This window comes from Notamacropus eugenii, chromosome 5 (assembly GCF_028372415.1).
Source record: "Notamacropus eugenii isolate mMacEug1 chromosome 5, mMacEug1.pri_v2, whole genome shotgun sequence".
NCBI classification, from domain to species: Eukaryota; Metazoa; Chordata; class Mammalia; order Diprotodontia; family Macropodidae; genus Notamacropus; species Notamacropus eugenii.
Window position 1 is genome coordinate 77,491,819 of NC_092876.1, and position 138,202 is coordinate 77,630,020.

The 138,202-nt window shown below is 47.2% G+C and overlaps 9 protein-coding genes and 1 long non-coding RNA gene across 16 annotated transcripts in view; 5 read left to right on the forward strand and 5 right to left on the reverse strand.

Annotated features, from left to right (window-relative positions):
- The first annotated feature begins 1,167 nt into the window (after positions 1-1,167).
- Positions 1,168-23,407, forward strand: BSDC1 (BSD domain containing 1). 4 transcript variants are annotated; one of them, XM_072609844.1, is made up of 11 exons: positions 1,168-1,304; positions 4,099-4,159; positions 7,402-7,518; positions 8,143-8,310; positions 10,032-10,086; positions 10,856-10,971; positions 11,862-11,930; positions 12,051-12,129; positions 12,619-13,128; positions 20,949-21,052; positions 21,666-23,407. In XM_072609844.1, exons 1-11 carry the CDS (start codon positions 1,183-1,185, stop codon positions 21,696-21,698), a joined length of 1,434 nt encoding a protein of 477 aa, XP_072465945.1. In that variant the 5' UTR covers positions 1,168-1,182; the 3' UTR covers positions 21,699-23,407. The 4 variants fall into 4 exon arrangements, with proteins under 4 accessions (XP_072465945.1, XP_072465947.1, XP_072465946.1 ...); XM_072609846.1 differs by lacking the exon at positions 1,168-1,304 and adding an exon at positions 2,400-2,512; XM_072609845.1 differs by lacking the exon at positions 1,168-1,304 and adding an exon at positions 2,550-2,668.
- A 559-nt stretch (positions 23,408-23,966) lies between these two features.
- TSSK3 (testis specific serine kinase 3) lies at positions 23,967-26,019 on the reverse strand. Its single transcript, XM_072609847.1, has 2 exons — positions 25,764-26,019; positions 23,967-24,681 (listed from the first exon to the last, which is right to left on the reverse strand). The coding sequence occupies exons 1-2, from the start codon at positions 25,906-25,908 to the stop codon at positions 24,020-24,022; spliced, it is 807 nt and encodes a 268-aa protein (XP_072465948.1). The 5' UTR covers positions 25,909-26,019; the 3' UTR covers positions 23,967-24,019.
- A 567-nt stretch (positions 26,020-26,586) lies between these two features.
- Positions 26,587-27,571, forward strand: FAM229A (family with sequence similarity 229 member A). Of its 2 annotated transcripts, none has more exons than XM_072609848.1 (3): positions 26,587-26,759; positions 26,852-26,998; positions 27,302-27,571. In XM_072609848.1, exons 1-3 carry the CDS (start codon positions 26,608-26,610, stop codon positions 27,405-27,407), a joined length of 405 nt encoding a protein of 134 aa, XP_072465949.1. In that variant the 5' UTR covers positions 26,587-26,607; the 3' UTR covers positions 27,408-27,571. The 2 variants fall into 2 exon arrangements, with proteins under 2 accessions (XP_072465949.1, XP_072465950.1); XM_072609849.1 differs by having other exon boundaries at positions 27,305-27,571.
- Positions 27,572-61,321: 33,750 nt separating this feature from the next.
- Positions 61,322-63,320, forward strand: MARCKSL1 (MARCKS like 1). Its single transcript, XM_072609851.1, has 2 exons — positions 61,322-61,618; positions 62,178-63,320. The coding sequence occupies exons 1-2, from the start codon at positions 61,541-61,543 to the stop codon at positions 62,649-62,651; spliced, it is 552 nt and encodes a 183-aa protein (XP_072465952.1). The 5' UTR covers positions 61,322-61,540; the 3' UTR covers positions 62,652-63,320.
- Positions 63,321-63,645: 325 nt separating this feature from the next.
- Positions 63,646-89,840, reverse strand: HDAC1 (histone deacetylase 1). The gene is made up of 14 exons (XM_072609850.1): positions 89,716-89,840; positions 82,757-82,869; positions 80,846-80,963; positions 76,923-76,997; positions 76,265-76,403; positions 75,685-75,826; positions 74,336-74,428; positions 70,547-70,655; positions 70,023-70,163; positions 68,346-68,454; positions 68,113-68,243; positions 67,519-67,671; positions 66,888-66,936; positions 63,646-64,517 (listed from the first exon to the last, which is right to left on the reverse strand). The coding sequence occupies exons 1-14, from the start codon at positions 89,762-89,764 to the stop codon at positions 64,490-64,492; spliced, it is 1,449 nt and encodes a 482-aa protein (XP_072465951.1). The 5' UTR covers positions 89,765-89,840; the 3' UTR covers positions 63,646-64,489.
- A 3,594-nt stretch (positions 89,841-93,434) lies between these two features.
- LCK (LCK proto-oncogene, Src family tyrosine kinase) lies at positions 93,435-124,036 on the reverse strand. Of its 2 annotated transcripts, XM_072609852.1 has the most exons (14): positions 123,882-124,036; positions 111,630-112,114; positions 110,683-110,792; positions 110,293-110,374; positions 109,908-109,998; positions 109,660-109,758; positions 108,199-108,302; positions 106,791-106,940; positions 106,110-106,262; positions 105,661-105,840; positions 103,413-103,489; positions 103,119-103,272; positions 102,448-102,579; positions 93,435-94,137 (listed from the first exon to the last, which is right to left on the reverse strand). In XM_072609852.1, exons 2-14 carry the CDS (start codon positions 111,835-111,837, stop codon positions 93,935-93,937), a joined length of 1,743 nt encoding a protein of 580 aa, XP_072465953.1. In that variant the 5' UTR covers positions 111,838-112,114; positions 123,882-124,036; the 3' UTR covers positions 93,435-93,934. The 2 variants fall into 2 exon arrangements, with proteins under 2 accessions (XP_072465953.1, XP_072465954.1); XM_072609853.1 differs by lacking the exon at positions 111,630-112,114.
- LOC140504629 (uncharacterized) lies at positions 104,650-105,762 on the forward strand. The gene is made up of 3 exons (XR_011967168.1): positions 104,650-105,148; positions 105,278-105,416; positions 105,679-105,762. It is a non-coding gene; the product is annotated as an uncharacterized lncRNA (long non-coding RNA).
- Positions 124,037-126,653: 2,617 nt separating the features above from the next.
- On the reverse strand, positions 126,654-128,340 carry FAM167B (family with sequence similarity 167 member B). The gene is made up of 2 exons (XM_072609878.1): positions 127,941-128,340; positions 126,654-127,062 (listed from the first exon to the last, which is right to left on the reverse strand). The coding sequence occupies exons 1-2, from the start codon at positions 128,187-128,189 to the stop codon at positions 126,787-126,789; spliced, it is 525 nt and encodes a 174-aa protein (XP_072465979.1). The 5' UTR covers positions 128,190-128,340; the 3' UTR covers positions 126,654-126,786.
- Positions 128,341-130,032: 1,692 nt separating this feature from the next.
- Positions 130,033-137,304, forward strand: LOC140504632 (myotubularin-related protein 9-like). 2 transcript variants are annotated; one of them, XM_072609859.1, is made up of 10 exons: positions 130,033-130,345; positions 131,065-131,173; positions 131,342-131,467; positions 131,617-131,790; positions 132,130-132,350; positions 134,118-134,279; positions 134,888-135,029; positions 135,116-135,336; positions 136,730-136,881; positions 136,979-137,304. In XM_072609859.1, the coding sequence occupies exons 1-10, from the start codon at positions 130,164-130,166 to the stop codon at positions 137,077-137,079; spliced, it is 1,590 nt and encodes a 529-aa protein (XP_072465960.1). In that variant the 5' UTR covers positions 130,033-130,163; the 3' UTR covers positions 137,080-137,304. The 2 variants fall into 2 exon arrangements, with proteins under 2 accessions (XP_072465960.1, XP_072465959.1); XM_072609858.1 differs by having other exon boundaries at positions 136,730-137,133.
- Positions 137,305-137,409: 105 nt separating this feature from the next.
- Positions 137,410-138,202, reverse strand: part of EIF3I (eukaryotic translation initiation factor 3 subunit I) — a 4,398-nt gene continuing 3,605 nt past the window's right edge. The window contains exons 8-11 of the mRNA XM_072609863.1: positions 138,172-138,202; positions 137,883-137,956; positions 137,698-137,790; positions 137,410-137,575 (exon numbers count right to left, since the gene is read on the reverse strand). The exon at positions 138,172-138,202 is cut by the window's right edge and continues 59 nt beyond it. Coding sequence (XP_072465964.1) covers positions 137,494-137,575; positions 137,698-137,790; positions 137,883-137,956; positions 138,172-138,202 — 280 coding nt within the window. The 3' untranslated portion in view covers positions 137,410-137,493. The remainder of the gene's footprint in view (positions 137,576-137,697; positions 137,791-137,882; positions 137,957-138,171) is intronic.

Here is a 138,202-nt window from a genome sequence, read left to right on the forward strand (position 1 = left end):
GGAGAAGACAAAAACAGAATTTAACCACAACCAGCCTAGGTGCTGCGAGATGTCTGGAGCCTCCTCTGGCCATTCACTCACACACCACACTGTGAACTTCACAAAGGAAGGCCTTGTCTTGGCTCTCACCATGGCTGGCTGCAGTGCTGACTGGCCTGTGCGCTCTTCGTGTCCGGCTCCTTTAGGTTCCCTTGGCCCTCCCCTCCCTGTTAGTTGGTAACAGGCACAAAGGTAAATAAAGCACAGGGCCATACAAATAGTAAGTCCTTAATATCAATTTGTTGAATAGAAGACATGCATACAAATAATTCCTGTACCTGGAAGGGTAGGAAAAATAGCCATTAAGAGGACATTCAGTGGATAGAGCACTGGCCCTAGATTTAGGAGGAACTGAGTTCAAATCTAGCCTCAGACACTTGACATTTACTAGCTTTGTGACCCTGGGCAAGTCTTTTAGCCCTGATGGCTTCACCCCTCCCCCCAAAAACAGCAGAAAGAGAGAGAGAGGGAGAGAGAGAGGACATGGCCCAGACAGAGAAGGCTCCTGGAAAAGGTAGCTTTGAGCAGGGCCTTGAAATCCTTAGATTCTTAACAGGAAGATATTAGGCACATCCAAGGCATAGGGTAAAGGGAAATTCAGAAGCTCAGAGAACTTAAAAGACTTGCCCAAGAACATTCAGCTAGTGTGTCCAGGGTTCTTTCTGCAACATTCAATTTAATTCATCAAGTAAATAGTGAGCCGCCTACTATGTGCTTTTGGGAGAAGAGGCTACCAATCAAGTGTTAGCATTAAGTTCTGAAGGACTGTTTTCTCCTTCCTCGTATATTCCTAGCACTTGCACGGTGCCTGGCAAATGGTATCAAGCAGTCAACCAATAAGTTTTTTTTAAGCGTACTAAATAGCTAAAAGAGACAGTCATAGGAGACAGAGAGAGAAAGCAGACACCCACAGAGTGACATGTAACAATGTTATCCCTATATACATAAACATATCTATACACACACACATATAATTGATATAAGATGCCTCCTCCACAGCTGTCATCTTAAACTTTTCTAGTTAGCACGTCCCGTAGGTAGTTAGTTGTTGATATGGGAGTGAGGTGCAGGTCAGAAACTGGGCCTTTTATCTAGAGCTGGGAGTCGTCTGCATAAAGATGATAATGAAACCCATGTGAGCAGATGAAGTCACAGGAAGAGAAAGTCAAGAGAGAGCCCAGGGCAGAGCCTGGGGAGACACTCACAGCCCAGGGTGATATGGAGGAAGGTCCAGGACAGGAGACCAGGAAGAAGCAGTCAGACAGGTAGGGGGGGTGGGGGAGAGGGAGAGAGTGAGGGAGAGAGAGGGAGAGAGAGAGAGAGAGAGAGAGAGAGAGAGAGAGAGAGAGAGAGAGAGAGAGAGGGAGCGAGGGAGAGAGAGAAGAGAGGGAGAGAAAGAAGAGAGGGAGAGGGAAAGACACACAGAGGAGACAGAGATAGAGGGGCGTGGTGGGGGGAGAGCGCATTTAGGGTTAGGGTTAGAGAGAGACAGACAGAGAGAGGAGACAGACAGAGGGAGAAGAGCAGAGACATGGAGAGAGAGAGAAGAAAGGTGAACATAGAGAGGAGACAGATAAAAGACAGTCACAGGAGATAGAGGGCAAGAAGAGGCAGACACACACGCACACGCTCACACACACTCTTCACAGACACACTCAAACACACGTGCGCACACACAGGCACACGCGTGCGCACACAGACACGCATAGACACAAAGACACACAGACACACACATGCACACTCACACACAGGCAAACACAGACACACTCACTCAGACATATTCACAGACACACACGCACACTCACACATGCACACACACTCAGACACACGCACACACACTCATGCAGACACACTCACACACACACACCCCCGGAGGAGGACAGACACTCGCACCCGCCTGGGGCCCTGAACCATGAAATGAATAGAAAAGAATCCACGAATGAAGGAGGAATGAAGGCCACGGCCGGTCTCCGACGCCAGCAGGCTGGCTGGCTGGGCTCCAGAGGAGGCGGGGCAGAAGGAACCCAGCCCAGCCAGTGTCCCTGCAGGGCCTCGGGCTCCCCAGCCCAGAACCTCCGGAGTCCCCTCCGAGATACGCTCTCTAGGCGGGGACCTGTGGGATCCAAACCGCGCCGCCCCGCCCCTCCTCCCCTCTCCGCCCGCCCCCGCCCGCCCCTCCCCCCTCTCCGCCCGCCCCCGTCCGCCCCTCCCCCTCTCCGCCCGCCCCTCCCCTTTCTTCCCCCTCCTCCTCCCTCTCTCACTCAAGCCCAGTCGGAGGCCGCACTTTCGGTCCCGACGCAGCCACCGTAGTGGGCGTTGGTGCTTCCTTGAGGCTGGGAGACGAAGTGAAGAAGGGCGGGTTGAGCGAAGCGGAGTGGGGATTGGGCCAGCCTGCCGAGGGTGGGCGGAGCCTAGGGGAGAGGTCAAAGGGCAGTAAATAGTGGTGATGTCAGGCGGGCAAGATGGCGGAAGGGTGAGATTCCCCATCCCGGCGCCGGGGCCCAGGGGCGGGCGGGGAGGCTGAGATGGAGGGCGGTGTATGGAGGCCGGAGGGGGCCAGTCCGTGGCCTCCGGAGGAGAGACCGGGCCGCGCGAGGGGCACCCGGAAGAAAGAGAAGGAGAGAGCTATGTAGGGGAAGTCATAGCCGGGTTTAACGCCCCCCCCCCCGTCTGCCCCGCCCACCCCAGGTCCAGACTCTGCCTGTCCCCCACGCGTCTCCTCTTCTCCAGTGTTCCTGTTCCCAAGGGATCTTGACCCCCTACTCTTCCTGCCCCCCAGCCCAGGGGATCGTCACCCCCTACTCTTCCTGGCCCCCCCAGCCCAGGGGATCGTCACCCCTACTATTCCTGCCCCCCAGCCCAGGGGATCGTCACCCCTACTATTCCTGCCCCCCAGCCCAGGGGATCGTCACCCCTACTATTCCTGCCCCCCAGCCCAGGGGATCGTCACCCCTACTATTCCTGCCCCCCAGCCCAGGGGATCGTCACCCCCTACTCTTCCTGCCCCCCAGCCCAGGGGATCGTCACCCCCTACTCTTCCTGGCCCCCCCAGCCCAGGGGATCGTCACCCCTACTATTCCTGCCCCCCAGCCCAGGGGATCATCACCCCTACTATTCCTGCCCCCCAGCCCAGGGGATCGTCACCCCCTACTATTCCTGGCCCCCCCAGCCCAGGGGATCGTCACCCCCTACTATTCCTGGCCCCCCCAGCCCAGGGGATCGTCACCCCCTACTATTCCTGGCCCCCCCAGCCCAGGGGATCGTCACCCCCTACTATTCCTGGCCCCCCCAGCCCAGGGGATCGTCACCCCCTACTATTCCTGGCCCCCCCAGCCCAGGGGATCATCACCCCTCCAACTAGTTTTACCTTCCTCTGAGCCCTGGAGATACTTGTACACTCCAGTATTCCTGCCCTCCCAGTACCCCTGTCACCTTAACCCCATGAATTGTTCATCCCCGTGACCCTCCCTCCTTCCCACCCCAGCATTCCTTTCCTCTCCATTTCCAGGGAATTCTGACCTTCCAGGATCTTCTCATTCCTGACCCCATTCCCCAAGTCCATGGAATGTGGTCACCCCATCCCCCATTTCTATTCTCTTTACCAAATCCTTGGACTCTTCCCCCAAAGTGTTCCTATCTCCCCCCAAGACCCGTGGAATACCCACCCCACCAGGGATCTATTCCCTTCTTCCCACACTGTTCCTCTTTCCCCAGCGTAACATATGGAATATTCCTCTCCGTGGTGTTCTTGTGTCTCCCCCTCCAGTGACTGCGCACAAGAGCATTTACACAGACACTCAGACTAATCTCCCTTACCAGCAGCTCCTGTCTCCAAAACTCTGTTTGTTTGTCCACACTCCTAAACATTCCCCCCTCTTACAAACATGATCACCTGGCCCAGGAATGCTCTCCAGGCACCCAGCACCCACCAGCAGCCCCACACTTAACTGAATCTTCTTTGGAAACTTCTCCAGTGCCTTTGGTCTGGGGGTAGGGGAGGGAGGGAATTTACTTCTCAAACTTCCTGTTTCCAAATTGATGTGCCTGTTTCCTCCACAGGGAGGATGGAGGCTGGTGGAGAAGTTGGCTGCAGCAGAGCTACCAGGTTGTCAAAGAGAAGGTAAAGGAGGACCAGGGTTCCTCACCCCCTTCCAGGCCGTAATTGTGGAGAGACTTGGACTCTCCCTTCCCTGTTGGTAGGGAATTCTGGCCTAGTTGCATGACATTTGTAACTGACATGTATCTAGTATTTTGAATCCAAAATCTTACTTGATTCCCACATCCTGTCAACCAGTGTAAGTATTGTTGGCCCCATTTTACAGAGGAGGAAGGAGTCTGAAAAAAAAACGTGAACTGCATAGGATAATGTGACTGGTAAATGACAGGTCTTAATGGCATACCACAGGTAGTTAGGTGTATGACCATTTCCCATTTCTGGACCTCATTTTCCTCATCTGTGAAATATGTGGGTAGACTAGGGCTAGGGTGGGGGTGGCACCTTTAAGCTCTGAGTGTATAATTCTGTAAATTATGCAGGGCCTGGTATGCTAAGCTATGGAAGATACAGAGATCAGTGACAGTCATTACCTTCAAAAAGCCAACCGTCTAGTTAGAGAAACAACATAAAAGTACACTGCGGCATGTGCCCAGGACCAGATGCATGACAGAGAAAACAGTAAATACCACAGGAAGGGAAGCTGACTAAGGCCTGGAACCATCAACAAAGGCCTCTTGGAAGAAGTAAAGCTTAACTTTGTCCTTGAGCAGTGGGTGGGCTTCAAATTGGGAAGGAAAGTAAGAAGAGCATTCCAGGCAAGAACCGAGCCTGAGCAAAGACAAAAACTCCAGAACGAGTCTGGCCAGTCTGTCTGGAGTGGATCATTTTTATAAAAGAAGAGCGGGGAGCAAGGGTCAAGACAGGTAGAATTAGAGGATTTAGACCTTGTAGATCATCTAGTCTACCCTCTCATTTTATAGAAGCCTAAGTAAGGGAAGAGACTCACCCAAAGTCCTGTCACAGATAAGAAACAGCAAAGCTGAAATCTGAACCTATATCCTCTGACCCCCAAATCCACCTTCCTGGTGGTGTTGAGGTTTAGGGACCCCAAAACACTGACATGCTGGGTCCTGCCCGAATGAATTTGACTCAAGCCTTCTTTCAGCCAAAGAAAAACAAACTTTATTAAAGATGTCATTACCATTCTCCATATTGGGTAGATTCTTAAGGATCTAAGCATTTGTGACACCTGTATTGACAATTGGACCAGATTGAGCCTCAGGTAGATTCAATCTGAACACCTTCATGGAGTCAAGATGGAGCTTATATACAGAAAGACCTTGAGAAGGATCTAGGGGTGGTCTAGTAGTCTGGTAGAAGTAGAGGAAGGGTTTAACCATGGAGGGCTAGACTAGTTTAAGGATGACAGATTTGGGCATAGATATTTTGATAGGATCAAGGGTATGAAATAGCTGAATACTATCTGGAGATAACAGAGATTTGGACAAAGCCATCCTGAAAGGCTTATGGCCTCAGGCAAATGCTAGGTCAAGTAAGAAGGTTCAAGGAGAGTTCAAAGGGGTTCCCAGAGCCTATACCTCATCAGTGTCACCTAAGCCACTTGGTGGAGCAGAATGAGAAAGACTTTGAGTTCGAATGTGTCCTCAGACACTTAACTAGCTGTGGGACCCTGGGCAAGTCCCTTAAAGCTTCAGTTTCCTCAATTTAAAATGAGGATTCTAACAGCATCTACCTCCCAGGATTGTAGAGAGGAACAAATGAGATAATAATTTGTCAAGTGCTTAGCACAGCCCTTGGCACATAATAGGATCTACAAAAATGCTTATTTCCATATTTCCACTTCTTGGCACTGCCGTGTTATGCCTGAGATGCTGAGTGGTTCAATAATGCGTATTAACGCCATTCCAAGATAATTTGTCAAAACTAACTCCTGAGTTGATGATGAAGTTATTACTGTTTACCTAGTCAGGAGACAGGTAAGACCAGTTTTGTTTCTCCAAAACAGGCTTTACTTCCTGGAAGCCTATAGCTCTTAGTTTGACTAAGTCTTGGGAGGTAAAACAACCTTTGGCATTGATCCAGGCACAGTCCCTGATCCTGTCCCGAGCTATTCCTGTTGTTCTGGAGGAACGAATGATAGGATTTAACTTATAATAGAGGCCTCTGAGGTGCTTCCTTCCCATTTAAGGCCATTTCCTGGAGATTGAACGTGAAAATCTGTAGTTCATTCAGCAGCAGGCTAGGACTTTCTGTGGGGGCAGCAATGTTGGGTTGGTTATTAGTGTCAGATGCTGTCTCCATTGCCCCCTGTCCTGAGCACTGTGGGGAGAACAGGGAAGACAAGACCTGGTTCTTGCCCTCTACCCTTGAGGAACTCCTGATTGGAGGAAGGAGACACCAGGTCCATTTGGGGAGACAGAATATATCCAGAGGGAAGAGGTGTTAGAAAAGCAAAGTAAGAATAGAGTGGATTTAGACAAGAAGATCTCCAGAATCCTTCTGGTCTATGAAACAAATGTAAATTATTATAGCCTTATCTAATTACATACATAATTCCAAAGAGAATGATGGAATAAAGGAAGTAAGTTGAACTTATCAGGATTAGCCCTAGAAGGCTTCATGGAATCTGGTTTGAAAAGGAAATCTATGGAAAGAGTGGAAGGCAGAGCTGGGAGGTGAGAGCCTGAGGTGTGGCTGAAGGGAAGTGGTGGGGCAGCTCCCTGGGCTCCTTAGCTTTGCCTAATGGCTCTGTGACTTCCCTATGACCAGTCTGTCCCCTTGCTTTTACTAGTGAAGATAATCTTTGCTCCGCCTTCATCACATGTTCTTACTCAGATTCTCCAGTGAATCTGATCTGATCATTATGGATGTTCCCTCCAGTGATAACAAGCCCCAGGCTATCCAGTGGCCTGTCCTATATGGCCTTTATCTATGCTGTCCCATAACAGGACTGTTTTAAGGATCCAAATAAAATCATGTGTGTCAGAAATCATAAATAACATAAAAAGCCATATTGTTATAATCATCATGGTAATTACTATTTGTTTGATTAGAGCTTTGTTCCCAAGATGAGGTGTTGGATGATAGAGAGACCTGAGATTCCTGATTGTAGTAATTTGGATTTTGATGTGAACCTAGAATTGTAATCTTCTGAAATTTAAGTTCTAGATTGAATCTTTGCTAGCTCAGTTTGGTTAGTGAGCTCAGTATTCAAATGCAGCAGGGCCTGGAGGGTGGCCGTTTGGGCCATGATGGGAGGAAGATGGAGACAGGGTTGAGGGGAAAGAGAGAGACCTAAAAGCATAAGAGATCTAGAGCCAACCTTTGGTTTCTCCTGCCCACAGTCCACAGAAGCCCTGGAATTCATGAAACGGGACCTCACTGAGTTCAGCCAGGTGGTACAGCACGACACAGCATGTACCATCGCAGCCACTGCCAGCGTGGTCAAGGAAAAGCTGACTGTGAGTGTCTTCTTTGTGGGCAGAGCCAGAGGGCCTGCCTCCCACCTGCTGACCCCGAGGGCTTGGGTTTGTAGTGTGACCTCTGCACCTGAGACTTCAGGACCTTATTTGTTTCCTTTAAGCCATTCTCTTATTCTCACTCTGCTTCACTGTGGATTTAGGCCCCTGACTGCTCCTGTTTGCCCCTTGGGCACATGCCCTTTCTTGTCCTTGTTCTTGTCGTTGATGAAATATTGGGTGTTTATTTGTTGGTAAGCAAAATCTCTAGGTTTCAGTATTACGAGGAAGAAGGACAGTTGGAGAGGCCAGGAAATGGTCTTCTACCCCTCCTCCCAGGCAGCTGTAACCTCTGTTGACCTGACTGCCTTGAAGTTAAACCAGTTGGTGGTGATTGGATGGTTGGAAGTTCTTGCACAAACCCCTTGCATTTCCTACCCCTTGTTCTCTTGTGCCCTTTTTTCCCCAGTCTTCACAGTCCCAGGATGGTCACCAAGCCCCAAAGAGGAGGGTGACCAGTTCTGAACTGCCCTCCAGTACTCTCATTCCTTCTGTGTCTCCCACAAACTCATTTGCAATGTGGATTTGAACCTCCACTCCTCTTTTCTTCCATTGACTTCCCTGCAGACTGAAGGTTCTTCAGGAGCAACAGAAAAGATGAAGAAAGGGCTCTCTGACTTCCTCGGGGTGATCTCAGACACATTTGCCCCTTCCCCTGACAAAACTATCGATTGTGATGTCATCACCCTGATGGGCACACCTTCAGGAACCACTGAACTTTATGACAGTGCCAAGGTATGTGTTAGGTACACCCTGGGGACCCCATAGACAGACTGGTCTGTGCAGAGCCCTACAACTGGGCTGGGGGGAGAGACAGAGAAAGAAATGGGCATCTCCCCTTGGATGTGCGTGTCAAGAGAAGAGGGGGCAACATCTGACAGCTCTGATGGGCATGTTGATGCCTCCCATTCCCATGGCCTTTCCAGATTTACAACATGCTTTCTTCACAACATCAGGGAGTAGATGAAGAAACTGCATCTGCCAGAGCTTAGACTTGCCAAAGATGGGGACATTGTTACTGACCTTAGGGAGATCCTGATACAAGGAGGGTTGTAAGTGAGTTGCTTGGGCTTACACAACTAGCAAATATCTGAGTCAGTATTTGAACTCAGGTCTTTCTAATATGAATGCTGTGCCATATAGTTGCCTCCAGGCAGCTTTTTAGAATAAAATGCTTTCTACACTGATCTTGACTCCAGTAGTTCCTCATTCCCTGAAAGATAAAAATCCCAACTTTTTATCCTGGTGTTCAAGTTTCTAAGGACATGCTGACTGCGCTGGGACAGACATCCTGGTGGCATGCTAGGACCAGAGCTTCCTCTACCATGGGTGGGGAACCTTTGGCCTCAAGGACACATGTGACCTTCTAGGTCCTTGGGTACGCCCTTTTGACTGAGTCCAAGTTTTACCAAAAAATCCTTTATTAAGGGGATTTGTTCTGTGATGTTTGCATTCAGTCTGGAGACTAAACCAAGTCAAGGGCAGTGACTCTGGCCCCATGGTGTGTGTTTCTGCCCCACACTCCATATGTTATTAGGCAATCAGTGACTTGAGGACATAGCTGGTGGGAGTGATGGCTCCTCAGTTTGTCATTAAAAATCCCCAAAGCTTATGTGTTTAAAAATTAGTCCTTTAGTACCTCCGCACCTTCAGTCTAACCTCTCTGAAGCTCCCTTTCCTCACTTGTAACTAGGGATAATAATTCAGGTGTATCCCATCTAAAGACTTGACTTACTTCAGGGCTTTGTGATCTCACTGGTGTGCGGTCTCCAGATGCAGATTACAAAGTCTCCACACCTTTGTCAAGGATCTCCATGAATCTTTGGCAGAGCAAGCTTTAGGCCCTGCTGACCAGCTTATCCTTTGATGACTGACCAAGCCCACAACCAGGCCTTTCCTAAAGCCTCTGAGGCTTATTAGCACCGGCTCCTGAGCCAGGCAGAGGCACTTGGATACTGGACTGGGCTTAGGAACAGGGGTTTGATTTGAGCAGCTTGGTCAGGAAGACTGTGCTTGCTCTTGGGCAGCCTTTAGAGTCAGTCGAGGCCATTATCAGCAGCTCCCAGATGTGCTTCCCATCACACATTACAAAGTGCTTTTCTACAGCTGCTTTGGGAGGTGAGCAGAGATGAGGGAACTGAGGCTCCAAGAGGTGAAGGGGCTTACCTGAAGTGGTAAAGCCATGACCTAAGGTCTTCTAGCCCTCAGGGTAAAAGGGTGGATCTACCTCACTCCACAGCCTTACATGCTGACCTGTGGCCTCCCTTGGGAGCCAGGGAAAGCCTTCCAGAGCTCTGTCCTGGATGTTCGGTGAACAATGGAACATATGCCTCCTGAATGATGGGCTTCCAGACAGCCCCAGTGGCTGGGGGAGTACTGAGCCCTAGGGAGGCAGGGAGGGGTCAGCCCACTCCCCTCAGGGGCCTAACACTCTGCTTCTTTGTGTCTTGTGCCAGGCTCGTCTGTACAGCCTGCAGTCAGACCCAGCGACGTACTGCAATGAACCCGATGGTACGTGAAAGGTGGGAAGCCTGTGGCTTCCATGTCTCCCCTACCCCATGCCCTAGGCTGTGGGGGTGTACAGGGATGGAAGAGCCAGTGTGCCGGATGGGACTGGCTTCCTGTCCACACTGGTGACCAGCTTTGCTGCTGCCAGTAGTGTTTCATGGCCCTGCTCAGGACTCTGAAGCTGTTCATCAGAGAGTCATAGGATCGTGGATTCAGAAGCAGAAGGGACCCAGAGCAGTGGGGTGGGGTGAAAAGAGCATCTGAGTTTGGATCTCCACTCTGTCTTCTGCCATCCTTGTGACCATTTACAGGTCACTTCACTTCTCTGGGTCTTGCTCATTTCTAGGAGGAGGGACTTGGACTAGATGTCCTCTCATGCCAGTGCCTTCTTGCTCCTGTGACCCTAGAGGTGATGCAAGCCAACCCCCTTGTTTTATAGAGGCAGGAATCCCCACTGAAGCACCACCTCCTTCAGGAAACTTACTCTATTTCCTTCTCTTCCTGTTTCACCCCTATCCCCATGAACAATAAAGACCTTTTTTAGACCTCCAGCCCTCCTTTGTTTGCACATTTAGCATCTAGTCCCATGTAATGTCTGGGTCTGTCTCCCTACTTCGGTAAAGTATATGCTCTTTGAGGGGACAAACTCTTGTTTTCCCTAAACTTTGTATCTCCCCCAATCCTTGGCCAGTTTTCTACACCCAGAGGGCACTTAATTATGCTTGCCATGTTGTGTTGTAACATCCTGTACTGTACATCTGTTCCTTTGCAGGGCCTCCAGAGCTGTTTGACACCTGGCTATCTCATTTCCATTTGGAGGAAAAGAAAGAAGAGATCTCTAATCTGCTCATCAGCAGCCCCTCTATCCGGGCTCTCTATACCAAGATGGTGAGGAGCCTTTTGGGGTGGGACTGAGCATGACCAGCCCAATGGAGGAGGCTCCTAGGCAGTTACGAGCAGAGCTAGCTGATCCACGTGTCAGGGAACTAGGGAAGACAAGGGGTGACTCAAACCAAGGTGCACAACCATTATGAGCCAGACTGATTCTATTGCCTTTCACCCATTCAACCCCCACGTACAGAAAGACTTGTTCTAGGTGTCAGGGGAGTCACTAAATTCAGGCCAGACATAGACCCTCTTCTCATGGAACTCCCAATCTAGTACAGAGACGTGTTGTTCCCAGTATTAGGTGAGTGCATTAAGGAGTGTAAAACAAAATGACATCACAGATGGGCAGTGGAGAGGAGGGATCAAGGAAGGCTTCACAGAAAAGGCAGCATCTGAACTGAGCTTTAATCATCCTGCAGGCATTCAGCGGGTGAGGAGGCAAGTATGGGCCATGTTGTATGGGCTCCATTGCCATCTTTGACACCTGTTTTATGCCTCCTGAATTCACTTTTACATGAGGTGTGGCTAGAAATGTGACAGTAATCATACGTTGAAAGCTAAAGTGTGTCAGATTTTAGGAGCTTGAATATCTGGTATGGGGTTTTGAACTTGACTCCATGAGAATTAGGGAGCCAGTGAAGATGTGTGAGCAGAGGAGTGACACAGTCTGGTATTTGTGACAATGCCTGATGGGGAATGAAAGGATTCCTCCAAGGGCCCAATAACATTTCTCCTCTTTAAACAAAATGTTTGAGGAGTTCCACCTTGTTTTAAAGCTTGCTGGCAGATACTGCTTGGTACAGATCTGTTGATAAGCCCAAAAGAATCTTGGCACTTTGTGAAGGCAGCCTCTTCCCCTGTGATATACATAGACTTTCACATTTCTCCAGGTCCCAGCAGCTGTTTCCCACTCAGAATTTTGGCACCGATACTTCTACAGGCTCCACCACTTAGAACAGGTATGCCTGTCCTTGCCTGTGAAGGGTGGTGGGCAGAGTGTTGGTGGATTAGGGGGAATGGGAGAAAGGGCTTGGGGGCAGGCTTCTGGACCCCCCTGTCTGTCTCTTCTCCTTCTCTAGGAGGAGGCCCGGAGGGATGCTCTGAAACAGCGGGCAGAACAAAGTGTTTCTGAGGAACCAGGCTGGGAGGAAGAGGAAGGTGAGGAAGGACTATTTGGTCACAGACTGCAAGAAATTTTGCTGTACTGAGGTTCTGTCATTCATTCATTCACAAACATACCAAAGGTGTGAAAAGGCATGAGCTATATCTACATTTTAGATGAGGCGTGATCCGTGCCCTCAAGGGGCTTCCATTTCAATAGGAGACAGTGTAACATGTGATGAGATTTCACATGCCGAATGTATTATGGAGGTGCCACGTGCTGTTTGAGATCTGAGGGTCAAGTCTGCTACTGACTTCCTGAAGGAGATTGTGTTTGAGTTTGGCTTTAAAGAGTATATAGCAACGCCACAGGTGAAGAAAAGGGTGAAGGGTTTCTCAGGAAGCTATAATAGAAGTAGTATTACAACAGTTGTTGCCTCTAATGCCTGCCTTAGTCCATGCTGCGTATGTGTTGGGCATATGCTGGGACCCTGTTTAGTCATATTGTTAAGCCCTTTTTTTCCCTTTTCCCATTCATCCCCACAGAAGGACCCTCAGTAACATCTCAGCTGAATATGCAATTCCAAGAAGAGGAAAAAGCTGCTATGCCAGGCCCTGCCTCAGCTGCTAAGGGTTTGGCCAGCCATCCTCAGAGTCCTTCTGAGGAGAGTTTGGGAATTGTGGCTACACCCTCAGCAGAGGTCACTCCATCAGAGAGTAGTGAGAGTGTCTCACTTGTGACCCAGGTTGTCAACCCTGCTTTTACAAACCCTGAAGCCCCAACACTGGTGCAGACAGCCCCTGCTAAGGACCTCTCCCAAAAGCTTTTGGAAGCCACTTTGGAAGATCAGGTTAGCCCAGCTGATGCAGGAGAGACAGGACCACCTCCTGTGGAACAGCCCAAACCTTCAACCCCCAGTGGGCATCCGAGCAGCTCTGAACCCAAGCCAGTGATCAGAGTAGAGACTCTGAGAGAGGAGGGACCAACAGACTTACGGGTGTTTGAATTGAACTCGGACAGTGGCAAGTCCACGCCTTCCAACAATGGGAAGAAAGGTGGGTCTTAAAGGCCAGAGCCAAGGAGGGAGGTGGAAGGGTGGAGGGGTGGAGGGAGGTGGGAGTATCCTTGAAACACACTGACCCATCCTCCTGTATTATGGTCATGTTCTTAGGGGCAGAGCTCAACTGCCTCTTGCTTACTGACTTTTGGGAAGTTCTAACGAAGCCTGTGCTGGGAGCATTGATTTGGGAGCACTTGTGGTAGCGGTGTTTTCAAGTGAGATGACACCATTGTAACAATGGTATCAAAGGATAAGGTGAAGAAAGAAAAGGACTTAGGCAGCAGGTCTCAGGTGCCATCTGAGTCACCAAGTCTCCTGGTGTATTCATCTGGCACTAAATTGTCCTTGGAGAGGATCGGAATGTGAACCAGGAGCTTCCAGGGCAGCTGAGCAGGCCAAAGTCTGTCTGTCCCTTTATCTAGACATACACACACGCGTACATACGTGCTAAATGCTACCCTGTACTCTCTTGTCACTCTCTACAACCACAGCAGAAGTAAAGTTCCTTCCAGCTCTGTCATCCTAAGTTCATAGAAGAAAGAGATGATGTGAGAGTAATGATAACGCACATTTCAATAGCAGTATAGGAATAATTGGGGAAAGCTCACTGGAGGGGTGAGACTTGGGTTTCAAGAACAGTGTCATTTCACAGAGAGGGGAGGGAGCCTGAGGGCCACATGCAGGGGAACAGTGAATATCCTAGCCCAGGAGCCAGAATACCCCGGCTGCAGCCGCATCTCTGCCCTGATTTCATAGGGGACTAGTCCCCTTAAGGGCCCTGTTTTCTTATGTAAACTGTGAATGTTGAGCTTTGGCATAGGATCACAAGACTTCAGACTTGGGAGGGACCTTGGTGACTATCTTAGCTACTCTTATCTGAAAAAAGCTCACCCCTAGAGACTAAACATGTGATCGTTCATATATACTTGAAGACCTCCCATGAGGAGGCTCCCAAAGCAGCCCAGCCCATCCTACTTTTGGATGAGTCTTAGAATTAAGAAGTTCTTTTCTTCCACTGAGCCTCAATTTTTTCACTTCGCAACTTTCTTCACAGTTCCTAGTCTACCCCCTAATGAGGTAATGTACTCTAAGCACTCTTCAGACTTTAAAGCCCTCTATAAATGCCTAGTGACCATTGTTTTCATTATTTTTGTCATCATTACTGCCTTCTGGGAAGTGATGGTCCTTCAGATATTTGAAGACCACTGTCATGTCTTCAGGCTAAATATCCTTAAGAAATGAGCTTGTGGTGGCTAGGTGATGCAGTAGATAAAGCACCTGCCCTGGAGTCAGGAGGACCAGAGTTCAAATATGGACTTTGACACTTACTAGCTGCATGACCCTAGGCAAGTCACTTAACCTCAATTTCCTCAAAAAAAGAAAAGAAATTAACTCAAGGCCTTTTACCACCTTGGCTACTCCTTGTAGCTTTTCTTTCTAAAATGTGACCAGAACAAAATACAGAAATTACAGATGTGGGCAACTAGGATAGAGTGAAAAGGGCAAGGGGACTACCCCTTCCTCATTCCTGAAATGAACCTTCTTGTCCACCTTTCTTCTCAAAGCTTTGTGAAGTTCTGGGAGCTTTGGCAGGCAAGCAGGTAGTGTGCCAGGCACTGGTGCTAAGTGCTCGTGATACAATGACAAGCAAAAAGAAAGACAATCCCTACCCTCAAGGAGCTTATATTCCAGAGAGGGGAGGGGGGACTTGCTGGAGTCTGACTGAGTTAGCAGCGCATCCAGGACTGGGAGGAAGCAGGGACAGCCTGGGCCCATCCCCATATTGAGGGGTGGATACCGGCGAACAATTAGAAAGGATGTGAGATGGGGGAGTCGGGGCCAGATTGTGGAAGTCAAGAAGCCTGGCTGCTGGAGAGCAAAGGCCTGACTTGGTCAGCATTTGAAGAAGAGTATTCAAGGGAGATTGGAGGCAGGGAGAATGAAGAAGGGGCTAACCTGGCATGAGACCATGATGAAAGTAGGCTCAGTGAGAGACTGGGAGTAGAAAGGAAAATTCGAAGATCGCTTTGGAAAGATATGAGCAGGAAGGAGGAGCTGATGGTGAGGGTTCATTGGAGCCATTTGAAATGGCTCATCCTAAGACCTCTCCGTCTCAGGCCTCAGTAGGCACTCAGAAGCTGACCCATCAGACAGGAGCGTTGGTCTTCTCTGCACCTCAGTATCAGCTTGTCAGCTGGGCCACATACTCAGAGTAGAATAGGTATGAGGAGATCTACCAGGGATGTTGTCAGAATAAAATAAGCTGTTTTGTTTTTTTCATCGCAACTCCATCCCTGCATACACAAGAGTGTGGCAGCCAGGTGGCGCCGGAGGACACAGCACTGTGACCCTTACAAGCTGTGTGACCCTGAGCAGGTCACATGTGCCTGCCTCAGTTTTCTCATCTCTAAAATGGGATAATAATAGTACTCACCTCCTAGGGTTGTTGTGAAGATCAGATGAGATATTTGTAAAGCACTTGGCACAGTGCCTGGCACTTAGTAGGTGCTATAGAAATACTCATTCCCTTTCCCCACTAAGAATGTGATGTTGTGTCCTTAGTCTCCCTCTGTCTCTGTCCTGAAGTTCATGAGGTTACTGCCTTTATTCCCCTGGAGGATTGTGTGAGTGATGAGGCAGATTGCCATAGAAAAAAGAGGGCTGGATTTGGTATCAGGAGATCTGGATCTGAATTCTGGTGACCATTTGCTAACATTAAGCAAATTAATTCACTTCTCAGAGGTTCAGTTTCTTTATTGGAAAAACCAGTCTTGAAGTTAATGAAAGTTCTATTTAGCCAGAGTCTTTGATGATCCTCTGATAAAGACCTCATACAGTCCTTTCCAGCTCTGATATTCAGCAAACACTGAGTAACGTCTGTGTGAGGCCTAGTGGATACAGACACAGCAAACATCTCCCTAGCTATTAGGGTGCCTACAGCCTGAGGAAAGAGGACAAGTCCCTAGGTGACTGATCCAAGGGAGTGTGACTGGAGATCGGAGCAGAGTACTTGGAGAAATTGCTCCAGGGAGAGAGACTGCCTTCTTCCCCTTGGGGGGGGGGGGTGGTCATCCTGGCTGAGCCTGGGAGGGACAGCAGAGGAAAGTCCGCAAGACTGAGGGAGAGTGGGGGCAGGACAGAGATGGTTTGGCTAGAGCACAGAGGGCACCGAGAGAGGACAGAAGCACACAGAGAAGCTCCTCCCCAGGTGAGGCTTTATTCAGCAGATAACGTGGAGTCAGCTTGGGGTGCTGAGTAAAGGGCTGATATGAGGAGGATCAGGAAGATTCCTCTGCAGTAATGTGAAGGATAGATTGGAGGAAGGGCCCCAAAAATAAGTTCCTTGAGGGCAGGCACTGTCCTTTTTTTAGCTTGATCTGTTAAGTAAAAGGATTTGTCTGTCAAAGCAAAAACCCACTTTCCACTTTCTCATGGCTGTCATCCTCTTCAGCCCTCTCTTTCTCTGGGCCCTGTCTTCTTCTGCCCTTGTCTCCATGACACCCTCTGCAACCTCCATTCTCTTGGTAGAAGCTACCCTTCATCCTACACCTTTTCGTCTCATATGACTTATATTTGCAGTCATGAAAAGCGACACTAAATCCCTGACCACCCTCAGCTGAGTACTTGTTTTCTCATGTACAGCAGACAGACAAGGGACACACAGCTACTCTCAGGCCCCGGTTGTAGCAGAGAGTGGCCACATGCCAATCTGTTGGCATAATACGTAAATGTAACTGGGCCCTCACTGCTCTTTGGGAATTTTTTTGTCCTTCTTTGATTCACTCACGTTCCCCGTGGTGGATTCTCCAAACCTTTTCTTCTCTCCTCAGAAGACCCTCATCTGGCCCATTCTGTCTCCTCCCTGCAGGCCTCAGCTTCTGCAGTGCTGACATGATGGAAGCAACCTGTCAGACTTCTGGACTAACTGGACATTTCTTCCCATTTCCCACCACCTTGCCTTTTTTCAGGCTCTTATCTAAAATGCTGTCCTGCCTCACCTTGGCCCCTTAGAATCTTGGCTCCCTTTCGGGGTTCAACTCAGATGCCCCCTCCTCCTCAGAACCTTTTCCCTTAGCTGTTAGTGCTCTCTCTCTCTCTCTCTCCCTCTCCCTCTCCCTCTCCCTCTCCCTCTCCCTCTCCCTCTCCCTCTCTCTTTCCCCTCCTCCTCCTCCTCAAATGACCGCTGGCTTATTTACCTGTAGTAAGTTGTTGTTTCACCTCAGTAAAAAATAAGTTTCTTGAGGATAGGGACTGCTTTTCACTTTGTCTCTGTATCTCCTACCTAGCACAGGGACTGGCACATAGTAGGCAAATTAGTAAATGCTTGTTTGAATGGAATTGACTCCCTATTTATCTGCCTTTTGTTCCCTACTGCAGACCTCACAGCCTCTGGGCCTTGTTCTGTTCTCTTGTCTTTCTGTGATTCAGCCAACGCTGGTACTTGTGCCCTTGATCCAGTTCCCTCCTGTTTCCTCTGAGAGCTTGCCTCTCAGAGCTGACTCTCCCTGCAGGCTACACACATGTCCATTCAGAATCATTTACTCTTGTGAGCTTCTTAAACTACCGCCCTTTTTTCCTTTCACTACCAAACTCCTAGGGCAGAAAAAAAGAAAAACCATCCACACTTGTAGCTCCTTGTTCATCACCTGCTCACCCTTTCTCAACCCCTGGCCTCCAAGCCTCAACTAAAACTGCTCCGTCCAAGGTTACCAGTGATCACCAGCGATCATCGTGATTATTGAACACAGTGACCTTTTCTCAGTTCTCCTTCTGTTTGTCGTTGGTGTGTCTAGATAACAGGCATTTATTAAACACCTGCTATATGCCAGGTACTGTGTTAAGCACTGGGGATACAGAGGAAGACAAAAAAAGGCCCTCTCCTGCAGGAGGTCACATTATGAAGAGGGAGGCCTAATGTGATGAGCTGGAGGAAAGACCCTGGTGATAGCTAGCATTTCTATTGTACTTTAACATTTAGAGTGCTTCACAAATACCTCAGTGATCTTCACAACAACTGTGGGAGGGAGGTGCTGTTATTATCTCCATTTTGCAGCCTTTTGGAAGCTAAGAGGCTGGTGTCTTGCACAGGATCACAGAGCTAGTACACGTCTGAGGCAGGATTTGAGCTTAGTTCTTCCTAATTTCAGAGTCCCCTGTGCCCCTAGTACCTGGGGGGGACCAGGAAAGGATTCCTCCAAAACATGGAATTTGAGCTGCCTTGGGCAGGGAAGCCAGGAGGTAAGGGGTAAGACATGGGGACAGCCAGTGAAAAGGCGGGGAGTCCAGTCATGGTGTGATTTTTGAGAAATGGCAAGAAGGCCTCTATGGCCTCTAGTGGGTTATAGAGTATGGAGAGAGAAAGTCTAAGAAGACAAGAAGAGTAGGAAGGGGCCAGGTTGTAAGGCTTTAAGTGCCAAATGGAAGATTTTATATTTTATCCTGGAGGATTGTAATAGGGAATCATTGGAATTGACAGAGTGGTACAGTCAGCCCCATACATTAGAAAAATCACTCACATAGCTGAGTGGAGAATGCATTGAAGTGAGGAGTGACTTGAGACAGGGAAACCAGTTAGAAAGTTCTTGTAGTAATCCCAAAAAGAGATGATAGTGGCCTGAACTAGTGTGAAGACTGAGTAAAGAGGAAGGAGTGTCATAAAGGTTGGAATGATTAGGATCTTCTTTTGGATACATTATGTTTGAGATGCCTATTGGAGATCCAATTTGAGTTGTGCCGGACCCCCCAAAGCTCAGGAAGTAGACTAGAGAGGCAGGAGAAGCCAGGAGAGAGCAGTGTCCCAAGCACCCCTCTCCTCCGCTTCCTTTTGTAGCATTATTCTCCTACCTCTAAATGCTCCTTAGTCTCCTTTAATGGCTCCCCATCTACCTCCTGCCCACTAATTGTGGATGTTCTCCAAGGCTGTGTCCTGGGCTCTCTCACTTCTCTCTCCTTTTTCTTAGTGACTTTATCATCTCCAATGGATCATAGCTTTCCATGGCTATCCCCCTGCCTGCAATGTACATCCTCCTCCCCTTGGCTTCTTAGAACTCCTAGGTTCCAAGTGATTCCTCTTGCTCCAAAGTCTTATCTTCCCCACTCCCAAATGAATTCTTTGCTAATCCTTAAAAGTTGCTACCACTTTATCCCTCTTCCTATTAACTGTATTCAATTTTAAATGTTCATTTTACGTGTCTTCCATAGAATGTAACCCACCTTGAGGGCAGGGTTGGTTTAGGGTTTTACTTTTGTACGATCAATGCCTGCCTCCATGATTTGTGCTTAGAGGTGTCTAAATGTGTTTGGAGTTGAGTAGGCTGGAGGATGTTAGGAGGGGGTTACAGCTGGGGCCATGGATGAGGGCTTGAACATTCCAAGCCTTTCTGCTCTTCCCTATGTAGGAGAATCCCCAAATCTTCTCCTCCCTGTGGGGTGTCCTATAAGTAGCCTGCAGGCCTGCCACAGTACAGCTATAAATGTGGGAAGATGTCCAGCTAGCCCACCCAGAGTAGAAGTCAAGCACCTGAGAAAGAGCTAGAAAGTCAGACTACCAGACAGTCCGACACCTTGTGTGCCATGGAGTGGAGTGCAGAGGATGCTTGGGAGGGATCAAGAGGTTTCCCCCTGACCTTCCCCCTGACCCTTCCTGGCAGTTGAGAATCTCAGCCTCCAGGCTGACTTGCTATGGGATCCTCTTCATTTCTTAATACCTTTCTTGTAGAGTCAGATCATATAAAAAGTATTGGGTAACTACTTCATTAAATCTGTAACTTCAGCTCCAAACATTCCCAAATTCTAATCACTTATTTCCAACTGCCTGCTAAGCATGTTTAGTCTGGAGAAGAGAAGGCTGTGATAAGATATAAGTATTTGAAGGGATGAGACATGTTCTGGTGTGCTCCAGAAACCAGAATTAGGAGCAAATGAAGAAAACTGGATAGAGGTGTAAAGAACAGTCAAAGGTGTCCAAAGTGAGATAGTGAGTTCCCCCATTACTGTCCTTCTCAAGGATATCATGTGGATGTGATCATCCATGGTATGGGTATGGTATGGGTTGGACTATATACTAGATGGCCTCTGAGTTTCCTTCCAGCTCTGACGAAATGGGCTTTAAGGTCCCTTTTTAAGCCCCACATCTATGATCCTATGATTCTGCGTGTATCTTGCACGGGATTGAATGATCTTACATATATATTTTGCTTGATATTTAGAACCGAAAAGCACCTGAGAGATCATGTTGTCTAAATGTGGTGTTGATTATCAGACACCTCAGTCCATCAGACACTATCTGATGTCCCCTATCCCCCTGAGGTAGGTGGTCAGAAAGAATTGATAATGATAACACCTCACAGTTTGCAAAAGGCTTTGTATCCATTATCTCATTTGAGTCTCACAATCACCCAGTGAGATAAGTACTACAAATATTATCCTTCCCATTTTGCAGACCAAGAAATGGGTGGAGACAGACTGTGTAATTTACCCCAGGTTACACAGCTATTAATTCTCATGGGTGAGATTCAGACCCAGGTTCTCCTAACTCCAAACTTAATGCACTAGCCACTGTGCCCCCAGGACCCTTACTATAGGGATAGAAGGAGGGCTTCTGACACTTCAGCTGGGAGCAACCTTTCTTGGTTGCTGGATTGAGGCAAGGTATTCGTCCCTCCTGAGATCTCACAGAGTCCTGGAAGTCTCCAGTTGAAATGGGTAGGTTCTAGGAAATGGAGACATTTGTGGCTGTTCCAGGGTCACTGAGGCAAGTTGGAGCTTCCTTTAGAATGTGCTTTAGTCTTCTCTTTGCTTTTGGTTTGGTTCTAGGTTCCAGTACTGACATCAGTGAAGACTGGGAGAAGGACTTTGATCTGGACATGACTGAGGAGGAGGTGCAGCTGGCTCTGTCCAAAGCTGACGGATCTGGAGAGGTGAGGCTGTGCTAACTAGGGAGGGGCTGGGCCCTCCAAAAAGATCCACCCATCTCGTCTTCCAGGGTCTGAGGAGCTTTGGCAGCAGCTTTTTCTCCCTTCCCTGCTCACAAAGTGGGCTATCCTGGAGCTAAAGGGACATTAGACATTTCCTTATCTGTCAGTAGGAAGGCAGCTACAGAGCTGAGGGCCACCATTCAGGGAGCAGCAGTCTGTGCCCAGCAGGAAAGAATGCCACTCAGCTTTCCTTCTCTCATCCCAGGGAGATGAACATAGCTGACACTGTGAGATCAATAATAAGGCAAAGGGTAATCGTTCTAGTGGGGCTCTGGCAGAAATGTATGTAAGGGATGGACCATCTAATATTGGGCAGACAAAGTCAGTGGGTAGACCTAAGTCAGGGGCAACTCTGGGCCCCCAGACTGCCAGTAAGGATGTTACAACCTTAGGGGGTCGGCCCTGCTTCCTGGTCTTTAGTTGTCCCTGGCTCTTCAAATGCTAGCGTGAGCCAGGAGATCCCAAGTGGGCTGACCAGCCCTTTGGCAGTTGGGTGGTTTGGGGATAGGTTGGAGTTGAAAAAGTAAATACAAATGTCTGTTTTTTGTATTTGCAGCTGGAAGACGTGGAGTGGGAGGACTGGGAATGAGGAGGGAAGGCTTGGAGAGAACAGGCCCCCACCTCCCTCTTGGCCTGGTTCTGGATGGCACCATGGATGTTTCTCCGTCACTCAATGCTGCCTGTTCCATCTTCTGAGTAAAATCCATGCCCCTCTCCTGGAGAGAAGGCCTCTTCCAGGGGTAATGTCTCTGAGGCCAGACAGTATCATGTGAACTGTGCCAATTCTTGGATTGGGGGAGGGGAATACCACCACCACCACCTTTGAAGAGCCCATATTTCTCTGCTGAAAATCCACTGCCCTCAGGCAGTACATGCAGTGGCCTCTTATCCATCTGCCTGGTTGTGTATGTGGAAGCTAAACTTGCAAACCACTTTCGATCCAGCCCCAGTGGTGCCCTTTGCTCACCTGTTGTCCCCTCCACATTCTGTATTTCAGCTCAAAGAAAGGAGGGGCTGGCTTGTAAAAGCCCCTCTCCTGCCTTAGCTCCACCTTCCATCTTTTCCCCCAGCAGTTACTTTCCCTCCCTCATGTCTCTCCCCACCCTACCACAGGTGGCCTTCTTTGTCTGACTCTACTGGCCAGAGGAGTGAAGGGTGACATACATGTTCACTTGTCCTCTGGGGAATGTGGGGGGTTTCTTGTTCCTTCAGTGAAAGACTGTTCATTTGTAGGGAGTGTCCATGACTTAGGGGACTCCTCTTCCTTTGCCTGGCTTTTTCTTCTCTGTTCATAAGGCTCAAGTGATCTTTGTCTTTCAGATTCTAAGTGGGTACTATAGTAGCGATTGGGGACCAAGTGCTGCCCACCACCGCCATCACCGCTGGTATTTAAAACCACCCTCTCCCAGTGCCTCTTACAGCACCTGCTTCTCAAACATTCAAAGAACTGTCTTTGTCCGTGAGGACATGCTCTTCCGGCATTTCTTGCTCTGTTCTCTTCTCCTGCCACCCTGAGCCAGAAGGAGCAACCTTCAAGCTCTTCTCTTGTTCCTTGGTGGGGGGTAGATGGACCTTCTCCAGGCCTTTTTCTTGGAGTCTAGGAAACACACCATGTGGAATGTAACTGCTTCACAAGCAGGATAGAAGGTACAGTCACAGTCCCCGAGAACCCTCTTCCAGCCTTCATCGGGTAAGCCATGAGACCCTCCCCCCATTGCTTCTCTTTGGGGCAGGCCCACACTCATCTACATCTGCCTCCTGACATTTGGCTAGTGTGGATTTTCCCCCTTTCCTTAAATGTCCCTCGTTCTGGGGAGATAGGGGCTTGTCTTCATTCTCTCTTTGCCTCCTTCTCTGGAGCTGCCTCTGGTGGGGAGGGACTTGCTGGGGTTCCTGAGCACCCTCATGCTGCTTCCTGCTGCTGCCCTGTGAACTCATGTACATAGGCCAGTGTGTTCGACAACCATTGTAAAAGGGTCGAGGTCATGGGGTGAGGGGAGGGTGGAAATCTGTCATGTTCATCAAGAAAGTCAAGTTGGGGAAAATGCTGAATCTTTCTCTGGGGGTGGGAGGGTGGGAGTTTTCTCTTTGTAATATTTAGTTTAACCTTTTTGGTTGTTTGTGCAATATTATATATTTTAAATTATAATGCATCTCCCCAGAGCATTTTGTAGCTGGGAAAAAGAAAAAAAGATTCTAACAGCTGTTAGTTTTGTAATTTAAAAACCCCACAAAGAAACTTTGTCCTGAACCTTTTGCAGACTTGCAGTTAACAGCTATTAAAGACATTCGACATTAGTCAGAAGCGTGTGGGGCTTTGTTCTTGTCCCCCTTACCCCTTAGTGGTCCTGGCCAGGGTATGGGCATTGTGGTTGGAGCAGAGTCCCTGTCACCCCTTGCACTCAGTTTTGGGGCAATTCAGTACCCTGGCATGGGGACCCTGCATGAAAGGGCCCAAGAGGCAGACACCTGGAAAGGGCCCATTGGACATGCTGCCCACGAGGCAGACGCCTGGCCCTCACTGAGACAAGGAGTCGAGGCCTTTTCGGCATTATTCCCAATGCTTCTGCTTTTATTTGGAAAGGAAGTTGCAACAGCGGTGTAGATCCCATAGTTCTCCTGGTAACTTTTCTCCTCCTCCTCCCCCAGGTGTGTGCTTCTGGGGTCTATTTTAATTTACTTTAGTTAAACACCTGTTGTATAAAAATTCCCATCAGGCATGATAAATGGGAAGTCTGAATGAAGCCCTTGGTTCCATGAAGGTCTTTTAAGGGAAAAGAGAAAGGGGAGGGGGGACGAGTTTATAGGGTAGGCAAGTGTAAAGTGTAAAATATACATCACCATTTCAGAAGCAGACTTTGGGTTTTCTTTCTCCCCTGCTTTATTGGGGAGGACTTGCTATTGCTTTTATCAAGTGTTTGCTAGCCATGGATGCCAACTAACTTCTTCGATTGAAGGCCGGAGGATCATGTCTGGTTCTAGGAGCCTCTTGAGCAGGTCCTGGCATTCAGCCGAGATGCCCAGGTGCCCGGGGAAGGACACCCCCTTCTGCTGCTGCCACAGCATCTTGGGGATATCTGTGTCATCGAAGGGCAGGCTGGCGCACAGCATGACATAGAGGACCACGCCCATGCTCCAGACATCGCCCTTTTTGCTGTCGTGGGGGATGCCCTGCAGCACCTCTGGGGCAGCGTAAGCTGTGCTGCCACAGAAGGTCTGGCTCAGCTCCCGCCGTGTCTTGGGCAGTACCTTGGCAAAGCCGAAGTCAGTCAGCTTCAGGTTGTAGCCCTGCAGCAGGGCATTCTCACATTTCAGGTCTCGGTGGGCCACGCCACAGCCGTGGCAATAGCGGATGGCCTCCACCAGCTGGCGGAAGAGGGCCTTGGCCCGGCTCTCTGGCAGAGGCCCACCGTGCAGCACGCAGTCAAAGACATCTCCCCCCTCAGCCAGCTCCATCACCAAGTAGGTCTTACCGTCGGCCGACTCCAGCATCTCATACACCTGGATGATGTTCTTATGATCCAGGCTGCGGACGATCTGGAGCTCGCGCGGCAGGAACCTCTGGATAAATTCTGTGGGAAACGAGAGAGAAGAAAGTAAAGGGGCAGCAGCACGATCAGACAGTGAAACACACAGGACATGGACATGCAATCCCTGTGGTGCTGCCGCCCCAACTTCATACTGTGCTTGGCCTAGAGATGGGCTCTCTTCATAGCTGGCCTTCCCCTGGTTCAACCACTGCTTCAGCTTTCCAAAGTCCTCTCACGTGTACATCAGTGGGGAGGACCTAGGAGTTACACAGCCTCTCTAAGGCGCAAATTTCTTAATCAACAAAATGGGAGCTTCTTGCAACTCCCATTTTATGCCTCCAGGAAAGCAGCATGGAGCAGATAGTCCTGCAGTAGTCCCAACTCTTCCCTAGAACTAGCTGTGTGGCTTGACAAACTACTTCCCCTCTCTGGGAGTCTGTTTCTCATCAGTAAAATCAAGAGGGGGGGTCCATCTCTATGAGTGCCTGCACTTCCTACCTTACAAGGTGGTTAGGAGGATCAGCCTGGAGGGACCTTGGCCCTGGAAAGCACTTTAGAACCCGACCGCAAGGTCCTATATAAATGTAAAGTGGTGGCATTAGCCCAATTTCATAGATGGGGAAACTTGAAGGAGACAGTAGACCAAACCCAAGGTTATACACACACTATCGCTTATCGTTGCTTCAGGACCAAGTGCCCAGTCCCATTGTTTTCCATTAAGCTGGCCTTGTCCTCCTCCCCCTCCTCGGGCTGAGGGTACCTCTGCTTCTAGGACCCTTTAGAGCACAGGGCCCCTTGGCCATGATCTCGACACACCTGATGGGATGCACCAAGGAGCGAGGGGAGCTGCCACCTTGGAAGAGCCAAGTTGCAACGTCCATAACGCCGGAGCCTCCGGCCAACACGTGCATGAGCAGAAGAGCTGTAGGAAAGGAGCCAGCTCCCCAGGCTGCCCTCCTCCAATTTTGTGCACGTCCTTCCTCCTCCCCAGAAGAGGGGGCCGCCCCCTCCCATCCCTGCCCAGGCTGGAGGATCAGAGTGCGGGGCCCCCCTCCCCTCGCCCGCTCTCCAAGGTGGGGGGTGCTCCGACAGGCTCAGGTGAAGGAGAGAAGGCCCGTTCTCACCTTCTGGCCCTCCCATCTTGTCTATAATTTTAACTGCCACTTTTCTTTGATGTTTTTTGGAAAATGCTTCCTTCACTTTTGAATAGGTCCCTTCCCCAATGGTCTTGCCCAGCTGGTATCCATTGGAGAGCAGAAAGTCCTCCATGCTGTCTCTCCTCCTTCCTTCCCCGTCACCGCCTCAGCTCATCCTGCCTCTGCGAGGCAGCTCTACTCCACCATCGCCGTCGGCCCGCGCCTCTCCCCCCCAGGACTTCATCCGCAGCCGCCCCCAGCGCTAGAACATTCTCCGTCCGGACACAGCCGCGGGTGGGGGAGGGGGCGGGGGCCGGACAGTTTTAAACTCGGGCCCCGATTGTGATGTAAACTGATGTGGCACAAGTGACCCGGGGGTGGGGGGGGCGGTGCTGCCCCGGCTACCAAAATGGGCAGTGCCCCCCTCGCCCGCCCCTCGGCCCTGGCATTGTCACCATCGCCCGGCCAGCGGAGAGCTGCGGCTGGGCCAGCCCGTGCCTCGGTGGGCGCCTGCAAGAGCAAGATCGCGGGCTGCCGCCGTCCAGCGGGGCCGAGACCGAGCGGAGTCCGGCCGCGCCGACCCGCGCCGCGGGAACGTCTATGCCCGACCTGGACGCCGCCCGGCGCCCCCGCAGCGTGCACAGTCCCGGGCCGGCCGCCCCCGGGGCCCCGCGGCCCTCCCGCCACGACCCGCCGGGGCCCGCCCGAAGTGGCGGCCCGACCCGCGCAGTCCCGCCCGAGCAGTGAGGGTTCCCCGCCCGGAGGAACGGGCCCGGGGCGGGCCGCGGCCCCCCGCCACTGTGAGGTCAGCGCGCCCGCCCCGTGGGTCACAATGCAGCCCGCGCCCTCGACGGCCCGGTCCCGCCGCGCGCCCCGCCCCGCTGCCCCAGACACCTGCCCGGCTACCCCTGGACCAGAGCGTCCTCCCGCGGCCAGGGCTCGGGCAGCTGTTTCCCGCCTGGGACCGGCTCCGGCCTCCAGCAGGTGAGGATCCCAGGCCGGAGCGGGCGGGGACGAGCGCGGGGCCGGGGACGGAGGTCCGGGGCTGGAGCTGAGCGCAGCCTTGCTCCCCGCAGAGCTTCCCGGGGCCCGGACATGAGCGCCCAGGAGCCCCCGCAAGGTCGGAGATTCCCCATTGAGGCCGGAGACTCCCCCGGCCTGGCCGCAACCCCCGAGCCCCAGGACAGCGCGGAGCCCGTTGCTACAGAGCACACCCCGGTCAGGTGAGGGCTAGAGGGGCGCCCAGGGCGCGGTCCGACCCGTGTCTTCCTTCTCGCCCCCTCCCCGGGCCATCCCGGCATAGGACTTAGAGCTGGGGGGGAGGGGGAAAGCATTCAGGTGTCACCCGTGCCCCGTCCCTATTTGGCAAGTGTGAAAACTGAGACCCAGGGAAGGGCCAGGCATAGGACCGGGATTCGAACTGGGAGCTCCCGACTCCAAGTGCAGCCGTACTGGACCTCTGCCTGGGCCGGGAGGTTCTAACCCCCAACTTGTGCGCCCCCTCCCCCCTTCGCCTCCCTCCCCAGCAGGCCACTGCGACGCTGCCCTGGCTGCCACTGCCTGACGCTGCTGCACGTGCCCATCGACGTCTACCTGGCAATGGGCGGAAGCCCCCGGGCCCGCGCCACCTGAGTGCGCCTGCGCGACGGCTCCGAGGGGGCCGGGCAGGGGCGGGGCCGGCCGCGGGGACACCGCGCTGAGGTCGCGCGCGCCGAGCACGAGACAATGATGCACATTTTAAAATAAAAGAATGATGCACATTTTAATAAAAGCACAGCTTACACTGTTCTTTACAATCCGGGCTGGCTGCGTGTGTGTGTGCGTCTGTCCGTCTGTCCTTCAGCCCGGCCGCCCTCCCCCGAAATTCAGGGCAATGCCAGGCAATGCCAGGCGATGCAGCTCACCAAGCCTTTACAGTAGCCACTCGCTGCGTGCAGGGCTTTGTACCCAGCCGGGGCAAATGTGTGAAACGGTCCCTAAAGGAGCTTGCCAACCAAGGCGGGATGGGCACGAGGGACCACATTGAAAGTGCCCTGAAGAAGCAAGTCCTGGACAACTGGAGGGAGGAGAGAGTGCTGGCAACGAAGGGGCATTATCGCAGAAGGCTCCCTAACAGAGGAAGCACCCAACTCCTCCCCCTTAGAATAGGGGTTCTCAAATATAGTAGGGCGGGGATGTCCTTAGGGTCTCTGAGACGCTTTGATGAGTCCAAGAGACAAAACTATTTTCATAATCATACTAAAACTTAATTTCTCAAAAAGGTAAATATTGATAACTCTAACCCACATAAACAAAAGCTGAGGTGGGAGGAAAGGCCCACAATAGTTTTTAAGAGTGTAGGAGGGGCCTGAGACCAAAAAGTTATAGGATGCCAAGCCTGGGACATAGTCTGGAGGGAGGGAGATGCCCAGGAACCAGTCAGTGGGAAGATAACTGAAAGGGAGTATGAAATAAAGCAGACAAAGTAGATGACAGTCTTTTCTCTTTTTTCCTTTCCTCCCTCTAAAAGTTTTTTTTCACTCCCTTTTTCTCTTATTTCCCTCCATTCTGGTTTTCCTCCCCACACCTCTGAACTTCAGTTTCCTCTCTTGTCAAATGAGACCTCTAAGATTCCTTCCCACTCAAAACTCTGTGATCCTACTCCCTGTGGTCTCCTTTCCTTTCCCTTCCTCCTTTCCTTTCCTTTCCATCTAGTTCTTTGTGCTCTGGGGGACACAGGAATCAGACCCTGTTGTCTCAGATGGAATAAATCCCAGGAAAAGGGGATGACTCAGACTCAAAGTCCAGACTTGGAAAGGACTTTAAAGGTCCTGCCTCTATCTGAAGAAAGATGAGACTCTGTACTCTGGGGAAGAAAAAGAGAGCACATACAGCTAGGGGAAAGAGGAAAGGAAGGAAGAGATGAGGGAAAACTTCTAGGTGGTATTTCAATAGGTCCTTGAAACTATGAGCAGGGTTAAGGACCTATATTTTGACAGTATTTTTTGAAATAGTTGAATGGATAATGAAACCTCCAAACTATAGGCCACTGAACTTGATTTTGATTCTTAGTAAAATTCTAGAACCTGTTCACCTAGAAAAGGAAGTGGTCAGGCATTACAAAGAACCACACTACAATGATGACCTGACTCACCACATTTCCCTTTCTGACCAGAGCTATTGAACTGGTAGGATCAGAAGAATGCTCTGGATAAATAGCACAGCATTTGGCAAAGTCCTTGTGGACTAGATGGTAATATGATTAGATCAATTTGGAACTGGTTGAATAGAGCGGCCACCAATGATTTGACATCAAACCATTTTAACATCAATAGGAAGTTCTCTCGTGACTGTCTAGTAGAGTAAGGAGTCTGCTTCAGCCTGTGCTCCTTTATATTTTAATGATCCAGATAAAGGCATAGATTTCATGTTTATCACATTTTCAGAGGGCACAAAACAACCCACTGGATGACAGAAGCATGATCCAAAAATATATTGACAAGTTAGAACACTGGGCAGTCATACTTGTATCAAAAAGTGGGGAGTATACATTGAGAAATCATTGTAAGTTTTTCATGTAAAGCAATGTAACTGGCATTAATTTAGTTGTGACTTTTAAAAAATGATGGTTGTGACAATGAGATGAATGCAAAGTTCTACACTTAGGTTCAAAAAATCAATGTTACAGGTAATGATAACAGTAAGAGCTTAGATTTATCTAATACTTCAAAGTTTATAAGGTTCTTTAGACTCATTTGATCCTTAAAACAATCTTCTGATGTAAATACTATCCTCATTTTATTAATCAGGAAAATAAAGCTTAGAGAAGTTAAAACTTTCCCAGTGTCATACCAAGATATGAGAAGAGCAATGGAAGACATAAATGTCTTCCAAGTATTTGAAGGGCTCTCTTGAGGCAGATTTGAGATGAGTAGATGGAAATTGCAAAGTTATAAATCATGTAGGTATCTCCACTCAATACAATCGTAACAATTAGAACTATCCCCCAAATAAAATAAGCTTCTATGCAAAAATATTTATAGCAGTAATTTTTGGCGTGGCAAAGAACTGGAAATGTGTGCCTGCCTGTTGGAGAAATTATAAAGGGGAAGGTTTCAGAGATACCTGGTAAGACCTGTTTGAACTGATGCAGAGTGAAATGAATGGAACTGAGAGAACAATGTATCCAGTAATAACAACGTTGTAAAGACAAGTAACTTTGAAAGACTAAAGAACTCTGATGGCCAACCATGATTCCACATTCTAGAAGACCAGTGTTGAAGCATGTCTAATGTGGGAATTGGTTTTGCTCAATTATTAATATTTGTTACAAGGGTTTTGTTTTTCTTCAGTGGACAGGGGAGATGAGAGAGATGGTTATAATGGGGGAGGGAGGGTGATGACAAAAAAACGAAATGGGATGCCTTGGGAGGGATGATTTCCCCTTCTAGAGGGAGATATCTTTAAAGTCTGAATCATCCTTTGTTAGAGGTGTCAAAAGGGGGATTCCTCTTTAAATAAAGGTTTGGCTTGATCACTTCTAAGGTCCCTTTCTGCTATGAGGTTCTGTGACTTTTTCTCTCTTCATTCTACCTCCTTTCAACTTTTCTCCCCCTTTTCTATTTTCTCATCTTGCCTATTTCTTCTCTCCCTTTTCCATTCCCATCTTCTCTTCCAAGTCCTTCCTTCTTGTATATAGTATGTCCTGGGCAATGGAGATTCAGAGACAAAAACAATCCCTGCCCTAAGGAACTTCCCTTCTCCTCCTCTTTTCCTCCTCCCCTGTCTCCTCCCATCTCTTCTACCTCTTCTCCATTCTCCTTTTCCCTCGTCTCCATCTTCCCCCTTTTTCTGATATCTCACTCTCTGTGTTTCTCTCCTTTCTTTTCATCTTGCCCTAGGTTCAAATGAACTCTTCTGTCCTTTAGCCTTTCCCCTCTGTTTCCCAGGATTGAGGTGTGGGGTTATCTGTTCCAAAAACAGGGCAAGACATTTGGAAGTCCTCATAGGAGTAGGGGAGAGAAACCTAGGAGGGGAGAAATATCCGTCTGTGACCACAGTGGGGCGATAGAGAGCCAGGGAGCCCAGTCCTATGGGTCACACCAACCTGGTGATGTCATATCCCCAGGGGATTCCCTCCCCAACCTCCCCTCCTCAACAAACTTCCCAGCAATTTGGCCTAGGGTGAGGGGAGGGGGAGAATGTTGGGGTGAGAGAGGATCTAGACCAATCAACTGAAGGAACTGGGAACCTGGCCCAAGAAAGGGGCTGACTGAGGTGATCCCCAGACCAGGAAACTCCCCTCTCCCCAGACATGACTTGGAATCTTAAGGACTTAAAGATGTAATAATCACACAATTTCTATCTTCCAGAACCTGAAAAACATCCCTCCCCCTCCAAGAAGCAAAGGTGAGCTCTTAGCATCAGTTCCAGAGAAATTGAGGTGTCTTGTAGCCCAGTCCAGCCCAAGCCCTGATCTAGACTTAAGTGTTCTCCTCAGGAGAATGGGGAGATATTCTAAACAACCGACCCCCAACCACCTCAGCCCTGGAAACCCCAGCTCTTCCCTTCCCACCCTACTCCCCCCACACCAACATGCCCACTTTCTATTTCATGTTCTCACTGCCTTTGTTTCTCCCTGTCCCCCAGTCCTCCCTAGTTAGAACCCCTCCCCCTGCTCTTTTCTGACTCTCAGAGACCCCCATTTCTAAATGGGGGGCTGCACAGATGGAGGCCCAGTTACCATGGTAACACCAAGGAAAGGGGTTTCTATGTCTCCATAGCAACTTCAGACGTCAGACCTGTGCCCTTTCCTATCACCCACTGAAGGGAGGTAGGAGGGAGGGGGTGGAAATGGGGGAAGGGGTTTAAGGAGAAGGGGAAACAGGCTGCCTCTTCTCCACTCATTATCAGTCATGTGCATCTGGGGGGGTTGGACCCAGATTTTCCTTTCTAATTTCTCAAGGCTGCAAAGACCTATAGATACCTCCTCTCCCCTACCATCCTAGGAGGTCCTTGGGCTCCTTTCCTCCATATTTGCTCAATGAACCCCAGGTACTGTTTCACCTAGAAAGATGCCCTCCCACCCCCACTTTGGGAGGAGATTTCAAGGTTTTCCTGTGTTATGGTCGGGGAGTCTCAGGGTTTAGGTTCTCAAGGCCAAAAGAGCTTAATTAACAAAAACCTTAGATTTGAAGAGTCTGGAAGTTTTAGGGTTGAAGGATCCAGTGTCTAGGGTCTTGGGGTCCAAGAATTTTAGGGTTGGGGCATCATTATTCATATGGGGAGTCTCAGAGTCTGGAGCTCCCAGGTTTGAGGATGCTCTGCCTGGATGTCCTAGAGTTGGATTGTTGTTCAGCTGTTTTTCAGTCATGTCTGACTCTTTTCGACCCCCTTTGGGGTTTTCTTGGCAAAGATACTGCAGTGGTTTACCATTTCCTTCTCCAGCTCACTTGACAGATGAGGAAACTGAGACTTGCCCAGGGTCACATAGCTAGTGTCTGAGGCCAGATTTGAACTCATAAAGATGAGTCTTCCTGACTCTAGGTCCAATCCTCTACCCACTGCACCACCTAGCCACCTTTTATACTTATATAGAGTAGCAGTTCAACATTATTCGCCTAGGGAGTCTCAGAATCTGAGTAGTGCCAGAGTTAGATAGTCCTGGACTTAGGAAGGTCTCAGGACGTAAGCATGGTACAGTTAGAAAGTATCAGGAGATGGAAGTAATAAAAGTCTGGGGGTGTCAGGGGTGGGCATCTTTGTGTCATGGGTCTTGGGTTTAGTAGTCACAGGTCTAAATGTTTCAGGTTTGGAGGTTTCAAGGCTAGGGGAGAGTTCTGAAAGAACACTTGTATTTCCAGAGGTTCTGGGTTGCAGGTTTTCAGGGTTGGGTTGCCTGGCTCAGGAGTGTTCAGCATTGAGTCTCAGGGTCTGGGTTTCCTAGGATCAGAATATTTCGGTGTGAAGAGTCTCAGGGGTGAAGTACTCAAGCTGGTTAGGGTGTGTCTCAGTCCCAGGGGTCTCAGGATCAGAGATTGTCAGAGATGTCACTTGGAGCAGAATGTGGGGAATTTCCAAAGTCTGAAGAAACCTAGGAGCTTCTGTCCACGAAATGCCATTGTATCCGGAGCCCCAGGCTCAACTTCCCCTTCCTCATCTGCCCTGTTTCCTCCTCCCACACCAGAGCCTCACTATACAGCCTTCCACCTCCCCTTCTAGAAAGTAGGCAGAGGAAGAAGGGGGAATACCCGGCATCAGGCGGATGGGCAGCACCAAATATTCTAGCTTCTGAATTATGGGACATTTTTGAATTATTTCTAGGGATGGATCTTCATGAATCTTTAGGATTCGTGTGTAGAAGTGGATAAAATCACTCAGGCAACAAGCATTTAGTGAATGCTTACTTCCTAAGTATCTGCTCCCTTCCATCATCTAAGAATTTCAGAACCCCTAAAGATCTCTTCTTACCCCCCAAAGACCCAGGCACGCTGGTTCCTTCCTAGTGCAGGAAGCTGGGCACTCCCAGCATACCTAATCCTCTTTGCCTTGACTCCCTGACCCCACATCCATTCTCCCTTCCTTACAGTCTCAGAAGTGTTCTGATCCCCTCCCCCACCCCTCCTCCCTTCCTCCCCTCTATCAATGATCTTCCTGTCCTTGGGCACTTCCCCATCTGCCTTAAAACAAGATTATCTCCTCTCCCAGCCTAAAAACAAAAGGAAAGAAGCAGAGAGGTTGTGATAAGGGATGAGGATATGAGTATCATAGCCCCAATTCCCAGCCCCATCCTGGCTTTCTCCTCTCAGGACCAGCAGCTTTCCTCTCCTCCTCAGCCTCACCTCCCATCCTCACCTCTCCTTCGTGGCCACCTGTTGCTACCTCTGTCTCTTTTGCCAAACTCCTTTTTTTTTTAAAGACTGTCCCCTTTAAACGTGACTATGCCTCCAAGGTTCTGTCCCCAGTTTCCTGTTCTTAGCTCTTGGCTCTCTTTCCACTCAGAGCTCTCACCTATACAACATGATCTCTGATCTTCACCTCTTTCCCCAAGCTCCAGTCCCACATTTTCAACTGGCTCCTGGATATCTCCCCCTGCATCTCCTTCTAGCATCTTCCTATCCAAAGGTAAATTCACCTTCCTCAGGGAGCCTCTCTCCCCATCCCTACTTCCCTTTCTATCTGCTGCTTCCTCTGTTCTTCCAGTTACTTGCCTCGTCCAAGTTACCCTGGCCTCACCCTTGGCCCCGGATTCCCCCATCCATTCTGTTACCCGTCCCTTAAAAGTTGCCTTTAATAAGGGAAAGCAGAGCCAAAAGAATAGTTTCCACAATGACAGCAACACTGTAAATAAAGTTAAGGTGGAAGGGATGTAAAATCCTGCTCAAGTGTGAAGGTCAATTTTAGTGTCAAACTGTACATACCACAATGGGAACAGCCTTCCATTCCATCAATTTTTTTCAAGAAGTGTACTTTGTAATGGGTTTTGTTGAGGGGTTTGTTGTCGAAAAGTATCTTATTTTGTCAAAAATGTATCAATAAAAATTTGTCTATCCATCTTTTGCTCTCTTTTCCCACAGGAAGGCTCAGGAAAAAAAAACCCAACCAGTAGTGCCAACATGGGTTCACTAGGAAGTAATGCCAAACTCATCTCTTTTTTAAAAGCCATTATTAGGCTAGTAGATCAGGAGAATTTCATAGACAGATTCTATCTGATTTCAGTAGGGAATTTCATTAATTACTTAATGTTGTCCTTGTGGACAAGATCCAGGGATTTAGATTAGATGATAATTAGATGGATCTGTGACTGGACAACTATACAATAAGAGCGATGATTAATGAACTGACCCCAACTTGAAAGGGGAGACTCCTAGTGTAGAAATCCCCCCTTTCCCCATCAGTCCTGGATATGGATCTGTTCAACACTATACATGTCATTTGTGTGTGTGTGTGTGTGTGTGTGTTGTCCTTCATTGCTGAAGAAGACCACACCATCAGGGAAATAATGACATGACTTGCACTTGACTTTGTTTTGAGTGAGGGAGGGCTGTGCAGGTCACCAGCCTCACTTCTCCTCCAGAGCCATCTGAATCCAGTGACCAGATATTCATCAGGATGACTGGAGATGACCCAGGATGAGACAATTGGGGTTAAGTGACTTGCCCAAGGTCACACAGCTAGTGCATGTCAAGTGTCTGAAGTGAGATTTGAACTCAGGTCCTTCTGACTCCTGCACTGGTGCTCTATCCACTGAGCATAGGTGGCATGTTTGTTCAATTTGTGGATGACAGGACAAATGAAAGAATAAAGACTCACATCAATTTTGACCTTTGGGATTATGAATGAAAACTAAAATGAAATTCAATGAAAACTAAGATGAAATTCACAGGTTCAAGTGTACAATTCTGCACTTGGTTGGAGCAAATAGAGCAGGGACATTGTAGTCAAGGTGGATCTTGCCATATCAATTAAGAGATCACTCAGAGACAGCTAGGTGGTGCAGTGAATAGAGCACTGGCCCTGGAGTCAGGAGGACCTGAGTTCAAATTCAGCCTTGAACTTTCTATACTTACTTGGCAAGTCACTTAACCATCGTAAGCCTCAGTTTTCTCATCTGTAAAATGGGGGTGGTGGTGAAGAAAGGTTAGAGTTGATAACTTCTAAGGTCTCCCCTAGCTCAAAGGAGCTAGGAACACCAGTGAGGGTAGAAGTTACAAAGCAGCAGATTTCAGCATAATATAAAGAAAACTTCCTAGCCAGGAGAGCCATAGCAAAGTGAGCGGGATTATTTTGTGTCTTGATTTCTAATTTAGAGGCAGCTAGATGGCTCAGTGGATGAAGTGCCCAGCCTGGAGTCACAAAGAGCTGAGTTCAAATCCATCCTCAGACACTTACTACCTGGGTGATCCTGTCACAAGTACCTTAAGCTCTATTTGCCTCAGCTTTCTCATCTGTGTAATATATATATAGAATATAATAACAGCAACTACCTCCCAGGGTGATTGTGAGGATCAAATGAGATGATATTGTTAAGGTGCTTAAGCACAGTGCCTGGCACACAGTGGGTACTATATCAAAGCTTGTTTTCTTCCTAGAGATCTTCAGATTTGGAAGCTTGAGAATCGATTCTGCCTCAAATAGAAGCTAGGCCCTTGTAGCTGCCCTGCAAGGAAACTTCTAGCCCTGATTCTAGGACTCAACAGAATGCCAGGGTCTCTTCTACCATCAGCACCATTATGGGCTTAGCATCTGTGTCAGCTACTTCAATGCAAGTCCAGTGGTGAGGGGAGAAAGGAATCTGGTCCCTCCAATTATTCCTTGGGCTTCCCAGGAGAGCCGTTTCTCCTTCCCTTGGTGCACACACATACATAAACAGAGGAGCCAATCACATGGCTGCACACACAGAAGCTCAGGACCCATTGGATGGCATTGATAACATATATCTTCTGTCATAACGGGTGTATTTGGTTTGACTTCTTATTAGGGAGGGGGTGGGATTAGTGAGTAGGGCTAGTGTTGCAGGGCTAGAGATGGGGAGGGGGAATAAGGTGTAGGGATTACATCAACAGAGTAACCATAGAATGAGTACGAAAGAAAAAATATGTTCAGAAGGGGAAACAAAGGGGAATTTTGGTGGTTACAACTTAGTAAATTTAATCTACCTCTTAAGAAACGGAACCTAATGGAAGTTTACTGTCTCCTATTCAATTCTCTCTTTTGTTCTTGGTATACTGAAATGTTTGTATTTGTTAGGGATTAAGTTCATTATAAAAATGTTTTTTTGGAAAGAAACATTTGCTGACTTGAAATGGAGTGGCCAGTCTTTCCCCTGATCAGAGGGACATTGTGCTCAGGGACAGGGCCAAGCTGGGGAGACAAGCTGAAAAAGGCCTGGCCCTGTACATCCCTACCTTTCTGGGGGAAAAGAATGATGATAACTGACCTTTTCATTCATTCATTCATTCATTCATTCAATAACCATTTATCCAGCAAGTTCTGGCTGTGTGTTGGGCCCTGGTTTAGTTAATGGCACAGTGTTGCCTCACTGAGCTCCTATTCTGGGGGTGTGTGGAGGGTGTTGAGGTGCAAAGTGTCATGGGAGTAAGGGCTGAGGAGTAAGAGCTTTATTGACTGGGGAATCAGGAAAGGCTTCCTGGAGGAGGTGGACTCTGAATTGGGCTTTAAGAAATGGGGAGGAATTCAGCAGAGGAAGTGGAGAGAGAGTTTGCAGCTTTAGCAGAGTAGAGAGAGAGAGAGAGAGAGAGAGAGAGAGAGAGAGAGAGAGAGAGTGTGTTTGTGCATAATCACGGACATTCATAATAGTGAAAAGTTGTACAAAGTACTTTTCATATATTGTCTCATGGAGACTCAAAACATACTAGTCAGGGCATATAGAGATAACTAGGTGTCTGAAAGGCTGGCCTCGGAGTCAGGAAGACCCAAAGATGAATCTTTCCTCAGATGAATTAACAGTTGTTCAACCCTGAGAAAATGACTTAGCCTCAGCCTCAGTTTCCTTATCTGTAACATGGGGGTAATGATAATACCTGTAGGTGTAACTTGTAGGTTCTCGAGTTGTTGTGAAGATCACACAAGAGAACATATATACAAGTGCTTGGCAAACCTCGATAAATATGGCACTATTTAGATGAATAATATATAAATAATATTATAAATGCTAGCCATTATTTGCATTAAATATTAGTAATATTAAGTATTATCACTCCCATTTTAGAGATGAAGAAACTAAGGCCCAGACCTTTCCATGACCTGCCAGTGGTCACATAGTAGTAAACATCAGATGCCGGATTCGAACTCAGATCTCTTCCATCTTCCCAATGCAGTATTCCTTCCACTTATACCCCTACTCTGGGGCCAGTTCAAAGAAGGTTTTGAATGCCAGACTAAGGCATTTAAACTTACTCGATTGACAACATGGAGGCATGGAAGAGTTTTGAGCAGTAGAAACATGGCAATGCTTTCTCTGAAACCATTCCTTGGGGAGCAGAGGCAGGGATATCTAAGTGGACTAAACCTTCGACTCTTCCAAACTTGGGCCAGGACCCTCCCCCCCACTACCTCATATTCTTGACTCCTCACTCTCATGCACCCAATAGAGCCAATCCATGGCCAAGTCTTGTCAAGACTTACTGTCATGTCTCTTTCCTACATCCCCTTCTATCAAATGAGATCTTTGAAAAGCACTTAGCACAGTGTGGGACACGCAGTAGGCACTATCTGAATGCTTATTCCTGTATGTCCTTCCCCCTTTCCCAGCACTACTCACCCAGCCACCATCCTGGGGCAAACCTGGGCACCTCTCCACCGACTATCACCATAGCCTCCAGCTCTTTCTCCCCCCACTCCAATCCATCTTCCACTTAGCTGCCAAGGGAATTTCTGATCAGGTCCCCACTCCCCACACACACACACTCAATAATCTCCATCCCTATCACCTCTAGCATCAGTTATCAAATCATGTTTGGCATTTAGGGCCCCACAATACAGCCCCTTCCTACCTTTTTTCTACCTTTCCAACTTTTTCCTATTTGACTCCTTTCCCCCCTCCTCCCCACATACTTTACAAATAACCCTGAAACAAGCCACTTCATCTGCCAGTTCAGTCCCTCTCTATTTGGTTGTTCCCCACCCTAGAATGTTCTCCTATATATTATCCCCAGGACCTCCTGGCCTCCCTGATCCTTCAGGCTCAGCTCAGATCCCACTTTCTACAGGAAGCCTTTCTCATTTCCCATCCCCCAGCTCCCAGTACCTTCCCTAGGAGACCACCTTCCATCTGCCCAGTCTATATCTTACACATAGTATGGATTTATTTATGTCAAATCCCTCAAGAGACTATGATGTGAGCTCCTTTAGGCTAGGGACTGGATTTTCCCCTTATAATCCCAGGGCTTTCTTAGCCCAGTTCCCAGCATACGTAGTAAGCAAGCACTTAATGTTTGTTGAATGAATGAATCGCCCCTGGTTGTTATATAGCCTCACCCTCCCGGCTCGGAATTCAGTGGTCCGCAACTGGGCCATTTATGTTCGCTAATGCAGCTGGAGGGAGGGGAGGCTGGAGTGCTGAGAATATATTCTCTGGTCTTGGGGGACAGTTTAGGGGACACAAGACAGCTGCACAATAATGCCCCCCCTTCCCAGCCCCCTCAGAATGAGTCACTGGGGGGAAATAGCAAAGACAGGTTCAATCTGAAACTGAGATGGGGCAGCTGCTCCTGGTGGGGAGAGGTCAGGGCCCTCATGTTTCCCCAGATCTCCTGAGGCCCTCCAGGGTGGGGCAAGCAGCACCCAGACCTGAGCCAAAGCCTCCAGACCCCTTCCTCTGGCTCAGGAGAGAGCTTTGTCTCATGTGGCAGATGAGTGTGCAAGAGGGATGAGAGAGGTTCCAGCCAGTTGGGAGAGAGAGAACCCAAGTTCACCCTTTCCTACTTTGGGGTTTCATGACTTTCTATGGGCTCCCTGTCTTCATTCCTATAAGTTCCCAGCACGGTCCCAGGTCAGTCAGTGGAGGCCCCATTTCTTGTTCCCCCACTCCCTGCCTTTTTCCTTCAATCTTTGTGATTCTTCTCTGTCACTCATCTCTCCCTGTATCTCCCACTTGTCTCTGCCGCCTCTAGGAACCCTTTTTCTGAGACTTCTTTCTATGTCTTTCTCTCTCTCAGCTCCCCCTCCCCTTCTCCTTGGTTCTGTCCTTGTCCTTGCCTGCCCTGGCATGGTGGAAAAGTCGAAGCTCAGAGCAAGTGACCCTCACCTCCCTTGAGACGCGGCCATCTTTTTGAAGAACCCGATGGGGGCTTATCTGCCAGGAATAAGGGGTAGGGGAGGATCTGTAAAAGGGGCAGGGACAGCTCCCTCCTTTTCTCCCTCCTTAGTTCTGCTGACGCTTTGGGCTAAAAACACCCGGGGGGACCGCTGGGGGAGTATCATCTTCCCCAGCCCAAGAATAAAGGGGCCATGCAGGCGAGGCCACAGGCAGACACGGGGGCCAGAGACACCATGATTTTCCCAGAAGCCACCCAGTTTGTGGTCAATTATTTGCTGAACCGGTGAGGGAAAGGAGGGGGGCAGTGCAGGGGGAGGGGAGCCTGGTGATATTGGATGGGCATTCGAGAGGCTTTGAAAGAAAGGCTCCTGATTTGAAGTGTGAGATTGGAGGCTAATGGAAAGAGGGGTGGAGAAGGACCCTGATTTGGTGTCTAATATTTGTGAGAAGGGGACCCTATTGAGAGGCTGAGGTTGGGGCGGAAGTACACGAGGAATTCCAGATTTGGAGTCTGAGAGTTGGGGGACAGTGACCTCAGTGTGAGGGTCCAAGGGAGGATTTAGGGCGGACGCCTTGATTTATGTCTGAGATTTAGGAAAGGGGTCCCTGATTTGAGGGTCAGAGATTTCGAGAAGGGACTCAGGAAAACTGGAAGAAAAGACTGAAGGAGCAGGGGGATGGAAGGGTCCAACGCAAAAGGGGGAGTGGTGGGTGAGGTTGGCTGGGTGCAGGTGTGATGTGAAGGGGCTAGTTCCACCTCTCACCGCCCTGCCCCACCGGTAGGAGACCCCGAGCGCCTCCCCGGCACCGCCTGGACTAGGAGCTCTGCTTCTGGGGAATCCGAGGGTCCCCTCCTCCCGAGCCTGCCAGCCACCGCAGCCAGGGAGACTTCTGGCTGAGCGCCCAGCGCCGCTGGCCATCAGGGGCCTCGTGGCGCTGGCCCACACGCCGCCTCCTGCTCCTGCCCCCGGCTACTGGACTGGGCGACGTGCCCTCTGCGAGCTGGCCAGGATGCTTCTCCACGCGTCCCAGTCTCATGTGAGCCCAGCTGGCCGGGCCCGGGAGATGCTGGGGAGGATTGGTCCGGCTTGTGTGCCGTGGCTGGCTAGCTGGGTGGGCGAGAAGCGGGGTCTCCACTCGAGGCAGAGGCAGAGAAAGCTGGGCGGTGGGGTGGGGGTCGGTAAGTGGTAGGCTGGGGAAAGGCAGAGGAGTTGGGGCAGATGGGGAGGGGCCTTCTGGGGAGGAGCTACGGAGGGTATGCCCAGGACGTGGAGGTGGGAGGAATGGAGGAGCCGAGCGGGTGGGGCCTCCCCTAAATAAGGACCCTTATTGCAGGTGGAAACACCGCTGGCAGTGTCTCAATCACGAATTTCTGGGCAAAAGGATGAGACACTTGATGCCCTTGTACCTGTGACCCCGGAGGGTCAGAATTAAGGTGGGAACCAGAGGGGTGGGGCGGAGTTGGGGGCGGGATTTAATGAAGGTAGGGGCTGTTGGAGGGGATTTTAAAATTGTCAGGGGCACTATTTAGGGAGGATGGATTGATTGAACCTGTCAGCAAATATTAAGCACCAACTGTGTGTCTTGGGCTGGGTGGATTTGGGGTGGAGTGAGAGAAGACACATCCCTTACCTTCACCGAGCTTACAGAGGAAAGGACACCAGCCGAGTCCGGTAGAGCACAATATTACGCGATCCGTGCGTCAGAGTCCTCTGTGAGGTCTGAGGGGAACAGGCCTGACTGACTTAGGGGGCATCAGAGGAGACATCCCGGAGGAGGCATCTTCGGAGGCGTTGAGATTTCTAAGGCAGGTGGGAATAATCAGGCCGGGAGGGCAGAGGCAAGTAGAGATGGCCCTAGTTGAAGATGGAGTCACTTCGGTTCAATTCACCAGAGGAGAGTTTTTCCAGTGCTGCATCAGTGGGGTATTTCTCTCTCAACCCTGGAGGACTCCTGGACACACACGAGAATAAATGCCCAAGACCTTGGCTGGGCTCAGTCCCACCACCGCCACCATCACCTCCTCCAACTCATTGAAGTTTCTAGGACTGAGAGCAGGGGAAGAGCACTCAAGAAATGATGCTGTGCTGAAGCAATCCCATGGTGAGGGGGGGGCGGAGGCTTAGGGAGAGAGAACCCCTGTGGATTGCCTCTTTCCAGTCCTGGCCAGGTTTGGTTGTGTCAGCCCCTGTGGGGACAGGGAGACAGAGGTGAGGTGGGTTGATAACCCAGTCATTATTAGTCACTTTCTAGGGCTAACCAGCAACCTTTGCTCCTTCCTTGCTGTAACCAAGATGCTAGTATAGACCAGAGCCATGAGTAATCCTGTGTGGGAGTTGTGATGATCCCACCGTGATGCTCAAGTGTTGATTCTCTAACAAGCCCAAGTTGGATTCATGATCACATGTTGACCTCATGTTGGACCCATAATGTATCCATATGGATCCTGCTGATGTGACCTGAGATCAATGAGAAGAGCCATTTGTTGAATAGCTTCCCTACTGCCCTTCCCCATTGTTCTGGTTCAGCAGTACAGCTGCCCTCCCTTTTCCCCACAATCAAGCCACCTGTGTCCCAATACAGTCTTTCCTTAAAGTCCCTACTACAGACCACAGGACTGTGTGCAAACACAAAAGCTGGACTGGGACTGGGCAATGCAAGAAGCAGTGAGTGACTCGTCCTAGAAAGACTGATCCAGTTCCAGGCTCACAGATCAGCCTGGAATTTGGAGTCAAAGGACCTTGGCTCAAAGCCAAATTAGGCTACTACCCTATCAGACCTTGGATCAGTGATTTAACAGCTCTGAGCCTCAGTTTCCTCATCTGTAATCTAAAAAGTTTTGGACTAGATGATTTTTAAGTAGTCCCAGTTTAAAAAAGGGAGTGTTGCTGTCTCTGCTTCTATAAACATTTGTACCTTGACTTGGAATCCCACCATAATCCTCCACCTAGTCATCATTCATCCCCACCAACCCCTCTCCAATCCAAACACAATATACACTTGGGCACTCTGAGAAAGAGGAATTTTTACTTCATTTGCCAGCCTCTGAGAATTTCTGAATCCCCTCTATCTCATCTGAGCCTATCCCTGCAAAGCTCCCTCTTCCTGGGCTTTGGCTCAGCCAATCCTTCCCCATTGCTGAGGCTGCTCTCAGGCTCTGAGTCTGACAAGTCAGTCTCTCACAAGGAGATGAAGATCTAGCACTTGGATAACAAGAGGATCAGGATCTTGGTTGGTTAGTGGAAAATACTGGGAGTAGAATTCCCTAGGGGCAGGGTCCTCAGGTTGGGATCAGCCAGTGCTCAATACACTAATCCACTCCACCCCTACCTTGGAAGGAGAACATCAGATTCACCACAGTCTACAATGTTAGAATGCAGAACAATAAGATCCAAAACACTGGATATATCCAACCCTTTGAAGGGGAACATTGACAAGCTGGAGTGTGTCCAAAGAAAGGTGACTAGAGTTGGGGTTCAGGCTAAAAACTATTTAACAGTGCCTTAAATGGTAACTCAGTTGCAAAATATGACAAGTAATATGTAAAATTACCCTGGAGGTTCACGACTTATTTTGTTGTTGTTGAAAGGGGTTCACAGAATAAAAAACATTGGGAACCATGACCTTTGGGAAGCAGTTGAAAAAACAGGGAGTATTGAATGATGCCTGGAGCCTCCATGCCTGGAGCCATGAAATGGATGGAAGATACTTGGAGGCAGAGATGGGCTTTAGATTAGTAAAAACTTCCCAACCATCAGGATTGTTGAAAAGTAGAACAAGCTGATGTTAAAGCTGGGTGAGATGGGGGATGACAGGATCATAGATTTGGAGATTCCTGTCCAGGTACTGGGTCAACCTCAGTGCCCTCTGAGCTCTCAGATTCTGTGATTCCAAACATAAAATGAAAGTTGGACATACAGACAGGAGGAACTCTAGAGATGAAATTGGTCTAACCTTTTCTTTTTACAGAGGAAGAAACTGAGGCCCAGAGAGAAGGGTCTTGCCTGAGGCCGTAGAACTTTCCATATTCATAGCAGTTCCAGCATTCTATCCCTAGGCAGTGACTAGAGCTGCCCTCTCATGGCCCCAACCCCAAGGGTGAAGTCAGAGAGGTTGCCATGTTGGGTTACATCACTGCCTCTGCACATTTCCCAAGCCTTATTACAAAGCAAATCCTCAGCTAAGTCACTCGTAGGCCCTCTGTTTAGAAAGCAATAAACTGTACATTGGTTTAAGGTGAGTTGGGACACACACATTGGTTTGGGGTGGCAAATTAGATATCTGCACAGCAGGGTCAAAGAGTCCAGCTTTTTCCTTCTTAAAGAATGACTCAGGTCAGAACTCAGGAGACCAGAATTCTAGTCCCAAGACTTGCCACTAACCAACTGTGTGACTCTGAGACATGTCCCGTATCTGAGTCTTGGATTTCCCCATATGGAGAAGGGGTTGGGACTAGACTCTTTCCTTTATTATACTGTCATCTTGCATCCTTGGGTGTGGGGAAAAGGGTGCTATGCCTACATTACAATGGGTGGGTGAATAAAGAGAATAATAGGAGATATTTCTGGGGAGATCTCTAGGTTGTATTTCTGGGGACTGGCTGTTTCTAAGGCTGCTTCTGGATGATATCTCAGGAAGGGTATTTCTGGGGGTATACAGTGTCTCTGGAAGTTGTTCTGGAGTGTCTCTGCTGGTATTTCTGAAAGAGGTCTCAATGGAGGAGGGTATGATGGATAGTGTTTTAGAGAGATGTTAGGAGCTTTCTCTGGAAAGGTCTCTCATAAGAGAACTAGGGAGTATCTCAGGACTGCGGGGCAAGACCCATGATCACTAGGTTCTTCATTACTGCCTCTAGCGCTGTCTCAGTTCTCTCACTACATCCTGGACCATCTCCAGTCATCCTGATCCATATCTGGCCACTGGACCCAGATGACTCTGGAGGCGAAAGTGAGGCTGGTGACTTTGCACAGTCTTGCCTCACTTAAATCCAATTCATTTGTATGTCATGGCATCATCACCTTCCTGATATCATGGTCTTCTTCAAGTACAAACAGCAACAACCTGTCTCCTGTTACTGAACTGACTGAAGGCAAAAAAAAAAAAATTCCCCTCTACTGGTGGGGTAAGTGAGGCTAGCCATGGCAATGGACGTGTCTGGACCAGTCCCATTGCAGAGAGACAGGCTCCTGTCCTTCCTTTTGCTTCTGGAGCTGCCCAAGATCCCCAAGCTCTGGGGGGAACTTGGGGAAGGGACATAGGAGCCATGGGGTAACTAGGAGTCAAGAGTGTTACAGGAAGAAAGAGAGAGAGCCTTGGGAAAGAGAGACTCAAAGGAAGGGGCTGTCCCAAGTGGTCAGTGGAATGTCTTCCCTTTCCCTTCTCACCCCATACCCCCTCCCCTCATAGCACCCTTTCAGTTTCTCTTTTGGGGGACTTTCCCTGAAGGGAAAGTCATGATTGGAAATTTGGAAACAATCCGGATTCATTTCTCTCTCTCTCTCTCTCTCTCTCTCTCTCTCTCTCTTTCTCTCTCTGTTTCACTCTCACTCTCGCTCTCCTCTCTCTCACATACACCCATATACTCACACTCATGCATGCGCGCACACACACACACACACACACACACATATACTGGCACTTACACCCATTCACACACACTCTCTTTCACACTCACACACAACACACACACATGCACGTGTACACACACACACACTCACTCTCTCTCCTTCCTAGCAGCAGCCCCAGGCTCTGAACCCTAGAGTTAGGGGGTAGAGAGTATTGATAGGAAACTGAAAGCATGTGAGAGTCAGAACCTGGAGGGCGGGTCGATGGCTGGTGCGTCAGAAAGTATTTTCTTTCAGTCCTTCCTTCTCTGTCCTCCACAGCCCAGTGAAATCCTTATGGAGTAGTGAGGGCACTCAATCCCTGTTTCACAGACAGACACATGCTAAAATCAAACGAGGAATGGTAGAATGTCAAAGCAGCCAGAACCACCCTGCCTCCCCAAGCCCCTTTGTTTCATGTTGCACATGAGGAAGCCAAAGCGCAGAGAAAAGGAATCCAGGTCCCAGAGGTCTAGTCCCTGGGGAAGGGAAGGGACAGAGGATACAGAGATGGGCAGATGAGGTGACAGGGATGCCAGCTTCTGACATCCAAGAATGGGACCCTGAAACTGTAGTTGTGTCTAATCAAGGCAGAAGGCAGAAGGACCATGATCATCTTTGGTCTGACACACAGCCACTGGTGAAGCAGCCGATTGGAAAGTCATCTCTAGAGAGCTTGGAGCCCACCCAGACTCCCAGGACTTATTTCAGATGACTTGCCAATGCAACGACAACTAACATTTACACAGCATTTTAGGGTTTGTGAAGTGATGTTTAAATGCATTGTCTCATGTGAACCTTACAACTGAAAACCTTCCAGTGGGTGCTACAGTTACTGTTAACCTCATTTTACAGAGGAGGAAACTGAGACTCGGAGGAAGGAAAGAAGGAAGGAAGGAAGGAAGGAGGCAGGGAAGGAGGGAAAGAAGAAAGGGAGCAAGGGAGGGAGGAGGAAGGAAGGGATCAAGCATTTATTAATCACCTACTATGTGTCAAGCACTATTTTAAGTGCTTTACAAATATCTCATTTCTCACAACAATCCTGTAAGGTAGATGCTATTATTGTCCCTATTTTACAGCTTGGGAAACTGAGGCAGACAGAAGTTAAATAATTTGTCCAGAATCACACAACTTGTAAGTGTCTTAGGTCAGGTTTGAATTCAGCTTTTCCTGCCTCCAGACCCAATCACCAAACCATGTCTCATCCATTCACTATTGGAGTAGATTTTTAAACAGGTGTACAGAACTTTACAGTTATATGATCATGGACTTCGATCTGGAAGGGACTTAGAAGCCATCTAATCCAACACCCTTTTATAGAGGAGGAAACTGAGGCCCAGAGAGTTAAAGTAATCTATTGGAGGTCATGGAGCAAGTGACAAAGCTGCGTTTGAACCCAAGTCCATGATTTGCAAACTCCGTGCTCTTTCTATTGGCCCCTTCCCCTTCCCTATTCCTCCTTTCATTTGATCTTATAAAGTAGGAGGTGATTATTCCCATTAGGCAGATGGGAAAGCTGAAGGCTTGAGAGAGGGGAGATCTCTCCCAAGGTCACACTGTCAATCCGTGATCAAACTGGGACCAAAGCCCAGATCACCAAACTCCAGCCCAGAGCTCTTGGCTCTCCCCCAGAGCACCTCCCTAAATGTTTCCTCCCAACTTTGTGGCATCCTCAGATTTGATAAGCACATTTTCATCTCTGATTAACTCCATATCTCGCTGCACATTGTGGAGTGTCTTTTCTCTTCCCATCACCAGCCTGGCTGCTATTCCCACTCTCCTTCAGCAGATGACCTCACCCATTCTGCTAAGACTGAAGCCACCTCTCAAGAGCCTCCTCGTCTCTCCTCCTCCACCCCTCAAGTCCTCTCTGCATCTGCACCCAATATCTCCTTTGCCCCTGCCACAGAATAAAGTGGCTATCCTTTCCCCTTGTCCCCATCCCCCTTTCTCTCCTCTGAGAGTTTGTCCCATCAATCACTTCCCCCTTTCTCACATTGTTCCCACTCTAGAATGTAAGTTCCTTGACGGTCTTTGTGTCTCCAATGACTGGCACGTGGTGGGTATTCAATAAAGACTTGTTGGTTGATTGAATCTTTTATTTATTGGCCCTTTCCTTAAATGCTTACAACCAGGGCTCCTCTGTTCTTAAAGATCCTCCACCAACATGTCCTTTCAATCATCCTACTTTGTAGATCATATGAGCTGGAAGAGATCTCAGGGGCCTCCCATCTAGCCCAGCCTTATTTGACAGATGAAGACATGAATACTTAGGGCTCTTGCCCAAAGACTACACAAATAGCAAGTGGTAGAATCAGGTTTGGAACCCAGGTCTCCTGACTCAATCTTTCTGTTGTCCCAAGCTTCTTTCCCTCCTTATTTTCACTGCTAATCTCCCAGGAAGAAATCTCTATTTACTGTTGCCACTTCTCCACTACCCATTCACCCCTCAGCGCTTGGCGATAAGATTTCCAGCCTTAGTGCACCAGCGAAACAGTTCTCTTCAAGGTCACCGATGACCTAAATGCCCAGTCCAGTGGCCTTTTCACAACCCTCATTCTCTATGACTTCTCTGAAGCTTTTTAAACTCTTGTTTGGTCCCATCCCCCTTTTCAGGATGATTTTCCCCTTCTTTGGCTGCGGTCATACTACTCCCTTCTACCTGTATTTTTGCCCCTTCATTGGTTCATGATTCTCTTCTTGCCCCTTCAGGCCTCAAATCAGAGTTTCTTTATGTGAAGAGACCACCCCCTTAGGTTAAAAACCCCAAATCCACATTTCTGTCATGTGGCACTATCAGTGTGTCAATGTTTCAGGTGACTAATAAGGTCATTAGTCTAACTGCTCTCTAGTACTCAAAAATTGAGGTGTATGGGGTACTCAAGGAGGACTAACCCCTCTGGTATGAGGACTCCCCAAGTCCTTTCCAGGGCTGCTTATCTACCTCCATTGTGTCTATCTGGCACCCAACTCTCACCTGTGGCTCCAAGAAGCCCTACAGAGCACAGCAGCCACACACTGGTAAACCCTTTAGGCAGATGAGCTAAGCTAGAGTGAGGGTTACCAAGGGGCCTCAAATCCACAGGTGAGTTAAGGGGTGTTCCCCAAGCACATAAAGACTTTTCCCAGTGGGACAGGCAGATGAGAACAATTTATTGCAATGACACTGCAGAGAATATAAGCTACTTAGCCCACATTACTTCTTGCTTGTGTAGCCCAGGGCATGACCTATTTCTGTCTTTCCAACTCTCTCTAGGCTCTCTTCTTTTGAACTGGAGCTTGCTTGCTCATCTCCCTTGTGCCTATGAGGCAGGTTATGTTAGTTCCTCAAAGAGCCAGCCACAGCTACAACTCATTCTCATGGTCCTAGATAATCCTGGTGTAGGGTAGATAATCATCTACTGCTTACAACTCTAGCTCCTGAGCCCCCACTGGCATGTTTCCCATTTATATCAATCCACCAAAATGAAGCCATTAATTCTTAATCATGAAACATTTACTAAACCTAATGCAAGGCAATAATGATCATTACATAACAGCCTACCATAAATCTGGGCCACACTCTTCCACCAATGCACACAACGTCTGTGAGGGAGAATGGGCACAAACTCACAGAAACCTAAGAACCATATGAGTAGGGAAACCAAGGTGTTGTGAGCAACTCATGACTCTCTACTACAGACCCAGACCTCCTTGATCTCATTAGGAAATGGTATGTATGTACCATGTGTCATCTGTTGGTTGAAGCTAATTCTCTGCTACTTAGGGAGTACTGCCCTGGTGTTAAATTCCTTTAGAAAGAAGTAGATTTAAGCTTGGGATCCACAGAGCTTCCAAGCTCTGCTTCTTTGGCTAAGCACTGAGGAAGTCCTGTTTTCTCAGCAAAAATTTCCGTTAACCCAGAGGTATGCCAAGGTCCTCATGTATGTTCTCTGGCCTCTCAGTTCAGGCAAACATCTGAGGGGTTTCCACATCTCTCAAACTATAGATGATTAGCTATGGATAGAGAGCAAAGCAACCTTTCCCTAGTCCATTCTCCAACCAACTAAAGATTCTGGTTTCTCCAATCAGCCAACATCAAGGCTCTTCTCCTGTCAGAGCAGTTCCTTGCATGAATCACAGAGCCTGTCAGTCTCTACTCAGCTGGTCTCATCTGGACCATGGTTCTTTCATCTCAACCCTGTCATGATCTATCCCATGTGTTCTGAATTCTCTGTTCTGGCTTCTGATGTCTCAACTTCTATAAGAAGTTTCTTCATTGACTTCTACCTTCTATTTCCTGGGTTTCCTCCATAGTGACCTCCCTCTGTCTTAAGCTGAGAAGCCCCAAATCCACATTTCTTTCATATAGGATACAGTCAACATGCATTTGTCCCATAGATGCAAAACAGTTCTTTGCTTCAGAGTTTCCCAGACATAAAGCTCAAAATTATTTATTTAAAAAGAGGCATGTAGACACTCAGTTCAGCATCCATTCAGTCGTGTCCAACTCTTTGGGTTTTCTTGGTAAAGATACTGGAGAGGTTTTCTCCAGCTCATTTTACAGATGAGGACACTGAGGCAAGTCACACAGCTAGTGTCTTGAGGCCCGACGAACTCAGGGAGATGAGTCTTCCTGACTCCAGAAGCAGTGCTGTATCCTCTGTACCCTGTAGCTACCCCATATACATTTAGCTCCTGGGAAGCAATGCACTGCACCTGTCTTGGACCATTAGTAGGTACTTTTGCCTCAAAACTACCTGTGTTCCTCTGTGTTTTTCACACAAATATTCTTTTTGCCCCTTTCAGTAATATTAAAAATATTCACCTAAGAAAAATGTCAGGACCTTGTGACACTTGGCCTACTATCTTTCTCTCCCAACTGGCATCTGCCTCCACTTTCTCCTCTTTGTGGCTGACCCTTCACATGGCTACCCGAAGAATCTTCCTGGCACACAAGTCTGACCCTACTCAACAATGTCAAGTAAATCCTTGTGATAACTTACAGAATAAAATATAACCTTCTTACCCTGATATTTCAGACCTTCCACAGTAGAGCTCTAATCTGGGAAGTTTTAACCTGTGATCCAAAGGCCCCTCTAGGGCATCTGTGGATCACTTGCAGGAAGTTCATGTACACTGGATCATTTTTAAAAAATGCATTTTTATTTTTACCGTCTTCTAACTGCAATTTAATGTTTCCTTCACTTATTTAAAATCCTTATTCCGAGAAAGGGTCTCTAAGATTGATCAGGCTACCAGAGGGGTCAGTGACACAAAAAAGTGAGGAGCCCCTGCTCTACACTATCTTCAAGCTTATTTCACCTTTACCTCTCTTTTATAAATTCTACAGGCAAACTTTTGGGATCTTGACCTTCCAAGCCCCTCGTTGTTGTTGTTCAGTCATTCCAGACTCTTCATGACCCCATTTGGGGTTTTCTTAGCAAAGATGTTGGGAGTAGTTTGCCATCTCCTTCTCCTGGTTATTTTACAGATGAGGAAACTGATTAAGTTTTTAGCCCAGGGTCACACAGCTAGCCTGAAGTCAGCTTCATTCATTCATTCATTTATTAGTTTTCAGCCTTCACTTTAATAAGATTTTTAGTTCTAAATTTCCTCCCTTCACTCCCCTTCCACCTCCTCAAGATGGCTTACAACCTGATATAGGTTATACATGTACAATCATATTAAACATATTTCCACATTAGTCATGTTATGAAAGAAAAATCAGAACAAAAAGCAAAAGCTGAGGTCAGATTTGAACTCAAGAAGATGAATCTTCTTGACTCCAGGCCCAGGGCTCTATCCACTGAACCACCTAGCTGTCCCTATGTCCCCCTATCCCAATAATTCATTTTTTTGATAAGTTTTAAAATTTATTTTAAGCTTAAATACAAAATAAGAAAGGTAAAAAGTTGCCTTGCACACAGCAGAACATAACCAAGGATTCAATATAAAACAATAAATTTCTGTTTCAAGAAAACCTTTGTAATAAATACTACACATTGTTTTCAAATTACTTCCTTGTAGGGTTTCTTTAGTTCTCTGTTGTGCATGCTTTACTTTATTTTTCCTTCCTCCCTCCCCCCAGCAAAGAAAGCTACAATTAATCAAGGATATACATATATAGGTATATGTTTATTTATGCATGTATGTATATGTGTATATATGTATATGCACATACATAGATATCCATAAACACACACATATGTACGTAGATATATAAGTAGATATAGACATACATACATATATATATAAAAGACTATACTTGTTTCTACTCGTCATCTGTTTCTCTGAAGGTGGATAGCATCTTCCTTCCGAGGTCCAAGTCTTTTCCATGTTTTTCTAAATCAACCAGCTCATCATTTTCTACACCACAGCAACATTTCAACCCAATCACATTCTTTCTAAGAGATTGTCTATGAGAGTTCCTCCCCCACTTTTCAGCATTCTGTCTAAATTTTATTTATACAAGAAAATTTTAATTAAAAAAACCAAAATTATCCATTTTGCACTTCAACAATGCTCTCACCTTATGATATGGTTTAAGATCTGATACTCTGAATTTGCTTCCTTTACATCTTTTCCCCCCTGTTTTCTTTGAAGTTCCTTACCTTTTGTTCTTCCAAATTAACTTTATTATTATTTTTTCTAACTCAGTAATATAATTGTTTTAGAATTTTAATTGGGATGGCATTACATACATTAGTTAGGCAAAATTGTCATTTTTTTATTACATTGGCTTTACCTACTCATGAACAATAAATGTCATTTCAATTATTTAGATCTAACTTTACTTGCATAAAAAGTGTTTTATGTTTATGTTCATATAGTTCCTGTGGCTGTTTTGGCAGACATACTGTCAGGTACTTTATACTGTCTTGTTATTTTAAGTGGTCTAAAATCCCAATAATTTATGCAGACTGTCTTTCCTGCCCTGAAGGCATCCCCTCCTCACCTCTGCCTATTAAAATCCTTCTTTTAATTCAAAGTTCAACTCAGCTCTTCCTAGAAGTCTTCCCTGATCCCTTCAGCTGAAACTGATCTTTTCCTTCCTTGCATTTTCATAAAGGATTCTGTCTGGCTGTCTCCTTTGCCCCCACTCCAATCCCAGTCATTTCCTATCTTCTTTTATTCTTAGCTGAATACTTATCGCACTTTCTCCTAGTCAGCTGTAAAGCGCCTGGAACCAGGGACCACCTCATTTTTTTTCCTTTCCACACCCCCAGCATCCATCCCAGTCCCTTGTACGTAGTGGTCACTTGTAAGTGTTTCTTGAATTGAATAAATTGACTGTCTGGTTTCATCCAGGTCATTGATAAAAAAAAAAAATCAGTATTTTAGAGAATATTTTAAGTATTTAAGAATATTCAAGTGTTTAAGAGAGAGCCCTCCAGGTTTGCATCTGTCTACTCATCATCCTTTTTTTGGGTCCTGTCACTACAACTAGCTATGAACCCACCTAAATATATTATCATCTCTCCCTCATGCCCACAAAGATACCAAGAGAGATTTTTGTCAAATGCCTTGCTGGCATCCAGGTGTATTACTAACCCTGTCAAAAAAGGAAACAGAGAGTCTTGTGTGTCCTGTTCTTGAGGACATTCTGGCTCCCAAAGAACACCTTTTTTTAGGTGGCTGGAAACTACCTCTATGATAACCAACTCAGAAATTTAGCCCAGAATCAACCTGAAGTTTGGCATTCTGTCATTTCGTGGATTCTACCTTCCCCCTTGTTGAAAACCAGCAGATGAGCTTGTCTCTGTTCTGGCAGCCTGTCTGCTTGTTCACAGTTGTCAAATGTCACTGGCCCCTGGAATCACATCTGCAAATTCTTTCAGTACCTGGATCTGAAGACCAAAATTCATGAAATATATCTTAGGCATCAGTGATCTTCCTTTCACCTATCATTTCCCGAGGGATCTTCCTTTGTCTGAATGTTTGTCCCAATGTAAAGACTTGTTCTAGAGAGGGTGGCAAAATTGGAGATGGATTCCCACTGAGCAGACATTTCTTAGGTGCCTGCTCAGGACAAGCCACAGGTTGTGGAAGAGATAAAAAAAGTTTAGGTAAGCCAAACACAAGACATTGAGTTGATGGTTCCCCTGGAGAGCTGCAGAGTTGACTTCACAGTATAGCATAAAGAAGGAATCCTGGGTATAGAAACAATGATTTTTTAGTCATGTCTGACCCTTCATGACCCTATTTGGGGTTTTCTTGATGAAGATACTGGAACGGTTTGCTATTTCCTTCTCCAGTTCATTTTACAGATGAGGAAACTGAGTTAAATAGGTGACCTGAGTCCAAATCATAGGATCCTAGAATGGAAGCTGAAAGGTAACTCAGAAGCTACTCAATCTAACACTTTCATTTTAGAGATGAGAAAACTGAGTCCTAAAGAGATCAAATCACCTGATGAAGGTAATACAGAAAGTGAGCATCAAAGGTTTGATTTGAAACTGTATCCTCTGACTCCAGAGTCTGGTCTCTTTGCCTTGTACCAGCAACTCTCAGGCTATTTAGTGCCTGTGTGACCTTGGACAAGTGATCTCACTGCTCTGGACCCCAATTTCTAATGCTGTAGAGTGAGGCGGGGAAGGTCGGACAAAACAGGTCCCTCCCAACTCTAAATTAGTGATCATATGGATACAAATGAATGCAAATGATTTCAACTCCCCGGGCCTCAGTTTCCTCTTCTGTAAAAGGATGAGGTTGAACTAGGCAGCCTTTCAAGAGCATTTGAGCTCTAAATTCATGGTCCTGGGAAGACCAGAAGGAAAAGCAGGTTTGGGGAAAGTTGCTCTGCCTTCCTTGCTGATATGATACGTTATGCCCCATGAACTGACCCTTCTTTGGTTCCTTTTCTTGTTCCAAACTTAGCTTACAGTGGCCAAGCTCTTTTTGTCATCCTTAACATTTTTCATAAGGCCTAATTCTTTCTGAGCTCCAGTTTTCCTGGGACTGTTTTTATTCTTGGTCACCAGCCCCTGCTTCCATCTTTCATCCTAGCTCCTCCATCCACTTTAATATCCTCCTCCAAACCATCCCAACATCCCCCCCAACATGTTTTTTTTCCTGATTAGGATCACTGACACTTCTATCCTGGGAATTCCATTTGGGAAGTTATGCTGGTCATAGAAACTGAATTGGGAATCAATTGGGAAGTTATGCTGGTCATAGAAACTGAATTGGGAATCAATTGGGAATTTCTAATTTAATTTGGTCCCTTTGACGATGGTTGGGAGGCACCTTGCTTTCCTCCAAATGCTTCCCATCTGCTTCTCTAAGGTCTGAGACCTCATCTGACTACACCCACTCAGCATCCTTTTCCTACAGTCATGACCACTTAAGATTTATGTCACGGTCACTTTCTCTGCCCAGTTTTCCATCATTTCCTCATCACTAACTAGTTCTTCCTTGTTAGTAAAAATTAGGTCTAAGACAGCAGTAGTTTCCCCCTCATCTCTTCTTCTGTTTGCTAAGAGATGACATCATCAGCAGAGAGAATCATAAATTTATCAAGCACATCATTTTTAGCTGAGTAAGGCTTTGTGTAGCTCTGTGAATAAAAATCCCCTTATCACAGTCATTTCTTGCCTTTTTATACAACTCTTGTGCTAGCCCTCGTTATTTTTTACCTGAATCCCACTGGGTCTTCCCCTCCCTAATCCATTCTGTACAATATTGCCTATATAATCTTGCTAGTACTCAAGGCTGACCATGTAACTCCTGTCCTCAAAGATTTCCAGTGGCTTCTTATTAACTAGAGAAAAAATACAACCCACTTATCCCAGCATTCAGAGCTCTCCAGGATCTGGCTCTAACTTATCCTTCTAGCTCTATCTCCAATCTTTGTCTTCTGAACAGCTTATGTTTCACGGAAAATGGATGACTAACTTTTCCTGAATCTTGTCCGACCCTCTCTTATTGATGCACATTCATACAGACTTCCTCTCATGCCTCAGATGGACTCCTCTACTTTTACCTTCTAAAACTCTTCTCCTCTTTCACCACTCAGCTCAGATGCCCACTTCCAACATGAAGTCATCCCCAGTCACTCCAAATAAAAAGGATCTGTCCCTCCTCAGCTTTCCTGTAATCACTTCCTCTGATTACTCACCTCTCCTGTACACCTGCTCCTTTCCGACCTGTATCAGTTGTCCGACTTTTATTCTTGGGGCCCTCCCAGACTGAAGTTTCCTTGAGAGCAGGAACTGTGTAATGATTCATCCTTGAATTCTCAGTGCCAAGTGTCTAACAAATAGATGTCAAACTGAACAGACTGCTGTGGTCTCTATTAGGAAAGCATATTTTATAGTCTTCATAAAGTCAGTTGGTCAGTAGAGTACCGCAGCAATGCTATCACTTCTGGTTCTGTTTTTTTCCCCTTTGGTCCTCTCCCATGTTCCCCTAGTTAGATTTGTTGATTATCACTCAGGTACATAACTCAATACAGTCCACTTCCCTTCTTTTGGAGCTTGGATTTTACTGTTTGTTTGTTTTGTAAAGGTTATACCCTTCGGTCGCTGTACTGAGTCCAATGCCACTAAGTTTTCATGGCACTTTTTTTTTCACATTATATTTCCTGCCTTGAGTAAGAATCTCAAGTGTTTTTTTCTTGTACTTCCAATAAGTTGAGCATTGGGGTATAGATAGGAGACCTGGGGTATTTTGTTGGTTGATTCTTTTTGAAAACCACTCCCCTTTGCTTTTTTCTTTCTTTGTCCTATTCCTGGTTGTCTACCATATGTGTGACCTCAACACTTAGCCCAGTGCCTGGCACACTGTAGGTACTTAACAAACGTTTATTGACGGATTGATCGTAGAATCTGGCTTTACAAATTTTTTGAGAACTTTCTCATAGTGTGATGTAGTGGGAAGAGTGTGAGACTTGGAGTTAAAAAAGACCTGGATTTAAATTCATCCTCTAAAATTCACTGGTTATATGACTAAAGATTTTACTATAACTTTGGAGATTTTCAAGCTCCTTGGAAATAGGCTTTTACCTTTTTTAATCCTCCTCCTTTTGTACTTAGTACAAAGCTTAGCACATAGTAGGTGCTTAATAAATGCTTGTTGACTTGACCCGTCAAGTTATTTAATACCTCTGAATCTCAGTTTCCTCCTCTGTAAAATGGGTTACAATAATACCTGTAGAAAACACTTCACAGATGAATATCCAATGCACTTTGAAGATCTTAAATCTCTCCATAAATCTTGACTATTATTATAAATTCAGACTCTTTGAATTGGAAAGTCATTCAGAGGTCTGAAATCAGAGGACAGAAGGACTCTGCCCTTTTTTGGGAAATGATGCCTCTCAATACAGTTCCCTCCCACCTCTCTTTCTCTCTCTCTCTTTCTCTCTCTCCCTGCCCAGGTGGGCTGAGCTCAGGCCAGCACTAGCAGTCTCCAGTCCAGGCTCCCCAGAGCCCAGCATCCTGGTGTCTATGCCATAGGTATATGGCATCCAGGCTACAAGCTTAGAACCCACTGCCCTTTGTTTGCTTCCAAAGCCATCACCATCAATGGGGAAGAATGAACTTATCTGTTGACTCCCCAAAGCCTTCAGTTTCCACGACCAGGAAAAATAACTTCCCAGGTGCCTTTCAGCAGAATGCCCACCCATGAACCAGCAAGAGTGGAAATCAATACATGTTTGTCCCTAGACAGTCTGGATGGTCGTTGAATTTTAAAAGTAGAAGTTTTTAGGAATTATCTAGTCCAGTCTCCTCTTTTTATAAATGAGTAAACAAAGTCCCAGAGTGGGCAAGGAACTTGGCATAGGTAACACAGTGAGAGAATAGCAGAAATGGAATTCTCAGTCCACCCACCAGGCCTTTACTGAGTGCTTGCTGTGAGCAGGGGCTTAGGAGCTTAGGAGTGCCAGGGCCTAGCAACCTAGGAGCACCAGGGCACAGTCCCTGGCCAAAGGGAATGCCCCAACTACTGGGATAAGACACGCACACAGGTATGTGAAATGTTAAGAGAAGGTGTGCTCACAAACAGGAGAAGTGAGAGAGGTTGTCAGAGCAGGGAGAAATCATTCTTGCTGGGAGAATCCAGGAAGTGACATTGGAACTGGATCTCCAATCATTTCATCCGGCAGAGATTTAAACTGGTGGATGTTTAGGTCAAGGGAATACAGGTATGAAAGTGTGGCAAAGGGAAGGGTAGATTAGAAATATGGGGGAAGAGCTCATGGGGACCATATTATCTCCTCTGCTTAAAACCCCAGTGAGTCCCCATTACCTCTAGACAAACATCATCTCTGTTTTTCATTTAGTGCCCTCTCTACCTTTTCAGGCTTGGTATGGATTACTTCTCCTTACACACTCTGTAGTCCAATAAAAAATTGGCCTCCTCACACAGAACACTCCGTCTCCTTGTCTCTTGAACTTTGCCCTTATCTGCACCTCAGGATAAGAACACCCTCTCTCTTCATCTCTGCCTCTTAGAACCTGAATTTCCAGAGCTCAGCAAAAAATGCCATCTCCTGCATGAGGCCTTTCTGGATTTCCCCAGAATCCCCCAGATGGCTGCTAATGCCTTTCCATATCCATGTTGTCTATTCTTACATGGGTGCATATGTTTTGCATGTCACCTCTCTAGAATGTAATTACAATCCGTGAGGATAGGATTTTTTTTTTGTCTTTATACCCCCAGTACGTAGCATAATGCCTGGCACATAGTAGGCCCTCAATAGAGGCTTATTGATCTATTGACCTAAGGAAGGGATGATGTCATTGAAAAGGACTTTGTGGCTTCAGATGGTGTAAGACCTTGAATGCCAGGCTCATGAACTTGAACTTTGTTTATCCTGGGCTAGATAGAATCCTTAAAGCTCTCTCTATAGGAATATATAATAAGAATTGTATAATCTATAAGAATATATAATCGCCATCACCATCATCATCAACAAAAAACATATAACAAGTCCCACTATGTACCAGGGAACTGGGATATAGAGACAAAAAACAAAACAAAACAAAATTTGTCTTGGCCTCAAACGGCTTCCCTTCTAATATAAAGGGCACTAGCAATTGGGACTGGCTTCATGGGGGATGAAGTCCTTGAGTTGACAGTGGGATTTTTTTTGGTGAGGGGAGAACTTTGGGGTTAGGTGACTTGTCCAGGATCACACAGCTAGTAAGTGTCTGAGTTCACATTCGAACTCAGGTCCTCCTGACTCCAGGGCACTATCCATTCTGCCACCTAGCTGCCCCTAAGAGCAGGATTTATATGAGGAGGTAAGGAAGGAGTACATACTACTTGACAGGGGGTGGAGGGAGGATTAGAAATAGTGTCCTGTGTGAGGATGCCAGGTGGCTTGGGTTGAAGAGGGCATGAAGGGGAAGGTGGGAAAGGTGGATTGGAGCCAGGTTGCTTTAAATGTTAAGTAGAGGGGTCTTCCTTGATACTTGGGGCTATAGGGAGCCTTCAGTTTACTGAGCTGGGGAGAGATTTGATCACACGTGTGATTTAGGAAAATCACTTTGGCCCATGTAGGAAGAAGGATGGATTGGAGAAGGGAAAGGCTGAGGAGGGAACACCAATGAGGAAAGGACAGGTCATGAAACCATCTGCTTAGGTGTGGAGGAGCCATGATTTCTAACAGGGATAAGGAAATCCTAAGTCCTTCTAGAAAGTTAAAGGAATAATGATGATTATTCTGTAGCTAATGGGGAGCCACCAAAAGTTTTTAAGTAAGGGAGGGACAGCATTGGAGCTGGGCTTTGGGACACACACACACACACACACACACAGACACACACACACCTCCCCACACACACACCCCTGAGAGACACAGAAGCACTCTCATAGGCAGACTCACACACACAGAGACTCAGAGATACACACTGGCAGAAACAGACCCTACTGCTGAGTCCTGGAACAATGGGCTCATTGTCTGAACTGAGGCCTCCGATACAGACACAGGTTGGAAGAAAGAGGCCCTGGGGAGGGGTTATTGCCCCCTCTTTCGCTCCCTCCTTACATTCTCCACCCCACCACAGTTATGCCCCATATCAGAATACCTGTGACTCCCACCACGCTCCCCTCAACTGGTGGGGAAACTGAGGAAGCAGCACGGAATTCAGAGATGGGCTTCAGGAGATGGAAAGGGATCTTGATTGATTGCCTTGGACACTCAGTCTTGTGGCAACAGTAGTGGATTACTAAGTTATGATCCCAGCTTCCTGGGAACAGCAGTGGGAGGGAGAGATAGGAGCTGTGGGGATCAGAAACACCCAGGGATAAGAGGCAAGGATGTTAATGTTCTTCCTCAGTTACAGTCTGAGGTCCAGTCCTCAGTCTTCGAGATCTCAGCCCAGCCCACCCAGTGGAGCCTAGGACTGCTCCCAAACTCCAACGGTCTCAGCCCCCCGCTGACCCCAACCCCCACCCCGGAGTTTCCCAAGTGTCTCAATGTCGGTCACACATTAGTCATCCCTTCGGGGCTAGGGGCAGTGCCTGAGAATGTCCCCAGGCTGGAGCTCAGCTAGCCAGGCCGAAGCTCAGGCCCCCCCCCCCCCCCCCAGCAGCCCTGACTCTCCCCAAACAGATTTTTGCCTTCTGCCTGCGGGGGCGGGAAGGGGAGCTCCGGAGGAGGAAACGGGAGCAGAACTGGCCAGCCCTGACACATCCCAGCCAACTCACTTTTGCAACACTCAGGGTTTCCTCCTCCCTCTCCTGCTCTGCTTTTCCCTCTTGGGGGGCCAGAACTCCTGGGTCCTGTAAATGCCTCTCCCACATGGGCCAGTGCTTAGAATAGGGGCCCCTCCTCCCTCTTCTTCTTCTAGTCTTGTGGAGGGACTGAAACAGGGAACAGGGCAGCAGGCTGGACTTGAGGGAACCCAGGCTCACAGGTTGAGGAGTTCCCCAGTTCCTTCTCAATCTAGTTCCTACATAATATGTACCAATGTAGGGGTGAGCAGAAGAGACCCAAACCTGGAAAGAGTTGGCTTATCCTTCCCTTGGTGGGAGGGTAAGGTCCACCCCAGGACACAAGGGCAGGAGGGACCTGCCCTGGGAGGGGCAGGGGACTTTCCTTCTCAGAAGAACAGTCTCTAGCTTGGGGAGAGGGCAATGACGAGTTTATGTAGCTTTTATCCTTGTTCTTGGCCACAGAGACCTCCACTCTAGATCAAGAAATGGCTCAGGGAATGAGAGAGCAGGAGTGAGTATGGATTCACCAAGCACTCAGTAGGAAGAGATCTCATTGTGCAGGGGTGAAAATTGAGGCCCCCTCCCCAAAAGGAAGGGACTTACTCAGTGACACCAGAATTGATGGCAGAGCAAGGAAGGACAAAAACACAGGATTCCTGACTTGAAGGCCAGAGGAAATACAGCCTGGATGGAGCTGGTCAGCTAATCTGCAGGGGCCCCCCCAAATTCCTTTAGCCAAGGCCAAGAGGAATAGTCTTCTCTCCCAGCTTGTGCCCAATGGACTCTTCCTCCAGCTTTTGGAAGCTAAAGGACAGAGCTAAGGAGAGAACTTGAGCCTCTATAAGAGGAGGGGGAGGCTCTAGTTCCTGCCCAACCTCCCCTCCCCCACCTGGGACATCCCTGGGACCCCCGAGACCTTTGGGGAGGTGTGGGGGCTCCCCTTTAGAGAGGGAAGATTCTCATTCCTACGCTTACGCTAAGAAGAGACATCACCCCGCCTGACACAAGGCCCAAGACCCCAGAGGAACCTCAACGCTCCCTTGCCTTCGGCTCCTCCTGGGAGCCCCTCCTTTTCATGAAGGACCCCGGGCCTCCATCTCTCCTTGGGAGGATCCCCACATCCCGAGGACACTGGCCCTCACTCGGAGGGCAGCCTCTTCTTTAAGCGAGCCTCGGGTCGAGTGTCTCCCCCGCCCACCTCCAAGTGCGTCGCAAGCCCCAGCACTCCTTAAGGAACGCCCCCCGCCCCCATCCCCGACCCTCTCCTCTCCTTAAAAGTGATCGCTGAGGCTTCTGCCCCCTCGGGGCGGCGGTCGTGACTCTGCCACCCAACCCCTCCCCCACTTTTCCTAGGCTTTGGCTTTGGGGGGGCTGGGGGGTGGGAGGGGCGGGGAGGGGCGAGGGGGCTCGGAACTCCAGGCGGCGGGTTGTGCAGGTGGGGGCTCCTCCGGCCCCGCCCCCGTCCCTTGATTGGGTGCTTAGTTAAATGGACGGCCACGCCCCCCCCGGGCTCGCGGCGCTATTTAAGCGGCGCGGCGGGCGGCGGGCGGCATTCCGGCGCGGAGCGGAGTGACTGGGCTTGGGGGCTGTATCTGGGTACCCCGCGCCTCCCCCCTCCCGGAGTTCGCCCGCTCGGCCGGCCGGGGCAGCGCCCGGGGCCGCCCCCGCCCCACACAGCCTCCCCCTTCCCCCCTCCCTCGGGGCGTCCCCCGCCGCGGGCGCCCCGCGCCGCAGACCCACCCCCACCTCCCCCGACCATGGGCAGCCAGAGCTCGAAAGCGCCCCGGGGCGACGTGAGCAGCGACGAGGCGGCCCCCGCCAAGGCCAACGGACAGGTAGGCGCGCTCTGTGGGCCGGGCCGGGGCTCCCCGCGCTCCTCCCGGCCCTCCTTCCCCGGGCCGCGGGCTTTGTGCCCGTCCGCCCGCCCGCCAGCCCGGGACACGCGGCCCCCCTCCCCCTCCCCCCGCGCCTTTTGTTCTCGGCTCCGCCGCTGCTCCCGGCGGGCGGAGGGAGCGCGGGAGGAGGGGGCGCGGCCGGCCCAGACCCGGGCCCCGGCCCGGCCCGCCGCCTTTGTTCCGAGCCGCGGCCGCGGCGGCCGGAGCACAAAGGCGGCGCCCGGGGTGGGGCGGGGGGAGCCTGGGGGGCGCGCGGGCGGGGCGGGGGGCTGCCTGGGGGGGAGCCGGGCGGGGGGGCGGGGGCCGCGCAGACTGCGCGGAGACAAAAGCCAGCGGGCGGGGGGCGGGCCGCGGGGATGCCCGGAGGGATGCGCCCGGGGCCCGGCCCCGCGCTCGGCGCGCCCCCTGGCGGCCCCGGGCCCCGGGGGGGTGCGGGGACGCCCCGCAGCCCCCCCCGCAGGCGGCTCACGGCTCTGCCCTGTGCTCTGCCCGCCCGCAGGAGAACGGCCATGTGAAGAGCAACGGAGACGTGCCCCCCAAGGCCGAGGCCGAGGCCGCCCCTCCGGGCCCCGCCGAGCCAGCCGAGCCTGCCGGGGCCGGCGGCGACGCCATCGAGCCCACGAGCCCCGCGGCGCCGAGCGCAGGCGGCGAGGCCAAGGCCGAGGGGCCGCCCAGGGAGACGCCCAAGAAGAAGAAGAAATTCTCCTTCAAGAAGCCCTTTAAGCTCAGCGGCCTGTCCTTCAAACGGAACCGGAAGGAGGCGGGGGGCGACTCGGCGAGCTCGTCGCCCACCGAGGAAGGGGCGCCCGAGGCCGAGGCGCCGGGCGGCCAGGGGCCCCTGCCCGGGGCCGCGGAGGAGGCCGCCCCGGCCGACGACAGAAAGTTGGAGGAGCCGGCCCCCCAGGCCGCCGAGGGGGCCCCGGCCCCGGAGCAGAGCCCCACGCCGGCCCCCGACGGCGAGCACAAGGAGTAGCGCCCCCGGGGCGGGGAGGGGCAGGTGGGCATCTCCCGAGTTCAAAGACTGTGCTCCCCCGACCCGGGCTGGGTCAGCGTAGCCCAGGCAGCCAGACCTCCAGGCAGAGCTGTTCTCCCCCACCCCGGCCCCCTGTGGACTGTCTCCTCCCCTCGGCCTTCCCGCCCCCTCTGCAGTTCCCCGTTAGCTTAGTGGAGTGAGATGCCCCGAGCAGCCTCCGCTCCAGGCCCTGCTCCTGCCCCATCTTTCTCCCCGCCAGGTTTGCCCTCGCTCTTCTGGGCCGCCGCGGCTCGGGCAGGCCGCCTGGCCTCCTCCTCCTCCGGGCCCGGCCTCGCTCGGAGGGTTTGGCGCTGGACCCTGCTGGCCCGGCCTGGGAGGGAAGCCAGCCCGCTTGGGTTTTTATAAATGTCTTGATCAGTTTCAAACTCCAGCTTTGTGCGCCTGCTGTGTGTTCCTTTTGACTTTGTAGGGGAGCTGAAGGGTTCTGGGGGGAGGGGGATCTGTATAATGTGAAGCAACTTGTTTTGTCTCATTTTTCTTCATTTGTAAATAATTTCTAATGGCCAAAACTAAACTTGTGACTTTTTCTAACTGCTAAAACCAACCTCCCATCTGGGTTTTAACTGTAACATTTGGAAAAGGAATAAATGTCGGGCCCTATTGTGATGACTTCATGAGTATGTATTTGGATGGGGTTAACTCTGCTGTAGGTACTTTTTGGTACCTAGCAGCAGGAAGGCCTAGATCTTCGTGGTTTCTTGACAATTTCCCTGGACCTGGTGGCCACCTGTCCACAAAACCTAACCTTTGGAAGTTACCAGGATTGTTGTTGGGGCTTAGTCTCAGGTAGGCTATGCCTTAATTTCTTTCTCATCTCTAAATTCCAAGCAGTCCTCATAAAATGCCATCCTTGATTGTATTTAACTCACAGAAAGAGGCCTCATCTTCAGAATCCTAACTCCTTGACGTCAAAAAGAGCCGGCCAATTCACAAAGACATTAAAAATGTACCAGTTTTATTACAAAGGTTCCTCAAAAAAAAAAAATAATTTCAAAATGGAAACCACACCACAGATCCCAACCCAGATCACTCTCACACAAACCCAGTCAACATTGGTGGGTTCCTAGCCAGGGATGAGGGGGACTATTTGAAAGGGCAGCCAAGAGCCCTTAGCCTAGAGCGTGCTGAGGTATGGGAGCACAAGATGCCCCTAGGCAAACAGAATAGGTGACCCAGCAAGAAGGCACATCTCTTGTCACATGCCCACAGACTGTGGGAACCAGGTATAGCACCTATCAGCAGCTGCTAACTTACTTCACCTCAGGACAGGGAAGATGGCTGGCTAAGTACCTGGACCTACACAGGAACCACCAGAGGAAACTGGACAGACACATATCACCTGTCATCCTTGCAAAAACTTCACTGAGTTTCAAATTTGATTTAGAAGAATAAAAAAGGCCCACAGAGGGAGAAAAGGGGGCTGTGGAGGCTAGCCCACCCAGCCACCCAGGGCAAGTGTGTCCTATGCCATCTTAAAATAATCCACCCAGAAAAATGCTCCCAGGCCCTAAACAGCAAGTCAGGCAAGGGGTTGTGTTTAAAACAATACAGGAAGGGCAGAAATGGATTCACCTGCCTGGGACTCAGGTGTACAAGGCAACAAAGGCACTGGATCGGCAGCCAATAGCAAAACCCCTAGTTCCTGTGTTCTGGGGACAGTCCTATCTCATATAATTATATATAAATAGAGAGACATAGAAAATATAAACTCTGAGGATGTCGGGGCAAGGAAACTGGAAGGAGGTATGGGCAGCAGGCCCCAAGGAAAGCTGGAGAGCTCAGGCAGTCTTGGTCTCCTCCTTCACCCTGTGAACAGGAATAGAATGAGGGTTAGAAAATACTTGATACTAAGCCCATGAAATCCCCAGGTGGCACAGGGGGATAGATGCTGCTAGACAGTGGTGGGGCAGACTTGCTTATTTCATGACAGTTCTTGCTTTGGGACCATTCCAAAGACCTCTACAGAAAGAGTTATGCCAATCTGCCCTACCGACCCACTTTACTTAGTCCACATATAACAAAGGCATACGCAAAATACGTTTACACAAGTCATAAAATGTACTAAATAAAACGCAGACATTAAATACAGCACCATGATAACAAACAGAATTGTCAACATGGGTTACCATGTGCAGTAAGTACACTGGGCCCTCTCCAGCCACGGCACCTAATCTTAATCACTGCTGGTTGTGCATCGTCTCCCTGCCCCCCAAGCTATCCAGATGTTTGGACAGTGGGTGGGCTCTCTTTTTTCCCTTATATATCTGAGGACAGCAAGCAATATTAACCTTGACTAGTCTTGGAACTTTTAAAAATCTTGGCATATTTAGATCCATCTTTTCAATACAAGAAAAAAAATTCACTCAAATGATGAAATGCTTCTGCCAACTGTTTGGCTGTGGCCCCTTTTTGGTCTGCCCTTCCAGCTAGCAGCTCAATCAGACCCCCATGCGACAGCGACAGCTCCTCTCCGAGAGACTCAATCACCTCCTCCACATCATTCTCATCCAATTCTTGTGCTAATTTTACAATCCTGTTACTCCCTTCTTCAAACATTTCATCCATGTCAAATTCACGAGAAATCGGGGAGGGAACTGTGGGCACTTTTTTCCAAACTCTCTTAAAACATGTTTCTATTACATCTTCCCATGCCTTAGCAATATTCCAGATTGCAGGATAAATATCATAGAACTTCCAGAAGTCTATGTCAAATCTTTATCTACATCCGAAGCTGCAATTGCCTGGGCAAATGTAGCGCATAAATAATATGCCTTGAGATGACCAATCACTCCCTTACACAAAGGTTGTAATAATGAGGTAGTGTTACAAGTAGACAGACCACTGCTACATTTTCATTAAAATCATCCAAGATAGGGAGAATAACGAAACAGAATCTTGAAAGGTATGCCAAAACTTCCGGACCTCAAAACAGTGCATACACCATTGTTTAAAGATGATAAAGGTTATCTATGCCTTTGGGTTAGCGAAATAATCCACAGCTAATGTTGCCTTACTGATTCCTTTCAGTACTCACAGGGGTGGAGAACCTGTGGCCTTCTAGGTCCTCAAGTATGGCCTTTTGACTGAATTCAGATTTTACAGAACATGTCCTTGTTTGGAGTTTGGATTCAGTCAAAAAGATTACACTGAAGGGTGTAGAAGGCCATAGGTTCCCCATCCCTGCTCTAGGATTTTCTGAGTGGTGCACAAAGAACAGGTTTTAATTTGCAATCCCAGATGCATTCTCTCCAAGCCGAAGAATAACTTTTTCCCAAGCTTTATGCTCCAGCTAGTTTTTTCCTCCACAGAGATATAGGTTCAAGATGGCATTCTTGGATAAAATAGTTTGGTTTCATCTACCTTAAAGATTTGCTCCAGCAAGTAGGGACCTTCATCTATTACTTTTTGCTGCTTCAGCATCTACACTAGCAGCCTCTCCTGACACTCGAACGACTTTAAATTGTGCAAACCAACCACTGCTTGCTGTAAATACCTGTGTTCCTTCAGAGTATTTTACTTTTAAATCTTCAGAGCCTTGGTTTGATTTGTCATCAAGCTTAAAGGAATATTCATCTGAGTCTGGTCTATTCTCATCTCTAGACTAGGACCTCCAGTAGCTGACTTCATCCTTCACTACGGGTGTTCACAAGCTGACACCACAAAGCTAACTTCACATGCTATCCATGACAATGTTTGGCCTCTCACGTTTTCTAATTATTTTCATTTTATTTCCCAAGTCCTAAACTTACGCTTAGGGGACAGCCTGCTTTTCCCCTCGAGAATAAGTCTGCCACCAGGCATGGTGAAAACAGAGGCTCAGTACTCATCACAGAGAGGCATGACTATCACTCAATGTCTGCAGACAGGTGGGAACTGACTTAGAGATGCTTCTCAGCTTCCCACCACAGTTCATGTTGCCCACACCTGCTTTTCATTAAGGCATTTTTGTAATTTTGGGGGAGAGGGGAATGTGGATTTCTTTCAGAATTCTTTATGTAAAGTTGAATTGGCATAAAGCAAGAAAGTGTCTGTAATCCATTAAAGGACCTTCTTGTCAATCATGATGAAAGTTCTCCTTCATTATGTGTCAAAGGTAGGCAGATGGATAAAGGAGGGCCAGGACTTCTTTGGAAACAGGACATGTTCTCTCCACCCCCAGCCCAACTCTTCACTTACCCTTTGGCTTCAGGTTTCTCTTCCTTTGTCTTCTCCTCCTCTTTTGCTTCTGAAACAGATGATTTCAGGAATGACGAATGACAGTCCCACCGTCCTATTTCCTCTGACTCGGTACTCTCCTAGCCCACCCACCATCACCTGCCCAGTACTAGAACTAGACCAGATTGGGGAAAATGTTATTAGTTCCTACATATCCCAGACAGAGGTCTATGGCCACTTCCCAGTGGGGCACAGCTGGGTCAGCCCAAAGGATGAGTATTCCCCCAAGCTCCACAGGCTGCTGCCCAGTGCTAGAGGGACCAGACCCAAGGACAAACCGGTCTGACTAGTTTTCTAGGCAGCTGAGAGGAGCTGGCCCCCCTGGGAGGTATGAGGTGGCAGGGAAAGGGCTTGGTTGGTATGTAAGAGTCACTATTGGCTATGGGGAGATGGGTCATATCAACAGGCTGGGGGGGTTGATGGGATGTGAGTCAGTCCAGCTGGATTACAAATCAGCTCTTGTTCTTTTGTAGGCCCTGACACTGCAGCCCTGCAGAGGTCCTCGGGCACTGATAGGTTTGAGGCCTCCTGTCTACCCTAGACCTCTCCCCTGAGTTCAGGCACTGGAAGTTCTACCCAAAGACCTACCCACCTTTTTTCTCCTCTGGCTCTCGATCTTTCTCCTCTTCCATTTTGACCCTCTTGGCTTTCTTGAAGTTGGATGAGTTCTTCCGACCACCTTCGCCTTCCTCATCTGAGTCTGAAAACTCTTCCTCACAAGCAATTCTCTTGTCTGAGGAACATACTGGGAGGAAAAAGCAGAGACCACAGGCATGAAGTTATGCAGCATCTCTGGTGGAAGAGAGCCTAACACACATCCAATGCCCAACTCAATTCCTCTCCTCAACTGAAGGAGATTCCAGACTACTGGGGAGGGGGAGGTAGTAGAAGAACTGACTCCTCAACCTGTGGTCACACAAGCTGGACAACAGGATAGATCCCTGTGTCCCACATAGGGCATCATTTCAGGTGACGTGTAAAAACAAAGTTATCCACAAAATCACATATAATAAGAACTGAAAGGAACTTTAGAAATTTTACTTAAAAGGAGTATTGATTTGTCCTTAGAATAATCCTATTGGTAGGCCCTTGTGCTTCCAAATCCAATGTACTTTCCCCTATGTCACCAGGCTGGCTCCTTCCCCTCTCATTCCCAGACAGCATTCTCCTTCCTCCAGAAACCTACTTGAAATGCGCTTGTCAGGATCTTCCTCATCCTCATCTCCACTGTCCTCCTGTATCCCATCCTCAGGAATGGGCTGCATCTGGACACCAGGGGCATGTGGCAACATCCGGAGGTTCTCAAACAACCTCTGCCTGAAGGCCCAAGAAAAGCAAGCAAAATCCTTTGTCAGAAAGTTGGGGGAGGGATGGCGCAAATAAAGGGTTTGGGTAAAACTATAGGTTGGAAGCACTCACTTGATCTTCTCCAAGTACTCATTGGTATTCTGGTTTGTCATGTTAGATGGGCTGATATGAAGTTTGAAATCCGGTCCAAAGTATTCAAAGTAATCGTTGTAGGGAAGTTCTGTTGAAAGTTTTTGAGAGGACAGAGGACACAGGAATCAGCAGGTGTGCACTGTTCATTGTCCCCATGAAACTAAGCAAATCAGAACAATGTATGAATGAGGAGATGACTGGGGTAGGTGGTGGGTCTCAGGATGTTCCAGCTTTTCAATGAAAATGCCCAAAAGAAGACCACACCGGTAGTCAAAAAAGATTCTTGGATTTGGAGTCAGAGATTCAACTGCCTCATCTTGTAGAAAAGGAAATTATAGCCCAAGACAGTTAAGTGAATTGTCCAGGGTCAGCAAAGTAGAAAGTAACAGAGCTGAGATCTTAACTGACCTGATACCAACTCTAGCATTCGGTGCCATATCAGACATTTACTTCTCTTTGTCCCTGACTTTTAAGACTGTCTTGCATGTGGTTCAGGCCCCCACTTCTGAAAATTTCTAATGTTAAATATTAAAAAACATTTCTAATCAACAATTCCCCATATTCAATCAGTACTTCCTACTTCTCTATCAGATGGTTGATTGGTCATTTAGTGATCTGAGATAATGGTCTAAGGTAGAGGTATCAAATTTGGCCAGCATGGCTGATTAAAAAGTAACTGGAAAATGTTTTTACAAAATAAAGAACAATACAATAAAATAAAAATAAAAGATAACGTTAATTTGTAGTTTTCTAAGTTGATATATGCCTACAGGAATCCATTTCTATTTAAGGAATCTGACACCACAGGTTTAAGGGATTCAAGTTAAAAATTTTTTAATGGTTCTTTGGCATTAAATAATTGTTTATGACTATTAGGAGCAGTATGTTCAGTTACCTTGGAGGTTCACAACACAATGTTGCTGAAAGGGTGGTTCAAAGAACAAAAAAAAGCTGGGAATCACTGGTCACAGGTCATAGGATCAGTAATGGGAGACTAACTGCACTGAAGGCCAAAGGCCTTAATTAACTCACTATATGATTTAGGTTAGTTAGCTTCCCACTTCAGGTCTCAGGTTTTCTCTTCTACAAAATGGGGGGAGAAAGAGGAAAAGGGATTTAGCAGATTAAAAATAATGATAATATTCACATGTATACGCTGCTTCCAAGATTTAAAATGCTTTTCTCCTTACAACAAGCCTGAGAGATAAACAGTACTGGTATTTATTGTCCCTATTTTATAGATGAGAAATCTGGGGCTCAGAGGTTGAATGATTATGGGATACAGAGCTGAGCTACAAATTAGAAATTATCCAATCAAACCTTTCTCCTCCCTTTTCATTAGTAGGCAAGGACTCACAGAGGTTTACGTAGCTTTCTCAAAGTCACAAAGGTGCCTGAGAAGCCCAATGATTCTAAACGCAGGGCACTTTCTGTGCTACCACACCCAAGGTCATATACATAGCAAGATCCTAGATGAGATTCTAACCCAGCTCTGCCACTCTGGTCATCAAATGAAGTAGGAATAAAGGTTGTGAAACCTTTTGGAACAGTCCTAGATGGATAAAAATCCACAGGAGGTTAATTGGCTGCAGAGGGAAACTATGCACCAGACCTATCCTCCCAGATTCCATCTCATCAGCCCAACTTCAATTTTACCATTGGGAATCTCTGTGTCCAAGGCCACAGCTGTTTCATATGTCCAGCACCTGGCTACATTGCGGATAGTGTAGCCACCCCCTCCCAGCATCAGCATGGGTAGATTGAAGCTCTTGACAAACTCCACACACTTGGCATGGCCTAGGTAGAGCAAAAAGAAGGGTGTTTAAATCAACAAACATTTATCAAGTGCCTGTGCAGGTGCTAGGATTGGAGATATCAAACACAAAAAATGAAACAGACTGCCCTCAAGGTGCTTATATCCTAACAAGGAAGACAAAACAAAATCATAAAGTATATACAAAATAGACATAGGATAAATCTAAGATGCGGTGAGGTTTTTGACAGCTTTAGTATCTAAAAGGAGTCAGGACAGGCTTCACAAAGTAGGTGGTGTTTGATGGGAACTTTTGAAAGAAACCGGGAATTTGTAGAAGCTGTGTTGAAGAAGTACATTCCAAGCATGGGGAATGGATTAGGTAGAATCGGTTGGACTCTGCATTGACCTCTCCCCTTCTATTTACCTTTAATGGTAAGGTTGAAACAACCTAATCGGTCTCCAGACAGGGAATCAGAACCACATTGCAAGACCACTGCACTGGGCTGAAAGGTCTCCATCACCTTGGACATAACCTGAAAAGATATGCCTGCATCAGCACTATGCTGAGATAACCACACTGTGGTGAAGGATAGGATTTAGAGCTGAAAGATCACCGTCCCTAATTCAACTCTCTTATTTAGCAGTATTTGAGAAACAGAGACCTGGAGGTTAGAGATGGCTTGGCCAAAGTCAGTAAGTCCTAAGAATCAGCAGGATTCAAACCCAGGTGCTCTGACTCCAAATGCAGTGCTATTTTTCCTTAACCCATGTTTGGCAGGACATCCAAAGCAGGCAGGCTGCTTAGCTCTCCATTCTTCCCCCCAAGGCAGATCCTTCACCTTCCATTTCAACAGTCTGCTCCCACAAAAAAAAAATCTTGCTTCCCTCCCTTCTTCCTCCCTCCCTACCCTTCCATCCCTCACACATAACCTGTCTTCATGAACTCTCTCCATCTTTTGTTGTCCTGCCTTTGCCTGCCTCTGTCCCTGTACTCCATGCTCAGTTAGAACCAATTCCTCTCCCAGGCTAGTCAAGTCCTTTCCTTCCATGGCCAACTCAAGATTCCACCCTCTCCAACAAAGCCTTCTCAGGACCCATCACCCAGACCTCTCCTTGGAGCTCTCTCCTTCCATTCTTCCTTGTATCAGTTGTTTGTCTTGTCTTCCCCTTGTGTTGCTTCTGTCTTCCCATCTCCCTCGATCCAACCTGCTCTATTCTGAAGCCACCCAACCCTTTTCCTCTTCTCCCAAGAATCCCTACTCTGAAATTAACAAACTAGCTTTTCCTGTCTCGCTCCCTTCATCTTTGTGCATTCACTGAGACTTGGTTCCCTCCTGACCACAGCTTCTCTGACCACTCTTTCCAGCACTAATTTCACTCTCACTCAGATTCCCCACTCAGCGATTGTGCTGGGAGCTGGAATGCTCTATGCCATTTCTGGGTTTTCCTTCACTCAGTGACCTCTCCTCCTGTGAGATTCATTCAATCCAGATTTATCACCCAATCAAGATTCTGGCAGCTGTTGTCTACAGACCTCAAGGACCCTCTTTCTCATCATGACCTCCAAATCCTCCAAGCCTTCATTCTTTCCCAGGTCGTTACCCCTACAGTAATGACTCTCCTTCCTCCCTTTCCCATCTTGACCCCCTGGTGAACCACTTCAACTTGACACTGTAACCTAATCTTTTCAAAGATCTTGCCCTGCCAAAGGCCAGCCTTAGATTATTCTCACCATCTGTGCTACCTTTACTCCTATTCACATGCTGAACAAAACTGGAGAAAACTCACAAAACCATGTTGACTGGGTACACTACAAAAAACTTCTGTTATCTCATCAGGATCCTCACTGCTACAAAACAATCCTCTGAAACTTAATTCACTATCCCATTTACCAGAACAGCTTTTCGAAACTTTGTTATTCCTCCTCAAAACTCCCATGGTTCTCCCCTCTCCCTTTCAGGTGAGAACCTTGCTTCATATCTCACTGAAAAAAAGTCAGGCCATTTATTTGCTGAGAGCTCTTCCTTTCTTTCTTTCATCACTGAAATGCCCACTACCACTATCTTCTTAAGCTTGCCTTACATAAAGGGGGTGCACCTACCTTCTCCTTGTCATGCACAAGTGACCCCATTTCATCCCATCTTTTCCAGCAGTCTGATTGCTCCTCTAGCATCCTTATCCTCACTTCTCTTCAATCTTTCCCCCTGTCTACTAGATGTTTCCCTGCTGCTTGCAAACATGCCCATGTCTCCCCCATCCTTAAATACTCAATCTTTCTATCCCTGAGAGCAACTGTTCTATATCTTTCCTTTTTTTATATCTAAACTCCAAAAAAATGTGTCTCCACTTCCTTTCCTCTTTCTCTCAACTCTCTGTAGCCTGGTACCCAAACTCATCATTGAAACTAAGCTGCTCTCTCCAAAATGACTTAACAAGCTCGTAATCCAATCTAATAAACCCTTAAGGCCAAATCTAGCGGCCCTTTCTCAATACTCATCTTTCTTGACCTCTCTGTAGACATTGCCAACAACATTCTTTTCTCCAGCTTTTCATGGCATTGCTTTCTCTTGTTCTCCTCTGTGTTTTCCTGGATCTCTAATCTGCACCACATCTAATAACCCCCTGAAGGGATTCCTCTCTCCAAGACTGTGTCCTGGTTCCTCTTCTTCCTCTATGCTATTTCATCTCCCACAGATTCAATTATCATCTCCATACAAATAATTTTCAGGTTTATAGGTCAAGCCTTAATCTCTCTGCTAACCTCCAGTCTCACATCTCCAAATATCTACAGGACATGTTAAAACTTGATGTCCTATAGACAACTGTAAACTCCCCAAAAGTCCAAAACTGAACTCTTTTCTCCCCGCTTCCTAAGTTCCCTATCACTGCTGAAGGCAGCACCATCCTCTCAGTCACTCAGACTCACAAGCTAGGTACCACACTCAATTCCTCACTCAGCCTCATTCCCAATCAGGTGTCAAATACTGCTGTAATTATCTTCACATTCTTTAAAACACTGCTCCCTGCCATTTCTCTAACACTTGGACCCAACCAGATGCAGGCCCTGACCACTCCGCAGTAAGACAGCTAGCCTGCTGGCTGGTCTCCTGACCTCACATCTCTCCCCTCATTCCAATCCATCCCATCTTCCTAAAATGCACAGCTGACCATGTCATTCCCTTAATATACTCCACGAGCTCCCTATGATCTCCAAGATCAAACATGAAAGCAATCCGTTTGGCTTTCCAAGTCCTTCATAACCTACCTTTGCAATCTTCTTACACCTTAACCCCTTCCCTATACTCTTCAATGCAGCAATGCTGGCTTCTAGCCTCTCCCTCAAACGGAACATTTCCTCCTGACCAACTGCTTTCACTCCATGCATGGAACCCTCATCTCCTTCACTGTCTCAACTAATGTCGTATCTTCAATCATAAAGCTTAATTCTTTAATTCCTCAGTCTTAGTTCCTTCCCTCTGAGATCACCCCCAATCTGTCTGGTACACATTTTTTCATATATTATTTCCATGCTGTTTCCTCTATCAGGCTGTGAGCTCCTCAAAAGCAGGAACTGGGGTGGTCTTTCTTTGTACACACAAAACCTAGCACACAGGTGCTTAATAAATGCTAGTTTACTGACATTAAATGGCACACTTGAATAGGGTCCATACCACATTTATCTCTGAATCTGAAAAAGTAGTAGCTAGCACAATGCATTGCACTTAGTAAGAATTTAATGAATGTTCACTGAAATGCAATGCAGTGTATCCTGATTTCACGCCGTGTCTCCCTATCCTGCCAGGCCTACCCAAAGACTCATGACTCAGAACTCAGGCCCAATTCTTCCAAGAAGTCTTTCCCGGAATAGGAAGCCTCCCCATTAAGATATCCTTCCTCTGAAACACCCTACCACTTATAGTACTATTTTACACAACTCACTGGACATTTATCAACAGTCCACCACTGAGGGCAGTGGTCAAATGCTACATATCTTTCTATGAGGAAGAGAAGAGGACTGGCATATGGCAGGTGCTTGATAATCTATTAATTAATCATCAGTATCTCCTAGTCTACCCGTAGAGTTAATATGTACCAGGTCCTCCTCTTCCAGCCAACCAACAATAGCAAAATGGGCTCTCAGAGCCACATTGTGGGAAGTCTTCCTCTAGTCTTGGTCTCAAGGGGCTAGATTGGGTAGGGGCATGACACTCACTGGTTTGAAAATGGCCTCATAAGATTCATCATCAATCCCATCTCGAAGCGGATAGTTGACAGCGTAGTATTTGCCTTTGCCAGCTCCAATATCCTGGTTTAAAAGGGATATCAAAGCAAAATGAGGTGAAGAGAGAGGAAGAGAGAAGCCAAGGGCTCAAAAGGAAAAAGAGAAATAAAACTTTGGAAAGAAAGAACAAGATTAAGCAGAATTGTTGAGTTCAACTGAAAGTAGCATAAAGGAACAGAATTGGTATAAAAGGACTCCCCCTCCCCCACAGCCCCCAAAAAGCATGTTTTCTCTGAACTCTTGCCCAAATGTCACTAGCAAACCTTTTCATCACTTCACAATGACCATATCAGCAAAACATCTGCTCTTGGGCAGGCACAAGGCCACTACAGATAGAACTGCCACAACTCTGGGATGGGACACAGATCCACGTGATCAGTCATCCACTGACACAGACAGCCAGCACATCACGTCCCGCCCCAGCTAATGATGGGAAAGTTATCATGACAATTATCTCTTAGGACTAGGTACCAGGCAACAATTTCTAGGGCCTACCTGATCATTCTCAACAGAGTGCCCCTTACTGTGTGGGCTCATGGGATTTAGAGCTAGAAGGATCCTTAGGTAATCATTCAGTTCAACCCACTCATTTTATACATAGGAAACTTCAGCTCAGAAGTGATTGGTACAGGGTCACACAGGTGGTAAAGTAGCATTGTCAGGATTCAAATCCAGTGCGCTTCTACTAATTCACACCTGCTTCCCCTTCTAAGGATTATCTCCTGATGAACTAGGGGGAAGAGAGGAAAGGAAGGAAAGAAGAGAGAAAAGGGGTTGATGCCATCTTCCAAAGAGCTCCACAATTTTAGATGGTTTTATACTCTAGGAACCAGATGTCTGTTGTCCCATATTGACTGCAGTAAACAGCTGTGGTGCCAGTGAATGAAGGAGCTATAGGGCTTACTGCTCAGGGCAAGGGGAGACAGCAAATGTGGTCTTTTGATTTCCATTCATTTTCATACTTGTGGGACTGTAAGATAAGCAGATAGCTCATTCCAGGCAATGCCTGGACACTGTCACCAAAACCTGAGACTCACAGGACATCTGGAAATGCCAATTCCAGCCACAAAACAGCCTTTGCTGACATGCTGCATGCCAGTTGATAGACTGGAGCATCCTCCTCCACCCCCCACAGAGCTACAGCTGGTAGTGGGAGCACCAGGCTGAGCTGAAGTGCTCAGCTCTAAACGGTGAAAGAGAAAGGAAGTGGTTTTTAGTAGTATGAGGCATGAGAGTTAGAGCCGGAAGAGAGCTGGCTGTTGCCAGGAGGGAGCTCTCACCCGTAGGTCACCCGTTCCCGGGAAGTACTCTCCATACTTATGAAAGGACACTGTCATGACCCGATCTGTGGTGTAGAAAGCTTCTTCCACGCCATCGCCATGGTGAATGTCAATGTCAATGTACAGCACCCTCTGGTGGTACCTAGGATCAGAAGCAGGTCAGGGGGCCTAGGGCACGTGGGGGAATGAGGTGCCCCAAGCACAAGGCACTATGTCCCTGCTCTCCAGGTTGGTGGCCTCCCTCAAGGACCTCTAATCACAAGGATTAAATGGTGAGGATGAGAGAGGAAGGGATAAGAGCCGCTGGTTGTGTCTAGAGGCTGGAATGGGCCAAGAGAGGGAGTGAGCCAACATCTGATCCAGTAGGATCAGGTCAGGCCACGCCACGCTGGGAATTTCCAAATCTGGGGTGTGAAAAGTTCTTGAGTCACTCCCTGAGTCTCTTCCTAGACTCACACTACTCTGATGAGTGACTGACTTTCATCAACACCTTCCCTGTCACTGAACTCTAAGGAGAAGTATGCAGGACAGAGGGCAGGATTAAGGTGCTCCCGCACCCAAGGATATGAGGGGAACGTACTTTAACAGTTCCAGGATGGCCAACACAATATCGTTGACATAACAGAAGCCAGAAGCTTCAGACTTCTTAGCATGGTGCAGGCCCCCAGCCCAGTTCACAGCAATGTCCGTCTGCTGCTTATTAAGCTTCACCGCACTTGCTGCAGGGAGGGAAAAAACCTTGTCAGGTAGGGAACTCTCTGACTATCCTCCTCTCTCCCCATCCCGCCTCCCAGCACACCAGGAAGCCAAAGCTATAACTGTATCAAAGGACTCAACTCCCAACCAGCAAGAGCTCCACCCCAATCTCACTACAGTGCAGACAGTTTTAGGATATAGCAGGAAGTAAACTACTTGTTACTGCTCTGGACCCCATAAACAAATCAATTCCAGATAAGAATTATAATAACATCCTTTGAGTTCTAATATCCATTGAAGACAATTATCAGATTCTCCCTAAAATGCATCTCATGGCTCAGAGAAGACTGAGGGAGATATAGCTGTCTCCAAATGATGGTGGGGCCCAAACAACATTTTGGATATTCTAACATAAGCATTGATGAAGCCTAGGCACTACCATGGCCAGAGTCTAAGAGGCCAACTATTTGTTTAATAGAAACTCCAGCCATCTCTGCTCTATCACAGCCAAGCCACTGAAAGGAAGGACAGAGGCTCCTTACCTACAGATCCACCAGTGGATAACTGACAGAACTCAAATAAGCCATCAAACACTGGGCAGTCTTCACCAACATTAACTTGAAAGAGAATAAGGGACAAAGTTAATCCTTAAGACCTTCCATTGACTTTTCATTAAGAGATCTGAATTCTCCAACATTGTGAAAAACTCAGGTTTTGGTCCATGACTAGGTTCTCCACTTCTACTCCTTTGAGAAGAGCCAGTTCTGGGCCTCTGATGCAACAGGACGATCTCTGAAGCACAATCTTTTCAAGACTAAGCAAAAAGAAAGGAACCCTTGAGGTAAAGGATTCAGGTCTCTTTCTCTTGTTAGACATACATTAAATGAATTCTGAGAAACAAGAAATAACACACCATGTTTACTTTATAGAACAGGGGATACCATACCCTTTTCTGTCCCACACACCTCTCCCTTGAGCTCTGGGGAATTACTTTGTTCTTTTACAAAGTACTTTCATATATACTACCTCATGTGATTCTCCCAACCTAGGAGATGGGCAGAGGAGAGATTATCGCTACTCACTGCAGGAGGTAATAATTACATTTGTTGGGAACTTCCTTAGCACACATCTATGATGCAGAGAGTTCAAGTGCTACTATTCCAATTTTACAGGTGAGGAAACTAAAGCACTGGGCTTTTAGTGACTTGTTCAGGGTCATTCAGCTTATGTATGAGGTGAGATTCAAACTCAGGACTCCTGATTAAAATTCAATGCTCCCACCAATACACTAAGCTGTCTTCTCTACAAATAACCAGAGAGTAAGTTTTACCATCAGATGTGAGTAAAAAATTGTACAAAACTGATGAAACGTATGAATTATATACACATGGAACCAAAAGGGAGTGGAGAGAGGAAGCACATTAGTCACCAACAACTCACTTGGTATATCAAGCTAGCCCTCTGAAATGGAAAAGGGTTACCAGCCTTCCCTGAATCAAATAAGCTTTGGGTTAACGTTCCAGAAGATGAGTTAACTAAAAGATGCACTGACCTCAACCACATACTACCCTTGGAAATTATCCTTACCAAAGGTATTCCAAAGAGGGGCAGCATCTCTGAGGGGACTAAGAAGACTGGTAGCTTTCTTCTACATCCTGGAGCAAACACTACTAGGTTGTATCAGTATGAACTTTGTTCTCTCACAGTCCAGGTTATTTACACAAAGGCAGCTAACTCCTCTCTACTTCCTCCTTCAGGGGGCTGGCCAAATAAAGTTCAAGTGTTGTAAGAATATACCTATTGCTCAGACTCAAAGCACCAGCATAAAGAATTCAGGGAACAGGCAAAGGAAATTAAGACTTTTCTCCTAGTCCAATATTCACTAAAAAAAAAAAAAAAAACACAAGCCAGCACCATAGAATTTTAGAACTAGAAGAGCCCTTAGGGATGGACCATCTGGTCAAACCTTGAGTTACAAGTAGGAAATGGCATCACGAGGAGAGTCAATGGCAAAGCTGGCACTGGAAGTCACCTCTTACACCAGCAGTGAGTGCTCCCCCATTACAGCCTCCACTGTTAGTGCTCTGGGAAAGGAAAAGGTAGTTCACTTACACTTTCATCAGCATTTTGGGTACTTGTACAGTGCAATAAGGCATTCACACGGTATCTACAGAGGGCTTCACAATGAAGACAGTTCATGTCTTCAGACATGAGGTTCTTAACCTGGGCTCAGTGGACCTCCAGAGATTTCAGGGACTCCATAAATTTGGATGGGGGAAAAATTACATCTTTATTTTCACTAATTTCTAACTGAAATGCAGCATTTCCTTTAATTATATTTTTAAAAATTCTGAGGAGAGGTCCAAAAGTTTTTCCAAAGTGCCAAAAGGATCCATAACACAAAAGAATTGTGCTCATTTTAAAAATAAGGAAACAGAGGGTCAGACGTTAGGTGACTTGACAGGGCAGGGTTTGAACCAAGGGCACTCTAGCCACTCAGCAATGCTGCCTTTCTAAGTGCTCAGCTAGGTCACTATAATAAGGTAAGGAAGATCTGCTTGGAAAAGGAGGGACCTCAAGGTATCCACACTCCTCTAAGCACTGTAGAACTATCTATGGGAAATACTTTGCAAACAGTAAAGCCTGCACTGACAGGAGCAGCCTAATATCCCACAGGTTGTTTGTTACTTACTAGTAGTATTTTTAAAGCCCCACCCAGAGAGACAGGTGAAGGAAAGGCTGCTACCAATTCATAAGGGAGGCATCTGCTCCATCAAACATTCTCAAAGAACATCTCAGCGGAGATCAGCACCTCCTGGAGTGGCACATGCCCAGTAAGTAGACTGGTGGAGCCAAAAGGGGAGCCATTTCTTCAGCACTGAGAAAGGTACATGGTTAGGATTTCCTAAATGATTAAGAATCAGTGGAAGATATACAGAGATAATCAGGATGACTCGTACAGAAGTTCTTTCTGCTCCAGCTTCAGCTCTGTGCCTACCATCAGTTTAGTGAACCCAGCTCTCCCCTATGGCAACAGACCCTGACAACTAAAGAGCTTTCCCAGCTCTCCATGGTGTCATTAGTAGCACTCTGCCTGAGACCCTCCATCTGATCCAGGACCTGCGAATAGCTTTCTGCCTTAAAGGGCCATCAGTCTTGCTGTAAAGGTGATACAGCAGGTTTCCTAGTGCTCCACAAGTGATCACAAATTATTAGCATTAAGTGCAAAATAATATCAACAATAATTCACACTTTTATAGAATGTTAAAGTCTTACAAAACACTTTCTTCAGCAACCCCCTATGAAGTAGGCAGGGTATTATTACCTTTTCGTTTTTGGGCAGCTGAGGCTCAGAGCTGGGATTTGAACCCAGGTCTCCTGTTTCCAAACATAGCACCCTTCCCTACACTGCCACTATATCAAAAAAATAGTAAACTAAAAAATGTTACAAATGTAATTTAAGTAGTTTTCTCACAGCAACATTAAGTAGGCAATACAAACATTTTTTTCCTAATTAGAGATGAAGAAATTGAGACTCAGAGACCGGCCCAAGGGCAAACAGTAAGCAGAAAAGCTGGGACTTGAACCAAAGTCTTAAGTCATGCATACCCTTTCTGCTACATCGCCTGGTCCTTAATGTGAAAAAACCAAACAGCCTAAAAACTGGATTTATTGAGATAGTGTAGTTGGGAGTTAGGAGATCTGTGTTCAAATCTTGACTCTAACATTCAATGAACTACAGACCACTGGCAAATCACCTCAGGTAATAAAATGGGGCCATGGGGCTATTATGAGGAAAGTGCTTTATAAACCTTAAATCTTTACAGAAATGTGAGCTACTGATTACATTACATACCAAGTCTTTAGATATGAAAGGGATAACCTCTAAGGATACCTCAGATGAGGTATCTGCTAAAATATAGGCAATCCCCCTTCACCCCAACTGATGTAAGGTGAGAAGTAGCTTCTGAGACCAGACCACTGGTTTTCCAATGACACTAACATCAGCTACAGAACTTTAAAAATCATTTAGCTAGAAGGAGACTTAGAGATCACAAGAAAACTGAAGCCTTATGAGGTTAAATGTACTGGCCTGGGTACAGAGCTGGGAATAGAACCTCCTTCTCCTACACTATAACAGTACCGAGAACAAGAACAGGTAAATTATAAACTGCTATTTACAAATCAGAGAAATAACTCAGCACATGGTGGGAAAAGAGACACAGCATGACACAGTGGACACAAGAGATGACCTCCAAGCCAGAAGGGCCTTGGGTTGCATCTCACCTGTGACATTCTATGGCTCTGGGCAAGTCACTGAATCACAATCCTTGATAAATCACCCAGGAGCTCCCCGTGCTAATGAAAGAGACCCAGGCCCTGTGACCTGTCCCTTTGGTGGGAAAAATACTCTGGCATAACCTAATGCAGCCCTCTAGGAAGCCAGCTGGGTGTGCAGACTCACATCTCTGCATCTGCTTGCTGTACTCCGACATATTATCAGGACGAATAGATCGTAAAAACTTGATGTAGTCATCGCTGTGGTACTTGGTCATCTCATCTGCATGGGCTTTGTGGGGCCGCTGGAAAGACCAAATGAGAAAGGGGGAATTACTGTCATCAGTCTCCCTTTCCTTCAACTCTCTGAGCACTTACGCATATGTACAAGGGGAATATAAAGACGGGCAACAGAATCCAAAGCTTCTATGGAGCTTGGTCTGTTTAGACAGATGAAAATAACATACAAGCAATGATCTAGGAGATCAGCAGTAAGTGATAAAACTTGTGCTGCAGCAGTTCTGAAGTAACAACTGGAAGTACAAAATCAAATTTACTGGAAGAGGTGGACCTAGGTAGTCAGGCAAGATTTACAGGGGCAGTCAGTTTCCTCTGAGACATTCCAAGCCAGAGAAACCCTCAAAAGCCAAAGTTAGCTTAGCTAAGCTAACCTGGTCTAGTCCATACTGTCCTGCCATGGTTTGTTTTCTTTTTCCCCACGTTTTTCCCTATGCCCAGAATATCACTCTCCCCTTTTCCCTCATTAAAAAAAGTGCCACCTCAAGGAAGTGTCTCAGTATCCCTAGTACAGGGATTCCACCTTCTCACAGAACACTGAAGTGCTTAAGTTATTTATGAAAGGGTAGTACCCCTGTCCATCCTTACCAGATTATAAACTCCAACAGGTAAGCCTCTTACTTCATCTTTTTTGTCTACCAGAAACTTGTAAAGTGCTAAGCTAAATGAGCTGGCTGTGCGTATCAGGGGAGAAAGGGGGCAAACTGACGTGACTGGAGGGACAGAAGACTCGAGAGGCAAGCCCTTGAATGAGATGCTGAGAAATCTAAGTTTCATTTGGTAGGACAGAAGGAGTCATCAGAAGTCTTAGCATTCTCCGATGAACCTCTCCTTCCCTAACATTCCCACATGATGACTCTTTATCTGAAGTTTAAACTGAGGGCGCCTCTGCTCCCCACTTTCCCCAAACTCTTTCACTGCTACAATTCTTCCTGCCCAACCTATTCCAGCCATCTTTTCTCTGGTGGACTAAAGCTTTCCAGGACGAGGATCTCTAGGCCCTTGCCTAATTCTCTACCATCCTCCTCCCAAAGACCCATCAGCAATTCCCTGGAATGGGCATGGTCTCCTCTACTTCTCCTGAGCCAAATTACTGGTAGAACCTGGGAGGCTGAAGCTGAATCTTTCTCTCCCTTCTTCCCCACAACACATACAATACCAGGAGGTAGACACTGTGAACAAAGAAGATATGGAGCAGACTGAGTTCATTCTGCCCCAGGGGGATAGATATGAGCCCCAGTTGTGAGTCTCCTGGGCAAGGAAGATATAATCAGCTCTAGAATTCGGGCCAAGGAGAGAAAAATCTCAGAACAGTTACTTCCCAGCTCATTTCTTCTAACCTTCTAGATGGTTAAATCCTTTACCTTTTATCTTCTGGAAAACTGCTTTTTAATCCCTTGGGGACCGCTTTTACTTGAGGTATTTGAATGTTTTTATTAACTGGATTACTTATTTGGACCCTTGGGCTGAGGGTTTTCCATAGCACCAGACTAGGAACCTGAATGACCTGAGCAGGCTTAATGCTAGGGTTGGATCAAACCCAGAGGATATGTGAATTCACATCCCCAGACTATCCACACTGAAACTCCAGTGCTCAGACCATTGAGTGCCTAGCTTTTTAGGGGGCCAGAAGGAGAGGAACCACAGAGACAGTTCAAGTGAGGATTACCCCAAACTAGGTGGTCAATCTATTTCTTTTTCTCAGGAAAATACACTCCCTTGGCCATGTGAATCCTCTACTCTCAGCAGCAGTTTTCAAAGAGAACTAGGACTTAGATAAACCAACCTCCCCCAAACTTACATAGATTTCCATCTTCCGGTAGAGTCCATAGTTTAGGAGCAAATTGTGAGTCATTCGGATTCGATGAGGTTTCATTGGGTGTCCCTGCCCATAGTAGTAATTTCCAACATCCCCTGAGGAAAAAAAAGCCATAATTTCAGTGACAGAAGGATAAGACATTTATTATTTTTCCAGTCCAGGCAGAATTAAAGAAGTCCCTGCTGTGGAGTCAAGCTTACAGTATCAAAGAAAAATTTGGAGCTGGGAGGTACCTGACAAATCATTTAATCCAAACCCCATAATTTTACAGCTAAGGAAAAGAAGGCTAGAATCTGCCTGCAGAATCTGAAGGGGTCCTTTCAATTCAGAAAATGTTTTGCAACAATAAACTAAGTAAGCTCTGTAGCTACCAAAAGTTACAGATGCCAGCTCATATAGTGCATTTCCAAAGACAGCAGATTCTCTATGAAGGGTCAGGCTCCTTGCAAAGTTCCTCTAGGGACCTGTTCCAATCAATATCGGCCTCACCCTGGGAAATCAGCATGCCCAGGACCTTGATGAGACTATCCCAGTCCTGGGTTTCCAGACCTCACCAGAAACTTAAAAGAACAATTAATTGTGCAGAAAAGTAATATAAATTCTGCCTGGACCACTCTTCCGAATGACTGCAGATAGCAAGCACAATTTTATTTGATACTGACAATGCCAAAGATATAGGATACTTTAATGGGAGTAAATGGTCTTTTATGCTTATGATTCCAAGTCTTCAACCCTATACTTTTTTATGAAGGCTAAGACCGTCTGCATTATCCTGTCACTTCTTAGAGCCCTCCAAATACAGTGTATTTACCTAAGACCCTGTCTCATATAACTATAGCTTCTTAGAGTCAACAGTAGGATGCTGATCTTTTGTAGGACTTAAATCACAAGAACATTATCTTTCAGCCATAGAGCTCAAATATAAAAAGGTGGTACTCAGGGGTTTCTGGGACACTCCTGAACAAAGGAATTGAAGACCTGGTCTGGGGGAGCAATTCCGATGCAAATCCCAGAGACAGGTTATAGAGGTGGAAGGGAATCAAATCATCAAAGCAAGGGTTGAGACATTTGCTTGGTACAGGTACCAAAGGAACTAAGGACCGAGGCCTGAAACATAGCCACTGGGAAGGGCTTGACAATCGATGGTACTTAGAAGGCCAAACTCTACTCCACACAGAATGGGAAGCACTTTACATTTGATCCCACTCTATATGTGCTGCCCAGCTCCTTTCAACTCCAAAATGCCACTCCCAGGATAAGCTCATTGCTTCTAATCTCATCACTGAAACTATTTTTTCTCTCTTAGAGGGACGGAGTACCAAACTCCTCCCAGGCCTTCCTTTATAGAGGGCAGAAACTGGACTCTGTTCACTCCACTCTGCATAATTCTAGGTTATTCTTCCTCTAGAGTAGTTCAGTATCTGGGTCCAGTACTCCCAACTCTAGCCCTGGCTTTACATGCAGAATCTCCTCAAACACCCAGGAGTCCAGTAAATCACCTTGATATCATCTTTCCTTCTCCCAAATTCTCCCTGAATTCTGAAATTCCTTCTAAAGGAATTTCTTTAATCTCTCCCAGTGTTTCATCCCCCCCCAAACCTATTTTATGATCTCACCAGCACCCCTTATTCTACCTCTCACAGTTTAACACTTACACCTTCCCCCTTGAGAGTTTTACTTTCTAGTTAACCAGCTCAACTTCTGAGGTCCTTTACCTTTGAATCCCTTTCCTCTCACCTTATCCCTTTTCAAACCCCAAACCCAAAAGTACTCCCTCCATCCACATATATTTGAGAGTACTGAATATGAGGAAGTCTCAACTGTGCTGGGACAACTATAAATATATTACCTTATTTCAAATAGACCATCACACTTGTTCTCTTCTCTTATAACTATTATAAAAGTATAGCTGACAAAATGAATAGAATATTGGATCTGGAGTCAGAAGACCTGAATTCAAATTCAGCCTCAGATGTTTATTCACTATGTGACCCTGGTTAAACCATATAAGCTGCTGGCCTCAAAAGTGTAAAGCACTTTACAAACCTTAAAGCGCTATATAATGCTAGTTTATATTACATTATAAACTACAACAGCTCCCCGCTAGCTATCATCACTTTTACTGCGCTCTTGACAAAGCATATTCCAAACCTACACTTTCTCCTTAAGCCACCTACATTCAACTCTCTCAAGAGGATCTCAAACTTTTACTGACACCATCCATCCTCAGCTTCCTCTTCTGGATTCTACAATTCATCTTACCATTCTTTTCCACGCAAGTGTTCTTGATCCATTTCCTACTCTCTCCTCCAGAACCTTGTGCCTCCTCTCTCCACCTCATTTTTCAATACTGAATCATTCCCTGCTGACTAAAACATGGTCAGGTCTCCTCATCCACAAAAAAGCTTCACTGGATCCCCATACTGCCTTAAATCTCCTTCCTCTCCCAGCCAAACTCCTATGAAGAGAAGTCTTTAACCACACTTCTCCACTTCATTCACTGTAGAGTAGAAAGAACACTAGCTTTGAAGTCAGAGAACTTGGGTTCAAATCTTGCCTCAGTTACTTACTAGCTATATAACCTTGAACAAATCACAACTTCTCCTGGCCTCAACTGTAAAATGAGGAGGTTGCTCTAAATCTATGATTCTGATTCCTTGGGATCTGGCTTCTGATCTCAACATTCAATTCAAACAGCACTTTTTGATCTCTCTGCAGTTTCAGTCCCCGATGCCAATCCTCTCTCCTGAATACTCTGCTGTGTGAGCTTTTATAACACAACTGTCTCATGTTTCTCCCTCAGGTCTGATTGGCCCTATTCACGCTCTTAAGTACAGTATTCTCATGCATGTTCTGTGCTCCTATGTGTGGGTGTATCCCAAGGATCAGGACTGGGCCCTCCTCTCTGTCATCTTTTCAGTCCCTCCAAGACTAGGGAACAAGCCCTTATTTAAGCACCTATGTGCTGAAAGGCTGGTGATTTGCTAGTATCTTCTTATTTGATCCTCAAAACAATCCTGTGAGGCAGGTGCCATTATTAATTCTCATTTTCCAGATAAGGAAACAAAGACAAATAGAGGTTAAATGATTTGCCCAGGATCATCTGGCTGGTATTAGTCCCAGGTCTTTCCTGACTCTGGGTTTAGGGCTGTATCCACTAAGCTACCTAGTTGCCTCTAATGCCTGGTTCGAACTATTGTATCAATGCAGATAACATCTCAGTCTCCGTATACAGCACTCATCTCTCCTGAACTCCAGTCTCACATTACCAACTGCCTGTTGGACATCTTCCATCTGGATATCTCTTAAGCAGCTCAAATTCACCATATCCAGAACACAACTTATTTATTTTTATTATCTCACCCTTCCCCTAACACAAACCTCCAAATTTCCCCATTTCTGTGGAAGATTCCACCATCCTCATCAGGGGGAAATCATAATCAGCTGCCTAGTCATTCATTATACAACCATCCTACCTAGTTCAGTTTCTTCCCTGAATCGTTGCAGGCTTTCTAACTGGTTTTCTGGATTCTAGTATTTTCCCTTTCTAACTTATTTTCCACACAGTTGCCAAACTGATATTCCTAAAGCACAGGTCTGACCTAATAATACCTCTGCTCAAGAAGGTTCACTGGCTCCCTCTTGTCTTTAGGATAAAAATACGAAGTCCTTTGGCATTCAAAGCCCCTCCCTACTTGGCTCCAATCTATCTTTTCAGATGGATCACTCATGTTCTCACTAGAGAGAAATCTACCCCATACTAGTGAAATTACATGTCTAATATCTCTTCCTGTTACCATCAAATTGGCAGAACTGCTGTTCTCTGAACATCCAACACCACAGAATCTCCCACCTCTGTGCCTTTCACAGGTTGTCCTGTGACTGAAATGTTTTCCCTTCCCACCAGTATCCCTTAGAGAGGCAAGTTTCCCTCAAAGTCCAGCTTAGGTGTTGCCTCTTTAGAGGCCCTTCCCAGTTCTCCAGTTGTCAGTTGTCCTATCCTATTACTTTGTATTTTTAAATGTACTTTTATGTACATGGGATTGCCCCCAGCCCCCAAAGTAATCCCTTTAAGTGAACCTTCATTTTTTCATTTGTTCCTGTCCACACTGTCAATCTAGTACAGGGCTTGGCAAATATCAAGCCTAACAAATACTTGCTGAATTTAAATAAAATATGCCCACTTGCCGCCAGCTCTTCTATCTCAGGCATAAGACTGAACCAAGCTTCCAGTAAACCTCATTTTTGAATAAGGAGTTCTTCTGAAAGTAAATGGAAAGTATGTGGTACAGTGGATAGAGTCAAGGATGAACTGGGTTCAAATCTCCCTCTCAATCCCATACTAGCTGTGTGGGGCAAGTCACTTAACCTCTCAGTTTCCTCAACTGTAAAATAGGGGTAAATAATCCTGCCTGGAAGAATTAGTGTAAAGACCAAATGAGACAATAATTGTGAAATGCTTATCCAGTGCCTGGTAGTACATAGTAGGTCCCACATAAATATTATTATTATTGTTATGTACAGCCAGGGAGTATTCCTTTCAGGACAAGAAAAAAAGATATCAAGATATTAGGATTTATAACCCAGCACTTCCACTTAACAATGGTGTTACCAGGGACAACTAACTTCCCTCTAAGGCTTTCTTAAAAAAAAAAAAAAAGAATCGAGTGCAAAGTGAGAGGATACAAATACAAAAGCATGGAACATGTACACACTCCCCACTCTCAAGGAGTTTACATTCTGATAGAAGACAGGTTACACAGGAGGCCAAGAAGTCTGAGAGGATCCAGAGGGAAACAAGGCTGCCACACCCCATAGGAGAGCAAAAAAAGTTTATTTTGATTATCACTCCAAAGCTGGAAAGGGAGAAGCAGAGAGATGAGAAGGATGGGAGAGAATAGGTATTTGATCTGGTTTAGAGGCACTGGGCTACTTATTGACTCAAGACCGGGTGAAAGAGAGAATTGTCAGAAATTAAAGTAAAATTAAAGTGAGCTATCATTAAGCCCTCCCAATTCATCTCTACAATATGAAAGTTAACAAGCATTCATTATGAGCTTACTAAAAGTGTTATAAATACTTGAAAAATAATGATCACCCCCTTTTAGAGGGTTGGGGTTTTTTGTTCTCGTTCTTTAACTCTTCAAAGCTTTTACATCAGTTCATTCCCACAGCAATCCAGTGAAGTAGGCAGGCATTATTATACTCATTTTAAAGACCAGGAAACTGAGATCCAAAGAAATTGTGATGTATCTACCATGCTCACACATTTAAGTTAGTAGAGATCGAGGCTCCTTGTCCAGTGTTCTTTCACTGTACCAACCTTTGGATATGTTTTAGGAAGTAAAGTCTTAAGAGCTCCCAAGGATAATTCAGGCTTGTAAATCAACACATAACCACTCCCATCCCTCGGAACTATCTCTCTGCAACAGGTGCCACTAGCCAAGTCCAGTGCCAGTCTTGGGGGAGACAGATTATTAGGGTCTCATCACAAAAGGGCTGAGGGGTAACAAAGTGTTGAACAGCCCTGACCAGTCACTCACAATGTCTCTAGACTTCCAAAGGAAGGAGTCAACCCAGTTAAGAAGAATTTGATAGCTGGTCCTTTGAAACACAAAGCAATATTTTCCATAAACAGGAGGAGGAATGATTTGTGAATAGAAGTATGGAATGCACTTCTGGAGTTTTCTCTCCTTCCCCCCCATTCTACAGAAGCCTCATGTCTTCAGCTAGGCTAGAGAGCTCAACGGCTCCATATCACACCAGCCCCCAGTTATGTCTTTTCTCCAGCCTAATTCCTTTCCCAAATCTGTAACTTAGACATCTCCCCTTCCACTTCTAGGATACTGCTCCCGACCAGACACCCTCCCCCTTCCTGCCTGGAAGTTTCGACCCCTTGAATCCTTCCCCCCACCTCCCCTCCCTACTCCAGTCCCCTCCAGCTTCCCTCCTCCCATCCATCCCGGTCCTAGCCTCCTGGCAGGCTCCCCTCCCCCCAGTCCAATTCTCAAGAGTCCCCTCCCCCCATTCCTGTTCCCTCCCCCTAGTCCTTTCTTCAGTCCCCTCCCCCCATCTAGTTCTTAAGTCCTCCTCAAACTCCCCCACTCCTGCTCCTCTCCCTCCATAGAATTGCCCACCTCAGCCTCCTTTTCCCTCCAGGCTCCCTACCCCCTTAGCCCTGCCTCCCCCTTTCTTTCCTCTCTCCCTCAGGCTACCCTACCCGGCAGTCCTGTCCCCCCTCCACCACCCCACTTTGCCCGCAAGACTCCTCTCTCTCCCAGTCTTGACCCCCGTTTCCTCTCCTTGGTCCTGCCCCCCCCAGTTTCCTCTCCACCTCAGCTCCCCTCCCCCCCTTAGCCTTCCTTCCCCCGCCAAGTCCTGCCTCTCCGCGTCTCTCCTCCCCGTCAGGCTCCTCTCCCCCCTAGTCCTCCCCCCACTCAGTCCCCTCTCCCCCACCTTAGTGTCCTCCCCTCCGTCCTGACCCCCTTGGTCTCCTCTCCCCCCTGGTCCTGCCCCCCTCAGTTTCCCCTCCCCCCTTGGGATCCTCCTCCCTTCTGCCCCGCTTAGTCTCCTCTTCCCCCTAGTCCTGCTCCCCCTTCAGTCTCCCTTCCCCCCTTTAGGGTCCTCCCCCCAGTCCTGCCCCCCTCAGTCTCCCCTCCCCCTCTTAGTCTCCTTTCCCCCCTCGTCTTCCCCCCCCCTCAGTCTCCTGCCCCACCTTGGGATCCTCCCCCATCCTGCCCCCCTTTAGTCTCCTCTCCCCCCAGGCTCCCCCCCTCCCCCGCCCCGTCCCCTTGGTCCCTTCTCCTCCCTCCAGTCTCCCAGGCTCCCTTCCCCCCAGTCCTGTTCTCTCAGAGTCCCCTCCTCCCAGGTCTGCCCCCTCGGGGTCCCATCCCCCCGGTCTGGTCCCCTCAAGCCCCCCAGCCCTGGCCGGCCTCACTCACCGTCGTAGTAGTAACAGACTTTCCGCTTCGTGCCCTGAGTCAGCGCCATCTTGCCTCGCACCCTCGCGCCAGCCCGCGGCGCCGCACTACGTCCAACCTGAGGGAGGGGGCGCGGTCCCCTTCATTCCGCCCGCCCCCTCCCCGCTCATCTACCAGTGTCCGGCCAGGCTTGACGAAACGACAACCAATCACCCCTCAGCATCCCCACCCCGGAAGTTGGCTCCGGGCTAGGAGGCTGGGAAAGAAGCCGGCCCGGACACTCTCCGGTGATACCACGTGTGAAAGCTGGGGGGCGCCCTCTGGCCACAGACTGTACCACAGCGCATTGAAACTGGGGGGCCGCGGAGGGGCAACCTGGCATTGGCCCTTTCTTTAAATGTGCCTTGAACGTCTGGAGACCTGGGTTCAAGGCGGGGGTGGGGGGAGGCTGCTCCACTCACTGGGGGGAGGGGTGAATTTGAAGAGGGCTTTGTCGTTTAGTGGAAGGAAGTCCTCAGTTTCAGTTGGTAGATGGAAGGTTCGAATCCTGTCTAGACTACTTGCTTGTTTCCTAATCTTGAGAAAATCCCTAAGCCTCAGTTTTCTCCTCTATAAAATGGTATCGGACTAAAGACACCCCCCCCCCTTCCAGCACCAAATCCTATGACGAGAAAAGTCACTTCCCCTCCTTGGGCCTCAATCTTCTTTATCTCATCTGTAAAATGAATATAATGCCTCACTGCCTTGTCTCATGGAGCTGCTTTTTTTTAAAAATAAAAATTGTATTGACATCTTTTGTTTTTATGTCACTTAAATTTCTCCTAGAATTCCATCCCATTCCCTTCCTAAAAAGAGAAAATAATATTTTTAAAGGGAAAAAAGTGAGGAAATCAGCAAAATCAATCAATGCATGGGGGAAAATATTTGAAAATATCTGTCAAATTCAACACCATAGACTTTCTACCTCTGCAGAGGAGCAGAACAGGATGTTTTCTCCAGTCTTCTTTTAGAGGCAGGACTGTTCTTTGTAATTCTGCAACAGTTACTTTGGATTGTCTTGTGGCTGTTCCTTCTGGTTACATTGTTATTGTCACTGTGTAAATTGTTTTTCTTGGCTCTGTTTATTTCAGTCTGCACCAGTTCATGTAAGTCTTTTAGTGTTTCTCTGTATTCATCATATTGGTTCTTTCTTGGAGTACAGAAATATATTCCCTTACTTTCAAAGACCAATTCTTTCACAACATGACTAATAAGGATATGTTTTGCATGACTGTGTGTGTACAACAGATATCAAATTGCTTGCCTTCTCAAAGAGGAAAGAGAGAAGGGAGAGAATTTGGAACTCAAAATTTTTAAAAAATGAATGTTAAAATTTGTTTTTACTTGTAATTGGAAAAAATATTTTAAAATAAAGACTAACCAGCCATTCTCCAGTGAACAGGCATCTACTTTGTTTCCTGTTCTTTGCTACCCCCAAATATGCTACTTTAAGTATTTTGATGTATGCTGAGCTTCTCTTGTCTTTGACTTCCTTGTGACATTTCTTGCTTCCTTTTTTTCTTTCTTTTTTACCCCCCAGACTGTGGGGGTGATCTTATCTAAGTAAGGAATGCCCAGTAAGATAACTCCTTCTACCAAATTATAGTCAGAGAATTGCCTGGGAAAGAGAAGTCTGGAAGGACGCTAAAAGGTTAATTGACTAGCCCAGCAACAGATTATTATATGTAGGTCTAATTTCATTCAACATAAGCACCTACTATGTGCAGCTGCTGTACTCAGTCAAGGTCCCTGTATTCAAATCCTAACTGTATTAATGGCTTAGCAATTGACCTTGGGGAAGTTATTATCCCTCTCTAGGTCTCAGTTTTCCTATTTGAAAAATTAGAGGGCTGGACTAGATAATAATAGTATTCATAATAACTGACATGTAGGGTTTTAAAGTTTTCAAAGTATTTTACCAAAACAATCTCACTTGAGTCTCGTATAATGATACAATGGAAAAGCCTGGCTCTGAAGTCAGATAATCTAGGTTCAAATTCAAAATGTTTTACTTACTTCGGCAAGACTCTCACAATCATCTTAGGTCTCAGTTTCCTTATCTGTAAAATGAGGTGCTTGGACTAAATGGTCTTTAAGGTCCCTATTTTATAAATGAGGAAATTAAGATTCAAAAGAGGGGAGGAGAGAGGCAGAGAAAAGAATAGGCATTTCCTAAGTACCTGCTATGTGCCAGGCATTGTGCTAAACACTTTACAAATATTATCCCAATTGATCCTCACTACAACCATGGGAAGTAGGCACTATAATTATCTCCATTTTACAGTTAAAGAAATTCAGGCGGACAGCATTTAAGTGTCTTGCCCTGGGTTAAACTGCTAGTACATGTCTCAGGTCACATTTGAACTCAGTTTGCTGATTGCAGCTCTATCCACTGAGCCACCTAGCAAGCCAAGCCTCCTGACTCCCAGGGGCTCACTAAATTGGTGCTGGACTTAATATGGACACCCAACTGATTTTAACGGACTACAGCTCAGAACTCTTGCTCAAAAGCAAGCCAGCAATCTCAGGGTTTTTTTTTTTTTCCCCATCAACAAGGATTCCAAGTATTTGCCAGTCGTCCTGATCCGTATCTGGCCACTGGACCCAGATGGCTCTGGAGGAGAAAGTGAGGCTGGTGACTTTGCACAGCCCTGCCTCACTTAAATCCAGTTCACTGGCATGTCATGACGTCGCCTCCCTGATGTCATGATCCTCTTCGAGAATGGACAAACCACAGTAACAGGAAGCCTAGTATTGAAAAGAAATTGTTTGGTGACATTGTTTTTAAAGGCAGCTAGGTGGCACAGTGGATAGAGTGCTGCACCTACAGCCAGGAAGACATGAATTCAAATCCTGACTCATTTACCCCTCTCAGTCTCAGTCTCCTCATCTGTAAAATTGTCAAGATTGACTTAGATAACACATGTTAATTATTTTACGAATCTTAAAAATCAATATATATATTTAGCTATTATTATCATTGCTCTGAGGCTCTAAAATGCTACCCTAAAATAAGCTATCATTATTATCCCAGGATGAGATCAGGGGTTCAGGATGGAAGATTTGCTCGGGAGGGGAACACCATTGTCCAAGAGACTCATCTGTAGTGGGGACTCTCCTGGCTAGGCTCCTGATCTTGCCTCCTAGGGGTTATCAGGGGCTCTCAAAGGGCAAACACTTTTGGTGGAATATGCACAAAGACACCTGAACCTTCCATAGCACTCTAAAGCTCTTAAATCACTTTCTCCAATTCAAACATTTGAGGGGTTTTTTAAAGATGAGAAAAGTGAGACTCAGAGAGAAGAAAGTTTCTCAGAGCAGGGATGCATCCCCAGAAATTCTCAAGATCCTATTCCTACCCTTCCCTCTATCCTACCCATAATTTTAGTCATATCTGACTCTGTGCCCCCATTTGTGGTGGTTTTCTTGACAAAGAAACTGAAGTGGTTTGAATTTCCTTCTTCAGTTCCTTTTACAGATGAGAAAATTGCCTAGGGTCACAGAGACAGAAAGGATGTCCGAGGCTGGATTTGAACTCAGGTCCTCCTGAGTCTAGGCCCCATGCTCTATCCACTGTGCCATCTCAATACTCCACTCTATCCTACCACCCTGTTCTGCACGTCCCTTCCTCACAGCCCAGGGATGAGTGCTGAGGGACTATTTTGGGGTCGAGGAGTGGTGGTGGGTAGAGAGAGTCACCATTCTTAGCTAACATTTATTGGATATCCTTTATGTGCCAGGCAGGGTCTGAGAAAGATGCAGAAATGTAGAAGAACAATCCCTGCTCTCAAAAGGCTGCTAAGAATATGAATTTTATGGAAACTGAGACAGTGAATCCACTCTGGGTGAACACATAGACAAAAGAGTCAAAGGGCTGGGGCAAAGTCCAGGCTTCTCCTCTGGCCCTGAGAAATCAGGGAGAGGACAGAGGTAGGGAGTCAGTCTGGGAGACCACATGTTGGGGGTGGGGCACGCAAAGGACAAGCCCAATGCCAAGTCTTCTGCTGTCTTCCTTCCTCGGCAGGTAATGGAGTCACAAGTGTGATGGCTGAGATGTTGGTGCCCCATACCTCCATCCTGAGGCCCTCTGTCTTCTGCCAGATTCTTCCCTGCCTCAGTCTGAGTGGGGTCATTTAGGAGGCAAGAGTAAAGCTGGGGAGGTGGGCCAGGGACTGGGATGGGAGAGACCAAAATAGGAAGGTCATGGCTGGGGCTGGTACTGGCCCTCTGTGGCAGTGAAGAAGTCCTCCAAGACACTCCTCAGGTAATCAAAGGTGGGCCGATCCTCAGGCCTCTCCTTCCAGCACAGCATCATAAGTTTGTATAGTTCTTCTGGGCAGTTGTCAGGCCTCACCATCCGATAGCCTTGCTCCAGGTTCTGAATCACCTCAGGGTTGGTCATTCCTAGTCATTTTGGGGTAGAAAATAAGTGTTCAGGTCAGGGCTGAGGGGGCTGGATAGTATATAGAATGAGGGTTTAGGAGATCAGAGTCTCCAAGGACCTTAGAGATGATCTAACCCATTTCTCTCCAAGGCCTAAAGATTAAGGGGCCATCTAGAATACATCACAAGTTTCTCATCATCACCCTCTACAATGTCACCAAGAAGTACTCATCCATCACTGTTCTGATTACTTTCCCTTCCCTCCCCCCAATTCCCTCACCTATCCCCAGGAACGTACCCCAGAATTGAAAGAGACCTTTGTCCCCCCACTCTAGCTGGGTTAGCCTAAAGTATGGCCTTAATTCTGATAAAATGGGTCTAAGAAGTAGTTCTGAGCTTGTAAAATGTTTTCTTTCTGGACCCCACCCCTAAACCTGGAGAGAGGTGTGACCGAGGAAAATAAGGTAGCCCTGGGATCTAGCCTGGAGGAACTAGCCTCTGACCTCCTGAACCCCCATTCAGAAAACTGAAATAATGGATTAGAGTAGGCCTTAGAGACAATCAAGTCAAGACCATTTATTTTAAGGGTAAACAAAGCAAAGTCTCTTCAAAGTTAAGGGACTTGACTAGGGGTCCACGACTATTAAATGTCTGGCAGAATCTAAACTGAGATCTTCCTGACCCCAAGTCTTGAATTCAATTGGCTGTGCCACCTAGCTGCCTCTCAGAATACAGAGATGAGGACTGGATGATCCACCAGGGAGTTGGAGAGCTCTAATGCCCAGGACTAACTTCCCTAGAGTTTCTCCCAGTTTGATTTCAGATTTAACTGGTTTAGAAAGGGGAAAGGAAAGGAATAAGAATTTATATAGCACGTACTCTGCACCACAGTGAACCCCAAAGGTGAAGGTCCAGTGGAATGAGGGAGTTCTGGTTTCATTTCCTGATTATAAGTTTTAAGGACGCAAGCACTCCTTTGGGAGCAGAGAAGTGACCCCTAGTGGACATAACTGGTGGTGACTACAATTCACAAAGTTCCAGTCACAATGAGATGGAGTTTTTCCCAGTCTTTGCCCCAACATCTGAAGAGAGTAGGAATATTTAGCCTGGAGAACACTTGAAGAGGGTATGATAGATGTCTTGAGGTATCTGAGGGGTCAAAGGCTGATCACAAGGAAGTGGAAGGGAATAATCATTTCTATAGAACCTACTGTGTGCTAGGTACCATGTCAAGTAATTTACAAATATTTTCTCATTTGGTCCTGGCAACAATAATTCTTCGAGGTAGGTATTATTATCGTCCCTATTTTACAGTAGAGGAAACAGGTATACAGAGGTTAAGTGAGTTGCCCAGGGTTACACAACTAGTAAATACCTGAGGCTAGATTTAAATGTGGGTCTTCCTGACTCCAAACTCTAACCACTGAGCCACCTAGCTGCCTTGAAGAGGGAAGAGAAATTCAACTGTTCCACTTGGCCCCACCTGGACCTAAAGGAATTCATAGCATGCCCTCTATACTCATCTTTCCTCTTAACTTCCCTCTGTCTGGTCTACATTACTAATCTTCTCAGTCAGAAAGACTTGAAACCCCAAAATAATATTGATTCTTTCTTTTCCTTCACCCCATCCTCATCATGCAACCTGTCAGTATTTCCCAAATGCCTTTCTCAGTCTTGATCCACTTTTCTCTCTGCCTTTCCGCCCCTACTCTTCTCTCCCGGTAGAGGGCAGGGCTGCATACTTTCTGACTAATACATTCATTTTTCATTCATTCTTCTCTGTGATCCCCTCAGCTCTCTGGCACTTTCTGTCTCCTCTTTGCATAAGACTCACAAATCTCAATATTCAGCCTCATCTCTTTCCTGAGCTACCTGCTAGACCTTTACATCTAGAGTACTATAGGCATCTTAAACTCAACTGTCCAAAAACAGAGCTCATTATCTTCCCCCCCCTTAAACCAATCCTGCCTCCTAACTTCCCTCTCCATCAACAAGTATTTATTAAGTGCTTACAAAGTGCCAGATGTTGTGCTAACATCTGGGTATACAAATTTTAAAAATCCTCAAAAAACCCTCACTTGATTCTTTCCTCCCCACTATGTCCATCTCTCTATTCCCACATCCCCACTATCTCTTCTGTCCTTTGTACTATAGAAATACTTATTTTCTTCCCCTTCCTTGTGATAAGCTTTGGCCCCTCAGATGTCTCAAGACATCTCTCATAGCCTCACCAAACTCCTCAAAAAGGCCATACACTAAGTATCCTACTTTCTCTTTTCACTCTCTTCTTAACCCATATAATCCAACTTCTGACCTTGTTCTTCCACTGACACTGCTCTCTCCAAAGTTACTAATAAGCTCTTAGTGGCCAAATCCAATGACCAATGACCTTTCCTCAGTCCTCATTCTCCTTGACCCCTCTGCAAACTTGGACATTGCGTATCACTCTTTCCTCCTTGATACTCTCTTGTCTCTGGGTTTTCTGAACATCATAAACTCCTGGTTCTCCTCTGACTTATCTGACTGCTCCTTCTCTGTCTCCTTTGCCAAAAATCCTCTTCCAAATTACACCCTCTAATGCCCATAGGAATGCCTCTGTCTTGGGACCTCTTACCCCCTACATCATTTCACTTGGTGAATTCGTCAGCTGGCATGGATTTAATTACCATCTCTGTGCAGATGATTCACGTATCTATCTAACTATCCTGCTTCAACTTCTCTCCTGGGCTCCACTTTCACATCTCCAACAGCCTATTAGACAATTCAAACTGGAGGTCCATTAGACATCTTAAACTGAAACTGTCCAAGTGGAACTCATTATCTTTTTCTCTCCCCACCCCACCCCCTTCCCTATGACTGCAGAGGACAACACCAGTCCCTTATTTTCCCAAACCAGTAGTTAACTAGTAGTAACATCTCTCACCTCCCACAGCCAATCCGTTGCCAAGGCCTGTTATATTCACCTTTGCAACATCTCTTGAACACACCCCTTCCTCTTTCTTACTTACTTCCTAACTTACTTACGCTGCCTTGCTCTAGTTCAAGCCCTCATTACCTCATGCCTCAATTATTGCAAAAACCTGCCGGTAGGTTTTCCTGCCTCAAGATTCTCCCCACCCCGATTCCTCCATTCAGCCACTAAAGTGATTTTTCTAAATTGCAGGCCCCGCCCTCCTCAATAAAATCCAGTGGCTCTCTGTCAGCCCCAGGATCAAATATAAAATTCTATTTGGCATTCAAAGCCCTTCGTAACCTAGCCTTCCTCTACCTTTCCAGTCTTCTTATACTTTACTCCCTAGGCAGCTAGGTGGTACAGTGGATAGAGCAGGAGTCAGGAGGACCTGAGTTCAAATGTCACCTCAGACACTCGACACTCACTAGCTGTGTGACCTTGGGCAAGTCACTTCACCCCAACTGCCTCCTCCTGGGTCACCTCCAGTCATCCTGATGAACATCTGATCACTGGATTCAGACGGCTCTGGAGGAGTGACCTGCACAGCCCTCCCTCCCTCCAAACAAAGCCAAGCGCACGTCGTGTCATCATTTCTCTGACGGCACGGGCTTCTTTGGCAGCGAGGGACGAACACACCTTAGACTTAGACTGTTTGATCCAGTGACACTGGCCTCCTGGTTTTTCCAGAAACAAGACACTCTATCTCTGAACTCAGCATTATTTCTGGTCGTTCCCGGTTCATAGAATTCTCCTCCTCCTTATCCCCTCCGCCCCCTGGCTTCCCTGAAGTCTCAGCTGAAATCCCATCTCCTACAGGAAGCGTCTGCAAACCTCCTTAACCCTAGCGCCTCCCCTCTGTTAATTATTCCCTATTTATCCAGCACTTTGTTTACTCATGTTTGCTTGTTGATTACCTCACCCCCATTAGATTTTGAGTTCCTCAGTGCAGGGGCTATCTTTTGCCTTTTTTTGGTATCCTCAGCCCTTAGCACAATGCCTAGCACTTCGCAGGCACTTAACAAATGCTTATTGGTTAAAACACTCCCTGCTCTTGAGGAGTTTACCTTCTAATAAGTACATGCAAAGTATATATTTACAAGTATATGCAAAGTATATAAGGTAGCTATGAGAGGGAGGACACTAGCAGTTTTTTTGCGGGGGGAGGGGTGGGTGGCAGGAATCAGGAAAGGCTTCCTCTAAAGAGGGTGGTGCTTGAGCTGAGTCTTAACCAAGAATGCCCAAAGGTAGAGGCTAGGGGAGAGGAAAGTGTATCCTAGTACTGGGGAGAGTCACTGCAAAGGTAGTCAGTCACTGAGTGCCTACTAAGTACTAGACAGTGTTAATCTATGTTGATAAAAAGAACTCAGTCCAATGAAGAGACAAGAGGTAAACAACTGTGTGTAAACAAGCTATCTACAGGATCCATAGGAAACAATTAAGAAAGGTTGGGAAAGGCTTCCTATAGAAGGTGGGATTTTAGCTGGGACTTAAAGAAGTCAAGAGACAGAGATAGAGAGGGGGACCAGTACAAGCATGGGTGACAGGCAGAGAAAATTCGTGGAGCCCAAGGATGGAGTGTCTTGTTCCTGGAACATCAAGGAAGCCAATATCACTGGACTGAAGGGAATTTGGGGGTGGTATAAGATATAAAAAGACTGGAAAGACAGGAAGGATAGGTTATGAAGGGCTTTGAATGCCAAATAGGATTTCACATTTGATCCTGGTGGTGATAAATAGCCACCGGAGTTTATTGAGTAGAGGGGTGATGTGGTCAGAACTGAGCTTTATAAAGGAAAATTACTTTGTCTGTTGAATGAAGGACAGACTGGAGTGGGGAGGAACTTATGGCAGGCAAACCCACCAGTTGGCTATTGTAAGAGTCTAATGGTGAGGAGGTGAGAGAGCATTTAGGGCTTATTCTGGGATGATGGCAGTACCAAAGGAGAAGAGGGCATATTCAAAAGACGTTGAAAGGTGAAATCAATAGACCTTGGCAAATTGGGAAAGGGAAGTGAGCAGTGGAGGATTGACATTAGGTTGGGAGACTGAGAGGATGATGTTTCCCTTTACAGCAGTATTAGGAAAGTTGGGAGTGTAGGGAAGATTTAGGAGGAAAGATAAAGTTTAGGACATGTTGAGTTTAAAATGTCTAGTGGACACCCAATTCAAGATGTCTTGTAGGTAATTGGAGATGTGAGACTGGAGGTCAGCAGAAAGATTAGAGCTGGATAAGAGGACATAAGAATCATCAACATACTGATGATAATTGAATCTATGGGAACTGATGAAATCACCAAGTGAAGTAGATTAGATAGAGGCTAAAAGGTGCAAGACAGAACCTTGAGGGACATCTATAGTCACCAAAAGTGACCTAGCTGAAGATGTAGCAAAGGAGATGGAGAAGAAGCAGTCAGATAAGTAGGAGAAGAGCTAGGAGAGAACAGTGTCCCACAAACCTGGAGAAATGAGAGTACCAAGGAGGAGAGGATGAGTAAAGCCTTCAGTAATCAACAGCATCAAAAGTTGGAGAGAGGTTAAGGAGAAGGAGGATTGAGAAAAGGCCATTGGATCTGCCGACTAAGAGATCAATGGTAACTTTGGAGAGAACAGTTTCAGGTGAATGCAAAGGATGAGAGATGGAGCAGAGTGTGTGTGTGTGTGTGTGTGTGTGTGTGTGTGTGTGTGTGTGTGTGTGTGTTACAGCAAGTCATTTACAGCAAGGCTACATGGAGAAGAATGTATGGAGGGAGGTGATATGTTAGAGGGCTGGAAAGGGGGGACCAAGCCAGGCTGTGAAGAAATTTAAATATCAAGCAGAGTAATTCATATATGATCTTAGAAGTAACAGTGTGTTTGTTGAGATGGGTGGATATGATGTGGTTGGTATGGTCAAACCTGAGCTTTGCTTTAGGAAAACCACTTTTGTGGCTGTGCAGAGGATGGATTATGGGCAGCTAGGTGGAACAGGGGATATAGAGCACTGGGCTTGGAATCAGGAAGACTCATCTTCATCAGTTCAAATCTGGCCTCAGATACGTCCTAGTCGTGTGACCCTAGGCAAATCCCTTAACTCTGTTTGCTTCTGTTTCCTTATCTGTAAAATGAGCTGGAGAAGGGAATGACAAAACACTCGTGTCTCTGCCAAGAAACGCCCCCCATGGGGTCAGGGAGACTTGGACATGACTGAATAAAGATTTAACAACAAAAAGGGGATGGGTTAGAGCAGCAAGAGACTGGCAACAGGGAGACCAATTAGCAGTCTGTTGCAATGGTCTAAGTGAGAGGCATAGAGGACACTGCCATCTTTCTAATCACCCAGAGTCACAACCTAGTGGGTTTTTAATGCTTTTCACTCACTCATCTTTCCCTCCCCCATATCTAGTCAGTTGCCAAATCTTATTTTTGCCTCCAAAATATCTGTTATTTCCATCCCCTTTTCTCCATTCGCGCCACAACCAATTCAGTTCAGATTTATGTCACCCCTTGCCTGAATTATTACAATAACCTCCTAACTGGTCTCCCTGCCTGTAGTATCTGAGGCCAGAGATGAGGAGATGAGGACTGGATGATCCATGAGGGAGTTGGGGAGTTCTTGTGGGGAGGGCTAACTTCCCTGGGGTTTCCCCCACAGTTTGATTTCAGATTCATCTGGATTAGAGAGAACTCCAAAGGATAAGAAAACTCCCCTCTGCTTCACCCCAACCTCCACACATGCCAAAGGATATTTCAAAGCACAAATCATTCTTCCTGCTTAAGAAGTGTCAATGACTACCTATCACTACTAGGATAAAATATAAATGCCTCTGTTTGACAATTAAAATCCTTTAAGACCTAGCCTACCCTTCTAGGATGATTGCCCATGAATTCCCCTCAAACAATCTAGGCTGCAGCCAGATTAGCCCACCTACACTTCTCCATAGTCTACATCCCATCTCCTGCCTTCCAACTTTACACAGACTGTCCCCCAAGCCTGAAATCCTCTTCCTCCTCCCCCCGCCTTTTATTATAGTCCAAGACTCTCTTCAAGGTTCTCCTCTCATCACTGACCAGAGCTTTTCCTCATGGCCCCAGGCTTTAGACCCATACCCAGACCCTTTTTTATTTATTTTGAATATGCCTTGTATATATATTTGCATGTGAACTTGTTCTATCCCCTCAGGAGAATGTAAGTTCATTGAGGACAGGCACTGTCTCATTTTTGTATTTGTATCCCAGTGCCTGGGACAGTTTTTAATAAATATTTGCTGATTGATTCCATTTACACAGTATTCAGGCTTTCATCGCCTCCTGCGCCTCAATTATTTGCCATAGACTCTAACTGGTCAATCTCTTCCCTTGTCTATCCATCCTTCACATAGCTCCTAAAATCATCTTCCTCAGGCACAATGTTGGTGGTGTTACTCTACCAAAGTCCTTCTGTAGTTTCCTAAAATGGAACCTTCTTAACTTAGCATTTCAGACTCATTTAAGACCCTCCACAATCTAGCTCTCTCTATAACTTCCAGCCTTACGTGCTTTTTTGCGGGGGAGGAGGTGGCAGCAATGGGGTTAAGTGACTTGTCCAGGGTCATACCACTAGTAAGTGTTTGAGATCAGATTTGAATTCAGGTCCTTCATCATTCCAGGGTCAGTTCTCTAACCACTGTACCACCTAACTGTGCCTCTCCAGTCTTATTTCCTATTATTCCCATTCGTACACTCCATGCTCTGTCCAAACAGGACTAGGCAACCAGGTGGCTCAACCTGAAATTAATCAATCAGTAAACATTTATTAAGAGCCTACTGTGTTCCAGGCACCATGCTAAGTGCTGGACATGTCTGGAAGATCTGAGTTCAAATTTGGCCCCAGACATTTACTAGCTATGTGATTCTGGTCACACTTCACTGCTATCTGCCTCAGTTTCCTCAGCTGTAAAATGGGGATCATAATAGCGCTTACCTCTCAAGGTTGTTATCAGGATCAAATGAGATACTTATGGAGCTTAGCTTAATAAGACTTAACACATAGTAGGTGCTTAATAGATGTTTATTCCCTTTCCCTTTAGGGAGTTAAATGACTATCCCAAATTCACACAACTATCAAGTGGTAGAGTTGAGTCTTAGACTCACTATGCTATACTGCTTTCCTTGCAGTCCCCAGTCTAATGCTTTGCTTCTTGTCCTTCTCTATACTACCTTAATTCTTACCATGGTGCTGGAGCCAGTGGGGATCCTGGGTCAGGTCACCTCCCCTACCACCCCAAGGGTCTCACCTATTAACCAACTTTAAGGGTCTAGAGGGGATCTTACAAACATTCAAGCCTCCTTTTCATGAGTATAAAGGATTCTCATTCATGTTATTTCTTCCCCCCAGGTCTCTATTGGATCCTGACTCTGACCTGGGTAGGGGATCCTCCCATAGGTGACGATTTCTGTGAGCAGGATGCCAAAAGACCAGACATCTGACTTGATGGTAAATGTCCCATAGTTGATGGCCTCAGGAGCTGTCCACTTGATGGGAAATTTTGCTCCTGAAATAAAGAATTACCTGGGTCCATGGAATCTCACAGATTTCCTTCCCCACTCCTTCGGTGGAATGGAGGGGTCCTATTACTCATCCCCTTTCCAACCAACAGGGTTGAGGTTCCTTAGCTGTGACTTTTCTACATTTCTGTGCCCCACACCCATCCCTACTAAGCCTTATCTATCACTAGCTATGGTTCACTTACCAGTTATATGTTCCCTTGCCCACAAAATTATCTCCCCATTAGCTGTTTCCCCATATCCCTTCTCCAGTCATGGGTCCTCTGACTGTATATCCTTCAGTTACATTGAGATGTGATACCCCTCTCAGAGCTATGTCCTTCCCAGATATGGTCCCCCTTATCCCATTTCCACGCATGAGCCAGTTTTGTGATCCCCTTTCTCCAATCCATATCCCCTGTGATTCTCCTCCCATCACAAGGTCCCTTGGCCCCTTGAACTGTGTTCTCCAGTCATTTGGCCCCCTTGCTTTCCATCTCATGCCATACCTCTATTCACACCTCCCTCCTACCACACATACACTCACCCTCTCTAGCTGTGTACTCGTTGTCCTCGATCAGCCGGGCCAATCCAAAGTCAGCAATCTTACAGTTCAATGTGTCTGACACCAGGATGTTGGCTGCTCTGAGGTCCCGGTGGATGTAATTCCGCTCTTCAATGAAGGCCATGCCCTCAGCAATCTGAAGACTCAGCGAAGGAGGGAAAAGATCAACAGTCTGGGGTCCCTTCCTTCCCTGTCCCTTTCCCAAGGTCCATTCCCAAGCCACTTGACATCCCAGCCCCTCTCCTCTACCCCCCACAGACCCTGTCCCAACCTCACCTGTGCAGCCATATCGAGCAGTTTGTGGATGGTTAGTTTGACTCCTGTTGTGGTTTTGAGGAAGTCTACCAGGCTCCCTGTGGGTCAGAGTACTCAGCTGAGGGTAGAATAGACCTTAACTTATGGGGGAAACGCTTCGAGGGGAAGGAACTTCAGTCTCTATCAGAATTCTGACCCCATCAACTCCTCTACCCTGAAATTCCCCACAATTTCCTCCATCCCAGCAGAAAACCACCAAATTACCCTCATATGAAGTCTAGTGTCTACGTTGGGTCTCAGGAGCTTAAGGAGTAGAGAGGAAGATCTCAGAAAAAGATAGACAGAGATGATAGGGAGATTTAGAGTCCAGAGGAACCACATTCAGGTTCTGTGTTGGGTGGGTAGGTGGGAGCAGTGTGTTTGGGCCACTGTAAGCATGGGCATTTCTACCTCAGTGCTACCCTTCAGAATCAGAATCTCAAAGCTGAAGGGTAGGACTTAGGATACAGATGATTAGAGCTAGAACACAGAATTTCAGCTTTGGAAGATACCTTAGAACACAGAGACTACAGAATGTCAGAGCTAGAGAGGTCCTGGAAGCAAGGATCTTGGAACACAGAATGTCCAAGTTAAAAAGGGTATAAAATCAATAGCAAAGGTGGAAAAGCTCACAGAAAATAGCAGATAGAATCCCAGAACTGAGGAGGAACTTAGAAAATAGATGTCAAAGCTAGAAGGATCTTTAGCACTCAGAATATCAGAGCTGGGAGGGAAACCTTTGAACAAAGGACAGAAAATATCACAGTTGGGAAAGACTTTGGAATATAGAGTGTCAAAGCTGGAAATAATTTCAGAACATATAATAATATCAAGGACAGCTAGGCAGCACCATAGTGCATAAAGAGCCAGGTATGGAGTCAGAAAGACTCATCTTCCTGAGTTCAAATCCAGCCTCAGACACTTACTAGCTGTGTGACCCTGGGCAAGTCACTTAACCTTGTTTGCCTCTGTTTCCTCATCTGTAAAAATGACGTGGAGAAGGAAATGGCAAACCACTTCAGTATCTTTGTCAAGAAAACTCCAAATAGGGCCACTGAATGTGATTGAATGACAACCTATAATATCAGAACTAAAGGTAGACCTTGGAATATAAAAGATGTCAGAGCTAAATAGAATTTTACACTGTCGGAGATGGGAGGGACCTTAGAACACAGAATGCAGAATGTCAGAATTGAAAAAGACCTTAGCTTACAGAACATAGACTATCAGAGTTGTGAGAGCCCTTGAAATATAGAATGTCGGAGTTAGAGGGACCTTGGAATATAGGATGTCAGAGCTAGAAAGAACCTTAGAGAATATCTAGGCTAGGTAGGGAAATCTTCAGATTTCAGCTAGAAAGGATCTTGAAGTGCTGACTTGCCCATTGCCAAAGAGGGCTTCAGTAACTAAACTGAAACTAAGACCCAGGTCCCTTGACCCATCCCAGGGCTCTTTCTACTATCTCATGGTACACCTTTACTAGCCTACTATCAGGATCCCAACCTTGGCTCCAAGGGTCACATTTTTTTTTTTTTTCCAATTAGGATTATTTTGCCAGTTACTGGGTAGAGGAAAGGGCAGGATATACAGACTCCTCTCATTGGAAAGGGAAATTACCCAAGGGCAGGAAGAGAACTCTTTCGGTCTGAGCCAAGGCCTGAGTGGGGACTGAAGCCCAAGCTTGGTGCTGCTGACCAAGGTTCTGTGGCTATGTTTAGGTCTGTAACCCATGCTCCGTGACCTTTCTACGTTTTTGTAGAGTAAAAGACCCTTTGGAGAATCTCTCACTGCATGTCCTGGAAGAATGGTTTGTCCCTGCTTCCCATCTCTCCACTATTTCTTTGTAGGCTCTGGTCTGCTTTAGCTGTTTGGCCATTCTTACTACTAAAGGACTTTTATGGATTCCTCAGTTCCTCAGCACCAGAGGTAATCAGCAAACTAAGCAAGGATGACTACTTTCCAAGGATGACGCAGAGAAGATTCCAGGTTAGTTTTAGGTTAGGCTGGATACCCTTGGGGGTCCCTTCTGCCTTTGAGAGTCTAAACGTGAGGGGTGTGGGGATTTGACATTGTTTCCTGTCCCTCAGGTAGGGGAGGCTGAGGTCTCCAGGGCATATTGTTGATGGGACCTTGGGAACTCTAAGAGGTGTGACCCTGGGCAAGAAGGGACAGCTCCAGAGTACCAGAGTGTGTTGGGTGAAGGGGTGACGAGTTCCACCATGGCACCCACCATTCTCCATGTATTCAGTGATGATGTAGATGGGTTCCTGTGTGACCACCGCATAAAGGCGTACCAGTCGCTGGTGCTGAAGCTGTTTCATCAGGTTGGCTTCAGCCAGGAAGGCATCAGGAGACATGCTGCCCGCTTTCAGGCTTTTCACCGCTACCTTGGTATGCCCATTGTAGTACCCTGTGGTGGGGGAGAAGTGATTCCCAGGCACTTCCACCCCCGTGCATTTGTTGGGGGATGCACAACATGGACCTCCACTCTGTTCCCTAGTAATTACAGTTGGCACTTATTTGTACTTTAAATACTCTGCAGATTCTTTACATGCATTTGCTCACTCAAGGAAACTGAGGCCGGAGCCCTTGGAGTTGCAGGACCCAAGGGACAGGACAGTAGTCTCCTCCCAGAGCTCTCTCTTTGGGCCCTGTTCCATGGGGCCAGCCCTCACTTACCCATCCAGACCTCCCCAAACTGGCCAGCTCCCAGCTTTTCCACCAGCTTCAGTGTCTCTCGAGGAACCTCCCACTCATCTTCCCACCAGGGCTTCTGTGGCTTTTGGGTCTGGCAGGGCCGACTCAGTCGAGTGCATAGCCCATCTGAGACTTCTGTGGGCCCAAAGGGGTGCTTGGGTGAGGGGAAGCCTTGGACACTCAACACCTCCTCCCTCCCCAGTGGGATGGGGAATAGGGGTGGGGACTGTGGAAAAACTCTGTCTTTGTGCTTGTCACAGATTAATGACTCCAAGAGGGGTTAGATGGAGGGAGGTTTGGGGGCGGGAATTGTTTTGGGCCCCTGAGCCAGAGCTGTGGGTCTAAGGATTTGAGGATGAGATTTGACAGAAACTAAAAGGTTGGGGATGGAGATGAGTATGGTATTTAGAGCAGCCGGGTGGTAGACATTTGATGGGGGCACTGTAATTAAGGACTTGGGACTGAGGACCCTGCCTTGGTGAGTTTAGAGAAGCCAAAGATGCATTGGAGATTTGAAACTGAAGGATATGAATTTGGGGAAGGGGCTCAGAATGAGTTGGGAGTGCAGAACTGAGGGATCCTGTAGGCTGGAACTGGAGATTTGAGGCTAAGGATCTAAATGGGATGGAGACCAGGGAATTTGGGCCTGAGGCTAGGGCTCACTGGAGTAATGCTGGACCAGTTCATGCAGATTAGGAAAGGTGATTCGGGGGGAAATGTAGAAGCCCCCATTATCCAGGTTGCGGATCTTGTAATGTTTCACCACCTCCCCCTGGTTCTGGTCAAAGTCCCGCACAGACAGAGAGAAGGAGCCTGTAAAGAATGGGGATAGTTGAGATCAGAAGACATTCACATCCCTCCTCCCCCTCCCAACCCCAAGCAGATAGCACAAAGCTGGAAAGGATGACTAAAAACTAGGTTGTAGAGTCATGGTCCAAAAAGATCTTTATGGGTTGGAGAATTGGGCTAAATCTAATTAGATGAAATTCAATGGAGATAAATGCAAAGTCTTACACTTGGGTCCAAAAAATCAATTTCATAAGTACAAGATGGAAGAGACAAGATTAAATAACAGTTTGTCTGAAAAAAAATCTGGGGGTTTTTGTGGAACACAAGTTCAATAAGTCAACAGTATGACATGGAGGTTGAAAAAGCTAGTAAGATCTTAGGCTACATTTAGAGAATAAGGGTTTTTTTTTTCTGTATTCTGCCTTTGTCAGACCATATCTAAAGTACTATGTTTAATTCTGGACACCACATTTTAGGAAGGATATTAAAAGTTTGGAGGGTGACCAATCAGGATAGTAAAGGGGCTTGAGTCCATGATATAACTTGGATGAAGGAATTCAGTATATTTAGCCTAGAGAAGATGCAGAATGGACATGACAGCTATGTTTGTGTTCACAAAGGACTGTCATTTGAGGAAGGGATTAGATGTGTTCTGTTTGGCTTCAGAAGGCAGAATCAGGAACAATGGGTGAAAGTTTAAGAAATTTAGGAAAATCTTCCTAATAATTAAAGCTGTCCAAAGTGAAATGGGCAGTGGATAGAGTGCTGGGCCTGGAGTCAGGAAGACTCCTCTTCCTGAGTTCAAATCTAGGCTCAGACATTTATTAGCTGTGCCACCCTGGGCAAGTTGCTTAAACTGTTTGCCTCAGTTTCTTCATCTGTAAAATGGGCTGGAGGAGGAAATGGCAAACCACTCCAGTATCTCTGTCAAGAAAAGCCCAAATGGGGTCATGGAGAGTTGGACAGGACTGAAAAATGACTTAATGACAAAAGTGAAATGTGCTCTATCTCTGGAGGTGGTGGGTTCACCCTCTTTGGAAGTCTTCAAACATAGGCTGAAGGACCTTTGGACATACTGAGTATATTAGAGCGAGTATATTATCATTGGGAATATTAGAGGGAGGATTTCTTTCCTGGTATGGACTGATTAAGATGTCCACTGAGGACTCTTATAATTTTGAGATGTTCAGATTCTGTGATTCAGGTCTGAACCCTACCATACTTTCCCTATCCTATATAATTTCCCTTTTCCTCTTCTGCTAAGGTCCCCTAACCCACTCACCGGCAGTGGTCTCACTCTCTCTGATCAGGAAGGATCCATGAGTGTTCCCAGGGGCCAAAAGTTGTCTCTCAGCATCCTTCCGGCTCAAGTCCTTGAAAAACCAACTGTACCAAAGCCCAGTCAAGTCTCTCCCCCATAGTTCTCAAGTTTCCCCCCCCACACTAGGATCTCCCCATGTTTCTCCCTTTTTAATGACCAGAAAATTTCATCCTCTGGTGAACTTTGGGAGTGAGATGGGAGTTAGGGTAGAAAACATGGCAGGGTCACCTCCAGCCTGCTGAAATCCAGGGTTGAAGGGCCAAGCTGGGTCTGGGAAACTTTATTTGGGAGTCCTGGTAGCCCCTCCAGAAAATGCCAAGTTTGCTGGACTGTTGCAGCTGAAAGATCCAGGCTGTGTACCCAAAATCTGACTTTACTTCTAGCCTCAGAGATCATCTAATCCAACCCACTTGGTTTACAGAGAAGAGAAGGTAAACACAAACGAGAAGGGACTTGTTCAAAGTCATCTAGTTGATACATGTATAATCTAAGTCAAATTGTTTACCTTTTTTACTGATGGAAAGGGGAAGGAAGGAGGGAGAGAATTTGGAACTCAAGATTTGAAGAAAAAAATGTTAAAATTGTTTTTAAATGTAATAAGGAATAAATTATTAAATAAAAAAGTTATCTAGTTGGTAAATGACAGCTGGAATCTGAATCTAAATCCTGCACTCATTCTAAGTAGAATTTAAGGGCCTTGAGAGCAGGAACCATTTTGTTTTTCTTTGAATTCTTAGGATCTCCAACAGTTTCTGGCATGAAGTAGGTCTTTAATAAATGTTTACTGAGTTGAATTAAGTCAGAAGTTTTGAGGTTCTGTGCCATCTCTTGATTTCCAAGAGTTTTTTGTTACCTCTATTATCTAGGAGGCCTGTTCTAGTTATTTCTGTTTATTTTTTAGTGTCTGGTCAGAAGGGAGAAAGGGCAGAGAGGGTGGAGCTAGATTTAGTTATTCAGCGATTGTGGGACAGGCAGAAGAAGGCAATTGGGATTTGAGAAGAACACTGGAATTGGGATTAGAGGTTCTGGGTTCAAATCCCACCCTCCAGCATGACCTATATTACTGTGAACAAGTCACTTAATCACTCTGGGCCTCAGTTTACTTCTCTGTAAAAAGAAAGGGTTGGATTAGAAGACCTTTAAAAGCCCTTCCAGTTCTGTGATCCAGGTAGGCAAGAAAGATCAGGGGCCAGGATAGTCACAGGGTTTAGTGATCTGAATTAGTGGCTCTGGGATCAGGGAAGATTTAGAAAATGGAAAGCCCTGCATCTAAAAGCTAAGGCCTGAGAAGTGCCCTTAGGAACCAGGGTGGACTGGCAGAGACCCAAAGCCTAGGGCTGTGGATGCTTGGAAGTTTCTGTTTCCCTCCATTCTCCCTACGTGACCCCATTTCTTCCCCATCCCTCCCCACCTGGTACTCACGGCTCAGGCTCCAGGCTGTTGGCTTTGGCCACAAAGTTGAAGGGAATGTAGCCCTCCTGGCCAGTGGTCAGGGACTGTGCCTTCCACCATTCTCCATTCCTGCAGATGGAAGGGGCACAATCAATTTTTACAGACTGTGCCAAGCACTGTGTACCAAGATCTGACTTCACCCCCAGCCTGGCCCCTGGGTGGATGGAGATCCAAGCCTCTGCCCTCCCCCTGGCTGGAGGAGGCTAGGAAAGACTTACTGCTCCAGGATCCTCAGTTGCTCCCCTTTCTCAAAGCCCAGGTCCCCATCATGGGAGGGTTTATAACTATGCAGGGCGATGACCAGGTTATCTGTGAAGGTCAGATTCATAGGTTAAGAAGAGGGGCAGGAATGGGCCCTAAATTAGATAGTAGGTGATAGTCAAAGCCAGATTAAGGGATACTAGAAACCCCTGAGAGAAGAGAGGTAGAAAAAGAGGTATCCTGTTAAATGAACCAAGACCTGGAAAGAGCAGGCCAGGTGAGCTGAGAGGTTATACCAGCGTGTCTCTGAATGAGCTATAAGTATCTGGGTTACCTATGCCCCCTCTGCTGATCCTCCTCCCTCCATGCACACCCAAGAGCCCCAGCTATGATGAAATGTACCTTGTAATGGAGATGCAGGTGGGTTTAAACCCTCATAGGTGACCAAGGGATCCCTCACGTCAGAGCCATTCCTCATTAGGAGCTGAGAAACAGACAACCAGGCAGGTAACACTTGTGGGTGGTGGAATGGGGCAAAGATTCCCATCGCCTAGTCTCTGCCTCCCCACCCAGCCTCCCCTTCCTATGAAAGGCAGCCCAAATTGGGAATAAGGAGATCTGAGTACTAGTTCCTGCTCTGCCCCTGTGAAATCTTGGGGAAATTCCGGCCCTTTTCTAAGCTTCCAGGTCATTCTCTAGAGAATGAGGAACCAGTTGATTTCTGAGGTGACTTCAAGTTTCAGGGGGATTTCATGTTCTCCCCTGAGCTTCCTGCAGGCTTAGGACCCTCACCGTGCCCTTGGCATCCAGTGGTACAATAGGGTAATGGCATCGTTCACACACGTCAATATTTTCCATCCAGTCCTCATCGAGGCTGGAGCTGCAGGAGCAGCCCATGGTCCCTGTGGGAGTAAAGGAGAGAGGGGAAGGGAAAGGTGGGAGAGAAAGGAGAGTAGGTCATATTTTCAAGTCACCATTAAACATTGTTGTCTAGGCACAGGGAGCCAATTGCCCAGCTTCAGTATAAGTACTGGGCAAAACTAAGGAGTGCCCTGGGGCCCCCTGACCTATTTCATTTTTATATCAGATTCTTCCTCCTCATCCCCGCCCTCGCCTTGCCCAGGCTCCACCCTCCCACCTGGCACCGGCAAACTGCCATCAATACCTCTGTCATTCTCTTGCTTCCTGCCATCCTCCTGCCCCTCCCCCAAGTCCCCAGGTCTTGAACTCCCAAGATCCTCTCCCCCAACTCCCAGCAGAAGAGGGATCTGAGCCATGGGAGGAGCCCCTGTCTTAGAGAAGAGTCCAAGGGGCCAGTCATCCCCTTCAGATGAACCCCGGAGGGTTCATTTGGGGGAGAGGAATCTTGTCTATAGGGGTAGAAAATAGAGGTAGGAAGCCTCCTTCCTGCACAGGTGGCCTTGCCCCTTAAGTCAGGCAGAGGGTGGAGGGTGGAAGGGAAGAGAATGATACAAACAGTCCTAAGATCAGAGCCAACTTGGGTATAAGTCCCAGCTCTGCCATTTACTAGTTATGTGACCCTAAGCAAGTCACTACTCTCTGAACTTCAGTTTTCTCATCTGTAAAATGGGGCTAATAATACTTTCATTTATGCTTTTTAGAGAATAGATTGTCCTGCCACAATCACAGGGGGATCTCTGTCTTAGTCATTGCTGGCAAAATTCTTGCTAGAGTCCTCCTTAATAGACTGATCCTTCACCTGGAAGATGGTTATATACCTGAGAGCCAGTGTGGCTTCAGAAAGGGCCAAGGAACAGTTGATATGGTGTTTGCTGCCTGACACCACCAGGAGAAATGCCAGGAGAAAAACAGAGGTCTGTACACAATATTTGTAGATTTGACCAAGGCCTTAGACACTGTTAGTTGTGAGGACCTATGGAAAATTATGTCAAAATTTGGTTGATTGGAGAAATTCATCAGTATCATATGTCAGTTTCATGATGGCGTGTTTGCCCGGGGTCTGGATAATGGACAATGCTCTCGTGCCTTCCCAGTCACCAGTGGAGTGAAACAAAGCTATGTGCTTGCTCCCATGCTTTTTAGCACAATGTTTTCAGCCATGTTGACAAATGTTTTCATTGAGGAAGAACACGGCACTGATGGTAAGCTCTTCAATTTGAAAAGGCCAAGACCAAAGTGGAGGGAGTGTTGGTGGATGATTTTCTATTTGCAGATGATTGTGCACTCCATGCAGCCTCTGAAGCTGAAATGCAGCAAAGTATGGATCAATTCTCTGCTGCCTGTGCTAATTTTGGCCTAATAATTAACACCAAGAAAACACAGGTGCTCCATCAGCCACCACCATACCATCCATACGTGGAACCATTGGTTACAACAAATGGAGAAGTTTTGAATGCTGTGGATAAGTTCACTTACCTTGGTAGTGTACTTTCCAGGGATGTAAACATTGGCAATGAGGTTGAGGCACACATTGCCAGAGCTAGCTCAGTGTTTGGGAGGCTCCAAAGAAAAGTTTGGGAGAGAAGAGGTATTAGACTGACTACTAAATTGAAGGTCTACAGTTTACCAGTGCTACACCAGAAAACTGAATTGCTTCCATTTGAACTGTCCTAGGAAGATTCTGAGGATCACCTGACAGTATAAGGTACCAGACTCTGAAGACCTCGCTCGAGCTGAACTGCCAAGTATTCAAACTATGCTTCAGAGAGCTCAACTCCAATGGACTGGCCATGTTGTTCAAATATAAAATATACCCTTCCCAAAAAGACTATTTTATGGAGAACTTGCATGGGGCAGGCAATCACATGGTAGCCAGAAGAAGTGATACAAAGACTCTCTCAAGGTCTCTCTCAAGAACTTTGGATTTGACTGTACAACATGGGAGACTGGCACAGGACCGCTCAGCATGGCATGCCCACATCAGAAAGGGTGCTGTACTCTTTGAGCAAAGCAAAATTGAGACAGCACAAAGTAAACGCAGGATGCGCAGATTTTGGATATCCATCCCAAATATTCACATGAACTATCTGTGCCCAACCTGTGGTAGAACATTCCAAACTCATATTGGTCTGCTCAGTCGGACACACTGAAATTTCACTTTATCACGGTGATGTCATTTCAGTCCTCTTTGAAGATGAAAGACAACAACCGACCCTAAGCAAGTCACTACTCTCTGAACTTCAGTTTTCTCATCTGTGAAATGGGGCTAATAATACTTTCATTTATGCTTTTTAGAGCAGTTATGAGGAAGGAGTTTCTTAAAACTTTAAAACACTATGGAAATATGAGTTCTTGTAATTACTGAGGGTAGTGGGTCTAAAAAATCATAGGTGATTAATTTTACAGAGTCAGAAAGAAGGCAGGGGAAACTCATTGATCCTGAAACCAGAGAAGAGTGGGAGCCTGCCTGAGGCCAAGGAAGGAAAAGCAGAAGCATCACAAAACCACAAAATCTCAGACCTATGAAGTCCCTCCCAAGGCATCTAGACCAACTTGTACAGGTTAAGAATTTCTTCTTTAGAACATCCCAGAAGGAATAACCAGAACTTTCCTTAAAATGATAAGCAGCATCTATCTAAAACCATCACCAATCATCTGTAGTGGGAATAAGCCAGAAACCTTCCTAATGAGATAGGGTGGAAGCAAGGATACCCATTATCATGACCAGTATTCAGTATTCTAGAAATGCTAGCTATAGCCATAAGACAAGAAAAAGAAAGTGAAGGAATTAGAACATGCAATGAGGAAACAAAACCATCGTTCTTTGCATATGGTATGTTATACTTGAAAGTTGCAGGATATAAAATAAAATCACACAAATCATCACTATTTGTATATGTTACCAATAAAGTTCAGCAGCAAGAGACAGAAAGAGAAATTCCATTTTAAATAAATGTAGGCAATATAAAATACTTGAGAGCCTACCTGTCAAGATAAGCCCAGGATCTACACAAACACAATTACAAAACACTTCACACAAATAAAGTCAGATCTAAACAATTGGGAAAATATCAATTGTTCATGAGTAGGCTGAACCAATATAATAAAAATGACAACTCTACCTCAGTTAATTAATTTATTTATTTATTCAATGCCATACCAATCAAACTACCAAAAAATTATTTTATAGAGCTAGAAAAATTCATCTGGAAGAACAAAAGGCCAATAATATCAAGGCAATTATTGAAAAAAAAAAGTGAAGGAAGGCAGCTCAGCCGGACCAGATCTCAAACTGTATTAGAAAGCAGTAATTATCAAAACAATCTGCTAAGAAATAGAACGGTGCATCAGTGGAATAGTTTAGGTATGCAACACAAAGTAGTGAATAATCATAATAATCTAGTGTTTGACAAACTCAAAAATCCAAGCTTTTGGCACAAGAACTCATCACTCAACAAAAATTGCTGGGGAAACTGGAAAGCAGTTTGGCAGAAACTAGCTATAGACCAACATCTCACACCATATTCCAAGATTAAGTCAAAGTAGGTACATGATTTAGACATAAAAGAGGGGTATCATAAGTAAATTAGAGGAGCATGGAAAATTTTGTCTGTCATGTATAGATAAGGAAAGAATTTATGATCAAACAAGAGATAGGATGATAGGATATAAAATGGATAACTGATTACATTAAATTAAAAAGTTTTTGCACAAACAAAATCAATGCTGCCAAGATTAGAAGAAAGCAGGAAACTGGGGGAGGGGGGATTTTACAGCAAGTTTGTCTGATAAAGGCCTTATTTTTCAAATATATAGAGAACTGAATCAATTTTTAAGAATATGAGTCATTCTCCATTTGATAAATGGTTAAAGGATAAGAACAGGCATTTTTCAGAAGATAAAGCTGTTTATCATCATATAAAAATGCTTTAAGTCACTATTCAGAAGAGATATGCAAATTAAACAACTCTGAGGTTTATACCTCACATCTATCACATTGGCTAATATGACAGAAAAGGAAAATGACAAATGTTGAAGGGATGTGGGAAAATTAGAACACTAATGAAATTAGTTAGTGGAATTGTGAACTGATCCAACCATTCTGAAGAGTAATTTGGAACTATGTCTAAAGGACTATAAAACTGTGCAGACCCTTTGATCCAGAAATACCACTATTAGGTCTATACTCCAAAAAGATCAAAGAAAAAGGAAAAGGACCTATATGTACAAAAATGTTTATAGCAGCTCTTTTTATGGTGGCAAAGAGTTGGAAATTGAGGGAATGCCCATTAATTGGGGAATGGCTGAGCAAGTTGTGGTATATGATAGTGATGGCATACTATTGTGCCGTAAGAAATGACAAGCAAGGTTTTTTCAGAGAAACTTGAGAAGACTCATGAGAATCGGGAGAACAACGTAAAGAGGAACAGTTGATCGTTCTACCGTGATCAGCTATGAATGACTTAGCTGTTCTCAGCAGTACAATCATCCAAATCAATTTCGAAGGACTTCTGAGAAAAAATGCTCTCCATCTCCAGAGAAAGAACTGATGGAAAGCTAAATGCAGACTAAAGTATACTTTTAAAACTTTCTTTATTATTCTTGTTTTTGATCTGTTTTCTTTTGCAACATGGCTAATGCGAAAATGTTTTTCACAACTGCACGTGTATAATCTAGACCAAACTGCTTGCCTTCTCAAGGAGAAATTAGGGGAGAGAGGGAAGAAGAGACTGTAGAACTCAAAGTTTAAAAAAAATGCTAAATTTGTTTATGTAATTGAGAAAATAAAATAAAAATTAAATGAAAAAATAAACCGAACAAACCATGCCAGACAAGTAGTCGTCCAGCCTCCCATTGCAAGACTGGCAATCGCTGGAAGCTCACTACTTCATTCACTTGCCTGTCCCATTTTGGGAAAGCTCTAGTTATCAGTCAATTCTTCCCGAGAAGGAAGTTCAATCTGTCTTCCTGAAATTGTTCTGCCCTCCAAGGTTAAACAGAACCAGCCTGACCCCTCCCCTACGGCAAGTCTTCAGACACTTGAGGACAGTCAGTCAGTCCTCATCAGCACCATTCTCCCTACTCTTTTCTACAAACACACACACACACACGCACACGCACGCACGCAGAGTCTCTTCTACAGGCTAACCATCCCTCTCTTTCTTTTTTTCTTCCTTCCTTCCTTTCATCCTTTCTTTCATTTTTTGTTCATTTTGGGAGGCATTCAGGGTTAAATGACTTGCCCAGGGTCACACAACTACTGTCTGATTTGAACTCAGGTCCTCCTGACTCCAGTACTGGTGTTCTATCCACTATTCCACCTAGGTGCCTCTTCATCTCATTTTTCAACTGAACCTCCTATGATTTGGCCTTTGGACCTCTCCCAGTTAGAGTCACCCTCTTGAGGATATACTTACCCAAATCTTAAAAGTATCACCCACAAATGAACCAGACCCTCTAGGGGGAATCAGACCAGGGTAGGAGATACCACAGTCATCCTATGTTCAATCTAGACTCTTTACTTTTCTTGGTGCTGCATAAAATGACACAGACTTTTCTTGTATGCCCTTTCACATTAGGGGAAGGGAATGAACATTTATGTAGGGTCCACTTATTTGGATCAACAAAGGGGAGGTAGGATGTATTTGTACAAAAATATTTATAGCAGCTTTTTTTGTGGTGCTAAAGAATTGGAAATTGAGGGGATCCCCATCAATTAGGGAATGACTGTACAAGTAATGGTATATGAATGTAATTGAATATTACTGCACTAAAGGAAATGATGCAAAGGATGATTTCAGAAAAACCTGGAAAGACCTACAGGAACTGATGCAAAGTGAAGTGAGTGGAAAAAGGAAAATGTCATACAGAATAGCAGCAATGTTGTTCAATGAAGAACCACAAATGACTGAGTTATTCTCAGCAATACAGTGATCCAAGACAATTCCAAATGACTTGATGAAAAATGCTATCCACCTCCAGAGAAAGAATTGATATAGTGAGAATGCAGACTGAAACATACTATTTTCACTTTATTTTTTTCATATTTTCTTTTCTATCTTTTGGTCTGTGTCTTCTTTCACAAATTGGGCAGCTAGGTGGTGCAGTGGATACAGCACCAGTGCAGGAGTCAGGAGGACCTGAGTTCAAATCTCACCTCAGACACTTGACGCTCACTAGCTGTGTGACCTTGGGCAAGTCACTTAACCCCAATTGCCTCATCCTGGGTCATCTCCAGTCTTCCTGATGAATATCTGGTCACTGGATTCAGATGGCTCTGGAGGAGAAGTGAGGCTGGTGACCTGCACAGCCCTCCCTCACTCAAAACAAAGTCAAGTGCAAGTCATGCCATTATTTCTCTGATGGCATGGTCTTCTTCAGCAACGAAGGACGAACACACACAATATGGAAATATGTTTTGCATGATTGCACATATATAACGTATATCAAATTTCTTGCCATCTCAAGGAAGGAGGAGGTGAAGGAGGGAGAGATAATTTCAAATTCAATTTAAAAAATTTTTTTCCCTACTTAATAGTATTTTATTTTTTTCCAATTACATATAAAGATAGCTTTCAACATTCACTTTTACAAGATTTTGAGTTCCAAAATTTTTTCTCCCTCCCTCTCTCCCCTTCCCTTTCCTCAAGATAGGAAGCAATCTGATATAGGCTATACATGTACAGTCATATTAAACATGCTTCCACATTAGTCATGTTGTAAAAGAAGAATCAGAATAAAAGGGAAAAACCACGACAATGAAAAAAGAGAGAGAAAATCATATGCTTCGATCTGCATTCAGACTCCATAGTTCTTTCTCTAGATGTAGATGAAACTCAAATTATTTTTAAATGAATATTAAAAATTGTCTTTACAGGTAATTAGGAAAAAAATGAAATATTATCAAAACAAATATCTCATTTGAACCTCACAACAATGTAGGAGGTAGGTGTTGTTACCCTCCATTTTATAACTGGGGAAACTGGGGCTGAGAGAAGTTAAGTGACTTGCCTAAGGCCATATAGCTAGTAAATGTTTGAGGGTGGATTTGAACTCAGGTCTTCCTGGCTCCAGGTCCAGTACTCTATACACTACTCTACTTAAGCCATCTAATAAAACCTGAGCTTGTATCTGCAACCCACTAAAATGCCAGGGGAAGGAAAGGGAGACTGAGCCAACAACAGGAGGGGCTGGAGTCTGGCCTTTGCAAAGATCTGGAGAAAGGGTTGGATTGAGTTGGAGGAGTTCAGGCTGCTGCAAGATTAAAGAGGAACCAAAAAGCTTTAAGTCCTGGATCTGGGTTGAGGTTGTCTAAGAACATGGGAATCCTAGGATATGGGAGCAAAATCCAGGGAGCAAATATCTAGGGCTCCACCCTAAGACTAGGTATAAAAGATAGAGCCTGGAACAATGGGGAACATTTATACCTAAAGTTTGTTATTCAGTTCGTGAACCCATTTGGGTCAATTCTGGACAAAGATACTGGAGTGGGTTGTCATTTCCTTCTCCAGCTTATTTTACAGATGAGGAAATTGAGGCAAACAGGGTGATTTACCCAGGGTCACAGAGCAATTAAATATCCAAGGCCAAATTTGAACTCAGGTCTTCCTAACTTCAGGCTCAGCTTTTTATCCTTACAACTGTGCTACCTATCTGCCCCTTTGCACCTGAAAAGCCCCATATTTATGTTCAGTCATGACAAGCTGAATTTTTTAAAAAACTAAACTGAACACCTATAGTTTATGTCCTTGACAGCCACTCAGATTTCATGTAAATTGCTGGAATTTCATAAAAATTCTTTTAAGCACCCTGAGGTTTCTAATGCTTCTGACCTGACCTGCTACTAAGGACCTGAGTGAGTGGAGGAAACTAGGTTCAAGCTCTGATCACAAGGTGGATCCTTGCATGGTGGTGGGACAGAGCTATCTGGGGAAACATCTCAGCAACTGACTAAAAGTTAAGGGCCGTTCTGGAACCATGACCTTGGTGGAACATAGGAAATCACTCATGCCCAAAGCTGACTTGCCTCCGTGTGATGTGTTATGCTGTATGTGAGCATACCCATGTTGCTGCATAATTGTACAATGGAGATAGTGTATATATGTGCTTAGGAGAGAGGTAGACACAGCCCTCAGTCCCAGATCTGCAGCTGACTTGCTTTGGGATCTTAAGTGACTCACCTTTGAGCCTGAATTTCCTTATCTGTGAGATGGTGAAAATATTTGTACTAAGTGCCTCACAGGATGTAGTGAGGATCAAAGTCAATCCATTCCTCAATCAACATTTATTAAGCGCCTACTACATGCCAGGAACTGTACTAAGCACTGAGGATACAGAAGAAGGCAAAAGACAGGAGGAGCTCACAGTCTGAGTGAGAAGGATGAACAACAAGGTGAAAGGTTTTAAAGTTTTGTTGGAGCGTTAGACCTCGCTGTTATTGCCATATGATTCATGATGCATGTACACATGTGGCTGTGGGCATGTATAGGGACATTTGTATGAGTAGTTGGGTGACATCTTTGTGCATGCGGGGGAGGAGGGGAGTGGTGATGCAGATGAGAGCGTATTTCTATGTATAATGTCACACGGCATATTTGACTTCATGCATATCTTTATGTGCATCTGTGTATGCGCAAACATGTTAAGTCTGTGTCTACCTACATATGGGTAGAACTCTGTTAGTGGGGATGAATGTGTAATGTGTTTATTTTCTTAGAATCTTCAAGTTGGGAAAGACCCCAGGACTGTCTAGTTCAACCGATGTCAGAATAGAAATTCCTTGAGTCTATGTAATGTGGTTCCAATTCTATGTGTCTCTGTAGTAGTTTGCATGTATGATGTAGCACATGTGTGCTACATTGTGTAGCACATGTGTGCACATTGTGTAGCACACAATGCTACATGTCTGTGTTTGTATGTGTGTGAGAACCATACATGGAGTCTATGACTACATATAGATGTATGAGTATGTGTAACTAGAGGTATCTGGATTGTGCATGGTTGTTACACATGGGTAATTACGTGTTACGCATATAGCAATTACATATTTGTAAGTCCATGTGCCTGTGCTTGGGAAGGAGAGTGTGTGACTCTGAGGTGTGTGCTCCTTTGTAAAAAGAATGCCCTTAGGTGAGAGCTGCTGGCACTTCGAACCCTTTGCCTTCAGCTGCTTTCATCTTGGAGGGTTCCCAGTCTGATGTTGAGTGTTCTCAGAGAATATACACAGGAAGCAGCTTCAGGTGCAAAGCAAGGCCTCTAGTAGCAGCACATGTGAAGGGGGAGGGAGAAGAGAAGCCCTGCTCTTAGTGGGGGTGGAGATGGGGGGCAGAGTCTTCCCTCTGCATCAGGGTCCTACTCCTGTTCCATCTACCTTCTCTGAGAGCCGTGTTTCATGCTGCTCTAACACCCAGAGACCTGGTTCTCCCACCTTTCCAGGGGACTCAGGCCCAAGGAAGGTACCACCAACCCTAAGGAATGTAGCTGGGATGGTGGACTTCAGTCAGGTAGGGAGGAAAGTCTGTGACCCTGTCCTGCCCTGTCCTGCCCTGTCTTGCCTGAGGTCCCAACAGAACCAAGTTCCACTGCCCCCCAACTTAGTCTCTTCAATACACTGAGGATGACAGTTGGAAGGCTCTTCTCCCCAATCCCTACCCCTATCACTAAAGACTCACCTTGCCCCCTGCCCCATCTGATAGGATTCATAGTACATAGAATGTCAGAACCTAGAACAGAGAAAGCAAAATCTGGAAAGTCCTTAGTACACCCAGACTCCAGGCATTTCTCTGGCTGTCTCCTCATCTCCACCTCCTGGCTTCCTTCAAGTAGTAGATGACATCCTACCTTCTGCAGGAAGCTTTTCCTAATCCTTCTTAATGCCAGGGCTTTCTCTCTGCTAATTATCTCCTCTGTATCCTATATGTAGCCTGTTCGTACAGAGTTATTTGCATCTTGTCTCCCAGAATAAACTATGACTCTCTGAAAGCAGGAATTTTGTTTTTCCTTTCTTTGTTCTTTCTTTGTTTGTTGTTGTTTTGAAAGGCAATCAGGGTTAAGTGACTTGCTCAGGGTCATGCTACTAGTAAGTGTCTGAGGCCAGATGTGAAATCAGGTCCTTCTGACTCCAGGGCCAGCACTCTGATCACTTGGCTGACCCTCTGCTTTCCTTTGTAGCCCCAGCACTTAGCACAGTGCCTGGCACATGGTAGGTACTTAGTAAATGTTTGTTGACTGACTTACTGATGGCTGAGAGGGGCTTTAGAATCCACTGTCTCAGAGACAGAAGAAATCTTAGAACATAGAATATTACAGGACCATCAACTACTAGACTTAGAGTGAGGAGGGAAATTAACGGTGCCCTTGTCCAACTTCCTTATTTTACAGATAAGGAAAATGAGCCCTTAAAAAGGGGAGGGTTTTGCCTAAAGATTCCCAGAAACTAAAGACAGCTGAGCTTGGATTGGGTGCCAGGCCCTGTTCCTCCAAGTCTGCTGCTCTCCCCATCATGGATCCCCAGAGAGGCCCATGTCAAACACACATGAACAGATACATTACTTCAAAAAATTCCGTACAAGGTCATTTTTGCCCCTATCCCCAACTTGGGAGAGGAATACTATTGGCGATAGTAATGGCACCATTAAACTACTGTCCCTTCCATATTTCTGTGGTTTATGAGGCATCATCTCTGTGACTGCTTTCTTATGCCAGCACTCTCATCTCCATTTTATCAGTGAAGAAATTCAGCCTGGCTCCCAGAGGAGCGATGTTTGGATGACTACTAAAGGTCTGAAGCAGAACTCAGACCCAGGTTTCCAGGTCCCCAAGTTATATTATATCTCTGTGGAAATTGTGTTTTGAAGAAAACTCCAGTGGGGGTGGAGAGTAGGCAGGGAGCGCCCCAAGGCAGGTGGCACTTCAGAAGAATGGGTAAGAGAGGGGGCTTCCCCCTGCACCCCAAATTGTTGCCCTCTATCCCCTGAAGTTTCATCTTGCTTCTTCAAGACTTGGAAGGTGTTTGGTTTTTTTCCATCACAACAGCCTTAGGAAAGGGTGGGGGAATTGTTCAAAGATGATCAGAGTAGTCACAGAGGTGAGGCTTAGGAACACAGATCACAGATTAGTTTTTAGTACTGGAAAGAACCCTGAGGTCATTGGGTCTAACCTCCCTCATTTTACAAAAAAGGAAACTGAGCTCCAGAGATGAGGAGTGATTCATCCGAGGCAGTTAGTGGCACATTGGGAATTTGAACTCAGGTCCTCTGACTCCAGATTCATACTCTTTCCTCTATACCACAGACTTGAACCCACGTCTCCTGACCTGTCCAGAGTTCTCTCTTGGTTTGACTTAGGAGACAGATGATGATCATGGGTGTGGGGCCAATGTTCAACTGGTCTAGACAGCAAGCCTCTCTGAAGTTAGGCCTCACCCAGGGGAGAGAGATGATGAAACTCTCAGTAAGGTAGCAGGCTGTGGCTTCTGCTAAGACTGTCCTTGGTGGGGTAAAAAGGTTGAGGAAGGAGGAAGGTTTCGAAAGGCCACTAAGAGAAGGTGATAGAAAATCAAAAGGATTGCACACAGCTTGTAAGGCCCAGATGAGATCAGATAACTTTAAATCTCTGAGGCCCTAGGAGGTTTGGTCCCAAGACTTCCTTAGCCAGCATCCAGTGGAGAAGGAAACTTTCCATAGGAACTCCAGGGTCAAGCTCCCACTGCCAATCATGCCCCTCATCCTTTCCCCACACCAATTTAAAATAGCTTTTCTTCCTTCCTTTCCTCCCTTCCTTTGCCTGGCCCTTTGGGGCCGTCTTTTCATGAAGAATCTCAATCCCACGTCAGAAATCTTCCTTGACATGAGCATCCAGGAAGCTCGGATAAACCTTTCCCTCTCACAGAGAACTCTGGCAGCAAAAGTCACTGGAGTGCCTGGTTCTCTTTCCTACAGAATTCTGACCCCATCAAGTCCTTAAGCTTCCTGATGGAATTTTCCTCCATTCATCCAAATGACCCAAGAAAATAAAGCTCTGGTTTCCTCTTGCCTCCGGGATGATGAATCGAGAACTAAGAGAGCTTAGGGGCCTTCTGACACAAATCCCTCATTTTACAACTAAGGAAACTGGAGCCCAGAAGAGTTAAGAGACAAGGAAATGAATGTCAGAGGCAAAACTTGAATCCAACTTATCTAAATCCTCTCTCCCTTTACCACATTGGGAGAAGTGCATTGGACAAAATGAGGAGGCCTGGGTTGTAACCTCATCTTTGCCACTAATTAGCCATGTGGCAACTCCTTGCTCTTTTCTGGGTCTTAGATTCTACCAAATGAGAATCAGTCTGAACTAGACTAGACGGTCACCAAGTTCTAGGAGCCTACAAATATTCATTAATAAGGCACTTGGGGAATTCCCAAAGGACTCTTCGCATCTAGTCTCACCCGATCCAGACAAGGGGTCATTTTAGGTTCCACCTTATTATCTACTCCCCTCCCAAGACACTAGATACAATAAGAACCTTTCTGGTTCTCTTCCCTCCAGCAGTTGGCTCCTGGTCACTCTTGTGACAACGTCCCTGTTTGGTTTGAACCCAGCTCCTCTGTCTCCAAATCCATCTCCCCTGCTACCCAGTCAATATTCAGGGACTTCCCCAAACCATTCTTTGAGGAGGTAACCTTTGCCCCCAGGGCATCTATGTATGGAGCTGGCATCAGGATGTCCAAGGGTTGCATCACAGTGACTGTGTGACTATTGTTGGAGTGCCCATGGGGTGGTATCAAGGTCAGGGGGGTCCTCAGAGACAAGTTGGGAATCTGTGGGATTAGGGTAGAGTCACTGTGGGGCCTGTCCATAGGGCCAATGCCCGTGTGCCCCATGGCAAAGTGATACTGTGACACCCACAGAGCTTGTCAGGGTGCCCATCAATTAATGTCACAGGTCTTATTAAACTAGCTTTCCTCAATGACCAGATAGACAGAAGTCTGAAATTCTCTTAAGACCTTCTCTGGTCTTTCTTGCCCTCACCTTAGGGGCTGCTGACCTTTCCCTTTGGAAGCTCCCGTAAGCCCCGTGCACTCTTTCCTTACCTGCCTGATATGTTCACTGAGCCTGGTTCACATGGTCCTTCTTGTTCAGAGGCCCCATCACCACCCAGAGGATGGATGAGGCTCCCAGCTCCTTGTCGCTGCCTCAATTTGCCTTCTCAGCACCCAGCCCACGTCCAACCCCAACTTCCTGCCTCCTCTTGAGAGAATGAGTGAGAAAGAAGGCGGCAGCCAACCCCAGAACCCCAGTCAGGCCCTCCCTCAACCACAAGCCAAGAACAACAGTGCCAACCACACCCCTCCCAACATCCAGGGGCCTGATAGTAGGGAGCTGTGGTCACAGAGGGTCCCAGGGAATTCCTAGTATCCGTGGGTGGGGAAAGAGGGGGACACACCATAGAGAGCATTTGATGGTGAAGTAGAAATTGCCCTGGATTCGGAGTCAGAGGACCCAGAATACCTCCCTATCTCTATTACTTGTTAGCTGTGTGACTTTGGGTAAGTCTTGTCCCCTCTCTGGGGCTGTCTTCTATAAAATAAGCTGATTGGATTAGATCAGGGCTTCTTAGCATTTTTTGTGTCATGGACCTCTTTGGAAGACTGATAAAACCTATGGAAATTCTCAGAATTTGCATTTTTAATCATCATTGAAGGAAATGATAAATTCCACTTAGAGGGTAGTAAAAAATAAAGATGGTTCTTTCCCATCCAAGTTCATGTACCCCTTCTTCCCTCCCCCTGGGAAATGTGGTCATGTATCCATCCCATGGTAGTCTGGTGACCACAGGCTAAGATGATTCCTAAGGATCTTTTCAGAATGAAAAGTCTGGGGTTCTGTGAAGAAGACGCCATGGGAGCCCATGGGCTGAAGAGGTGGGGGGTGAGGGAGGACTCACAAAGGGGAGTAATCTCCCCCTCCATCCCCACCCCCTCCTCCACATAGACCAATTTGCCATTGGCTTGATGTGTGATCTTGTCTCAGAGTTTCCTTTTCCATTTTTGCAAGATAAAGGAAATAGAAATCAGAAATTTAGAGACGAAAGATGACATGGGTCATCTAATTCAAACCATTTGTTTTAAAAAGATGAGGAAACGGTCAACAAGTCAGTCAATAAAGATTTATTAAGCACCTACCACGTGCCAGATAGTATGCTAAACCTTGCGGATATAAAAAGAAACAAAAGACAGCACCGCCTCCAGGGAATTTACAATCTAACAGAGCCAGAGGAATTGTCTCAGATTGTCCAAGTAGTCAGTGGCAGAGCGAGGATTTGAACCCAGGTCCTCTGATTCCAAAATCCACATATTTTCCACTGTCTCACCCTACTTCCTTCAGACTAGATGGTCCCTAAGGACCTTTCAACATTTTATTTTGGTGACACCAAGTGGACCCTAGCAATGCTGTGGGAAAGATGTCCATCTAGGTTCACTGCCAACAGAAGATGGGTATCCAAACTCATACACCAGCTCCTTAAGGGGCAGAGATGGACAGTCTGATGACTGTGCCCCAGCTAGACCCAGTGAACCCTGCCATGGTTGAACCAAACTAGAGTGACCCATTCCTGCGACACAAACAGCTCCCACCCCTTCACCTTGAGCCAAGCTGTGAGGAAAGGGGAGGGGGATGGGGACAGCAGAAGAGGATGCCGCAGACGTATTGTTGGGGTTTGAAAGGTGGAAATTGATGCTGGTTCTGCTCACCTCAACTGAGGCGGGTGAGGAGGGCAGGAAATGGGGGAGGGAAAGGAAGCCAAAGACAGAAAGTAAGACAAAGAGATGTGAACAGCAGAAACAAAAGTTACAGAGGGACAGAGAGAGAGAGAGAGAGAGAGAGAGAGAGAAAGAGAGAGAGAGGGAGGGAGGGAGGGAGGGAGAGAGGGAGAGAGGGAAAGAGAGAGGGAGAGGGAGAGGGAGAGGGAGAGGGAGAAAGAGAGGGAGGGAGAGAGAGGGAGAGAGAGAGAGGGAGGGAGGGAGAGAGAGGGGGAAAGAGAGAGAGAGAGGGAGGGAGGGAGGGAGAGAGAGAGAAGGAGGGAGGGAGGGAGAGAGGAAAGGAGGGAGAGAGAGAAGGGAAGGGAAGAAAGAGGAGAAAGAGAAGAGAGAGAAAAGAGAAAGAGGGGGGAAAGAAGAGGTTTAAGAGATAGAAGAGAGAGTGACAGAAAGGAGAGAGAGGAGGAAGAGGAGACAAAAAAGAGAGAGGAGAGAAGGAGAGAAGAGGGAGAGAGAGGGGGAGGGAGGAGAGAGACAGAGACAGAGACAGAAAGAGAGACAGAGATGGAAATACACTGAGAAACAGAGACCAAGAAACAGACAGCCACACACACACAGGAAAAAAAGCCAAAAACCAGATGACAGGAGAAAGAACAGACACAGAGCTAAATGAAAGAGAAGAGTTGAGGACTTCTGGGTCAGAGACATGTTTTCCTCCCTCAAAAACATGCACACCTGGTGTCCTCGATCTTTCCTGCAGTGACATGGAGCACTAGATCACACCAGGGAGTCTGTTTGCTGGAAAGCCTGAGAAAGTGTGAGTGTTCCTACTACAAGCCCTGAGAGCACTCCTTTATCTAGGTCAGGGATGGGGAACCTGAGGACTTGAGGTTACATGTGGCCCTCTAGGTCCTTAGGTGCGGCCCTTTGACTGAGTCCAAGTTTTACCAAACAAATCTTTTTATTAAGGGGATTTGTCCTGTGAAGTTTGGATTCAGTTAAAGGGCCACACCTAAGGACCTAGAGGCAGGTTCCCCACTCCTGATCTAGGTAGCTGGAGAGCTGACTCTGGGAAGGCTGAACAGCTCTCTCCCTCTCTATAGGCAGTGAGTTATGGTCCCTCTGTGCCCTGGGTGACTGCATCCCTCAGATCAGGGGTAGCAGAGCACCAAGGTTTAGGGTGGGACACCCCTGTGGGAGAGCAAAGGATGCTCAGCTGTGTGCAGCAGGGCCTGCCTGCTCAGCAGAGGGTGAACCGACGAGCACTGATGTTCATCCGGGTGAGGCCGATGTCCCTGAGTGGGGGCGCCAGGAGGCGAGTGGGCCGGAGAGAGCCTGGGCTCAGGAGCTCCGCTGCCTCTCCAAAGCCTAGACACTCAGCTTCTGCCTCCAGTTCAGCATCATCCAACAGCTCCTGGTGCTGCCTGCAGATCTGTTCCACCTTTAGCTGGTGCATTCGGGACCTGAGGCGCAACAGCTGCCCTGCCAGCTCCCGGTCCTGGGCTCGCATCTGCCTCTGGGGGGAAATGATTGAGGCTGGGGATTCAGGGCCCTGGCTTCCTGCCCTTTATTTTGGGCTGTGGGCAGAGGTGTCTCTATCCTGTGCCTAGGCAACTTGAAACGCCAACATTCTATGACCCTGATCCTCTCAGTCCAGCTCAGCCCTTCCTGGCTCCTCCTTCCTCTCAAGCCCAGCACTACCCTCTCCTCTCCTCTTCCTCCTCTTCCAGGAAAGATAATAATAACTCCTATCCTATGGCCTTGGAGGATTTATAAAGTACTTCCTCTCCACCGTCAGGGGAGGGGAGTGGTTGGGACTGGGACCCAAGTCTTCCAACTAACAGAGCTATTTCCCAGCCTCTTGAATAGACTCAGGGACTCATCTCTGTCTGTCAACAAAGATTTATCAAGCATCTACTATGTACAAGGAATCAGCCTAGGGGAAGGGGAGCCCCACTCTTTTATTGAATATTGCATGACTGAGGACAAGGCCTTCTCTCTCCTTACCTCCACTGCACCCCAGACTTCAGCCTCCCCTAAGTCCATAGGGAACTTTGGATCATAGACCAAGAGAGGGAAGAGATACTTAGAGATCATCCAGTCCCTCACTTGACAGGTAAGGAAACTGAGGCCCAGGGTGGTGAAATGATTTGCCCAAGGTTCCACAGTCAGGGGAAGAGATTTGAATGAGGTCTCTAGCTCAGAAGACAATATTTTTCACATACATTGCCCCATGCTACCTGTCCCAAAAGGGCGTCTGCCCCCAAATCCTGAAATTGTAAGGGCAAGGTTACATTCTCCTCCTCAGCTGGGGCTTCCCTTTGTGTGTCTCTCCCTTAGATGGGGGCTCCCTGACAGTGAACTACTCTTCTCTATCCCACACCGTAGACTTACCAGCTCCTCTCTTAGCCACTGCAAGGCGTCATCCAGAGTGTGAAAACCACAAATGGCTCCAGATTCTGGTTCCCGCAGTTCAGCCCTGGCCTGATCTCGGTGCCAGGCTTGGCTTTGGACCCTGGCTGTCCACTCGAGGTATGAGGGCCTTCTGGTCTGTAGATTTAATTTGGCAGTGAGTGCCTTCAAGTTGTCCAGGGTCTCCTCCTCCTCACCCAGGGCCCCAAATGCCAGGGACCCCAGAGACATGGTGATGGCTGTTCTGGTGGGACCAGAGAGGTGTGATGTGTTTGTCTGTCCCTCTTTTGAGGGGGACAGATGGTTAAGTATCCCAAAGTAGGAGGTAAGTGTGTAAGGTTGAGTGTGTGGCTTATTTCCCTGGAATCCTGTAATAATGGGAACTCACGTGACCCCCAGAGGAAAGGGATGGGGCGTTGGGGGAGGGGAAGCAGGATCTCAGTTTCTCTGGCCTCAGGGTCAAATTTAATTGTCTCTGCCCAAAAGGAGACACCCTTCTCTCTGAAAGGAAACTTCTACAGGGCCAGGGAGCCACTGGGGACATTGGCTTTGCCCTTTGGCATCTATCTACTTCTCTTCCCACCTCTCCCAACCAAATTGAGCGGGTGCCACTGAGGGAGACATCTCTAAAACTCAACTTGATGCTAGGGCAGAGTGTGGAGTCCCAAGCTAAATCAGGGGGCAGAATGAGGAGTCCCAGCCTGGAGGGTGGCAGAATGTTGGATCCCAATGAGGGAGTAGAGAGTGTGGGATACCTGGCTGGGGGTCACAGAGATAGTAGCCCAGATTTGATGGAGGTAGAATGTGAGTTCCTAGTCTAGAGAAGGACAGAAGGCTGTGAAGGCTATGGGGTCCAAGCTGGGAGGGAGGAAATAAATGTATGGGGTCCATCATGGAGGGAGGCAGTGGGAGATGCTAGCTGGGTTGGAATACTCAGAGTAGGTATCTAAGATGTAATTCTGGGAGGAGATAGGCATTGAACCTTGGCAAGCTCTTGGAGAGGTATCGAAATGGGCTCCCCTGTGGTACCCTAAGCACCAAGGACCAGGACCCTCAAGTGAAGAGCCAACTGCCTCCAGGGGGCGCTCCTGAACCGATGACCACCAGAGAAGCTGATGGATACAGTAGTCATTTAAGGTGGCCTTGAGGGCACCCAACAGAGAGGACTAAATTTAAGTCTTGGGAAGGACCTTAGAGACCAGCTTGAGGAGCAGAGAGAGGAGGGGACTTGCCTGAGAACCTAGGACCAGCTAGTGATAAAACAAACAAACTGGATGTGCCCACTGATTGGGGGATGATTGAACAAATTGTGGTATATGAATGTAACAGAACATCATCTCCCTGTAAGAAACAAGGAATAGGAAATAAAAGAAACATGAGAAGGCATGTATGAACGGATACAAAGGGAAGTTAAGTAAAGCTGGAGAAAGATCATATACACTGACTCTGAATGTAAAGGAAAAGACCCCTTAGAAAGGGTTATGTGAAGGAAAGGGGAAATACATTTCTCCCTCTCCTCCCTTTCCTTGGAAAGATGGGCAAAATAAACACTGTTTGTCACGGTAAAGAATATGATTTTGGCTTAACTGCATTTCTTCGTTATAAGGGAAGGTACACTGAGGGTGGAGGGAGAGGCATGTATCTGGAAATGATTGTGATGTAAGCACAAGAAATACCAAAAATGCATTAATTTAAAAATTAGTGGCAGGACTTCTGACCCAGGCTTCTGATTACAAGGCCAGAGGACTGATGTAACTAGGGAATGGAGGAGAATGAATTACAGTTCCCTGGCAGATTATTTCACAGAGCAAGGCCGAGGTGAGATCTCTGTTTGAGAGTGGATAGGATGGGTGCATTGGGTTCGAGAACATCTGAATTCCCAATGAGGCTCCAAGCTCGAATTGTCCTCGCCCTCCACCAAGAGGACAGTGGCGAACCTGAGCACCTCAAGCCCCCTAGATCTCAAAAAATCTTGAATCCTTCTCTCATGGGGCCACCTTAACCAGCCTCATCTTGCAAATTTCATCCGTTCTGGGGACAGTTCCTGTTCCCCCCCCATCCGTCCGGATCCTCTGGTTCCCGCCCCGGTCCTCCCACTGGGTGGAGAGGACTGCCTGTGCCCTGGGGCTATAAAGCCTTGGGGCTCCGCCCTTCTCTTTTGCGACCCCCTGCACCCACAGAACCCCCGAGCCCTGGGCTTCCAGGATGGAGTTCTCGGAGCTGATCCGTACTGGTCGGGCGGAGGCGCTCCTTCTGTCCAGTCCTGGGCAGACGCCGGTGCGGGGCACCCTGTGTATCACCAGCCACCACCTGCTGCTGTCTGCCGGGCACGGAAGCCCTAGCGACCTGTGGCTGCTGCTGCGCAACGTGGATGCTGTGGAAAAGCGGTGAGAGGGATTCGAGACCGTGCAGCTTCCTAGCTGGGCGCAGGGGAGAGGAGAGGGCTACCAGGATCAAGAGAGGGGGGTGCGGAGTGGAGGGGACGCGCGTGTGTGTCTGTGTGTCTGTGTGTGTATGTGTGTGTGTGTCTGTGTGTGTCTGTGTGTCTGTGTGTGTGTGCGCGCGCGCCTCCTGAGGGAGGAGAGGCTAGCCTCACTGAGGCGTATCCCCGGAAGATCGCGAACTGCTTAGCTGGGACTTACGTGGGCCCGACCAGCCGCTAGCCAGCCAGAGAGCCGACGTGTTCAATGTTGGCTGGGAAGGCACACATGGCTCGCCAGGTCTCAGTTCTCCATCCAAGGAGAGCTGAACTCTTGGCCATACTCTTATGCGTCTTTCCTCTCTTCCACTGATCTCTCATGTCTCCTTTTCCCCTTCTCCCCTCACTAACCCACCGATTCCTGTGTCCCTTCAATGAACCCTGCAGTGTCTCCTTCCTCAAAAGACCTCTAAGATCTCTTTCCCCACTGACTCCTGCGTACCCCTCCCTTACTGATTCCGCTTGTCCTACTTGTCCAGTGTTCAATACTGCCCTCCGTGTCTTGACACTCTTGCTCCCATACTAGCTCCCCCACCTCGTGATCCTCCATTGACCCCAGAGTCCTATACTAAGCCGTTCATAAGTGTTCATTTAGCCCACTGACTCCTGCCCCCCCCCCCTCCGCAGGGTGGCAGGAAACTCGGGCACCATCACCCTGAAATGTAAGGACCTGAACGTTCTGCAGCTGGAGATCGAAGGCTTGGAACAGACTCTGGACATCGCCGGCTCCATCGAGGTGAGGTAGCGCTTGCAGGAATTCGGGCAGCAAATCCATCCCGGGCACTGCCCAAGTGGAGGGAGGAGGGCTGAGAATGGCAAGAATGAGAACGTCAGCAAGGGCAAAAACAGGTTTTGCATGTCGAGCCTGGGATCCCCAGAAGTGCTTTTTGCCTTTCTCCTCAAGGCCTTATCCTCGCTGGAATCTGTCACCACTTCCTATCCATTCTTCTACAGGCCCCAGAGCCTGAGACTGGGAGACGCTGAATACCTGCACCCCCCGGACCACTTCTATCAGCAGGTGGCCCTGGAGGTAGGTGCCAGTGATGGAGGGTTTGAGGGCAGCTGCAGGAGGAACTCAGGGAAGCTGTGGGAAAGGGCTTGTACCCTTGGCTGTGGTGGGAGGGAGCCTTCTGGGGATGTGAGCCTGTAAGAGACTCCTCCCCCACCCCATTCCTCCAGACAAACGGCTGGCGCCTGAGCACAGTGAATAAGGACTTCTCCGTGTGTGCCAGCTACCCGCCAGTCTTGGTGGTGCCCCGCGAGATAGGGGACGAGGTCCTGGCACGAAGCGCCCGCTTCCGGCAAGGTGGCCGCTTCCCTGTGCTCTGCTACTATCACAGTAACAAGGGAACAGTGAGTGTGGAAATCGCTCCCGGACCCCCGCTCTGCTCCCAGCCCCAAACTCTGCTCATCACCCGGTCCTAACTAGCCCAACCTTGTCCCCACTCGGTTCCTCCCCGGGCTCCGCCCAGACACCCGACCCACGCCCCCAATCCCACGTGGAATCCCTGCTTCACCCACCCGCGCTGAGCCTAGGCTTCTCCCAGTCACACCTTCAGCCCCTCCAGGTCCCGAGATGGACTCCAACCCTGCCGTTGCCCTATCTGACCTCCACTCCGGGTAGACTGGGCAGCCTTACTCCTGGGCCCTAAGGGCACGCTCCCTAAACCGAGTCACTCATGCCACCCCAAGGTAATGCTCCGCTCCAGCCAGCCCCTGCAGGGGGCCAATCGGCGACGCTGTGCGGAGGACGAGGAGCTGCTGCAGGCGGCCCTGGCTCTGGGCGGAGGGCAGGGCTTAGTACTGGACACCCGCTCAGCCCAGGCGGTCAAACAGGCCCGAATAACCGGGGGCGGCACGGAGGCCAAGGCCGCCTACCCCGGCTGGAAGCGGCTGCACCGGCCCCTGGAGAGGTAAATAGCCAAGTCGGACCAGCTCCGTTCGACTTTAGGAGGTCTTCAACAGCTCGGGAAAGAAAGATGGGGAATGATGGGGCTTTATGAATTTGAGATGCAGGGACAAGGGATTCCAGGTGATAGTTCTACTATCAGAAGCCAACAAATATTTATTAAGCACTTACAATGTGCCAAGGTTGGTGCTAAGAGCTGAGAGCACCAATACGAAAATTGCAGTCCAGTCCTCAGCTTACAATCTAACCAGGATGATAATGCACAAGAGGAAGCTGAACGGTGGGGAAAGGGCATGCAGCCAGGTGGAAAATGAAGAGATGGCTCTCCTAGGGCGCCCTTCTTAAATGGGGCTTCCAAGAGGGGCCCCCCACCCTCCAATCAGAGGGTACTGATGAGGTGTACAGTCCAGGCGGATAGGATCTAGCAGGATGAAAAGGTTCCTCCGCCAGGATGGAGGCCAGCAGGGAAATGACCAGCCATCACTAGGTCAAAGCTAGCACTGGAGAAAATGAAATCAGACTGGGGAGAGACGGGCAATAGGGAGGGGCCTAAAGACCCTGAGTGGACTCAGAGAACAGGTTTAGTGTGGGAGAAGCGAGTGGGCTCTCATGCACTTGTGATTGGTGAATGGAATTTCAAACTTCTCAGACTTTGACGAGGTATCATTCCAAAAGGAAAGGCATTGGGATCTAAAGAAAGATCATGTCAGTCAGATGGACATCCAAGTTGCTAGAGTGGATGGAGTAGGCTGAGGGTTTGGCTACACTGCTAGATCTGAGGTCTCTGAAGATGATCTCAGGAGAGGGGATGGAGAAGACCACAAGCCAGAATGGTTGTTGCTGTTAATGTTGTTTCAGTTCTTTCAGTCCCTTCTGACTCTTCATGACTCCATTTGGGGTTTTCTTGGCAAAGATACTGGAAGGGTTTGCCATTTTATTCACTGGCTCCTTTTACAGATGAGGAAACTGAGGGTTAAGTGACTTGCCCAGGGTCACACTGCTAGTCACTGAGTCCACATTTCAACTTAAGAGTGGCTCTATCCACTGTGCCACTTAAGGGCCCCAAAAGCCAGGTATAAAACTCACCGGAAAAGTTGGAAAAACACTCAGAGGTTGGAAGAAAGAACAGACTGGACAGAACACAAAAGAAAGGTCTCCCCGAGAGGCTGGATAGGTCAGAATATGAAGCAGTGAAAAAAACACTATCAAGCCAGTGCCTGTGCCCAAGAAGCTCACATTCTAATTGGAGGAGACCACATTAATAATGTGGCCAAGGCCGGATTTTGAAGTTAGGTCCTCCAGACTAAAGGGTTGGGATTCTAGCCATTGCACCACCTAGCTGCCCAGAGGCCACATTTGAACTGAGGTCTTTGGTTCCACACTTGACCCTCCATGCACCATACCACCTAGCTGTCCCAAGGAAACTGCAGTGGGGAACAGGGAGTTTATTCCTCCCCCTGGGCTGGAGATTTCGGGGGGGGGGGGGAATAGGAGTTACTACCAGTTTAAAAGGTTGCAAGGGATGGAGTGTCGTATTTCCTAGCAGAATGGAAGGAATGCTGATTGAAAAGTTCAAGGATGGATGAATTGAAGCAGACCTGGGGAAGGTCAGGGGTCATCAAATTAGGGATGAGTGCTCAAGAAGTAGCACCTAAGATGGTAAATCTGGACCATCAGAATGGAGGAGGCAGGCAGGCGTGCTGGGGTTCCCTTGGAAGAGCAGGTTTCTCAGTTTTGGGGGTGGGGTTGACTAATCTGCCTTTTCCCCCAGGGGTCGGCCGCTGCAGGACAGTTTTGTGCGTCTGGTAGAGGCCTGTACAGACCCCTCGCTGAGCATGGATCGATGGCTCAGCCGGCTAGATGGCTGTCGGTGGTTGACGCATGTTAAGGAAGCACTGACCACAGCCTGCCTGGCAGCCCAAGGCATGGATAGGTAAGGCCCAGAGGGCAGGGGGACCATGACTGCCCTAAGGAGAGAAAGGAGATGCCCTAGGCTTAGCATCCTATATCAGACACTAGATGAGAATCCCATCCCCCAGGCAATGGCCTCCAGTATGATAAGGGAATGTTTCCACATAGGAGGCCCAGCCTTCAGTAAAGCTAGTAAACAGGAACAGCATAGGAAGGGGTGTAGTGTGAAATCAATCTGGAAAGGGAAGTTAAGGTCAGGACCGGCAGAGGACCCCAGAGAGCTGCAGTGAGCTGGTCAGGCATGCATTAGAAAGTCCATTCTGGGCAGCTTGTGATTGACTGGAGGCCAGAGAGCAGTGACGAGGCCAGTACAATAGTCCAGATGGGAGGGGAGAGCCTGAGCCAGGACAGTGGAGGTACTGTGGATGATAAGGCTTTCCCTTGGGGCTCTGTCCCTCCACCAACGTCCATAGAGCACTTCTGCCTCTGTTCACTGGAGTATAAGCTCTTGAGGTATATACCTTATCACTTTCAGATAGAATCACCCTGACTTGTCAAGTTTGGGTATGAGGAAGCAACCCCTAGGGAAGCCAGGGGCTGCTGATGTTGGAGTCTCTTGGATTCACACAGGGAAGGGGTCTGTATCCTGGTACATGGGGCTGAGGGCACAGACACCACCCTCCTGGTGACGTCACTGACACAACTCATCCTGGACCCCAAGTGCCGAACAATGCGTGGCTTCCAAAGCCTGCTGGAACGTGAATGGATCCAGGTAAGAGGCCCCAGCGGGAGCCAGTGTTGTTGGGGCATTTCCCTAAGGCTGGCCCTTGCTTACCCTGCCTTGGCCCTCTTCCCCAGGCTGGCCACCCTTTTCAGCAGCGTTGTGCCCACTCAGCCTATGCCCAGGGCCGCCCCAAACACGAGGCACCCCTCTTTCTGCTCTTCCTGGACTGTGTGTGGCAGCTGAGCCGTCAGTTCCCGCTATCCCTTGAGTTTGGGGAAGGGATGCTGCTGGCCTTGTTTGAGCACGCTTATGCCTCACCCTTCGGCACCTTCCTCTGCAACAGCGAGAAGGAGAGGTGAGACCCTGTTGGGCTGGGCCCCTCCCATCCAACTCCCTTCTGCTCAAGGAGCAGGCTCCCCCTCTTTAAAGCCCAATGCAGCTCTCTCTGATAACTCCTGATAAAGAGCCAGGGAGACTTCTCTGTCCAAAGCTTGTTTTCTCCTCCATCTCTGCCAAGCCAAGTTTGTTGTGACAGCCTAAGGAAAATAGGCTGAAGGTCAAATGGCCACAAATCACAGCACCACAGGAGAAGAGCAGGAAGGGGCTTCGGAGGGCAACCAAGCTGCCCTGCACCCAAACAAGGACCCAGCTCTAGCCCAAAGGACAGCAGCTGGCCTTCTGAACTCCAGAGATGTTATTGTGATGCAGTGGAAAGAATCCTGGGTTCCAATCATCAAGTACCAACTTCACAAGGTTGTTGTGAGAATTAAATGAGGTTGTACCTATGGAAAGATCTTTGCAAATCTCCAAAGCAGTATGTAAATGTGAGCCATTCTATTCTTTCAATTGTAACATGAAGGCGCTAGGTGGCGCCACAGTACATAGAGATCCAGGCGTGGAGTCAGAAGACGCCTTTTCCTGAGTTCAAATTCAGCCTCAGAGACTTAACTGGGCAAGTCATTTAATCCTGTTTGCCTCAGTTTCCTCATCTGTAAAATGAACTGGAGAAGGCGATGACAAACCACTACGGTATCTTTGCCAAGAAAATGCCAAATGAGTTGGATATGACAAAGAGCTGGACATGACTAAAAACAACTACACAACACAACAAATACAAGGTTACTACTGACTTGCACCCCCCAGTTCTACTTACTATGTGGTTGTGGGGTAAGGGGTTGTTTCCTCATCTGTAAATGAGGGGGTCAGGTTACAGCCTGTGACTCTGTGATCTCTCTGAGGATCTCCTACGGGTGGCAGGAGAAAGGCAAGGAAGGCAAAGAAGAGTAATTGTGGGGGCTCCAGGTAGGCAGAGGGCAGCTACAGCCTCACTTTCCAGAGAAGGGAAGGAAATGACTGGCTTAAGGTCTCACAGCTGTTAAGTGCTGGAGCTTCCATGGGAGCCCAGGTTTCCCAGACTCCCCTTTCAAGGCTTGCTCTGCTGGGAAACACTGCCTGTCAGCACTCCATAAAAGCAGTCCCTGAAATGCTGGTAAAGGAGCTGGAGGACCATGTGCTGCTGAATGATCCCACATACTTCTGGGTGAAGTGGTGACTGCACTTAGCTGTTTGTGCCTTTTTAACTCAGTCTCCGGCTCCCCCATACCTCCTACCCATATGGCCTGTCAGGCATGGGGCTTACATGATTTCCGCTCTAGAAGACAGTGCATGAGCCCCCTCAAAAGCAGGGGCTGGTCTCAACACCACAGGGCTCCAAAAGCCCTTTCTAATCTACTCTGCTCCCTGACCAGGTACCTGTGTGACGTGAAGACCAAGACCCACTCCCTGTGGTCCAGTCTGAATCAATCAGAGAAGCGAAAGAGCCTCTGTAACCCAGTCTACTCGCCCAACCCCCTGGTCTTGTGGCCCTCGGTGGAACCCCAGAGCCTTCAGCTGTGGGCAGGTAAGGTATCCCTCCCATTCTGCCTGCCATCACTCAGTACAGCCTCTTCTCCATGGCTCAGCTCTCTAATCGGCTTCCTTCCCAATCCCAATTCCAGGTCTTTTCCTACGCTGGACTCGACCACCTGAGCCTGCCCAAGAAGCATGGCAACAACTTTGGAAAATAGTGACGGAAGAAGAGGTGACAGACACTCTATGAAGTCTCCAGCCTTAACGAGGGGACTTTGCTCCAAATCCCCATATCCAGTCTTTGCTTCAGGGCTGCCAGGCCTCAGGGTCCCTGGCTGGCTGCCTAAAACAATGAAAGGCTAGGTAGGAAAGGATTCCAGCAGCTCCAAGGTTCAGTTGCAGGTACTTCCAAACTCTTTCATTTCCAGGGTCATGAAGCAGAGGAAAAAGCTGACAATAAACGGACCTGTGCTCATCCTTTGTCTCCTGGAATCTCAGTGGGACAAGGTGTTAGGCATGTCCCTATTGACTGATAAGTTCTGCCCAACTCAAGCTCTTCAAAGAACAAGAAGACCATGGGCATACTCCATTTGGTTTATTTTTTAGTGTCCACAAACTCATTAATCAGAGAGCGGGAGGTTCAGGAGACTCCAGTTCTGATTCCTTATGCCTCAAACTCAAACTCAAAGTATTGTGGATCGAAATAGTGAATTCGGACATAGCCATCCTCCCCACCACTGCTGTAGCTGCAAGGAGAGGACACAGCAGTTAGACAGGCCTGTGTATGTACTGCAGGACCCCTCACCGACAGAGCAGATGCAAGTGGACAGGTCACCCTTGTCTGAGCCCCACCCCAAAGTGTATTTACCTCTTGCCATCAGGATGGAAAGCAACACTGTTGATGGGGCCAAAGTGACCCTTGACTCTTCCAAACTCTTCTTCAAAGGCAAGGTGGAAAAACCTAGGGGATGGGAAATATGTGGACATCAAAACTTCACCCCTAGGTAAATTATTCATGACCTCCCTCCTCCAGGAAATGGGTTCCCCACTTACCTGGCCTCAAACTTGCCAATCCTGGTGGAGGTTGTGGTTACATCCATGGCCTCCTGCCCACCACCTAGGACGACCTACAGAAAGGAGGAGGTCCAGATGGAGCTTTTAGGTCAGGTCCTGCCCTTAGGGTACTGCATCTCTGCAACCTCTAAATCTCTTCCCCTATCAGACTTGGGAGCCTTTCCCTCAAAGCTTCCCCTAGGTCTACCACCCAACCCCTTCCCTCTGAAGTGCTCCATCAGCCTTTATTGTGACTTAGGGGTGAGCAGGGGAGCCAGGGCTGCCTTACGTGGTCATAGATGGGGGAAAGAGCAGCTGAG

Excerpts from the sequence above, each read along its gene's own strand:
- BSDC1 (XM_072609843.1), top strand. The coding sequence starts at position 2,579 with ATGGAGGCCGGAGGGGGCCAGTCCGTGGCCTCCGGAGGAGAGACCGGG. Across the intron at positions 10,972-11,861 it reads GGGCTCTCTATACCAAGATG|GTCCCAGCAGCTGTTTCCCA; the intron begins GTGAGGAGCCTT and ends ACATTTCTCCAG. Across the intron at positions 13,129-20,948 it reads TTCCAACAATGGGAAGAAAG|GTTCCAGTACTGACATCAGT; the intron begins GTGGGTCTTAAA and ends GTTTGGTTCTAG.
- TSSK3 (XM_072609847.1), bottom strand. The coding sequence starts at position 25,908 with ATGGAGGACTTTCTGCTCTCCAATGGATACCAGCTGGGCAAGACCATT. Across the intron at positions 24,682-25,763 it reads CAAGATGGGAGGGCCAGAAG|AATTTATCCAGAGGTTCCTG; the intron begins GTGAGAACGGGC and ends CGTTTCCCACAG.
- FAM229A (XM_072609848.1), top strand. The coding sequence starts at position 26,608 with ATGCAGCCCGCGCCCTCGACGGCCCGGTCCCGCCGCGCGCCCCGCCCC. Across the intron at positions 26,760-26,851 it reads CCGGCTCCGGCCTCCAGCAG|AGCTTCCCGGGGCCCGGACA; the intron begins GTGAGGATCCCA and ends TGCTCCCCGCAG. Across the intron at positions 26,999-27,301 it reads ACAGAGCACACCCCGGTCAG|CAGGCCACTGCGACGCTGCC; the intron begins GTGAGGGCTAGA and ends CTCCCTCCCCAG.
- MARCKSL1 (XM_072609851.1), top strand. The coding sequence starts at position 61,541 with ATGGGCAGCCAGAGCTCGAAAGCGCCCCGGGGCGACGTGAGCAGCGAC. Across the intron at positions 61,619-62,177 it reads CCGCCAAGGCCAACGGACAG|GAGAACGGCCATGTGAAGAG; the intron begins GTAGGCGCGCTC and ends GCCCGCCCGCAG.
- HDAC1 (XM_072609850.1), bottom strand. The coding sequence starts at position 89,764 with ATGGCGCTGACTCAGGGCACGAAGCGGAAAGTCTGTTACTACTACGAC. Across the intron at positions 80,964-82,756 it reads ACCGGAAGATGGAAATCTAT|CGGCCCCACAAAGCCCATGC; the intron begins GTAAGTTTGGGG and ends TGGTCTTTCCAG. Across the intron at positions 70,656-74,335 it reads ATGAGGCCATTTTCAAACCA|GTTATGTCCAAGGTGATGGA; the intron begins GTGAGTGTCATG and ends ATATCTTTTCAG.
- LCK (XM_072609852.1), bottom strand. The coding sequence starts at position 111,837 with ATGATACTGATGAATTTCTCCAATCAACCAAATTTTGACATAATTTTC. Across the intron at positions 109,759-109,907 it reads CAACTGAGGATCCTGGAGCA|GAATGGAGAATGGTGGAAGG; the intron begins GTAAGTCTTTCC and ends TTCCATCTGCAG. Across the intron at positions 102,580-103,118 it reads CGAGTACACAGCTAGAGAGG|GAGCAAAATTTCCCATCAAG; the intron begins GTGAGTGTATGT and ends TCTTTATTTCAG.
- FAM167B (XM_072609878.1), bottom strand. The coding sequence starts at position 128,189 with ATGTCTCTGGGGTCCCTGGCATTTGGGGCCCTGGGTGAGGAGGAGGAG. Across the intron at positions 127,063-127,940 it reads AGTGGCTAAGAGAGGAGCTG|AGGCAGATGCGAGCCCAGGA; the intron begins GTAAGTCTACGG and ends ATTTCCCCCCAG.
- LOC140504632 (XM_072609858.1), top strand. The coding sequence starts at position 130,164 with ATGGAGTTCTCGGAGCTGATCCGTACTGGTCGGGCGGAGGCGCTCCTT. Across the intron at positions 131,174-131,341 it reads ACATCGCCGGCTCCATCGAG|GCCTTATCCTCGCTGGAATC; the intron begins GTGAGGTAGCGC and ends TTTCTCCTCAAG. Across the intron at positions 131,468-131,616 it reads ATCAGCAGGTGGCCCTGGAG|ACAAACGGCTGGCGCCTGAG; the intron begins GTAGGTGCCAGT and ends CCATTCCTCCAG.